This window comes from Saccostrea cucullata, unplaced genomic scaffold (genome assembly GCF_032062105.1).
Source record: "Saccostrea cucullata isolate Sc308-1 unplaced genomic scaffold, CSIRO_AGI_Scuc_v1 ctg26, whole genome shotgun sequence".
In the NCBI taxonomy this organism is placed as follows: domain Eukaryota; kingdom Metazoa; phylum Mollusca; class Bivalvia; order Ostreida; family Ostreidae; genus Saccostrea; species Saccostrea cuccullata.
The window spans coordinates 1-101,596 of NW_026935606.1; the positions used below are offsets into that span (position 1 = coordinate 1).

General features: G+C 32.7%; 6 protein-coding genes and 2 pseudogenes across 9 annotated transcripts; 4 read left to right on the plus strand and 4 right to left on the minus strand.

Moving 5' to 3' along the window:
- Positions 1-303: 303 nt before the first annotated feature.
- Positions 304-3,381, minus strand: LOC134243405 (mitochondrial tRNA methylthiotransferase CDK5RAP1-like; the record flags this gene model as incomplete). The annotated part of the gene is made up of 5 exons (XM_062725654.1): positions 3,040-3,381; positions 1,901-2,004; positions 1,401-1,533; positions 948-1,079; positions 304-385 (listed from the first exon to the last, which is right to left on the minus strand). Coding segments are annotated over exons 1-5 (734 nt in total), but the record flags the coding sequence as incomplete, so codon positions are not given.
- Positions 1,743-7,467, plus strand: LOC134243406 (threonylcarbamoyl-AMP synthase-like). The gene is made up of 6 exons (XM_062725655.1): positions 1,743-1,757; positions 3,586-3,765; positions 3,975-4,170; positions 5,665-5,899; positions 6,254-6,390; positions 6,551-7,467. Exons 2-6 carry the CDS (start codon positions 3,681-3,683, stop codon positions 6,612-6,614), a joined length of 717 nt encoding a protein of 238 aa, XP_062581639.1. The 5' UTR covers positions 1,743-1,757; positions 3,586-3,680; the 3' UTR covers positions 6,615-7,467.
- A 4,080-nt stretch (positions 7,468-11,547) lies between these two features.
- On the minus strand, positions 11,548-27,882 carry LOC134243379 (organic cation transporter protein-like; annotated as a pseudogene).
- A 2,556-nt stretch (positions 27,883-30,438) lies between these two features.
- On the minus strand, positions 30,439-38,736 carry LOC134243407 (organic cation transporter protein-like). Its single transcript, XM_062725657.1, has 10 exons — positions 38,549-38,736; positions 34,992-35,223; positions 34,803-34,906; positions 34,353-34,507; positions 33,997-34,165; positions 33,474-33,686; positions 32,999-33,225; positions 32,137-32,321; positions 31,628-31,785; positions 30,439-31,519 (listed from the first exon to the last, which is right to left on the minus strand). The coding sequence occupies exons 1-10, from the start codon at positions 38,689-38,691 to the stop codon at positions 31,438-31,440; spliced, it is 1,668 nt and encodes a 555-aa protein (XP_062581641.1). The 5' UTR covers positions 38,692-38,736; the 3' UTR covers positions 30,439-31,437.
- A 4,008-nt stretch (positions 38,737-42,744) lies between these two features.
- LOC134243387 (uncharacterized) lies at positions 42,745-45,241 on the plus strand. The gene is made up of 2 exons (XM_062725637.1): positions 42,745-42,836; positions 44,011-45,241. The coding sequence occupies exon 2, from the start codon at positions 44,019-44,021 to the stop codon at positions 44,676-44,678; it is 660 nt and encodes a 219-aa protein (XP_062581621.1). The 5' UTR covers positions 42,745-42,836; positions 44,011-44,018; the 3' UTR covers positions 44,679-45,241.
- An 8,844-nt stretch (positions 45,242-54,085) lies between these two features.
- LOC134243388 (uncharacterized) lies at positions 54,086-57,625 on the plus strand. 4 transcript variants are annotated; one of them, XM_062725638.1, is made up of 2 exons: positions 54,086-54,189; positions 55,941-57,625. In XM_062725638.1, the coding sequence occupies exon 2, from the start codon at positions 55,949-55,951 to the stop codon at positions 56,603-56,605; it is 657 nt and encodes a 218-aa protein (XP_062581622.1). In that variant the 5' UTR covers positions 54,086-54,189; positions 55,941-55,948; the 3' UTR covers positions 56,606-57,625. The 4 variants fall into 4 exon arrangements, with proteins under 4 accessions (XP_062581622.1, XP_062581623.1, XP_062581625.1 ...); XM_062725639.1 differs by having other exon boundaries at positions 54,086-54,184; XM_062725641.1 differs by having other exon boundaries at positions 54,106-54,175.
- A 5,858-nt stretch (positions 57,626-63,483) lies between these two features.
- LOC134243389 (zinc finger and SCAN domain-containing protein 29-like) lies at positions 63,484-65,577 on the plus strand. Its single transcript, XM_062725642.1, has 3 exons — positions 63,484-63,959; positions 64,444-64,587; positions 65,183-65,577. Exons 1-3 carry the CDS (start codon positions 63,599-63,601, stop codon positions 65,539-65,541), a joined length of 864 nt encoding a protein of 287 aa, XP_062581626.1. The 5' UTR covers positions 63,484-63,598; the 3' UTR covers positions 65,542-65,577.
- A 560-nt stretch (positions 65,578-66,137) lies between these two features.
- Positions 66,138-75,397, minus strand: LOC134243380 (serine protease inhibitor dipetalogastin-like; annotated as a pseudogene).
- Positions 75,398-101,596: the final 26,199 nt, after the last annotated feature.

The following is a 101,596-nucleotide window of genomic DNA, read 5'->3' on the forward strand; positions in this document are numbered from 1 at the left end:
TTGTATTAGACTTGTACTGTTAATATTTTTAACCTTCAGAAAGCTCTGTGTAATCGTTCAAACTTTCTTCTTTCTCTTTTATCTTTTACTTTTTTTAAAGAATTAAATGATATAAAGAAAAAGTTATGGACAAACTTTTGTCTAAAGAAAACATCTACCGGTACAATGTACTTTTGTTTAAAGAAAACATCAACAATGTACATGTATTCCAAAAAAATTCTACAAAGGTTCATTTTAATAATTTGCATAATATGAAATTAAATAAATTATATTTTTACATGTAATATGTCACCTAAGACTTACACAAAAGCAGTTTTGGAATCTTCATTTATTCTAACAGGCATTACATCAGCATATGTCTCTTCTAGTGACAGCATGACATTTACTGTAAAATATCAATAAATGTAAAAATTTTTTCTGTACAGTGGACCCTCATCAAAACTATTATCAATTTGTAATTTAACTCTTTCAATCAAAGATTTACAAGGCTAATAACTGATTGCTATCTCTTCTTGCATAAATATGATTTTATGAAAGTTCTAGACACCATAGATTGGCATTACCTTTTCTTAAAATGTTGAAAATTGTAATACAGTTTTGCTATGTCACAAGAAAGAAACTCTGTATAAAGTCTATTCCATACTCAAATGGCTATACTGACAGGCTATCCCCATGCACAAATTACAGTAATGAGTATCTGTAAATTTTGTAAATGTATTACAATTGGTGCGTATGATATTTGGCGGAAATTCAATTTTAGCGTAGATTTGATTTAGCGCTGTCTGAATTTGCTAGTTATAACAGTTAATATACAAGACAGTTAGCGATGTACTTGAATTAGCAGACTCTGCTTTCTGCCAAAATCGCTAAATAGAATACACCGCTAAATGTAATACTTTTACAGTAAATGGAGAAACAGGATTCTAACACATTATTGTTACACTGACCAGCGGACTGTCTGGACTCTGGGGTCATTGCTAACAAGCGAGGCAGATCTCTGTAGGCATCAGGACCACAAACCAGGTCCACCATTTTCTCCTTGTCCAAGATCTTTTGTTTTAGTCTCTCAGCCATGCAACCTGTTAAATATAGGGAAAAAAGTTCTGCAGGGGAAAAAAGCTGTTTATGACCCGACATAGTATCCCCCTTCTCAATTTTCCTCCTTCTTATTATTTTTCTTTTTCCCTTTTTCTTATAAAATTATCATATATGTTTTTGTACATGATGACAATTTAGAATTTCCAGATAGTTACCTAAGAAAGACAATGGTAACAATTAAGTTTAACTTAAAAAATTTGACCCTTAGGAGAGGAACCGAACACTTCTGATATTCAATTATGAATGCAGAGTAGATTAGTTCAATTTAATTCTCAAAAGATACTATCAAAGTAAAAAGTAACCTAGAATCCCAATGCGCAGTGGGTTTTTCTTCCCGGCTTTTCTCTTGAATCCCTTGTATCTCTCTACCATATTCCAAATCTTCTGTTCAGCATTTTCTCTTATGGAACATGTCATCAGCAACACTACATCAGCCTGAAAAAAGTCACTCATGTTAATATTGTATTTGTACCTACAACAAAAATATCCCTGAATTTTCCCTTTCTTTTTTCTTGGTAATTTGTAAAAAGCATCATTGGCCATGACCAATTAAATTCCTCCTGCTGAATGACAAATCATTTATAGACTAATTTCAATGTTTCTAAACATTTTGAACTGGATGAATGGATTCCATTTCCAGCTGCACATAGCATAATCATGTTACTCGTATGGCAAATCAGCAGCATGTTTATAAAAATGATTAACAGATTGTCCAATTCAAACTTTTACTTCTGATCAATGAACTTATATATATGAGCTCTTACTCTTGTGCATTATTTTAGTCACTGTATTTATATATTACCTCATTTACAGATTCAGCTTTGGAATATCCCTTATCTTTCAGAATACTCCAGGCTATTTCTGTATCATTGAAATTCATCTGGCATCCATATGTATCAAAGTATACTGAAATAGAAATTTAAAGTTTCTTGTACTATTGTAAAGTCATATATTAAGATCTGAGAAAAATATGCTTAATCTGACCAAGATTCAAGCTCAGTCTCCTAACCTATTCAGTGGACATTTGTTTTACTAGTAATTGATTTAAATGATGAAGTTGCCAACATGAGCATTGCATACTTGCTTGACCATGATATTCTATCATGTAAAGTGTACTTATTCAAATGTAATGATATGCATCACAGAGACAAGATTTGAACCCCCTGAACTCTGCATGTGGAACAGTAAGCCGACAACACCTACTGCCACCAAAATTATGAATGGTACTACTAAAAGTACAAGACTTAGATTTGTTCCCTTTCTAGCTGCAGAACTGTAGCTCTCTGCTTGAGAAAACATTTAGACAGACACATGAAAGGAGAGAGCTACAGATCCAAGTGTTGTAAAAACTTTCAATTTATGTCACTGCTTTTTGTCGATCACTATACGGGTATTATTTTTTGTATTTTATGCTTTCCCCAGCTTTAAAAAGCTATACAATAATATGAATATACATTTAACTATTGTTTATGATATTTTAATAAAATTATTTACCTTTCAATGGTTCCATAAAGGTGGTTGTTGTAATGGTTATAAAAATGAGAATCTTTTAAACATACATTCAAAAACCACGATGGTCTCTTTTGGCCCGTTGAAAGGTAACTAAAGTATCAATGATAGAAATAACATATTTAATTAATTATTGGATACCATTCTATAAGCAAGGGAAAGCATAAACTACAAGAAATAATACCTGAAGTGAGCGATAAAAAAGCGTCAGTGTAAATCAAAGGTTTTCACAACACTATGACTTGGATATGACCTCTCTCCCCTATCTGTCCAAATTTTCTAAAGCAAAGAGCTACAGTTCTGCAGCTATTCTCTTTCTATTATGCAGGTCTGTTTTACAAAATAGAAACTATTGCATGTATTATTGTGAAGAAAATTACTATTAAACATGCACAAATCTTCTCTTGCATTGTAATTGTAGAGCAATAATACCTTTTCTACCATGACCAGAATAAACGTCCTCTTCTAAATATGGCACAGATTCTGCATCCCCCTGAAGGTATTTATCATTTCCTTTATTTGCATTTGCAACAAAGTGCTGAAAAGTGGGTCCTTGATCAAGTTTTTCACTAAAACTGGAGCTTTTCGAATCATGCGAATTGTACCTACATAATACCCTTGCACATTGCAACTGATGGACTTTGCATGTTGTTTTCCGTGCATTAAAATTAAATAACAGAGTTTTGCAGTGTTTAAATTGCTTTGAACATGACATGATTTAGACTTTGTTGACATTCAAGAATGAAAAATCTGTGTAAAAATGAAGCTTTAATTGTCAATTTTGTATCTCGAGCCCGATATCTTTAAATTATACTTAATTTTTGTCTATTAATTAAAATTTGAGGAACACCAAATTATACACTCAGTGTTTTATATTTAAGTATCCAGTTTATGCAATCTTCTTAATGAATAGGATTGTCGTGAAACAGGTATTAACAAAGGCTATTTATTTTTATTCTAAACACTAAAGTGACGAAGATCAATATGTCTGCGCCCATCTGATGCAACAACGTGAAACAATCTTCAAACAGGATTTGTCGTTTATAAAATATTTTAATTCAGTATGACATCAAATGATTAAAATATTGAGTTTTATGAAACACATACATCATATTGCATCAAACACCATGGCTAGGATTGTTGATATTTGCTCAAATGGTAAGTAAGCACTATATAGAGAAATTTAATATAGTATTTGTTTTCTTTACCTGCAATAAGCTGATAAATGTGTAAGTACTGTACCTGTTCATTTATTGTTTATTTCCACAAACAGAAAAAATATTGAAGCTTTCTAGCAACTTAATTTTTTATGACATCTTTTGCTTCTATGGATATTATACTTTATCTGTTTATAATAACATTAACAGAGCAAGAGCAGTTGGTGTCCATGGCAAAAGAAAGTCTTAAATCTGGGAAAGTGATAGCCGTACCTTCTGACACAATTTATGGAATAGCTGCTCTAGTTCAGAACAGTGAAGCTGTGGATCGAATGTACAACATCAAAAACAGGGACTACAGTAAACCATTGGCTATAAGTGTAGCTGAAATAAATGACATCTATAGGTAGGGGTGTGCAATATTACCGGTATATCGGTATATTGCGGTATTATCCACCACGATAATATATCGCGATATGAAAATCAGATACCGGTATTTTACGATATTTATAAAAATATATAAAAACCTTTTTTACTGTAGAAACTGTTAAAATAAAACTGGAAACGTATAAGTCTTTTTCTTTCTCGTTGAAAGAATTCTTCGTCAGTTTCGGTCGGGAGAGATACAGAGAGAGGCGAGCGAGCGCGGGGGGGTGGAAGCTATTAATTCACTGTTGCAGTTTTGAATATCTTACTTTGAAATAAAATTTTTGATTTTTTTCACCCAGAACACCTAATTAATAAGACTTTAAAATAAAATTTATAAGGAAGAAAATATATAAAACATTTTTACAGGGTATGCATTGCGGTTCTCAAAATCTCACATTGAATCTACACGATCGACATCGCGGTGAAATGTCAAGTTCAATATGTACATGTACATATTAAAAGTAAATGGTCATCCATGTTTTCACTTGTAGCAGTGTTGTTTTAATTATTTTTAATAACTTTCATGCCATTTTAAACACCTTATGCTATAGCAGGCGCATGTATATATTAAAATAGGCCATTTCCTGATTGTACGTCTTGATGTGAAATTAGGTCGGGTTAGACTAAATTACCAAAACGCACGAAAACAGGTCACAATTTCTTTCTGGTTTTTTAAATTTTATTTTGTAACCACAATAAAATTATTTTCATATAGGCCTAATCTGTATTTTGTTTTAATCTTTAATAAAATTTTTTGCTACTTCATTAACCCCCCCCCATAAAATGTTGCCCCCAAAAAAAAAAGAATTCAATGAAAAAAGATTATATAATCTGTAAAAAATTTTATTTCAATGTGAAAATTTTCCAAGAGAGTTCATCTTGTTTTACTATTTTACCTGGAATTTGATTAAAAGTAAAGTGTTAATTTGGTGTGCGATCAATGTCTTATCCCTCCTCCCGCTTTTAAACTTAAAGATAAATTCAAATAGTCTTTGAACTTGACAGCATTTCAAACATTCTGCTCAAATTTATTAATGATAATTAATCTACAATATATTGCAATATATTGCAATATTCAAAGTAAAATATTGCAATATATCGCAATATGGATTTCCTTCGCAATACCCAACTCTATCTATAGGTAACTTGGGATTTATTCATTGCAGAAAGTATCAAAATTAATTATACTTTTGTCTAATTGGCATTAAAGATATGCTCTATCATGCTCAGAATAAAATAAAACATAGAGCAAGAAAATAATGTCTTTGATACTAGTAAATTTCTTTCAAAAATTAAACCATTTAGATATTAATACATTTATCTTTTTCATTTAAAATTTGCTTTTTTCTTTTTAAATTCATTCTACTTATATTTTGAAAATTTTCTTTACTTTAAATTTATTTATCAATGTCTGCAGGATGTCCATAATAAATTAGAAAAATATGTTAAAATTGCTCCATTACATTTTTAGATGGGGAAAGGTAACAGTGAGCAGTGATTTGCTGTCTGAGTTACTACCTGGACCAGTGACAGTGGTGTTTGAGAGGACCAAGGAATTAAATCCAGAATTAAATCCAGGGACCTCACTTGTTGGAATCCGAATTCCAGACCACAAATTTGTGAGGGAGATTTCAAGGTCCTGTCAAGGCCCTATTGCCTTAACTAGTGCTAATGTCAGCTCAACTCTGAGTACACTTAATGTTCAGGTAAAATGTCGAAAAAGTACAAAATAAAGTTAAAGAACTGTAGCTCTCTGGTTGAGAAAATTTGGACAGGCAAACCAGAGCTCTAGCACTACAGATCCAAGAAATGAAAAATGATTGAAGAAACAATACCCAAAGCACATAACAAAAAGCTGCACTGTAAATTGAAGGTACATGTACTTACAATGCTTGGATCTGTAGTTCTCTGGTTTGTCTGAGTTTTCTCGACCAGAGAGCTACAGTTTTGTGGCTTATCAAAATTCAGAATATTGTTTTCTGAGCAGATTTGACTGGATTAAATACATGACATTTTTGAAAACGTATCGAATTGCAAACTAAAATAAATTTATTGTATAGGAGTTTAAGAACCTTTGGCCTCAGCTAGACATTGTATTTGATGGGGGAGAGCTAGGGGATACATTCCATTCCAGGGCAGGATCTACAGTGGTGGATCTCTCTGTTCAGGGCACATACAAAATCATCAGGGAGGGGAGGTAAGTCTAGGCCTGCCTAATTGTACTAAGGAAAATATTTACTAAACAAGAAGGTACTTTGATTATTTTTAAAAATAAGATGCATAATCCATTTTCTAAACTACTACTTTTTAAATTTATTTTGTCCTAATTTTTTTGTATACATTGATTTTATTCGTAGTGCAATAAAACCCACTTTGGCAGCTCTCCAGGCTCATCATCTGCAGGACAGAGAGAAAAGGTAGCAAGAACGAGAACTCTTACAATATGTGATACTCATATCAAGATCTAACTAAATATAGCAACCTTGTGATAGCTGTTTTTTGTTTAAATTGGTGACTTATGTTTTAATTGAATGACTGATGAATGGGAAACAAATAAATAAAATAAACAGTAGTTAGAAATATGGATAAAAATCTTGAAGAGATGTTAAAGATTTGATATACATTGAAAAATAAAAGAAGATATAATAAAAATTGTAAAGTTGAGGCTAATGCTTGTATACATACATGTAGTTTAGAAGTACAATGCACATGCATACTTATGTTTATTGAATGGATTTACAGGGTTGTAATCAGGACTATGTAAAGAATGCTTTACTGTATAAGGAAAAGAAAAGATCTATAATGTGATGTAATTTGTATATATGTTCACATACAGATTACAAAAAAATCTGATGGTACATGTGATGTGTATCAATAAAAGAAAACAACAGGAACTTTTTTGTGGTTAAGTTTTAGATTTATACACTCGTATTTCATTTTCAAGATCCATCAATGAGTTTCCAGAATCCTTGTCATTTTATTTAATTTTTATATTCAAAACACATTTTGGACTTTTGTCTAATTAGCATAAAAGACACATTTTGGACTTTGCCAATAAATATGAATTCCTTGAATCATTCTTAGGGACAATGTATTTGATATAAATATTTCTGTGGAAGATGTTGAATATTACCTGATATTTTAAATGATTATTTTATTTTATGCATTTGTTTATTTTCGTCTGTTTGTTACTACTAATTTTTTCTATTGCACAACACTGTGTATTTTTTCTATTTATATGAACTTATACAAAGCAAATTTATTAAAAAGAATTTTAACATTGAAGAATTTTTTGTTTTTGTTTTTATTTTTACATTATTCTGTGATGTATCGGCCCTCTGGCTGATATTGGTGTCTCAGACTGAAATGTACATAATGTGATATGGAAAAGGGTGCATATTATTCTCTATGTAAAGGCCATCAATTTTCATATAGTTTCATACTTATCAGACATCATCATATTGGTGAAGAATTTAACACTTTGAGACATATAATTTTGTTCAGATTTCGAAATCGCTTTGTTTGTAAATATTTGAACATGCTGGGACTGATATTTTCTCTACTACAGTATATTATTTGCATTTTGCAAGGTCATTCTAAAAGATCATGTTGAACATAAAGTGCTTATTTAAAAAAGCACGTTGTGTACATTTAAATTTACAAAATTCAAGAGACTCAGGAGCAACCTTAAAAAGATATTTGCATGCTTTCAAAAACAACCAAATCTACTGGTAGCAATGATTTTCACCATGTTACCATGCAAGTTTCACAAGACAACCTGTTATATAATAGGTGAGCACAAGCCTAAGTAAATATTTAAATCAAGGGTTCTTTTTTATCGCGATACACCCTACAGCGTAAGCCATATTGACCTTGACCAGAGACACATAGAAAGCTGGTTTCATAAATATGCCTAATGATATATTCCAATAGTTCCAACATTGAACTGTATCAGCATATTACCCCCCTCCCCCCCCCACACACACACACTCCCCCCTCCCCCTTTATTTTTTAAAATTACTACACTGTTTAATTAAACCACCTTAGGGTCATTGTCTTTGTTTGTAAGTCTACCAGTAGTTCACATGTATTTTCGAGGATCTAGGATTTAATTTTTAAAGTGGTACCTAATCCTTCTTTATACCCAAAAACTCCCAATTCTAAGGAGGAAATTCTTAAAAACTATCTGTCAGTTTTATTATTTATTTAAAAAAATATCTCCAACAATCGAAATGTATTTCGAATTACTAAATATTTACTGGATTCCAAAACTTCGTAGAAATCCTTACAAAGATACGTAGCGGATTTTAGAAGATGTTCTACCAATTTGCAAGCTTCTTTACTCCTCACTAAAATAATCACAGCAGTAGATGAGGAACTTTTGGAGTACTGTACGGAAAAAGTTTGCTGTGCTGCAAATCAAATATGGATACTGAAATCTTCATGGAACATTAAGAACATCTGAAAACAAAATTTTACCAAAATCGATAACATCAAAATGCATATGACTTCTCAAGACTTTAAACAACTATTCCCCACGATATATTGAACCAAGGATTTTTGACACCCATAGACAGCTGCATTTTCAAAAAAAAAAGAACTTGTAGATAAAGCTTCCTTGTCATCGGTCATTTGAAAATTGTTGTGTTACAACATTCATACTAACTGTACATGCAAGTTCTCTGAAACTGATATTATAATATATTTATATTATGCTTGAGTTTCTGATTACCTATGTAATGTGTGAAAATACTAGTAAAGAACAGTATTCAAGAACAAAATCCATAATACAATACAAAATAGGAGCAGAACAAATACGGACCTCCAAAACATTAGAGGTGGGATCAGGTGCCATGGAGAAGTGTGCATCCCTTGCTCACCGTTCACAACCGCCGTGTGCACCTTGTCATGATCGGGAAATAACGAAAAATTCGTCGTTAATTCAGTGTATAAATAATGGACTAACAATAAGTATGATAAACGTTAGTCAACATTTGACTCAATGATAAATTGTATTTGCAGACAAAGTCAGTTTATCGACCAGAACTTAGGAAATGATGACTTTAAACGAGACTGCTGATATTCTTGTTTCATCAAGTTGTTTGTCAACACGTTATATCTCATTTGAGAAATTGTTCATACGTTGCGTATCTGATCAATTGAGATATATATAAACTCCGTATGCAGGTGATGAAAGCATATTGCTGCATAAGTAAGGGAAGTTGACGATTGTAAAGTTAAATTGATCACGTTTTTTATAGAGCTTGGTTCTTAGATTGCCATTAACGGCGACGTATTGTCAGTTAACAATGGTCAATTCCATTCCTACATCGATACGATATATCCTGGTGAGCTTGAGATAAAAGATACCACAGAGTCTGACACATCTGTTTCATACTTGGATATTTTACTTGAAACAGACGTTAATGGTAATCTAGCAACCAAGCTATAGGATAAATGTGATGACTTTAACTTTTCTATCGTCAACTTCCCTTACTTATGCAGCAATATACCTTCATCACCTGCATACGGAGTCTATATATCTCGGTTGATTCGATACGCAAGAGCATGCTCTATGTATGAACAATTTCTACAATCAAGTTGATGAAACAAGAATATCAACAGTCTCGTTCGAAGACATCATTTTGTAAATTTTATGGTCGCTACAATGACCTTGTCAGCAAAGACAATTTATCATTGAGACAAATGCTGACTGACGTTTTTCATACTTATTGTTAGTCCATTATTTATACACTGAATTGACGACGGATTTTTCTGCTATTTCCTGATCATTACAAGGAGCACACGGCGAGTGTGACCGGTCAGCAGGGGATGCTCACTCCTCCATGGCACCTGATCCCACCTGTGATGTTTCGGAGGTCCGTGTTTGCTCTGCTCCAATTTTGTATTGTTTTATGGAGTTTGATATTGAATACTGTTCGTTTTCTCCATATCCTTCGAAGTAAAATATCCAAAGATGAAACAGATGTGTCAGGGTCTGTGGTATCTTTTATCTCAAGCTCACCGGGATATATCGTATCGACATAGGAACGGAAATTACCATGATTGTTATTTGACAATACGTAGTCGATATACTAGTATCTCAATGTCGACTTGAAGGCCACAGCAAGTGTTTTCTTCTTTTCACGTATAAGATTTTAGACAAATTCTCTTTTACTAGTACTAGTATATGAATACAAAAATAGGTCTGCTGATAACGGGGTGCAATTGATATCCATAGGAATTCCAATGGATTGTTAAAAGGCCTGGTCTTCAAAAACAACATAGATGTTTTCAATCAGATACTCAAGCATCTTTTTGATATTATCTTCAGAGTTCTTGTGTGTACAATCAGATTTTTATAAAAATAATTTTGCAAATTACCAATGAAAAGGTATAATTCAGATTTATTGTAAGAACTTTTGCAGTACTTTTGATTTATGTAATCAAATAAGTAAAAAACAATATTTTCTGAAATATTTATCAAGCCACTACAAACAGTGTAAATATCATTTTCATAAAAAAAAACAAGTTTTTATAAATATAAAAAATAACAGAAAACATTTATCAAACAAAAGTGTAAACGTAATTAAACATTTGAAAGATTTCTTTAAAAATTAAACAGCAACTTGCAAGTGCTATATTAAAACAAACAATTTTTGCATACCCGGTAATCATGAATATATATGTACAGTGTATGTTTTGGAAGGGACTTTAACAATAAACGTATTAAATCCCAACCGAAATTAAAATTTGTGTCAAATTTGGGCGGGAAATGTATCCCATCCTGTCTTTCTGCACATAAATATGCAGTGAATTATAGAAATCTATATATGTAAACATTGTATATTAACATTGTAATATAAAATGATATAAATCATTATGCTAAATATTCCAGTGAAGATCAACATATGCATGTATAATAATGAATTATAAACTAAACAGACATAAATCGACGAAAGAAAATGAAATTTTGACTCTTGAATAAAATGAATGTGTACATGTATATCCTACATATAACGTACTATGTTTCTTTTCCATGTACATGTTTTGAAAATAACTTTTAAAATAACATATCAAAAATATGGGGGGAAAATCAGTTTTATTGATTTACGTTTGTATTTCTCGCCTTTATATATGAAAATGAAATGTGAATTATTTGTTTATCGTTCGTTTAAAACATTCTTTACAATAAAAACTATACTAGTAAACTGAACATTCTGAAGCAATTTTAAAATTAAACTTAAAAACTTTAATATACACTTGATAATAATACCCCTGAAATTGTTTTAGATTATGCATAAGTCAGTGAAAGTGCAGGCTAGACGAAAACATGGCCTTATGAAGTAGGAGGCTACATGTTTAATATCTTATTAATGTAGAATTTCGTCATAGCGACAGTAAACCCATCGTTCATGTAACCATTTGAAGACCTGTCTGCCTCGTAAATTTTTAGCCGCCTAGAGAAAAAGAAAGTAAATCAACAACAAAATTCATTCAAGCAAGAAAAGACGGTTATTTCCATTTTCAAAGAAATGGATTCCTTTGGTATGGAATATTAAATATTTACTTTGGTTTAGGAAAATCTTTGCCATCTTGAATGGTTTCTGGTAAATTGGCTCCTAGTGTTTCCGGTAAAATCAGTGAAAGCAGTCCGGCTATTATTGAAGCAACTCCAAACACGACTAGAGGAAGAGCTTGTCCAAAATGACCGTCAACCAACAAACTCTAAATACATACAGAGATATTCATAAAGGAATATGAAATGATGTTATATTATTGCCTTCGTGTATTATGTATTTATCTATACAAACATTAACAATAGAAAATAATTTGTTGGGGAGACTAATCGCCTTTCAAACTTCAAATGTACATGTATTATAACAACTTATTCTCATTGTCCTTTACCAAAATGCATTCCTAATTAAAGATGAGAGATTGTAAGCTAGAAATTTTAGCTAAAATAGGAAATTTTGTTAATTTTAATATGTACATGATTGTTAAGACTCACGAGGTCTGCTATATAGGGGACACCATTCCGCCAATACGTGCACAGGAGGAACTGGCACCCATGGCCACGTTACGGACCACTGTGGGGTAGAGTTCCGCTGACCAGACATAAATAACTGCAAAAGCTGCAGCAGCCCCGATCTTACCAAGCATTGCCAGGATCAGTGTCATGTACATCTGATGACCTGGGATTGGATACATACCGAATTATCTCAGATGCATACATGTTTAAGGTTCATAAACCCTCTGCTCACTCATATGAAATTTTTCTTTAACTTTTATAATTTTCCAAAGGAAATGTATATGCTGGATAAAATACAAACAATTATAGCATGGCGTGCGGGGCAAAATTTGACAAAAAAGGCATTTAAACTTGACAAATTTATAAAGGAATATTGTAAAAGACATTTGTGTCATTAAGAGTCATGTCTATTATCAGAGTATCAATGTACCTTAATGGGATTTGAGAAACATAGTTATATTTTACCTTTACAAATGGTTAACACACGAAGCACTGTGAATAATATGAAATATATGATGTACTTTTCCGATGTAGCCTTCAGAGTCACATAATGACTCTTCTAAAGAAAATGCTGTTTTAGATTCATTTTTGTCTTTTTTTTTTGTAGATTCAAATAAAAATGTATGTAAATTTCATTTCTAATTTTGTTGGTTTTCATTTTAATATTTTATAACATCAAACAATAGAAATGTAAAGCATAAGGCTTTTAAAAATATATAGAATTAAGAAGGATTCTACAAAATGAATTAAATGTGTTAAATAATTCCAAAAAATAGTTCGGAACCTTATTTTATTGGATATTGAGCCTATCATCAGAAACAAGGCATCAATTATACTTTATAGGTGTAGATATCCTCCCACTTTCATTCTCTTTTAAAATGTAATCCTGTTCATTTCAATTCGAACAATTTTATAAGGGTTTAAACCATTCTTCACAATGCATAAACACTGCTATTTGAAAGTCATCAAATTGTTATAAAGTTGTTATATATCAATAAAATTAAATTTGAGAGGATTAGCTTACTTTTCCCAATATATAAAACTGTAAAAATGGTACAAATACAAGCAAGCCCTCCTAGCACCATACACGCGCAATGCAATTTCTTTCTTCCAATACGATCAAATAGCACTAAACAAAGAGTATAGGCAGGAAATTCTACCAAACCGGTCAGAAAGAAGTTCAGGTAAAAGTCACCGGCAAGGTTCCCGGAATTAAGCGACAGGCCGTAGTATACCATACTAACAACGCACCTAAAAAAAAAAAAAAGTTGAAATTCTATAAAATGGGGGCAAAAATGTGCACGCCATTTTGCAAATTATAAGTTGCACATAAAAGAAAAAATGAATTATTTTGAGCTGATTTCCTTTGTTTTTCATCGACAAGGATTCATGATGTGAATTTGTAGATAGTTGATTTGATAATATTTTATTGCATTTTAATCATAAAGGGATTGGACACAAGTTATGAAAACTTATGATGTCGATTATTACCAATTCAAGAAAATAACTATCGTTCTGACGAACAAAACCCTGGATGTAAACAAATGCCCTTCTGCTGTTTCATCACATTCTAGGGAATCCAACTGCTTTTCCGTGACTTTTACTTTATTTCGTTTGGCTATTTTCCGAATAACGACTTTGGCCTCCTCAAATTTTCCACGGTTGACCAACCATCGCGGGGACTCTGGTAATAACCTTTGACGAATTGTCAAATAAGAAACAAACACTGAAATTAAACATATGTTTCATGCATGAACAGGTACATGTTTACGGGAAATGATTAGTAATGAAAATTGGAGGGCTTATGAATGAATTATATGACAGTGTAGTTGTTAGACACTGTCAACAACACTGGATATTTGTAAACTCGAAAGCAGGTAGTAGATGATATTTCGACAGAACTCACGCTCACTAGTACTCACCACCAATAACTCAGCAGAAATGCTGAAGGAACTGACACTGCTATCTCATTATACTTCCAGTCTCTAATGAGATATCCTATAAGACAGAGGATTAGCAGTCCTGTGGCAAAGAAGTAATCAATGACAACCCCATCCCACAGCCGCTTAGAGGGGCCAACGATCTCTACGCCTGTATTCCAAAGAGACAATTAAAATTAGAAGGGGGGAGGGGCTAAGATTTGTTATCCATTATGACTGAAAGTGTCTTTTTAAAAAATATTTTTTCTCAATAGCAATTCACAACGTTGTCTTAGAAATTTCTACATTTTTGAAATCTTTTAATTTTCATCAAACTACTCACCTAAAACAAAGGATGACATAAAAGTTCCTGCGCAGGAAAATCCAACGATGAATCGAACAACACAGAACAGATAATAGTTTGCTACCCACGACGCAGCTAGACTGGAAGTCAGTAGTACCAGTATTGATAAAATCAACGTCTTCTTTCTTCCAATCCTATAATATATTAATGAATGAAACAAGTTGAAAAATAATATTTAAGAAATATCATCTTTAAACCCCTGAAAATGGCTTGCTTTTTTTTCAACATAACACATGAACTCAGTTTTTATATAAAAATATATCGTAAATGACAAATTCATCCATCAAACTTTGTGTTCTTTAATATGGATGTGATATGGTCTAAATAAGATTATAGGTGTGTGCAAAAAACTAGCTTCAGTGAACTTGTAAAATTAGTTAAATTACACTGGAGAACATACAATATACCGTACTTGTCAGCAAGTGCCCCTAGAGCAAGAGCACCGAAAAAGACACCAGCAAAGAAGACTATTTTGGCGTTGGATACCCAAAGTTGCTTGTCACAAATCAAATCTTGCTGGTAGGAAAAATATCATAAGTAACAAAAAAAAAAATCAGTGGTAAAACTTTTATCAAATTAGTTACTAGTCAGTATTATATTTATACCTCAGATACAAAAGTGCTATCATAAACAATTTTGTCGAAAACCCACGAACTGCAACTCTCTTGGATGCCTGTAGTAGCGTTGTCTAAAACAGGAAGGGAGAAAATTTTGCATTTTTTGTTCACCATCTCGTTGTCTGCGTTGAGTTCTGCAGGTATGTAGGCATTTATCAAGTCGTCGTGCTCTGGACCCTGGCTGATATAAGTATCGTTCGGGTAATTTGGTAATTTGCATCTGTAAATGTTTGAAAAATGTTCGATTAACAATTACATCATTGTGCAGGTCCATTAGCTTAAAAGATTACGTTATTAAATTCAAGCCCCCTGTATACTGTAAATACAATTTATTGAATGCCATTGCTTACTCGATATTCTTTGATACATCTAATAATAATTCATGTGATCACACTACTCCTGTATTTAGATTGGTGATGAATTTGAGTTAAAACATATATCCCAAATTATATATATCTCACATACAGACCAACTATACAAAAATTTAAACAACTTCCTTTAATGACAAAGTGTTCAGTATTGAATAATGCAAATTTTTCTTGATGGTCAAACTAATTGTAGATGGGAATAATTTCTTTGAACTAAGGCTCATCTTCAAATAATGATTGTCTGGGTCGTTAGGTAGCTGAAAAAATTTCCCCTTGAAAACATCTACATACATGTTGACGAGAAGAGAAAAAATCATGCAAAGGGTGATATATGAGGGTTCTCAGAATTTGATGATTTTCCACACATAGTTTTCCCTTGCACTATGAACCATGTATGTAAAATAAAAAATGTTTTGGTTCATGGTTACTATGGAAACAAGGGTAAAGAAATTTCCTTAGCAACTAGCCAATTTTCAGCTTGGATGGACGAAAAAATTCCTTATCTTTGAGGTACTAATTAAATGTAATTAATGGATAAATTTCTTTTTTATTGCTTTTATTCTCAAGATAAACATCTTAAGTGCTTTCACAATAAAAAAACATAGAAATAAGATTTAAGATATTTGTATGATAGACATGGGTATATATACATGTTTTTCCTATTTTGCTGACTCAGCAATTTCCTCGATTTTGGAAGTTTTCGGTGTCGAATTACTCAAATGATGGACCTGATACAGACACCGTGTGTATATAATGTAAAAGCAGAGGATTTGTCTTTTTAGAATTTGAATTCAGAAGCGTATAATTTTTTAACTTCCCATCCGTTGCCTAGCAACAAAAATGGATGTTTTTATGAATAAAAAGAGAAAATATGTAAAATCCTGAAATCAATATGCCACATAACTTCTTATTTTTTAATTCTGAAAACAAATTTTACAAGAAATTAAATTTTTGATACTTCTCTGCAAATGAGGGACCATTTCACAATTTCATATCTCCATGGAAACAGCAATTTCTCCTTAGCAACACATAATAGAATGATAATTTTAGCACATTCATGCACAAATGTTAAAGATTCTTCAATTATTTTGTAAAAAATGAATCAGGCAGATTTAAAGAAAGCAATTAGCATCTTATTCAATTCTTTCTACTACTGGATAATGCCATGGCAACGATTTTGAGCACATAGCAACCAATATAATCTATATAAAAGAACTTTAACAGTTATTATATACAGAATCTACGTCACAGAACATTGGCATTTAAATGATTGCAGGTACAAAATATATGTACATGTAAATGTATATATAATGCAATCAAGTTTTAAAAACCCTCGCCAAAAAGATTGCCATGGAAACAGGTATAAATGTCCATGCGTTTCAAGAATTTTGACTGGCTTTAAATCGTTTAACCTGTGTTGATTTCTTCACAACATGGCCGAGAATGAAAAATCTGTCAGTCATCTTGTACATGACACGTACAATTGTAAAAGATTCTTCAATCCATTGTTTTAAAATTTAATCAGGCATATATAAAAATGCAATTAGCTTCTTTAAAATTTTTTTTACTTGATTTACCCATAGCAACAATTTTGAGCACATTAAAGCCAAAATACTCAGTTGTCTATGAAAATTTGAGAATCACCCTTACCAAAATATTGACCTTCTGGCAACATCTTCTGGCTTTATTGCCGCAATATTGCAGCAACATTCTGGCAATACATTGCCGCAATATTGCGGCTATATCGTTTTTCGTATGTAAATTAGTTTTGCGGCAGTATTGCCAGAAAGGGGTTGCGGCAATATTGCTGCAAATCATGACCAAAATATTGATCTTCTGGCAACATCTTCCGGCATTATTGCCGCAATATTGCGGCTATATCGTTTTTCGTATGTTAATTAGTTTTGCAGCAATATTGCCAGAAAGGGGTTGCGGCAATATTGCTGCAAATCATGACCAAAATATTGATCTTCTGGCAACATCTTTGACAAAACATTATTGCCGCAATATTGCGGCAATATCATTTTTCGTATGTAAGTTAGATATAAATTGATATTTAATAGAAATAATGGTCTATCAATCTAACAATTAACAAACTGTGCTGAGGAATATAACAAACAATAGCAAGCCACAGGGTCAATAAGAAATAGTTACTTCTGCTATTCTTTGAACAGATAGAAAATTATGTTGATCATCATAATGAAAATCAAGATATGTTTGTGAGACACTGTGCGCCTGGTGGCAATAAAGTTTGAAAAAGCTATTTATAGCATATGGGTCTCAGTCAAGGTCACACGGTCATTGATCTTGGTGTCATTTGAAAGAACTTAATTAGTTAAGATATGCATACTAAATATGAAGTCTATATCTCTTTTTCAAAATTTATGGCAGAGGATCAAAATGGCTATTTTTAGCATGTGGGTCACAGTAAAGGTCAAATTGTCATTGACCTTGGTGTTACTTGAAAGAGTTTAATTAGTGAAGGGTGCATACCAAATATGAATTCTCCATCTTTTATGACTCAAAAGTTATGTCGAAGTTTCAAAAAATCTATTTTAAGTATATGGTCACAGTCAAGGTCCCAAGGTCATTGACCTTGGTGTTATTTGAAAGAGCTTAATTAATGAAGGGTGCATATGTAATACAAGTTCTCTATAGTTTATGGCTCAAGATTTATGTCCAAGATTCAAAAAATCTATTTTAAGGATATGGGTCACAGCCATGGTTTCAAGGTCATTGACCTTCAGGTGTCTTTTGAAAAAGCTTAATTAGTGAATTATGCATAATAAATATAAAGTCTCTATCTTACATTAATTTTAAGTTATGATGAATATTCGAAAAAGCTATTTTTAGCATATAGGTCACAGTCAAGGTCACAAGGTCATTGACCTTGATGTCATTTGAAAGAACCTAATTAGTGGAATAGACATACCAAATATGAAATCTTTATCTCTCATTGGTTCAAAAGTAATGGTGAAGGTTAAAGTTTACAAATAAACAGACAGGACAAAAACAATATGTACCCCCGATATATCGAGATGAGCGCATAAAAAATAGAAACAATATTAATATGCCACTGTGAAAATGTCCAGCAACTCTGCATTAATTTTCAAATAACATGCTTTAATTCATCTTTTCCTGCTACTCTAGGATATATAGATACAAGTCTAGTTTGCATGCATCACAATATTAATTGAAACACATATAATTTTTCCAATTTTATCTCCATTATCATTCATCTCAAAAAGAATATTGGTTTTGACTCACCAAGTCTGATGATATGGAAACAAGTACACATTTTAATTCTGCTTAAATTCTTTTTTCTAGTCATTCCACACTATATAAACTATCTTGACTAATCCCACTGTACACAATTAACAAATCTAATCAACTTTACAAGTCAGTAATGAAGCAAAACATGCTTGCCTTTGAATTCCCTCCACTTTATTTAAAAAGAGGAAGTAAATGACTGCATGAGCATGCTCAACAAATGGCTCATGGGTAATCCTAGATGTTGCCAGAAAGTTTTTTACTGGCAGTATTGCCAGAATGTCACCGGAAGTTGTTGCAGCTAGCGGTGATATTTCATTTTTTCTGGCAGTACAATGTCACCAAAGTTGTTGCCGCTAGCGGTGATATTTCACTAACCCAAAAAGCTTGTTTCTGGTGACAAAAATGTGTTGCTGCAATGTTGCCGCAATATAGCAGCAATATTGCTGCAATAATTTTACTTTGGTAAGGGCATACTTTATGAACATTTCAATAATATTGGTACACAGAATCAAGATTACGAGACATTCATGATTGACATGTAAAATATTTGCAGGTAGAAAAAATCCATCAAATTATAAATTAAATCAAAACAAAGAATGTTACCATGGTAATGGGCATAAACATTTTTGTATAAACATTTTTGTTTATATCATTTGTTAATCAACAATTTATTAAAGAAATGAATTCAAAATTTTAATTAGCTCACCTGAGCCGAAGAACTTGTGGTTCTGGGGCCTCTTGTATAAATATTTTATAATCTAAATGTTGTTGTTAAAAATATACTTCATTAGAACGATGATAAAAGACTTATTAAATCAAAAACCTGGGAAATGCCTTGACGAGGTTCATATGATTATATCATAGTGCGATTTTTATTGTCATAGCCAACTAAACAGTATGTGATAGTGAGATTGCAATCTAAGATCTATTGATCCAACATATATGATTTTAAACACTGAAAACTTTTAAAAGTATTTATTTTATCCATTCATTTTAATTGTCAAAGACATAGGATCTAGTTTTGGGCTGCGGGACGTGGAGACCGGTCCTTTGGATGAGACCGCATAAACCAAGGCCCCGTGTCGCAGTAGGTGCTGGCACGAAAAAGATCCCTCACTGCTCAAAGGCCATGAAAGCCGAGCATAGGACAAAATTTGTAGCCTTCCACCGGCAAGTAATGGCGTCTCCATATGAGTAAAAAATTATTGGGAGGGACGTTAAACAACATACAATCGAATCAAATCTAGTTTTTAGGTATATAGTAATCAATTAATAGATAATGATATAGATTAAAAGATCCCGCTAAAAGTTTACATTGTTGGTATGCTTGCATACTTATAGCCAAGTTGTAAAAGAATCAGCATTTTTACTTTAGTCATAGGTCTTTTCAAGATCGTTTTGTTTGCCCATCTAATTAAAACCTCCCCCTTTTCCAACTTCCGACACTAACTTATATTTAATTTATAATTTAGATTTAAGTTTTGTAAAATAAGTTTGTTTATAAAAAGGAAATGGACCAGATACGAATTCTGATTTTTTTTTCAGTGAACTTGCCGATATGACCATGGGTGAAGGACATGACACACCCTACCGTCATAAACAATATTTGTATAAAGTATGTACTTGATTCAAGTTTATTCATAAGAAAAATATGAACTGGACACAAATTTCAAACTTTTTCTTTAAGTTACCTTTAACTTGCACAAACAACCTTAAATCAAGGAAATAAAGCACCCTCAGGTCATAGCAACCTTTATTCAAAATGGGAACTCACCAACTTTATCCATGAGAAAGATATGGACACGAATTATGACATTTTTCTTACAGTGACCTTGAAGTTGCTCAAACGACCCTGGTTCAAGATCGTGACACAATCTATGGTCATGAACAATCTTTGCGTGAAGTAGTAATTTCTAATGTCCCTCCGTGAAGAAGACATGGACTGGACACGTTTGCACAGATGGACAATATTAAGGCTTAATATTTCCTGTGAGATAGCATTGGAGGGAGGGGGGAGATTGGTAACATCCATTATAACAGTGGCCAATAAACCAAAAAAAATTCATTGAGGTAAAACAAGTTCTTCCTTGTTTTTAAATAAGAAACACTCGTACATAGAATCACCCCACAGACAATTCAAGTCCGTAGCGACATTTTTTCAATGGGACAACCTCCGAACTAAGTTGACAAAAAATTAAATAAAATACATTAAGGATATCCGATCCTCAGCCAGGAAGGATAACTCTTTAATTTATAATTTAATTCAAAAAGTCTTAAAATATAGCTTAAAATTGAAATGTTTTCATGCAATAATTTTCATTTTATGCCTCTACGTATGAATCAGTGTTCTTTAAAGTTTTAACAGTATTAAAAAAGTTGACATTTGTATCTCATAAAACTGAGTAAAACTTGCATATTAGAAAAAAATAAAAGTTCTTTTAATTTAGCCTTAGTTACCAATGTTTATAAGTATGATTTGAAATTAGAAGTGATTTACGGTGTTTTCTTTGAAAAGAAACACTTCATACACTATGCATTATGAAACGATGGAAGTAAGTCGGAGAAAGTAAAGTACCGAATAAGTATAAAAATCATGCAATTTTCTTTAAAAGCCTGGATACCTATGATTTTTATTCCTAAAATGTATTTCTTGATCAATTATCAATTAGAAAATATATAGTAGGTAGTTCTAATTGCATTTCCTGAAAAATTATTTGAAATTTGCTAATTTTCCCTATATAATATGATTAAATTGAAAGAAGAAGTTTAAAGAAACACCGTGGGTAAAAACATTTTACTTTGAGAATTTAGAGACATCTTTATGAGCATTTCAATTATTCAATGCCTGATTTTCAGAACCTGAGGATCGGATAACCTTAAACAAAACAAAACAAACTTGTGCATCGCACTCTAACATTCATTTTTGGGAGAAGGGGTGGGGGGTCTCTAACTTTTTGGCACTTTTTTCTTTTAAATACCTGAATTTGCATATTTTGACCTTCCGGCAACAACAGGGGCGGGCCCCCCAATCAAACCTACGTTTTAAAACTACAGCAAAATATAATCCTCAGAAAAAGGGATTCATGCGGGGACAATTTAAACGATTCTCTTCTTTCATTAAAATATCTCAATATATTAAAATATTAGAAGAGGGATTTTTTCTTATGCATACTCCTTTTTATGAATTTTTATGCATACTTCTTAAGGACCCTCTCTACACAAGTGAAAACATTTTTTTGGACATTGAGAAAAATATATTGTATAAGGCCACACCAATATAATTTCTTGTTCGTCGCACATTTGATGAAAAAAGTACGAGCGGGCTAGAGGTTAAACAATAATATTATTAATTTTTTGAAGGCAAAATTTTAAATTTTTGAGCAGACAATTATATTATTTTCTGATTTCCAGAGTAAGTAAATTAAAAGTACGAGAAATAGAGCGGAAATATAACAGAAAACAGCACAGAATTCCAATGATGCAGGAATTTCAAATTAATATTATTTGCTTAGTTTTGTTTAAATAAGAGCGCGCGGGTCCGATGAACAATAAATTTTATTGGTATGGCCAGAAGTAGTTAATATTGAGCTTATTTATCTGATTTTCAATGTATGGTGCGTGGTATTTACCCCCAGGAAAAATGTTCAAAGACAACACAGTATCAGTGAATAGAAATCACTGATAATTACTTCAACAGAGAAAATACATGCAAATAACACGTTCGGTTAATTTATCTTTGCCTTTTAAAAATGTTAAGAATACTTGAACTGATTACAAATTGAGTAATATATTGTAAATTTCTAATTTTTAGAATTTAGATCTAAGGGCAGATCACTCTAACTGCAGAAAAATACCTTAGAATCAGAACTCTTTAGTGTGCAGTGTCGAGAGGGTTCTTAAAATAAGTTACTTCAGAAGATGGTCAAAATATGACATAGGTCTTCATTGGAATCTTCCGATGAAATCAAAGAGAAACATTGCATGTAACTTGGTTAGGGGCCTGGAATTAGGGTTCTGAAGGGAAGGAAAACAAATACGCGAAACTCTATCTAGCAGGCAGAGATTGAACGTCACTCATACAGAAAAATCTCTCTCTTGCTCTCTCTGTGTGTTTGAGGGAGTGTGTGTGCAAAAATAAACGGAGGTTCCATTCCCCCCTTCTGGATCTGCCTTTGAAAGCATAGGTTTGTCTCATGGGTAATATCCACCACACACAAAGGTGGACCCTTCTACTCATCCCCACCCCACACCCTGGATTCATTTTAGCTCACCTGAGACAAAGGCTTAAATGAACTTTTCTGATCACATTTTGTCCGTCGTCACTGTCTGTCCGTCTGTAAACCTTTCAAATTTTTGACTTAAGCTTCTTCTGAAAAACCGCTGGACCAATTTTGACCAAACTTGGTACAAAGCATCCTTGGGTAAAGGGAAATTTAAATTGTTAAAATGAAGGGTCAAGTCCCCTCACAAGGGGAAATAATCAAGAAAAGACAAAAATAGGGTGGGATCATTCAAAAAACCTTCTTCTCAAAAACCATTGGGCCAGAAAAGCTGAAACTTATGTGGAAGCATCCTGGGGTAGAGTAGATTCTAAATTGTTAAAATCATGACCCCGGGGATAGGGCGGAGCCACAATAGGGAATACGATTTTTAGATAGAAATATATAGGAAAAATCTTTGAAAATCTTTTTCTTAATAACCACTGGGCCAGAAAATCTGAAACATATGTGGAAGCATCCTGGGGTAGAGTAGATTCTAAATTGTTAAAATCATGACCCCCCGGGGGAAGGGCGGGGCCACTATGGGGAATCAAAGTTTTACATAGAATTATATAGGAAAAATCTTTGAAAATCTTTTTCTCAAGAACTAGTGGACCAGAAAAGCTAAAACTTATGTAGAAAACATCCTGAGGGTAGTGAAGATTCTAAATTGTTCTAATCATGGCAATTGAGGGTAGGGCAGGACCACAATGGGGGGTCAAAGTTTTACAATTGGGAATAAAAGTATCCTGTTGTTGTAGATTTCGGATTGTCTAAATTATGATCAGTGGGGTAGAGTGGGGTCACAATATGATTAAAAGGGGCAAATCTGGTAAAGGACGGAATGGTCACAGCTTCTCAGTTGAGCGAGGTGGCCCATGGGCCTCTTGTTTTTAATATTGTTTGTAGTATGATAATACTATTATCCTAAAGTCAAGGGAAAAACACCTCATATTTTTTAGAATGCCTGAGTTTCCGGGAAAAACTTTGCCCTAGACCCCCCCCCCTTCCCCGTACTTGGGGCTTCAATGTAATTCCTGAGATTAATTCTCACATCCATGGCACTTCGATGTCTTATTTTCTATAAAAAAAAAAGTTCTCAAGAATAGCACAGTCATAATTGTTATCAGTCTTATTAATTCAAAAGCATTTTTAGCGCAGATTCATTTTTTTTTCGAATAATGTACCGGGCTTAGGGTGGGGGTCACAATCAAAGATCAAAAGTACACACAAAAAATCTTCTAAAGCTATGATTAAGTTAACAAATAAGGAAGCATCTTGAATTTGTCATGTCTGTGTTTTGTCAAATAATTCGAGGCCACTATTTAGCACAAAGTTTTCAATATTGAACTTCGAAGATCTTACTTCTTTCATGACCTTTTTTCATTCACAACTGCATAACCTTTATTTAGTTATACTGGAAAAAAAAATATTCCTATTGATTTTGAGGTCAAAACGTCAAATATCAAGGTCATCAATTCAAAAACTGTGTCTTTTAAAACGCTCTTGTTGTTATTTTCTACCAGCAAATATTTTACATGTCAATCATGATCTTGATTCTGTGTACCAATAATATTGAAATGTTCATAAAGTATGATTCTCAAATTTTCATAGAGAACTGAGTATTTTGGCTTTTATGTGCTCAAAATTGTTGCTATGGGTTAATCAAGTAAAAAAAAAATTAAAGAAGCTAATTGCATTTTTATATATGCCTGATTAAATTTTAAAACAATGGATTGAAGAAACTTTTACAATTGTACGTGTTTTGTACAAGATGACTGACAGATTTTTCATTCTCGGCCATGTTGTAAAGAAATCAACACAGGTTAAACGATTTAAAGCCAGTCAAAATTCTTGAAACGCATGGATATTTATACCTGTTTCCATGGCAATCTTTTTGGCGAGGGTTTTTAAAACTTGAATACGTAATATATACATTTACATGTACATATATTTTGTACCTGCAATCATTTAAATCAAAGTTCTGTGACGTAGATTCCGTATACAAAAATTTTTAAAGTTCTTTTATATAGATTTTATTGGTTGCTATGTGCTCAAAATCGTTGCCATGGCATTATCCAGTAATAAAAAGAATCGAATAAGATGCTAATTGCTTTCTTTAAATCTGTCTGATTCATTTTTTACAAAATGATTGAAGAATCTTTAACATTTGCGCATGAATGTGCTAAAATTATCATTCTATTATGTGTTGCTAAGGAGAAATTGCTGTTTCCATGGAGATATGAAATTGTGAAATGGTCCCTCATTTGCAGAGAAGTCTCAAAAATTTAATTTCTTGTAAAATTTGTTTTCAGAATTAAAAAATAAGAAGTTATGTGGCATATTGATTTCAAGACTTTACATATTTTCTCTTTTTATTCATAAAAACATCCATTTTTGTTGCTAGGCAACAGATGGGAAGTTAAAAAAATTATACGCTTCTGAATTCAAATTCTAAAAAAACAAATCCTCTGCTTTTACATTATATACACACGGTGTCTGTATCAGGTCCATCATTTGAGTAATTTGACACCGAAAACTTCCAAAATCAAGGAAATTGCTGAGTCAGCAAAATAGGAAAAACATGTATATATACCCATATCTATCAAACAAATATCTTAAATCGTATTTCTATGTTTTTTATTGTGAAAGCACTTAAGATGTTTATCTTGAGAATAAAAGCAATAAAAAAGAAATTTCTCTATAAATTACATTTAATTAGTGCCCCAAAGATAAGGAATTTTTTCGTCCATCCAAGCTGAAAATTGGCTAGTTGCTAAGGAAATTTCTTTACCCTTGTTTCCATAGTAACCATGAACCAAAACATTTTTTATTTTACATACATGGTTCATAGTGCAAGAGAAAACTATGTGTGGAAAATCATCAAATTCTGAGAACCCTCATATATCACCTTTATGCCTATTTTGCATGATTTTTACACGGAGCTGTACTTGAATGGATAAAACAAAATTATCGTTACCTGCAGGTTATACAATTTTTGAGGCGGGCCAATTTTAGACAGTCGGTCGAGAGAGGACAAACAAACATTTATTATTTTTTTTATCTATAATGTTATTTTGTACTGTTTATCATATATGTACTATATTTGTTTGTTTGTTTGTCAACTTCCCTTACTTAAGCAGCAATATACCCTCATCACCTACGTATGGCGTTTATATATCTCAGTTGATTCGATACGTAAGAACATGCTCTACGTATGAACAATTTCTAAAACGAGGTAAATTCTGGACAAAACAAGTTGATGAAACAAGAATATCAGCAGTCTCGTTTAAAGTTATTATTTCGTAAGTTCTTTGGTCGATACAATGACCTTGTCAGCAAATACAATTTATCATTGAGTCAAATGCTGAATGAGTTTTTCATACTAATTGTTAATCCATTATTTATACACTGAATTGACGACGGATTTTTTCCGTTATTTCCCGATCATGACAAGGAGCACACGGCGGGTGTGACCGGTCGGCAGGAGATACTCACTCCTCTATGGCACCTGATCACAACTCTGATGTTTCGGAGGTCCGTGTTTGCTCTGCTCCTATTTTGTATCGTTTTATGGACTTTGATATTGAATACTCTTCGTTATCTCCATATCCTTCATTGTTGTCTCTACAATGCATTGGCATTGATTTGAAAATGTTTTGAAGTCACAGCTTTAGGAGAGAAAAACGAGAAAAAAGCTTAATGTTTAAATCTAGAACTGTATAAGTGATTTTATATCTATATTATGGCTTAACATTTTGATTAGCTGAAAATAAATTCATTTGAGATGATAGTATAGTCCTCATTGAAAACGACAAAATGACCTTGCAGAACGTCACGGAGCAGCAGATAACGATGGACATTTATGTAATTCTCGAAAAAAATCCATCATGTATACACAAAAACTTATAAACTGTCAGATTATATTATTGCACCTTACACCTTGAGCAAGTAGTTTAACGGATGACATTTGCAACTGACAATTGGATATGCATCGAACTTTAAGATTTATTTGAGCAAAAATTGACACTCCTTTCTGTAAGCCCTACGCCTGGAGCAAGACATTTTGGTTTAATCTGTCTTTTGTACACACATGCGTCATCTGCGTGAAAAACATAAGATCTATATTGAGTTCTAAAGGGGTTGGAACAAAATCAAAATGGAAAGCATATCAATTAAGTCATCGCAAAGCGGTCACCAGTGTCTTTTGAAAAGTCATAACCAATGCCGACAGACTGAAGTTCTGTCCACAAACAAAATATTAATAATGTTAAACGACAAAAGCCCTTCATAACGTTAACAAATAAAGAAATTGATTTTCTTTTCTAAAAAAAGTTTTAAATGTGATTTTAAAAAATCTACATCTCATAAATTTGTCTGCAAAATGTTATAGTGGCAAATGCGGTGATTAATAGGGAATTTATATAAAGTACTTTACATATTTCATTTATTTTTGAGATAAACCTATATATAGGCATGGCAGGAAAAACTCCCAATTCAAATGATCATTAGTAAACATGTTAATTGAAAAAAAAATCATACTTTCTAATATATTGAATGTATTTTTTTCATTCAAAAAGAATTTTGTCACACTGCAATTAACTGCAATTAACATGTGAATGGAAAAAAATCCTAAATTGTAGTGTATTATATTAACATCTAATTAAGTCCTTAAGAGAAAGCAAAATATGTAAAGAAATACCCAAAAGTTTTCACCTGTGTTTTGGAATTCCCAGTAGAAACCGAATTGACCATATGAAAGACTGCAATGATGGAAGGGAGGCACACAAGGAAATAGACATATTTCTGGTAGGGACCAAATTCCCCAAGGACCCCAAGCAGTTCGTCAAAGTGCATCCTTATTCTTTCACACACGACAGTGCAAGATACACATTGAAGCAAGCCGCGCGTATGTAGATTTAAACTACGTATGTAGGTTTGTGAATATTTATATCCCGCCTGAAAAGCGGGAGGGTGTATAGTAATCGGTATGTCTGTTCCGTCCGTCTGTTACGCTTTGCGGTACCCATGTCTTATCAGCAACTCTTCTCATACCACTGAATGAAATTTGCTGAAACTTTATCTTTATCTTTACACATATTGCCATTGTGCACCTCCTATTTTACTTTTGATCCGACACATATTTTGGGCTTCCCACAGCAAAACATGGACACTGCCATTTTATTCATATGGGAGGCGGGGATTATCATTTAGTGAGCTCATTGCTCACAGTACCTCTAGTTGTTTTTGTCTTTATACGTGTTGCCCTGGAAAACATTTCAATCGGACATTTAGAGAAAAAAAATCGCTATAAAAATATGCATATGTGTTTTTGTCTTGAAACATTTCACACTATTTAATAATAACGGGTTCAGTAACCTTTGCCGATTTAGCCAATTTTCCTCACTTTTCGAGTAGAAAAGATTAATTTTGATCAGAAAAGCTCATTTGAGCCTTCGGCCCAGGTGAGCTAAAAAGGGTAAGTGGTAGTGTTTGTAAAAAAAAGTACTAAATGAAGTTTGATTCCTCCCCTCCCCTCCCACTCCTCCCCCAAGAAATATGATTTTCGTGTTTGGACAACGGCAACACTTTTCTTTTTGTCAAGTTTTAATTTAGGTTTGGAATTTTCAAAAAATCTATTCGCAATATTCGTAATATTCATATCTAATCCTTAATTTAAGTAACGATATCAAATTTCTCAAACCAGAGACATATGCCTTTGATAAATCTAGTAAAATTAAAATTCTTGTTATCCTCCATAGATTTTGTCGAAGCAAAAGACTTAAGTCATTAGAATTTCATCTTCACAAAATCTTGACATTTGATGAAACAGTATAATTGAATAAACAAAAATTGAAATACGTTAAGCTTTAGTTAACATGGCATCCCTGTGAAATTTTTAACATCGTCGTCCCTTAAGACCGATGCAAATGCAGTTTGGTATCACACATGCCGTAGGTGTTCATTTTTTTCCCTCTGATTTTGAAAAAAAAGATGACTCAATTTTACTTAGATTTAAATAATTACACTTTTAAATAACAATAACATTCAATCATTTTTGAAACGCTCTCCAAGAATTTAATTTGACAAAGTCATTTGTAAAAAAGAGAATATAATAATGATTACAGAATTTTCCCTTAAATTTCTGTGAAGTGAATAATACAGAACGAATTAGTAGATTAATGTGCAAATATGTAATTTTGAGGAAAGATAATCTCAAATACATCGTTTATATATGTACAAGCAGCCCTCATTTTCCGATGAGTTTCATGCTTAAAATCAGACATCATTATATTCAAGAATAATTTGTCATTTTGTGACATATAATTTTGTAAGATGTCAGAATCGCGTTGTTTGTAAATATTTGAACATGCTAGGACTAACATTTTCTCTACTACAGTATACTATTTGCATTTTGTAAGGCCATTCTGAAAGATCATATCAAAAATAAAGTGCTTATTTAAAAAAAGCACGTTGTGTACATAACGTTCACGCAACTCAAGAGACTCAGGACCAACCATAAAAAGATATTTGCATGTTTTCAAGGACAACCAAATCGAGCAATGATTTTCACCATGTTACCTTGCAAGTTATACAAGACAAACTGTTATATAATAGGTAATCACAAGCCTAAGTAAATATTTGAATCAAGGGCTCTTTTTTATCGTGATATACCCTACAGCTTATTGACCTTGACCAGAGACACATAGAAAGCTTGTTTCATTAAAAAACTGATCCACGTATCACCCCCTTTTTATCAATACACTTATTATGCCACCCAAGAAACATTGTCTTTATTTTTTAAAGGTCTACTAGTATTTGAAATTAATTCGGAGAGTGGTATTTCAACTTATACCCAAAACGCCAAATTGAATTATAAGGAAAAAAATCTTTTAAAAACCATTTAATTGTCAGTTTTAGTTAAAAAAGATATTTCCATCAATCGAAATGTATTTGAATTACCAAATATTTACTGGATTCAAAACTTCAAAGAAACCCTTCCAAAGATACATAGTGGATTCCAGTAAATGTTCTACCAAGCCTCTTTACTCCTCACTAAAATAATTACAGCATTAAAGGAAGAACTTTTGGAGTACTGTACGACAGTATATTTGAGAAGTATGCTGTGCTGCAAATCAAATCTGGATACATGTACTTAAAACTTCATGGAACATTAAGAGAATTCTGAAATTTTTTTTTTCAAATTAATAACATCAAAATGCATGACTTTCTATCTACATGTAGCTCAATATATTCCATATGACATTAATTCCATAGGAAAGAAATCACCGACGTACATTTATTTGGATAAAGTTATGAAGCATAATCCATACTAAACTTCGACAAAACTACTTACATGTACTAATTAATGATTCATTGTGACAAAATATATAGAGATTAAAAGAACAACTTGCAAGTGCTATTTTATACATACATGTATTGCATAATCATGGATATGTTTAGGGAGGGACTCTCACAATAATTAAACGTATTAAGGATAAATAACACAAACTTTAATCAGAAATCAGCAATATTTCTCATAGATTTACATTGAAAGTGGTAACCTGAACAATGTGTACTAAGTACACTGAGAGAATTTTATAAGATTTTGTCATAAGGGTAAAAATTTGTGGAATATTTTGTATGGAATTACATGTATATAGAAAGCAAATAAAGTCTCATATCTTAGCATCAAGGAAAACCTACGATTTCTTTATACTTCAGGGATTTATTATTTATGTCATTCAAATCAAAATCAGTCAAAAAATATATATCAATCCATGCATCAAATTTTTGTTTGTGTTAAGTACCCTTATATTCAATACAAATTAAAATTTATATTACATTTGGGCAGGAAATGTATCACAACCTGTCTTCCTACATATAAATATCCCGGTATGCATTGAATTATATAAATCTATATATTATGTGAACATTGTATTAATATCTTAATATAAAATGATATACACCATTATGGTAAATATTCCAGACAAAAAATCGATGAAAGAAAATGAAATTTTGACTCTTGAGTTTAATTGAACGTGTACATGTACATGTATGTCCTACATATACCGTATTATGTTTCTTTTACATGTACATGTTTTGAATATCACATTCAAATTAAATATTAAAAATATGGGAAAAAACAGCCTTATTGATTTGCGTTGTGTTCCTCACTTTTACATATAAAAATGAAATGTAGAATATTTGTTTCTCGTTCGTTTAAAACATTCTTTACAATTACAACTACTAATAGACTGAAGCAATTGTACAGTTAAACTTAAAAACTTTAATGTAGACTTGATAGATACCCATGAAATTGTTTTAGATAATGCACAAGTCAGTGAAAACGCAGACTAGATGAAAACATGGCCTTATGAATGAGTTCAACATGTTTAATGTCTTATTAATTTAGAATTTTGTCATATCGACAGTAAACCCATCGTTCCTGTAAGCATTTGAAGACCTGTCTGCCTCGTAATTTTTTGCCCGCCTAGAGAAAAAGAAAGAAAAAAATACAAAATTCATTCAAGCAAGAAAAGACGGTTATTTCCATTTTAAAAGAAATGGATACCTGTGGTATGGAATATTAAAGATTTACTTTGGTTTAGGAAAATCTTTGCCATCTTGAATGGTTTCTGGTAAATTGGCTCCTAGTGTTTCCGGTAAAATAAGGGAAAACAGTCCGGCAATTATGGAAGCTACTCCAAAGACGACTAGAGGAAGTGCTTGTCCAAAGTGACCATCAACTAACAAACTCTAAGTAAAAATAGTTACATGTATATTCATAAACGAATAGAAAATGATCTTATTTATTGCCTTAATATCACAGTTTGTTATCATGTATTTATTTAGACGAATACAACCAAGGGAGAAAAAAATTGGTGAGTAAAATATCGCCATTCAAACTTTGAACATATACACAGCATATCAATAATTTATTCTCACTGTACTTTATCAAAATGCATTCCTAAATTAAGATGAAATATTGTTAGATAGAAATAGGAAACATTGATAATTTTCAATCTGTGAATTTTTTTGTACCTAATATGTAGCAAAATTTATGATTTCTTTTTCATTTATGTACCGTATGTTATTGATGAGACTTACGAGGTCTGCTATGTAGGGGGACACCATCCCGCCAATACGCGCACAGGACGAGCTGGCACCCATGGCCACGTTTCGAACTACTGTGGGGTATAGTTCCGCTGACCAGACATAAATTACGGCAAAAGCTGCAGCAGCCCCTATCTTACCGATCATTGCCAGAATCACTGTCGTATACATCTGATGACCTGGAATCCGATAAATACCGAATAATCTCAGATACAAATATGCTAATTGGCATTTGAGGAACATAAATATCATACTTTTAATTACTTTTTTAAAAATGTATAACATACTAAGCAATGTTAATTATGTGAAATATATCATGCACCTTTCCGAGGTAGCCTTAAGGGGGGCTCTCTACAATGTCACAAAATGACTCTTCTCAAGAAAATGCTGCTTTTCTTCTTGTCTTTTTTTGGTTCAAATAAAAATGTATGCAGCTTTCATTTCTAATTTTGTTGGTTTTCATTTCAATATTTTACAACAATAAACTTTGAATAGAAATTTAAAGCATTACAGTGTAGGCTTTTAAAAATATAGAATTAAGGGGGGTTATAAAATGAATTAGATATGTGAAATAATTCCAAAAATGAAAGTGAAATGCTTTGAAACCTTATTTTTATTGGATATTGAGCCTATGTTCAGAAACAAATACATGCAACAGAATCAATTATACTTCATAGGTGTATAGAGATCCTCCCTTAAAATTCTCTTTTAAAAACTTAACCCTGTTCATTTCAATTCGAACGAATTTACAAGGGTTTTAAACCATACTTTACAGTACATAAGCACTGCTTTGTGAAGTAATCAAATTGTAATAAAATTGTAATATATCAATAAAAGATAAAGATGGTTGACTTACTTTTGCCAATGTATAAAACGGTAAAAATGGTGCAAATACAAGCCAGTCCTCCTAGCACCATGCACGCGCAATGCAATTTCTTTCTTCCAATACGATCCAATAGCACTAAACAAAGAGTATAGGCCGGAAATTCTACCAAACCGGTCAGAAAAAAGTTCAGGTAAAAGTCACCGGCAAGGTTCCCGGAATTAAGGGACAGGCCGTAGTATACCATACTAACAACGCACCTGAAGAAAAAGAGTTGAAATTTTATAAAATGGGGGACAAAAAATGTGCACGCCATTTCGCAAAATTATAAGTTGCACATAAAAGAAAAAAATAAATTATTTTGAATTGATTTCTTTTACTTTTTCATCGACAAGAATTCATGATGTGATTTTGCAGATAGTCGATTTGAACATATTTTATTGTATTTTAATCACAAAGGGATTGGACACAAGATCTGAAAACGTATGACGCAAATACATGTAGTTACCAATTCAAGAAAATAATGATCGTTCTGACAAACAGAACCCTGGATGTAAACAAATGCCATAACTGTCCTTCCGCTGTTTCGTCACATTCTAGGGAGTCCAGTTGCTTCTCTGTGACTTGTACCTTATTCCGTTTGGCTATTTTGCGAATTACGACTTTAGCCTCCTCAAATTTTCCACGGTTGACCAACCATCGCGGGGACTCTGGTAATAACCTTTGAAGGATTGTCAAAAAAGAAAAAGACATTGAAATTGAATGTGAACAAGTACAGATAGGAATACGGGGAATAAATATTGAAAATTCCGTCATACTTTGAACCACTTCCAGCAACGTTTACAATATAATTATTAACGAGAAATGGTAGCTAATAATGAAGTAGTAATTAAGAAGTTCATATAAAGAAATATATGGTAATGCACTTATCAAACGCTGTCACCAAAACAGAATGTTTGAAAACTGAATTAAGTGTGTGCAAATCAATAATAAATGACATTTCGACAGAATTCACGCCTTCTGGTACTCACCACCAATAACTCAGCAGAAGTGCTGCAGGAACTGACACTGCTATCTCATTATACTTCCAGTCTCTGATGAGATATCCTATAAGACAGAGGATAACCAGTCCTAGGGCAAAGAAGTATTCAATGACAACTCCAGCCCACAGCCGCTTAGAGGGACCAACTATCTCTACCCCTGTAATGCAGAATGACAATTTGAAATTGGTGAGAGAGGTTAACTACTGGAATCATTACCCTTTAAGACTGATCTTACCATTAAAGTATTTTTCTAAAGCAAAACATAACGTAAATGTCATTTGGTATGTTTTTGAAAAAAGATTGTTGAAATCTTTTTCTGACAAATGATAATAAAAAACGCTTGCCTAACACAAAAGCCGACATGAACGTCCCTGCACAGGAAAATCCAACAACGAACCGTAAAACACAGAACAGATAGTAGTTAGCTACCCATGACACAGCTAGACTGGAAGCCAGTAGTACCAGTATTGATAAAATCAAGGTCTTTTTTCTTCCAATCCTTATAAATATTTGGAGAGTGAATACAATCTCAAAATAAATAATTTCGGGGTGTATTTTCTTTTAAAAAGCTTTACACTTCTAGCATTTATTTCATATTAATTCTTTACTATGTGATTAACATAGAAATAAAAGAAAATAACTGAACATGGGAACAGATCCAAAGAGGGACACAAGACAGGTCAACATGTAAGTCTCTGGTGACGGTCTTATGTGCTAGCCAGCACGAAGAGGATTAAGTAAGTATGTGATTAACTCATTTTAATTTTTACATAAAGTACACGTGCATATCGTACTTGTCAGCAAGAGCTCCCAGACCCAGGGCACCGAAGAAGACACCAGCAAAGAAGACCATTTTGGCGTTAGATGCCCATAGTTGCTTGTCACATATCAAATCTTGCTAATAAGAAAAAAAATCGTTAATAACAAACAAAATCAGTCGTTTAAGTTTTATCAAATCAGTTACTAATTAGTATTATATGTACCTCAGATGCAAAAGTGCTATCATAAACAGATTTGTCGTAAACCCAAGAACTGCAACTCTCTTGGATGCCTGTAGTAGCGTTGCCTAAAACAGGAATGGAGAAAATTTTGCATTTTTTGTTCACCATCTCGTTGTCTGCGTCAAGCTCTGTAGGTATGTAGGCCTTTATCAAGTCATCGTGTTCTGGCCCCTGGCTGAGATAGGTATCGTTCGGGTAATTCGGTAATTTGCATCTGTAAAGGTTTGAAAAATGTTCGATTAACAATTACATCATTGTGCAGGTCCATATTACCTTAAGTTTACGTTAAATTGACTGTCGAACTTTTTAAATTTTAGAACCGTTTTTAAATGCACTTTATTGAAGCCGTTGCTTAATCGATATTCGTTGATACATCTAATAATATTTCATGTGATCACACACATACACATGTATTTAGATTGGTAATGAATTTCAGTTAAACATATCTCAAATTGTGTCTCAAATACAGACCAAGTATAGAAAAATTTAAACAGTTTCCTTTAATTACAAAGTGTTCAGTATTGAATAAGTTATTGTTGATAGTCGAACAAACTATAGATGGGGACTAAGACTCATCTTTAAATAAAGTTTGTCTGGGTCTGTAGGTAGCTGGAAATTTTTTCCCCTTAAAAACGTCCACATACATATGGACGGGATGAGAAAATTTAGGAATTAAAAGAAAACAAAATTATTATTTTATGAAGGTTATACAATTTTAGACGAGGGCCAATTTTAAACAGTATTTCGGGAGAGGGCAAACAAATAATTTTTATAGAATAATATGGTCTAAACTTAACATGATATTTTGTACAGTTTATTATGTATGTATGATATTTTCTCTGTCTGTGCTCTCTACAATGTATATGTGTGTACATTAATGAGAATAGGGTCATTGACATTGATTTGAAAACTAGGATGCCAGAAGCTTTGAAATATATTTTGAAAACACAGCTATGTTAAGACGGGAAAAATATTAATTCACACAGTTTAGTCTACATTATGCAGTACAAATTTATTATGTTTTCTTTCCGTCCTCTGTAATTTTCATTTTGCAAATGAAACATCATGCATGCGTGTTATGTTCGCATTGAATACTTTAAAAAAATATTTCATTTTTAAAAAGTTATTTGAATGAAAATACGGGCCGTACTCGTGATAGAATAAAAATTTATTACGTACCGAACTGTAATATATGTCGAGTAAAAAATGATATCTACGCTATTTCTTATATATATTTTATTATACATTGATCATTTATGAATTACTACAAAGGACTTATGTAATTTTTTAAACACATACATTTGTCAAATACTAGTGGCTTAAATTTAAATAAATGTATTTGCAATGAGTGGGTATTGGACTATACTTTGTGAAATGTAAAGGGATAGTAATTTTGATGAATTCTTGACGCTATGTTTTTGACGTTACATTTCCATTAAGTGTGCTCCTTGGTTACAAAACATGTTGATTTTAAAATGAAGTAAATTGGTTTCTGTTCAAATCAAATGAAAAGAAACGTTACAATCAATAAAAGAAATATTTGTACACATAATATTGTGCTTGTTTTAAATTTCTTGTAAGCAGTTTTTTGAAGATTGACATTATCCACAAACTTTTCCGACAACCCTCGTATATACGCATTTGCATAACTTAAAAGATACCGTTCGTGTCTTTTGAAGAAAAAACTGCATGATTTAAACTGTTATGTAAATTTTACATTTTCCTCAGAATACTGATGACAATTTTACTTAGTAACTTTATCCTAATTAAGTTTCTCTAATGTAAACTGGTGTGTAGCTGAACGCAAACTAAAGTCAATATTTGTCTGAAAGGTCAACGTCATCTTTATTTACCGTTTTATCTTCTGATCTAAGAAGTTTGTTTTTAAGATCATACTCTTCCATCTCGCAGTATTTTCGATTTTCCAGTCCTGAACCGAATGAATTATTACTTTCAGAACAGGTCATTCTATATATACAAAATGTAATGCTAGTTCACTATATATAGTCATACTAGTGTATCCGAACATACATGTTTAATCATAAATAATAGTTAAATATATGTCTTTACCTTCAGGACATTTTTTACTGTCAAAAATGAAATATTGTCCAGTTTTGACCCATATTTCCTCTTTTTATAGTGTAACTGGTGGTTTCAGCTTTGCTAAGATATTAACTTTAATAAAAGGACGATGTGTATTCAAGTCTAATGCATTGTATTACTTTTTTTCTTCCTTTTCAAAATGTCCTCGTTTTCCTGTGTTAAATTATCTGATATAGAATTAATAGAGTATTAGAAGATAAAATTCACTTTCTTCTTAAAATGAATTTATTCCAATACAAAGAAAATTAACACAAAAGAAAATTCCCTGCTCTCCATTAGTATTATATACTTGTTGGTTGTACATGTACATCAGGTGTTGTTTATTGAAAATATTTTCTTTGTGTTAATTGGAATGGACACTCTAAGTTGCAGGACATGTGTCCAATTCTCTTGATTATATTTTGTTCAATAAAATATGTTTTAACAATTAAAAGAGCGATTTTGAACTTTATTTTTCAAAACTGTTTTATGTCAAAATTTTTGCTTTTACGTTTGAAATTTAATTCATTCAATCAGAAATCAAAGAATTTCAATATGAAATCTACATGTCATTGTAACAAGTCTATTTTTTAAAACATCACAATCATTATTTTTCATCTTTTGATCAGTTCTTAATAAAAAAGATACGTAAAAAATGTATATACGTAAACCTTTTATCTGTCGAATCATAATAATACACCTTACACCTTGAGCGAGTAATTAAACGGTTGGCATTTGCGACTGACAATAGGATATGCATTGAACTTTAGGATTTATTAGAGCAAAACCATGAGCACTTCTCTTTCTCAGTTCTGCCCGGGAGCAAGACAGTTTGACAGTTTGGGTTTTTTTTCTTTCTTTTGTACACACACACATGTCATTTGCATTTAAAACAGGCAAGCATTGCAACATTAAGATCTATATTGAGTTCTAAAAGGGACTGCATCAACATCAAAATGGAAAGCAATTCGATGACATAATTGCAAAGCGGCCACCGGTGTCTTTCGAAAAGTCAAAGAAAACCAATGCCAATAGACCGAATTTCTGTCCACAGACATAACTTATATTAAAAGATTAGAGCCCTTAATAATGAATTAAGCATTGATTTTCTCTTTTAAAAAAAACTTAAAAATTCGAAATTTAAATTTAATTTTTCAAAACATACATCTCATAAATTCGTGTGCCAAAAGTTATAGTGGCAAATGGCGCGGTTATAAAATTAAAATGATCATTAGTAAAAAATGAAATAAAAATCTTTTCATACTTTCTAACATATTGAATTTTTTTTTCTTTCAAAAATAATTATGTCACAGTATACTTACATGTAACTGCAATTAACATGTGAATGGGAAAAAACCAAGTTACGCTGTAGCGTATTACTACAGTAAATTAACATATGATTAATTCCTGAAGAGAAAGCAAAAAAATGTAAATAAAAAATACCAGATATATTTCACCTGTGTTTTGGAATTCCCAGCAGAAACACAGAATTGACCATGTGGAAGGCTGCAATGATGGAAGGGAGGCACACAAGGAAATAGACATATTTCTGGTAGGGACCAAATTCTCCTAGCACCCCAAGCAGTTCGTCAAAGTGCATCCTTATACTCTCACACACGACCGTGCAATGATACACATTGAAACACACCCGCGCGTATGTAGATTTAAACTTTTATGTTAGGTCGAACGAGACGGGAACTTTGTTGCCTGTATAGATATAGGATTTGTCAATATTTTTTTTTTTATTTTTCAGAGAAGTTAAAGATGACGCGAAGAAGAATGAGCTGAGCTCATACACTGCAGTGTATTTTGCATAATTTCATAGGTTAGCATAGTAAAAAGTAAACATGATTGTGCTTCATTTTGGGCGTTTTATATTAAATACAGTGCAGATCAATGAATTTGAGATCCTTAAATCGTTGTAGGGGCTAGCTATAGGTGGATGAGAATAAGGGTTTATGCTAAAAAAAATACTAAAGTTTATTTTTTTTATTTTATTCAGAACTATTTTTAAACTCAGTATTCAGTGAATGCATTTTGTCAGTCATTAATTTTCAATCTAAAGTTGAAAATGATTACATGACAAAATTTGTCATGTAATCATTTTCAACTTTAGATTAAAAGTCAATAAAAGACAATATTTACATGTACCAAACCTTAATTTTCGAACATTTCAGAAAACATGTCTCTGCTGTAAGAAATGAACATTTTTTCGAATTATTTAGTTTTCCTTTTAGGGACATTAGTGAAGAAGACATCAGTACTATGTTTCAATTTGAATCCTTTGCAGTTTAAAACAATGTCTGATTTATTTTGAACATATTTTATTATTTTATCATATATTATCTTTTGTATATATAGACTCTAAAAAATTGTATATATATACGTATAATTTTATTTATATACGTACCGTTTTGTAGTCTTTTGTATAAAGAAACATTGCTGGGAAATTTTTTTTTAAATATAAAAATAAATCTCGAAATATTTCACACTATTGAATAAAAACGGGTTGAGTAACCTTTTGCCGATTTAACCAATTTTCCTCACTTTTCGAGCATAAAAGGTTACAAACATAATTGATAGGTGACCATGTGAATTCCTTTTGTAAAGAATTCAAAGGAAATCAACGCATAACTTCGAGAATTGTACACAAAATGAAACTTGACCTACTGTTATCAATCAAGTGTTTGCCAGTCAATGACCACCGGTAAATTTCAGTGCGCAGAAAACAGAGCAGCGTGTTTATTACTACATGTATTATTATTTACATATACGAATATGGCGGATAGCTAAGCCCTTTGAACTTTTCTTTCTTTCAAATTTTCTTTATTTCTCTATGATAGCAGTGTTGTCAGGTACAGGAAAATCACCCCGGGCCCAGTATTCAGACTTTCGTTACAAAAATCTGCCAAACTTTCCTTCCTGCAAATTCAACACAAATACCATTGATGTGCCTTCCTTTTGATATACATAATTACCTACATGTATACATTATTGGACCTATCAATTAAGGACACATGATTAAAAAAAATGGATGCCTGGATTGGTATATATTTCTGGAGCTATTTTTGTCAACAGGGGATGCTTACTCCTCCATGGCACCTGATCCCACCTCCGATGTTTTGAAGGTCCGTGTTTGCTTTGCTCCTAATTTGTATTGTTTAATGGACTTTTGATCTTGAATAATGTTCGTAATATCCATATGTTTCATACAACTAATAAATCTCGGAAATATTTATCAACGTGAATCTCTATGATGTTCAGAATTCTACCTTTACGCAGCCATCCCTATTAATCTCTACAAATATTTTTTACTTCAAACTCCATTTTTGTGTAAATATGAATGAAAAATTAGTACGATAATAACTACGCCGTTGAACTTCTTCATTGTACTCATTGAAACATGACTCAGTTTGTTATTTTCAATTTTTGTGACAAAAGTTTGTTTATATCATCTGCCCTTAAAAAGAATGTTAGGAGCGCTTCTGTTTGCAAATATACATGTATAGGAAAACAGCTTTTCCTCTAGTTCCAGATTTTATAATCGATCTTTTTTTCGGCTATAAAAAGTGCACCCATGTGTCATCATACATCACCGAAGTTTATCACACCTCTTCTCTTTTTTGTAAAATCTTTAATTTTAAATAGACTGAGGGCTTTAACTTGAACATTAACAAGGTCATTATAACAAAAAAAAAAGCATTAATTTACCAAATGCCTACTTTAAACGAGGTTGTTGAAAATACATATGTACTGTAGCATCAACTTTTTAGTAATAGTATGTCTTCAAATTTATTGATCGTATTCAGAGCAAACTCTTGAGTAACGAATTAGCTGGGGAACAAGAACACCATAAACATGTGATAACCATCATTATATAACATTACTCTCTGCATAAATCAGGATAGTTGGCGATGGAAAAGCTAAAGTTATCTCGTCATTGTCATTGTCAAACAATCTAGTTGTAAATTGGCCAATGTTGTCTATAGTCAGTAAAACATCCGGGTATTAAACAGAGGTGGCAGTCTCTGTAGAGTCTTTTACTTCAAGCAAACCCTATCTCTAAGGATATGTATACTTTAAATATCTCTGTATGAACACATAGAATAAGGAATTAATCTGCAAGCCAATATTCATGATGATTGAAGAAGCTTGAATGAAGATGTTTATATAGTTTATATGATATAACTAATCATTGTTTTAAAAGACTCCGAATTCCTATGGAAAACTTCGAAATTGTTTTGTTGTCCAATCCCGTGCACTTGAATGCATGCGGGATACAGAGCATTTACTTTTATATTAGTTTTAGTTAGTTAGTTCTTGTAGCACGGTTTTATTCATTTTTCAATTCGCTAACACACATAATGTAATGTTTTATAATCTATGTTTTCTACTAAATAAAACCATGAATTCATTTCATCCTTACATGTCTTACATGTTTTTAGATTTCTTATGCATCAGCTGGACTAGTTCTTATTTACATAAGGAAGAAATTAATACATTGAATACCATTTGTACGTATTTCAATGTATTACAATAATTTATTATTTTTTCCTTTTAAAAATAAATTTCGCTTGAGAAAGTTCGTCAAATAAATCACTGTAACAGAGGTGTGTATGTGGCTTATTTGTCGCAGTAAATTTTAAATCTTTTGACAAGATGAATCAATATACAAGTTACAAAATATGATATCTTATTGACCAAAAGAAAAAAAAAAATTAAATAAATAAAAATAAAATAGGATTTGCGATTTAAAAGGCACCTATGAATTTGACATTTTACCTTCAAGTAAAATATATACGTTGTAGTACCAAAGTGGATTATGCGAATAATATTAATCATGATGGAATAAATTATTTGTTTCTACGCAAGGCTACGTATGGAGGTTTCTATGCAAAATAATTAATTTAGACCCATAATTGCTATACATACCGCAAAGAAAATGTTAAGACTTGTTTTTTAATACATTCTTGGTAAATATGCGATTGCCAGTACACATTATGACGTCATATTATGACGTCATCAGTCTTTACTACACAAGTTTATAAGAAACATCAACAAAATCGCTTCGGCGCAAGGGCATACCTTACTTTGTTTTTCAGAAAGAAGGTATAAAGGAAAGCAGATTATTCCAAAGATTTAAAATATTGCTGCACAAATGTCGCCACTGCAATTGTTTAGTTACTAATCGTACAGTTCTTAGTTGAAACAGGGTAAAAATGTACAGTCCAGTGTAAGTTTAGTAAAATTTTTATCGATTGAAGAAGAGCATAAGATTTGTGCAGCAATTTTATTAATTTTTAGAATATTTTCATTTATATTATACTTTATTTACTTTAAATTAAATAGGATATGCCCTTGCGCTGACGTTGTTTTGTTGATGTGTTTTATTACCTTGAATGGGAAAGAACAAGTAATATATATATGTGCACTTGCATTAATAGTGGATTATGCATAAGAAAATCAATTTGAACTTTCTCTGTACATAAAATACACAATTTATGCATTTTTATTAGCTCATTTGCATAGAAAAACCCATATTTAGCCTTAACTCACTTGCGTACATCAAGTTAAAGTGACGTGAAATGAAGATCTGAACAGATTGTCATGTTTTTCCGGATTTTGAAAGTTCATCTTCTAAGATTTTAACAAATCTTGAGTACATGCATTTTCGGTTTTGATATTTTGCCAAAAAAAGGAACAACACTGTCTGTCACTGACTTGCCACTAAGTATTGCTTGTAATGTAAGTCTTATTTTTTTTGTTTTATTGTTTGTAAAATACTTACTAAAAATATGTTTTTCGCCTTACAAAATCTTACGTTAATCATGTTAATTGTCACTCACCTGACACGGGAAAGGAATGAAAAGGGGCAGGGCACAACTTCCGGGTCTGTGGGTATATATATGAAGGAGGGGCACAAAACATTTAGCTGTATAATGAAAAGGTTACAAATGAAATCGTAAATTATAATAATTGTACTTCCTTTTACATATTACTCCATTAGGGTTTCGCGGAATACATGTCAATCAAAAAACGACACTTAAAAGTTGTTTATACGTTCTGCAAGACTGATTATGAAATGATTTGAGCTTTGCTCAACTTTTTATTACCATTATTAGTCTTTTGAGAAAAGAAAAAAAACATGCCAATGTCGCTTTTTATTCGGACTTTATGTTTTGTTGAGAGGTAGATAGATTGTTCAAATAATTAAATGGATCGTCGTTTCCAATTACTGCCAATTAATTAATTAATTTACTGGTTCCAGCAAAGCAACATTATTTAACACAATTTTAAAAATTTGCTTAGTTTTTTTGCTACACCATGATGACCCTCTGTCTGATGTTTCAAGGGTAAAAAGTATTCTATGTGTAAAATACTCAGAAATATGCGTTAAAGTAAACACTGTACATCATGATAAATGAATATTTTTCAAAAATAAATTGCCCAAAACAGGCATGTCCACAATAAAACTATTAATTTTTTTTACATGTTTAAGAGTAACTTAAAATTATTATCCTTTAAAATCAATTGTTGACGATGTAAAGCTGACTTCACAAATAATTTGAAGAACAAGGTGCACATTAATTAGGTCTTTTTGACCCTGTGAATTTCTGAAAATGTGAAACTTCTTACGAGTTTCATTTGACTTGAATTGCATCAATTTCCTAATATCCTAAAAATTTCTACAAAAAATTGCCAATCTTTTTAGCTGTTTTTCGATATTTCAAATAGAGTGCAAACTCAAATCTTAAATATGCAATTATTAAATAGAAGAACTGTTTCTGAGGATTTGTTTTCTTTTCAATAAATTCAATAAAATTGAACTTCGAGGATTTGTTTTCCTTTCAATAAATTCAATAAAATTGGAATTTCGTAATGCGTGTTTTCCAACTTCATTTTTTGTTCTTTTTGATAGATCCTGGGATGATTTTTTATCCAATAACAGTGAAAAAGGGTGTCTTAACAAAAAAAAGAGAAAAACTGCTAAAGAAAATAGATATTTCAGGAAAGAAAAGAAAATGGGAAAAACTGATAAAGTATGTAGATGACAATGAAGAATTGGCTAATTCTACTAGGTCTGTGAGAGAAAACAAAGAGACCACTCTTAATACACCACTTCATTATGCTGCACTTGGATCTGCCCCTAAGGATGTTTTTAAAAAATTGCTTAAAAAAGGATCTGCTAAATGCCTCAAGAATTCTGCTGGGGAGACAGCGTATGACATTGGCGTGAAGTCGCAGCTCCCTCAAGATGTATTGGATTTGATTAAAATTCCACAAGAAATAAAACAGAAAGAAAAAATGATACAGAAATTTGAAGAGGGCTTACATAAACTTATCATGGAGAGAGTTGATAATTTGATAAACGAAAATAAGGAGGTTCTTCCTCAAGTCGCATATTTGTTTGAGAAGGGTAGCTTTCACTACATGGTGCCAATGATGTATGGTGGATTCAATGTTGAGAGAAAAGGAGAAAATACCATCCGAGTCTCTAGTTTTATAAGGGTATATGAAGGAAGTGGACAAAGACATGAAATTGACAGTGAGGGAAATGTGAAACTGACGGAAGACGGATACTGTTAGGATCTGAATATACTGAATGTAATTTATTTCTCAAAACTTTTGGCTCACTTATAGAGGCTAAAGTGAGCTCTTCAGATCAAAGATTTGCTAGTTCTGTGATTACATACATGTCATATCGTATATATGTGTAAATGTGTGGCTGAAACTATCCACTGTGAGGTTTTTTTTCAGAACAACATTTGAGTTTTTTTTCAACATTTGAGGTCAAACTAGTTTTTAAAGTAGTGTAAATTGAGTTTTCATATTCTATTATTTTTTGGATTTGGTGGGGATAAGAATGATTGCACGCTAAACATTTGACATAACAACTTTTATGCTGAATTATATATTAGTGTAAGGTTGTGGGAAACAAAATAACTGATATGAAATCTTGTTGCATGTATGTATTCTTTATCAATACTGTATTTAAGTCCTCCAACTTAGTTTGGGTCACTAGAAGAAATGTCGTTGTAAAGGACTTGGAACAATTGCATTGTTTTGCCTTCTTATCCTGTTGAATTAAGAAAAAAAGCTTTTATTTTCCAATTAAATTTTGGATCTAAATAGATAATTGTATCAATTTTGATAAAAGAGCCATAGCGCATTTGATAGTCACTTTCGCCTACTCCAGTAGTGATTTTTTTAAATACTTTGTGTGACAAAAATTTTGTCATACAATGTTACATGCCTTAAAGCAACTCACACAAAAATAATACTCAATTATTAATAGTTCCCTCTTATGATAGTTATAAAAATCGTTCAGTTTATATGGAGAATATAGTAAATACTTCCCCCCTAAACAATGACAAACTGTAGGAAAAGACCACCCTTAACCAGAAAAACAACTTCTGAATAATTTTATTTGGATATGACTGCACTTCATTACGCTTAGATAATTTTGGTTAAAGGTGGTCTTCATATTGAAAATGTTGAAAATGTGTATTTAATTTTTCTTCTAAAATTATTTTAAAATTCAACAATCTGTCTTAATTTTATCCAATTGATGACCAAGACTTCGTGGCATAGTGGTATGATTGCTGGATTGAAGATACAGGTGACTCTCGATGGCTCGAACTCCGATCTCTCGAAGTTCTCGATCTCTCGAAGTGAACCTCCGGTCCCGTTTTTTTCCTCTATATAATTAAGCAAATTTACTCCTGATCTCTCGAACTTCTATCTCTCAAAGTTCTCTATCTCTCGAACCAAAATGGGTCCCGTTACACATAATTCATTGAATTTTACTCTCTATCTCTCGAAGTTTTGATTGCGTGTGTATACAAGCTAATCAAGCGTAAAATTGATGCAGTCTGAACTTACCTGGATAACAGTGAACGTCTGGGCTTGGCATTGAGGTGTTTTAATTGGGTGTTTACATAGATGACACTTCACCTGTGGGTAGTCGGTGTGTTGATATAATTAATTGATTATTATTGGTAAATTATTAACTGTTTTTTTAATTCACAACTTATTTTGATTTGAAAACGAGACCGTCACGATAAGTTTTTGGAAAATAATTTATACATGTTATAGTCGAATAAATAAGTTCCTATTGGCTATGAACTTTTATCAGAGTCTACATAATCCCAGTATGGCAAATATTGCACAAGAAATTCCTTTCTCAAGGACTATACCGATTAAGAAAAATCTTGTGAACACTGGTGAACAGGGTGAAGGACCCGGTCAAGCCGCGGAATAGTCAAACCGACAATTGCTATTCGGACTTCATGTAATCAGCAAATAAGAACAATTAAGCATTGAAACTTTACAAATTTGTTTTATTTAGTCGAAATACGATCATTGTTGTTGATATCAAGTAAATATTATACCTTTGAAATACGATAGAAAACGTGCAATGATTTTATTTACAGATACTTCCGGTATCTATAAAAGTAGAACTTCTATGATCGGAACTGAAAATTCCGGATTTTATTTACTATTTACTTTCTATCTCTCGAACCCTTCGATCTCTCGAACTTTTCTTGCGGTCCCTTGAACTTCGAGAGATCGAGAGTCACCTGTATAATGAGCGTGGGTTCAGGTCTCACACTGCGTGTACTACGTTTTATTTATTTTTTTCTCGTGAGCATTTTCCTATGTTTTCTTCTTTTATTTTATAATACACGTATAATTAATTTTTAAAAGAGATATAAAATGCAACATTACACATTGAAAGTATCTTGGGGAAAAACAGTCTTAAACTATTTAATGACCAAAAGTCATAGCTGCTAGCCTGTTTTATTATTTTTTTATTTCAAAATCTTGTTTAGAATAAGAGTATCGGACAAGTAAAATTACTGTCATGCAACAAACTTGCAACTATGGAAATTAACACTGGTTCACAAATGATTACATACATGTGGATTGATTTTGATTTGAAAAGGTACATGTATCTACAAATAGAAACAGGTGATTTCCTTTTAAATACTTGTGTAGGCCGAGTCGTCGGTAAGACAGCTATGACTCTTTGAAAGAGAAAGAAGTCTATTTTTTCTTGAAAAATTAAAGAATTTTTCCATTTATAGAAATCAGTGTAAAGCAGAAATAGTATAGCTTTATTAACTTATAGTAATAGCAATTTATTCATTAATACTGGTATTATACTTACTAATCAGCTACTAATGGATGTATACTTTTACTTAAAAAGATAATAGCAAATATACCAAACATCTTTTATTATTTGTATGGAAAGTAGGTATGAACCAGAAATATGCATTCATAGTTTTTTTGTTCAGAGAGAGGTTAATGTGACATTGGTGAGTGGCGTGGACCACAGGCCTCTTCATTTTTACATCACTCATTTTTGTTATCATTATACTACCCCTTACTGGATTTTTTTTCAAAAATAAGAATTGGTATTTTATTTAGTTGTATATTCATGATATTAATATTCTAAAATCTTTAATCTTATTTGATTTTATTCAATTGTATATTTTATTTCTTTATTCAAGAATAAAACTTAAAAATGAATAAAACATGTAAATACAAATTCATTTTTTAAATGATATACAGTGCTTTTAGATTATAGAATAAGACGAAGATCATAGATTATTGTTTTATCTTTAAAAATTACGTCCAATATACATCTTTGCTAAAAAAATAGAACATTTCCAATGTTTTACTGAGCGGACATAAAAAATCGATGTTTGACTACAGAATGATATATAGGCCTACTGGACCTGTCATGAAATATAAGCAAATTGCGCTTCGTCACACTGTAGGCGGGATAACTAAACTTGCAGTCATTGGTTTACCACAGTGCATATCATTTGCATCGTATAAACAGCACAAGATACATGTAATTATAATTAAGGTAAAAACTATAACAAAACATCTATTGACTATGGCCGCCGAAATATGGCTGAAAAATTGCCGACTCGGCGTTAAACAATATAAAATCAATCAATCTATTGACTATGGTGTCCGGATAGGGCCATTTGCGATAGCGCGACATCGCGTTCAGATAAACGAGACATCACGCTAACACACAACACGCCGTCGCGCTAACGCAAGTTGCATACATTCGTGGCGCCTGCAACTTTGCAAAACGATGCGCTAACACACAACACGCCGTCGCTCTAACATAACTTTGCACAAGTCGCGATTTCGCGAGCTTTTGCAACGCTGTGGCGTAACACAATTTTACACAACACGCCGTCGCGCTAACACAACTTTGCAGTGCCTCTCTGACGGCCCTGTGCAAAGTGTAAGCGCCACCGTGTTGTTTTATTAGTATTTATTGTATTACATGTAGCGCTATTGTTTAGCACGGCGCGGCAAATAGCGCGACGGCGCGTTTAGTGAATGCGATGTCGCGCTAACGCAAAACATAATTGACTGGGTTCTTGGACAAAATGCGTTTTTTATCTTTTTGTCTTTTTGTAAATGACATTTATTGAAATAACTGTTTAATAAAGGTTAAATTAGATATCATGCATTGTGTAAAATTTTTACTATTTTGATATTACATGTGAAGGTTGTATACAAAATTCCGTAGACAAGCCTTGTTTTCTTTACATTAATGAATTTTCGTAAATAGTTAAACCAACACTATCTAATAATTTTATGGACAAATATGGAGTAACTACACAATTTATTCCAATTCTAAAGACAAATTTCATTGTCTGGTGTAGGAAGTCGGCGCAATACCCAGAAGTTGCTGTTAAAATTTGGTATGTTATATTTAAAATCCTAAAAAGAATACTGAGCTTTTTAATGGAAAGGAAAATTCTTTATAATTCTATTTTGGCAAATTTTGTTTATGCTTTGATGAATATGAATTTTATAACATTTTATATAATTGAAATCCGAATTTGTGAAAAATGGCGGCTGCGTTGGCCCCGCACTGGACTATTATCAAGTATTTTGATCCTGAATTCCTCCCCCCCTCTTCTCATCCTTAGCATTTAAAATGACTTAAACGGTTTCTCTATGTATATGTGAATAACAGTAACTAAAATAAAAGACAGGGCTAAGAAACAAGATTCTCTGCAAATTAGAGAAAACAGACGGAAAGCGTAGAAACATAAGGTTTTTTATTAAAAAATGCATATATTTTGTGCATATATATTTCATACTTTTATTGTCACATTTATAACTATAACCGTTTCGTTTAATCTAAAAATTTGATTCCGGTAATTGGAATATTTTCTCCAAAAATTTGAACCGTTGACATTTGTATTTTTTTGACGTTGCAGATTGCTTCGGGTGTAAGAGAACGATATCACTTTAAATGTTATTTCGAAAAGTTTTCAAGTAACCATTAATTTATCTGCCAAGAACACGCTTTTTTTTTTTGAAAATTTCATGATACATTTTTTTTTAAATATAGCTCAGTCTACGAAAGACAAGTAACGTACCGCCAGAAATGATGAAAACTGGGAAATCGCCGCCTCCAGTCAGAGACGGCATTCTCGGGTTAATTTTTGATACTTGCGATCCGAATTAAACTTCGTTTTTATGGTTCTTTTGTAAAATATACAATCCAATGAAAACATTTTATTTGACTTTCAAGATTTATTTTCATTTCGTGAAGTTTTTAATCTTGCAAGCTAGTGTATCGAAATGTGTAGTTAGAATAATTTAACTGTGTCTCCGGACAAGCCCTCATTACAGCTAGAATACGTCCCATATACAATCTTGGCCATAACTTTCAAACAGTTAGAACTAGGGCTATTGTTCTTCACTTGTGAATTCATTTCAACAAACCCTTTCAGTGCATGTAACTAATTTTGACCTTTTGACCTTAAAGTTAGACACTTGAAAAAAAAATCTTCGCTATTATTTTGAACAGTTAGAACTAGAGCTTTCATATTTCGTATAAACCGAGGTCCCGTGTTGCATTGCCTTGTAACAACCTCTTCCTGTGGGTATACAAAATTTAAACCTCTCCTTTGGCAAGTGGAGACATTTTTTTGAAAAATTCAAAGAAACAATATATAAAATATTTCAAACCCTTTTATTGAAAAATAACTAGGGTTGAGTAATCCTTTGCCGATTTAGGGCTTCAATTTTCCATAATTTTACAGTAGAAAAGTGTTTACAAACACATAATTGATCACTGCCTTATAGCAGAACACTACTGTTGCATTGTGAACCTTCCATTACATTATGTAAAGAATTCAAAGGACTATTGCATTGTGCCAACCTTCCATTACATTATGTACACTCTTTATGACATTAACCCACACTACTATTGCATGTGTTAACTTTCCTTTATATTATATCAAATTTATGACATTTACACATACTACAATTTTATAACTTGCATTTCGTTATGCTTACTTTTCATGACAATCTTAGTTTTTATTAACTGATGTGAAAATATGCCATACTGTGCGCACTCTTCGGTACATTATGTCCATTCACTATTCGTTACAGAACACACTGCCTTTATAAGAAAAATCTAGTTGATTTAACTAAAATGTACGGGAGAGAAAAGTGGCGGAAGCGATTAGCGATTTCGCAGCATGTATCTTTAAATGAATTTGTTTAAACAGATTATCAATTTGTTAAAACATGCAAAGCCTTAACACTGCGACTGTGAATTAAAACAAATTAATAATTTGTTTTAACTGATGATTAAATTATCATATTTGATATAACAATCATTATTTTCAATTGGTTTTTTTATAAAACAAACTTTTAGTAATTTTGTTCACATTAAGTTTAGCTGAATTAAGTTGAAAATTTGTTATAACAAATAAACTAGATTTGTTATAACAAATTAATAATCTGTTATAACAAATTATTAATCTGTTATAAACAATTCAATTGATTTTTGGACATTTTTGACATGTACACAGAACTATGGAATGATTAAAAAAATTACAGATTAGAAATCTTTAAAATATTAAAAAAAATCATTTGTGAAAAAACAGACAAGCCAAGAAAAAAAATGTCCACGAAAATCCTTTTACAAATTCTATTTGTTTTTTTTTTACAGATATATTATATTTTTCTATATTTCAAACATCAATGTCATGATAATTTTCAATTAACATTACATTTTCTATCCCTTTAAAGTTATTCTTAGAAGCTTGATATTATGTGCCTGTAATTTGTCCTAATCAATCACGCCCCCCCCCCCCTTACCAGTCATTAAAACACGGTCGTCAACATTTATTATATACTAGATATACAGCTTTGAGATAATGTAAATGTATTTTTGCATCAGGTAATGAACTTGGAATCCACATGATAAAGATTAACACAATATAAAGATAATTTTAAATCACATAAGAAAGAGTTGGCATAACGTTATAATATATAAATTGTTTTATTTGTAATAAAGTGTTGATATAATATAAAGATATGTTCACGTTATGTTATACACTCTCTCTCTCTCTCTCTCTAAAGCTCTCATAAAGGTAAGATGTACTCACCTCACACATGTGACATGATAAAGCTATTTTGAATACTTTGATATGATAGAAATATACACTCTCAAAAAGGAATGGGTTCAACCCATATGTGATGTATAATTATAAAAACAATTTACTTGACGTAATGCAATTTTGACCTCACATATATAAAAAATGATGTAAAGAAACATTCATTTCACGTAATAAAGTTTTGACACAATGTAAACACATTATCACTTCACATAATTAATTTTTTACTTCAAGTTATGAAGTGCTGACATAATGAAAGGATGTATTTACTTCAAAAAGAATTTGCATGATGTTAGATATATTATCATCCCATAAAAAATGGACATAACGTAAAAATATGTTCACATCACGTAATGATAAATTGACGAAATAAATGCATAGTTGTATCTATAAGCAGTGGGTCCATACACCTTGTTTTAATAATATATATGATATGAACATTAATGAATTTGTGTCATTCAATTCTTTTGTGTAAGAGGCTTTTTTATAAGGGGTAAAAAGAAACATTACATAAAAGAAAAGTAAAAGCTCTAAAAAGGTCCATAACTAAAGCCTTATTTTTATTGGCCAAAACTTTGACAGTTGCAAATTATAAGATATGAACAGTTTTTTCTAATTATTTGGTTTTCCGTTTGGAAAATCAGTACATTAGTAGCATTTTTTTAATTTGATTTTTGGCTTTATAATAAGTGTTACCCTGCATGGAAAACATTTCAAATTTTTTTTCAAAAAAGAAAATTTGTTTAAAATATTTTCAAATTGAACAAAAAATTTGTTTAATGAACAAATTATTAATTTTTGTTATAAAAAGGTACATATATAATTTGATATAACAAATTCGTTTTGTAAAAAGTTCAAAGGAATTATATCAAATTATTAAATGAAAGTAGACCTACATAACTGTAAGTTATTACATTTATTACCAATCAAATGTGTAGTCAATGCCTTTATATCAAATTGTTTACAGCAGTGTTGTATATCAAATTAGTAATTTGTTATAGAACACACTGAAAGAAAAACATAGTTAATTTATTTAACAAATGTACCTTGTAAATCTGTTATAACAAATCAAGATAGTGAATATATCTGTCATATATATACAAATGTAAAACGTGTAATTTGATATAATGAAAGTTATAATAATTTGATTTACTAATATTATCAAATCTAATAATTTGTTAAAACTTCAAGGTAATGAGTGTATGGAAAATGAATTTACCAGTCTTCTTAGTAATTTGACTAGTTATTTTTTTCAGTGCATCAGATTTAAGGTTTCCATATTTCAACTTCAACATAAAAGTTACCAATGTTGTTCCTTCCTTTGGTTTTTTCAATCATTGGACCTCTTAAATAAAAGAAAGTTGGGAGCGCTTCTCTGGGTAAAAATAGGACCGTCACGACAGTTTTCTAGCTATTTCAAGATTTTCGGTCGATCTTTTTTCGGCAATAAAAAGTGCACCCATGTGTCGTCATCCGAAGTTTATCAATTCTCTTCTTGTTTGTTAAAATATTTATTTAAAGAATCACTGTCTAGTTAGTATAGAATGCCAGGGCACCAACGATAGTGGGAAACATGGGATAATTTGCATAACGGGCTTCGCCCCCTGAGAGCTCCTGGATTTTCGTGTATTTTAAGAGTAATAAAAACAGGCACAAAAATAGTGCATATTTTTCAATTAGTTTTGTTAAAAGTGTCATATCATACTTTGAATGGTGGGAGCCCAGGGGGCGAAGCCCCCGGAAACTCCTGGGTTTTCGTGTACTTAAAAATCCAGACACAATAACAGTGGTTTTGCTTAGTTATGTACCAAAATGTGGTATTATCAATATTAGTCATAATTATCACACTTTGAAAATTTTAGGGGGGGGGGGGGGGTCCACCCCCACGCACCCATTTAACTCCGCCAGTGGATAAATAGGAACCCTTGTTTCTGTAACATCAATATTTGGCCTACTGTGTACTGCATTTAATTACTCCGATTTTAAAGACCATGTGAAAAATTGGATAAATAGGAACTCTTGCTATAGCACATTATCTGTGGAACACATCTAATAAAAAAATATTTGGATAAAAACCTAAAAGGTTTTTTATGAATGATGTACTGCATTTAATTTTTACAAAAAATCCCACAGGTAGGGCCTCAAAACCCCAAAATAATCAATCCACAAAAAATAACCCATTTTAAAGAGGGAAAGTCTTTTTTGTGGAAAAATTTGTTCATATTGCAAACATGTTGAATAAGTGTACTAAATATAAATTGTGAAAAAAATGTCTAATAAGCCCTCGGGGGGGGGGGGGGGGGGTCCGTAGCTGAAAAATAGGCTTGCGAACATCAATTAATTAACCCATTGGTTTGGTATCTTAATTATATTCTTTAATTAATATATACAGTAACCTAATGGATTTTGCGAATGATATTTATTAGGATGAATTGAAATGAATTTTTTGCTAATTCATCAAGATTATGTGACTAAATTAAGATCTGAAAGGATTGTCGTTTTTTTTCCGGAATTAGAAAGTTCATTACCGGTTTAGTCAAAACATAGGGGACAAGTATTTCCGGTTTTGACATATTGCCAAAACAAAAAGAAAAATATTGACTTGAGGGTCTTGCCACTGTGTTGCAAGTATTGGTAGTAATGTAAGTCTTGATTTTTCTTTTTATTGTTTGTAAAATATTTATTCTAAAAATTGCTATTCGGTTTACATAATCTATCTTAATTGTCACAATGAAAAGGGGAATAAAGGGGCGGGGCACTGATTCTGTACTATCTGTGTCTGTGGATATTAAAGAGACAATACATTTACCGTATAATAAAAAGGTTACATGTTCTCGATACTCTCCTATCAATAGAAGATGCCGATGATCATGATATAGAAGTGTTACTATAACATATGTATTGTAAATGAAATTTTAAACGTTAATCTGTTGAGGGTGAAACTATTCTCTTTAGAGAAGTGGACAGGCTATCGCCTACATCCTGTCCACTTCTCTAAAGAGAATAAGGGTGAAACATGAATATTATTTATTAGCTGCAGAACTGTAGCTCTCCAAAAAAAAAAATATATATTGACAGACCGGAGAGCTACAGTGCCACCCATTGAAAAAAACTGTATATTTATTGCGCACAAAAAAGTGCACTGTTTCTCGATTTATATCTCCGTGTTTTTAAAACTGTCATCTCAAAATGTAACTAACTGCATGTTTCTAACTTATTCTTTCACTGTTTCCACAACAAAACATTCCTTATAATTGTTATTAATAGCCCCCCTGGCCCTGAAATTGAGATCATCGAAAATTTCGTCTATTTATACTGCCATTTTGGTTTGCAAGATAATTCGGTCCAATGCGCCTCGTACAGATGTAAACTACGAGAGTTTCTGATAGAGGAGTAAGGACTGTTTTTTTTAATCTAGCTTTTTTGCAATTGAGGTAATTTAAGACTTTGGAAGAATTAATCCAGAACCGAACACACTTTTTTGTGCGCAATAAATACCGGGGGTATATAGTTTTTTTCAATGGGTGGCACTGTAGCTCTCTGGTCTGTCAATATATATTTTTTCGTAGAGCTACAGTTCTGCGGCTAGTACTTTATATGAATTATAATCCTAAAGATTTTTGAAAAATAGAGGAAAATAAATCTCAAAACCCGAAAATCCTATTTTGTAAAGGAGGTGGGGTTTCATTTTGTTTTCACAACCAAATTTCTTTATATATTACAAAATTAGGCTTTCTCTGAACATTTTCTATAGTAAAAATACAACAAAAATTTTGGACTTTCTTCATTCTCTTTTTTTTACAAATCCAAAGAGCGGGGGGCATTGCAACCCCTGTAACTCCCTCTCTGGATCCGCCACTGTGTAAAATTTTAATTTTCTTTTATTGTTCAATTAAATTTCCCAATTATGCATGTTAAAGATGATGTTATAAAAATGTGTTTTAGGTTAATGTGAAATTAATATGAATTAAAAAAAACCATTGTTGACCTAGGCAAAAACTGCAAGATTTCAAAAATAGTTTTCATGTGATAACAATTTAACATTAACCATGTTAACCTAAAACATGCTAAAATAGAACATGATTCACTTAGGGCCTCTTTGGCCCTGTGAATGTCTGAAAAAGATGAACATCTTCTTAGTTTCAGCTGAAAAAAATTCTATAAAAACAGATAATCTTTTTTATATTATATATTATCATATATATTGCAAATTCTAAAATATGTAATTACATGTATTACATATGGAGAACTGCTGTTGAGGATTGTAAAACATGTTTTATTTTTTGATCAAGGAGTACATTTATTCTCTGAAAGTACTCAGCTTATCTGTTTTCCTTTTAATTCAACAACATTGCAATATGTTTTCCAATGCACATCTTGATCTTTTAAATAGATCCTGGGATGTCTTATCCAATAACAGTGAAGAAGAGTGTATTTAGAGGAGACATGGGAAACCTACGTGAAAATATAGATAATTTAGGAAAGAATAAAGAATGGGAAAAACTGCTTGAGTCTGTAGATGGTGATGAAGAAATGGCTAATTCTACCAGGTGTGTAGAAGAAAACATAGAGACCACTCTTAACACACCACTTCATTATGCTGCACTTGGATCTGCTCCCAAGGATGTTTTCAAAAAACTGCTTCAAATTGGATCTGCTAAATGCCTCAAGAATTCTGCAGGGGAGACAGCGTATGACATTGGGGTAAAGTCGCAGCTCCCTCAAGATGTTTTGGAGCTGATTAAAATCCCACAAGAAATAAAACAGAAAGAAAAAATGATACAGAAATTCGAAGAAGGCTTACATAAAGTCATTATGGAGAGAGTTGAAAATTTAATAAAGGACAATAAACAGACTCTTCCTCAAGTGGCATATTTGTTTGAGAAGGGTAGCTTCTACTTCCCTGTTCCAGGGATGTATGGTGGATTCAATGTTGAGAAAAATGGAGAAAATAAAATCCAAACTTCCAGCTGGATAAGGATCTGTGGAGGAAGTGGACAAACTCATGAAATTGACAGTGATGGAAATGTGAAACTGACAGAAGAAGGGTTCTGTTAAGATCTGAATATATGCCTGTGATATACTGTGAAATCACAAATTTTCATGGTGGTTTAAATTTCATTGTTTTTGAAGTGTGAGGAGACCCATGATAATTTATATCCACCATGAAATGTAAAATGTTACATAAATACTCTTGATTCTACATCCACAAAATCAAATCCCCAGGAACTAAGATTTTTTCCTCCAACCACGATAATTTGAACCCATGAAAATAAGTGATTTTATGGTATTATTTCTTCCTTCTCATGTGACATAGAGGCTACAGTAAGCTCTTCTGATCAAAGTTTGGCTGCTTTATTTATGTATATGCCATATTGCATGTATGTATGTGTGGTTGAAAGAATCCATTGTTAGCCTTTCTAATTTTTTCAGAACAGCATTTGAGGCTTTTTCAAGTTAACTTGTTAAATCAAATATGTTCAAGGTTTTTAAATATTGAATCTAATTCAAGTTTTTTTATCCTTCCCCCTAGATTGATAAGAACACAACAGAAGGCTAAACATTTGATAAAAGGATTTTTATAAGGAACTGTTAGGATTGATGTATGTATTGAATATATTTCTTAAATATAACTGCACTATAAGTCTAATGACATGTGCAATTGATACATGAAGGATGACTTTATTAAAAGGCTCCAATTTGGGTTATTAGAAGAGATCTCAAAGGAAAGGACTGTGAATACAAGAGTATTTCAAACTTATAGAAGTTCATAGTTTTACTATAGTGGACTTTTTTTTACATGTACATGCCCTTACCAAAAGAGTTTTATTTTACAGAAATTTATTAATAAACATTGGTAAATTATACTCACTAACCATCTACATTCACTATAAAAAAAATAACAGCAAATATGCCAGCCATATTTTATAACTATTGTGTAAAAAGTAGGCAAGATCTAGGAATTAATGTTCATACTTGTTTGATCAGGGAGAGGTAATAGTGTGACACGGGTGAATGGTGTGGTCCACAGGCCTCTTGATTTTCTCATCCTCTTTACATATTATACCTTTTACTTACATTTTTTAAAAATGGAATAATATCTTTTTTACTGTATATTATGTTCATGATATTATTTATATTTAAAAATCTTTATTCTTATAAAATATTATTGAATTGTACATTGTATATTATTATTTCTCCATTGAAGAATAAAACAAATTCATTTCTAAATGTGATGACTCTGTACTTTCAGAACATCACAAAAAAAAAAAAAAAAAAAAAAAAAAAAAAAAAAAAAAAAAATAATTACAAGAATCAAAGATCATGGATTAATAGTATTGATAATGTTTGTATTGGTGATGTTGAGAAATAATAATTTTCTTTTAAAAAAATTGTTAAGACCAAAAGAAAAAATACCATTGTTTTCTGTCCTCTGGCCAAAATAGGGGTTGGCATCATGATATTCAAGCGTTTTGATGAAAATATTTTGAAAAGAAAAATTATAAAACACACAAATTCAATGATGCTTTAAATTAAAATTATTATTTAAATTTTATATAACAAGAAAACAGTATATTAACAGTCAAACACTTAAGCAAGTTTGTTAATATATTTGTTAATATATAATATAATGATATATTTTCTAGATTCTTTGAAATGATTACAGGGTAGAAATTTCAGAGACAACATAATTGCTGATCTCAAACAAACCATGATAAATGGTCAACGTTTACGTCTGCCCAAGCCTTGTATTCAAACGCTTCTGAGACTCATCTGCAAAAACACTAAATATTTGGCGGACCTAATAATTTGGAAAAAAGGCCCAAGAAGATGAAAAAGTAAAAAAAAAATATTCGTGAGGGTTAAATGTAGGGTTGGTCAGGTAACAGGAAACAATAGTAATTTTTTTTGTCTTTAGGTTGATGGCGTGTACAACATAAAATCATGAACACACAATTCTCATTTCATGTGCTTGTAAAGCGGGAGGGTACATGTATATAGTGATCGGGATGTCCGTTTGTACCCCAGACTGTTTGTACGTCCGTCCGTCATGCAGTTGGTGTACCCATCTCTTATCCACAACTCCTCTTATACATGTACCGCTGAATGAAAGTTAACGAGACTTTCACAGAATATTTGTTACACAGTACCATTGTGACCTCCTTTTTTACTTTTTGATCAGAAACATACTTCGGCGGGTTTTCCATAGCAAATCATTGACACTGCCATTTATTTCTATATTATTGATCGGAGGGTACCCATCTCTTTCCCGCATCTGATTCTCCTCATATACCGCTGAATAATATTTAATGATACTTTCACAGATTTTTATCACATTATGCCATCGTGCACCTCCTATTTTACTTTTTGATATGGCACTTATATAGGGTCTCCCAGAGCAAAACGTGGACTTTGCCATTATAATACAAATGGATGCGGGGGTATCAATTAGTGAGCTCACTGCTCACAGTACATCTAGTTTTTTATTTTTTTTTTTGAAAAATATTATACGAATATATACCCTTTTATGATCATGGTGTAAAATTAATATTTAAGAAAAAATCAGCCAATTTGATAATGAAAAACTTAAAAGGTTGCGTGCATAGGGTATTAGCATAGGAATGAAAAAAATGTTATCCTACAGTCTTCATTTGTTGCAATAAACCTACAATTCTTGAACTGCAAGGGTGTGTAATGTATAACATAAGAAAACACATGATGAAACAACATAATGCGAAGTTGTCTACTAATATTATTAGAAAATTTTAAAAATATACATTACATGTGCATATATTGTTTGCATCGGTGCACAATAGATGACGATGTACTAGTATTCTCTTTGCTTTGTCCGCATATGGTTACTGATATTGTTCCTTTAATACGAATTTTATTATTTGAATAATACATAATTTATATTGATGACTGTCTATGAATTAAACAGATTTATTCATGGGATATGCCTCAGAAGTACTATTACGTTCGGAGTACATCGGGGTGTTACATACAATAATGAGGTCGCAATCCGTGTCGATCGCATTGTCACATTTCCTGAGACCCTCAGGTTTAACATCAAAGTCCGCTACTGTCCATGACTGCTCAAATTTATTAACTTCTTCAAACAGAAAACTCTTAAAAGTGGAAAACGTTGCAGAATCGGTGCTGATGAAATTAGAATGAACTTTGTCCCGGAAGAGGATGTTACTAAATATCCATGGAAGGAATCCTCCAACCAGCGTGGCCAACATCTGACTGACTCCGGACACTTCGTACTGGTCACCAAACGCACTGACCACCAGAAAAACAAACATTAAAAAGACCATGATTAGCAGAAGCTGACGAAAAGCTTGCATGAAGTTTGAAAACAGATATCCTGGACAGCCGTTGATATCCATGTGAATTGTGTTGAAGAAGAAATTTTTGGAAATTCGAAAAGCATTCATCTTCTTGTCGATGAATATGAACACATGGTGAAGTCTCCATTTCAAATCGTCTCCTTTTATCCTCAGTTCAGGGTGGATTTCGTTCACGATTCCCATGTCCTTAGTCTTCAGTGCTACGTTTTTGTCACAAATTCCTAAATCATCTACTTGTTTCTTCTCAATATGTCTCAGTGCATTAATCAGAGATTCGTTGTATTTTGTATATTTCCGACTTACACTTCCAAAGGTATCACGTGCATACAAAGTTAACATCAGGAAGAGTGAGACATATTTCAGAGTTACTTGAGCGTTTAATATGATTCCGACCAAGGTGTAAACTAAAATTTCCACAAAGAACGTGATGCACTCAGCAGCAAGGAAGAGATATGAGGACATGGTAAGCAGACACATGTTGACAATGAAAAATTCAAATAATCGCTTTCTCCAGGGTAACCTGATTGGGAGTTGATCAGTGTCATGTAAGCTCTTTAACAACAGTTTCTCAAGGAAGGGCCAGGGGGGACAAATGTACGCGCACCAGTGAAGAAAAAGTCTGATCCAAATATTGATAGTCGGTACAAAATAATACAGCAACATGGGGGATAAAACAATGATCATTATCGCCCAATATATAGCAATGAATGGCAAGGCATACAGACCAATTTTTTCCAAAGGCCAGATCAGGAGATTCAGCATCCATTCAAAGGTGCTGTACCTGACATAAGCGTCCATGTCATGAAAACATCTCCTGAGAATCTTTTGAAATTTATACAGGTATGCATTGAAGACCAGGCCTAGGACAAGAGAGTCCACAACAATAATTAAGTAGCAGATGATGAAAACAATGTGAATGGGAGTCAGGTATCGAACGGCAAAGCTGGCTTGTATGTAATAGGCGTTTATTTGCCGTAAATTCGCCGCTTGTCTCATGTCAGTCAATTCCTTGTCCTCGTATATGTAATACAAGGACACGCGAATTATCCAAGGTACGATCGCCAAAAGAAGCAGAAACGCGTGCATCGTGCGACGTAGACAGAACTGCCATTTATATTTCCTGAATGGTTTCGTACTGGAGTCACAACAAGTATAAATTCGTTCGTCTTTTTTCACCTTACACAAGAAATACTCTGTTATATAACGTACTAATGAGCCCAACAGGTGCACAAGAAGAAGAAAGAAGTTTTGCGGGTGGAACATAAAATAACAGTTTGGAAATAGCCAGGGAATATGGTGTATTCATTTCCATGTTGCTTGAGTCCAAGACATCTTGAAATTTTGGCATGTCTCTAGATGATACATTTTCAAAGGATATTTCTTTATCTGAATATGAACTCCAATTTGATGCTTTTTTCACAATAATACGTTTGGGAGAACTAAGTTTGTGTTCATATATCACCGGTTCCTCGTGAGCTTGATAAATGGTAGCTGGAACGAAATAAGGACTAAAGAAAATGGCGATAATGTTCAATACAAAAACACAGACAATGATAGCAGTTATCCAAACATTGGGGAGGAGTCTCTCACAAATTAATGTCATGTCATTGTTCAGGTGGCAACATTCGTAATGAAAATAGCCAAAGTCGAACTCGTTTTCAATATTGATCTCAAAATTACAGATTTCCTGACTTGAATTTCCCACAATATCTGCCGTTCCATTCAAAATAATCCCTTTAGCGTCATTCAACAGAAAACGTCGTAAATACTCTTGAACATCATAAATGTCCATTGATGACAAGCAGTCGGTAGGATTTTGGGTCAAACTGAAATTATACATGTATTCTACCCCGTAGTTCAGCGTGTTGAAAGACAGAATGTTGTAAGTATTCTTCAGCATCATCAGACCCCGACCCATCTTCCCAGTACTACGGGACCAGCGGAGGGGTTTATAAACATCCGACTTCAGTTCCCCCGGGAATGGCCCGGTATGGTTCACGATCGTCAAATACATGTGAATTAATCTCGCTCCATCGTCTAGTTTTCCTCTGATGTCCGAACTTAAGGTCGGTGAAATCGGCGTTCAGGAACAGCGAGATAATCGTTCCAGTTTTTCTTCAAGAGTTTCCGTTAATAGCGTGGTATCGCCATTTTGATCTGCACTAGTCGTTACATTTTGTAAAGTTGCGGCATCCAGTATTGGTAATGTGGATATTGCAAAAGTAAATAATAATCCAGAAAACGTGCACTTTTTTGAACACAGCATCATGTAAATAAAAACAAGACAGTGTATATAGTCTCTCAAAGTAGAAGTAAAAAACTGACCAAGAATATACAGGTACCCATATTATACAGCAAAGTCTGTTTACGTCCAGTTTGGACGGCAATGAAATTATTTTCTGCCTGGAGGAAGATAGATGAAAGCCAATCTTTTGTTATCGGAATAAAATCAAATTGAACGGTTGGTATACTCTTAATTCTAAATTACTAAATATATAGGATTGAAGTTATATAGGTGATACACAGTTGGCCATTCTGTATTTAGGACATTTAATCTAATTTTCACATGGCTACGTTAAGGTCATGGTAATTGATGCTTTCAAAAGTATAGACAAACTCACGATTTTCCATTTTTCATTTTACTCGAGGCGCTGTATAGTTAAATATCTTGAATTTCTAAACCGTTTACCGGTATATCGCTTTTAACTTTTATAATTATCTGATGGTATTGCAATATTGGTATTGTAAGTCTAATTTCTTTCATAGAATTAGTCGTGCTATAGGCGTGCTTTTTAAATACTTGGGAACTTATTATTTATTTATTTTTTTACGAATAAACTATATCAACAAAATTAGAACCTGTGTAAAAAGTTTCGAAAATGTTGAGACATACAAAAGGTCAGGAAAACAAAAAAAAGTGAATTGTTTATTTTTATCACAAAGTGGAAACATTTTCAATGTATAGGTATTGAAAAATGAAATGTTCTAACATTTATGTGGTTAATATTAAATAGTTGTATGTATTTTTGAGTCAAAAAGTGGAAATATTTACAATGTATAGTTATTGAAAAAAGAAATTTTCTAATATTTATTCTGGTTAAAATTATATATTAAGTATATAAAACATAATTAAAAACCGCCTTGATCCATCCATGCAACCTTAAATTAACAAAGTGAATGTTAAAACTATCATTTAAACAAATTCCGGTATTTAATTTTAGCGGGGCCGTCTTAATATATCAGTGACCTAGTGTATAATTTTTGAGGAACATAAATCATAGGAGAGTGATTTACATGTACATGCTATTTTGAGAATAGAGTTCATCTAAGCATATCTGAGAATTATTCAAGTATAATATATTGACGCAAAAGTTACAAATTAAAGTAAAGTAACTTCGCCTTTTATTATTAATTCAAGTGTAAAATTCTTAACTAATAAATTATTTTACCATAAAGATGTGCATATTTGAGCACACGTGTACGCAAGGTTGGATCGCCACTGACCTTAATTTTAACCGTTAAAGGACAATTATTTTATGTTAGAGTACACAATGTTTTACAATATGCCTAGCGTAATAAGTGCTTTGTTGTTTACAATCCGGGTTGAAAGCGGTTCTGCGTCATAATCCGGATTAAATTCAGTGTGCGTGACGATCGATATCAGACACGAACCTTGTTTTCCTCAAAGCTTCGTAATATGGCGGACAGAGGGGCAGTATGGACAGACGATGAAACCCGACTTCTGATCAAATTTTGGGGACAGAAAGAGGTGCAAGAGAGCCTCGAAGGGATGTATCGTAATTCCGAGGTTTATGACCAAATCGCCGACAAAATGACGGAGAACGGATACGATCGAAACGCTAAGCAATGTCGATGTAAAGTGAAACAACTAAAGAAAGACTACAGGCGCGAAAAAGAATTGGGCATTCCCTCCAAACGGCGAGCCTTTAGATTTTTTGATGAGATGGAGGGCATAATAGGAAACGTGGAGACGCCCGGACTGGAGTGTAACGCCTCGGAGAGCGTGTCTGACTGTGAAATATCAAGTCATTCTGAAGGCAAGTCTTTGCATGTTGTTTGCCCTTTTTAATCTGTTTTTTGTAATGCTGGATGTGGATTAATATTTAGTAAAACTGTAGCTATACATGTATTAGGATGGCTGCACACTTATTGTAAATATTAATAATGACGCGAATGGTAGAATAACATATATATTTAATCTTGCCTGAATTTGCGAAAAAGAAATATTAATAAGTCTGGAAGGGAAAAATGTTCTCAGATCGAATTTATATGAGTACATGCTTAAAAAAGCTCAGGCTATTTCACATATAATACTATTTGGAAACCATTTGACAGTGTCTAGGTTTTATTTTTTATAGATTTAAAATCATCAAAAGTAAATTGAAATTGGTTTCACTTTGATGTCAAGGCATCAGAGTGAAAGTTAGTTAAAAAGAATGTGGTTAATATAGTGCCTCCAATATGTACGCATGTAAGTCATGACTTGCCAAAATCTAAATGGTATTGTTTCTTTTATTTCAGAGGCTGTAAAAGTAGATACAAACCCAGTAGAAGTAAGTGCAGCAGTTCCTTGTGATCAGGATAAAAAAGAAACCCAGACGGAACGAGTAAATACCGTCACAGAAGAGAAGGTCAGAAAACGAAGAAGCATTACAAGTCTGGCAGGTAAGCAAAGATGCTGCTCCTAAGAGTAAACAGTGAGTAGATGGATTATATAGAAAAAAGGGGGGTTCACGTAACAACGATGGGGAAAACAGTGAATTAAAAATAAGCGATTAGACAGCAAGAATAAAACTGAAATGATTAAGTTGATAATGGATGGAGAGATTGGATATTTGGCTACAGAAGATTATAAGTAAACGAGAAATAAAATAAAATAAATGTAATGGCATCTATAGCATTATATAGAAGTTGATGTAAAAGCCTTTTATTATACAATGAAAGTAAACCCAAATCATTATGTTTTATCAAGAGTAGTGTATATCAATCTGATTAAAATCAGATCTTTGTTACGCTCCGTAATTTTGATACATGTAGTTGTACAGCGACTATCAAAATTTCGGAGCGTAACAAAGATATGATTTTAATCAGATTGAGTAGTGTATCAAATTTAAATACTTTGACAAGATGACAACTGAATCATTGAACACGTGCCTTTTCACATATATTTCAAGATATACAATTTTTATTTATCTTATATACACGTATATTTTTATTAGTTGAATGGTGTTATTAATATCAATTAAAAAATATATTGCAGATAGACTACGGGCAGCAAAGAGATGGAGAAGTTCCTTCAATTCAACAAGAGAAAATGAAAGAGACACGAAATCACTGCTAGAGCGTACACTAGCCTCACAGACTCCCGAATTCCAAGCCTCCGTGTTACTCGAGATAGAAAGAATGAAGATAGAGAAGGAGATAGAATTAGAAAGAATGAGGCTGGAGTACAAACAGAAACAGTGGAAAGATATTTTAGAACTTCTAGTGAAGAAGAATATCCCATTAAACACGAGTCCTTCACAGTCAGGAAGTGGAAATAAATTGCCACCGGAGGATATTAATAGCAGCAAAGATGTGAATATTTCTAGCGGCAGTGAAGTTAATCATCATGATTAAATCATTTCTTCAACATTATACTTAGTTGGGTATTTGTTGATTTTATTCCAGAGGTTGAATAGAGATAACATACACGTAGAAAGGAGTTGATTTGCTCATTATACATGTGTACACGAATATTTGAATCAAAATTTTACAGCGCGCCTTTAACAACCTAAAAAAAAATTTTCGTGATTCCTCGTTGTACATCGTAATGGTATATTTTTTCAACATGAAGCGGCCGTAAAAAATTATGACTATTAGTGTGTACTTGTCAGTCTTAATGAGTTATCTGTATGAAAGAGTTGACTGAGTCGTTACACACACATTTTAAATATAATTTTACAGCAGCTAGTATAAATTGCAAACGAAAAATTAGTTAAAAGACTACTTTTATTAAGAAAACTAAGTAGAAATGACATTTGAAGCATAACTAGTTGCGAGTTTATGACGATGAAGTTATAAATTATTCTGTGCCGGACATAAACACGGCAGGGTATCTTTCACCGAGACTCCACTGAAAAGGAAAGTGTAGGAATTAAATATGATATAACCACCAGATAAAAACTTTAGACCTAGAAAACAGACTTGCCGTTGACACAACGTTGACTGAATTGACAGCATTTATACGTACACACATTCAGCACAGCATGCATTGGCATAGGTTACGTTGTTTGCTCCACAGACAAAATCATACTCGAGTTGACAGTAGGTACATACCGGCTGGATTTCCGGACAAGGGCAGCAGGTCTCGCATGCAATTTCCACTTGCCTTTTTGGTTAATTTTGAAAATGATTTCCAGTCTTAAACTTTCTCAATCCTCTTTCGAATTATCTTTATAAGCATTTGAATTTTTTATTTTCAGTATTTACTAAATTTGTGTAGTTAAAATTTGAATTTCTTATTTTTCAAAACGTACATATTTGAATGAATCCTTATGAGCACACTTACGCGCAGTTAGCATGGCAACTGTTGATATACGTCTTTGCGTCACTTCCGCAGACTGGGTTAACCAAATCATCACATTTGCACGGAGTCACCTTACACGGGCATGAATTGTTGCAAGCAATGGTCACATCTCTAAAAGTAAAACAATATTAGGATTCAATTATAGGAAATATAAAAATATAGTGGGTATTTTATAGTGAAGTATATTCATCTCATTTAATACGAAACTTAATCTATCAGCGATAAGATTGATGAAAAACTTACGAACAGTTTGCCTTGCAGGCGTTATCATAAGTGACGTCATCCTCACCACATACTGGGTCTAGCGTGTCGTTGCAAACACAACCACTGGAGCAGGGGCAAGGGTTATCACAAACAATGCCCATGTCTCTAAAAGTCAAAAGTACTTGGATATGTTATTATTTGCTTAATATCCTCCAGACGTTGAACAAACCAAGTTTATCTTGTCCACATGATGACAACGTGGTTGTGCATTCAACAGTGGGTCTTATACAAATCAGAGTATGGTAAAATGTTTGAATGAAAGACAATTTAATGTTCTACAAAACTTTTTAAAAAATTGACCAGAAATTTTGCTCTTATCTCACAAAAGTACCTCTCAAGGGCCTCGTCCGGAGAAGTATATGTCGTACCATCTGCTCCACAAACTGCAGGGCCAGCAACAGGTACGCATGGACAGGTTCCATTACAAGCGAACTCATCATCATCACTTCAGTAAAAGTTAAAAATGTTTGATCATTTTCTAGATTTTTGTTCATCTAAAGTGTCTGTGACAGTGGTTTTGTATCCTTTACCGTTTACAGGTTAAAGCTAGATCAATTCAGCTTTTGTCTTCAGACCTGATTTTCATTATTATACAGTAAGTATTGTTGATCATTTGGAAAACTTTTTTTTTTATTTTTTCTCTCCGTTTAAAGTACTGTATGAAGTAACCAACCTGTCGTGGGCACAGTTTTTTTTTTGTCAAAACCGTGAAAAGAATCTTTGTATTTGTGTATCTGTGACTTTATTTAACCAAATATGACAAGATACCTTTCTTTCACCTATCTGCTTCGTCTTTAATTAAGGAGTATACAAGATGCAACACTGGTTTTATTGCATATTGCTTAAAGGTCAAGTATAATATTTTTGTGAAAATTCATAATTATTCATTATAGTCAGTCTCTGGAGCAATATGAATGACATTCTGAGGTCTATTTAATTTTTTGTCACCAAATTCTATCACTAATAGTCGTTTAAACTTACCTGTGTGACAAGTGGATCATTTATTGTAAATCGCTTATCTCCCTTGTTGCGTGACGTCATCAGAGACAGCGTGAAATAGGAAGTGCATGCTATATTGTCGTGTTTGGAACATTATTGTTTGCGAGATGTTGCCAAGTGGGCTTTTAACTGTACCAATGGGAACAAGACATGATTATATTTTTAAATTCTTATGCACCTGAAATTGAGGGAAATATGGACATTCAACTAAAAAAAAAGATGGTTTTGAGCCCAATAAACACGAAACACTATAAATATTTGTAAGCGACATTTTACATAGACCAGATTAGGCTACGATTATAAGATTATCTCACGAATTTCTAGTTTTTATTTCTAAATTGCATTTTTTAATTTTTCAGTTTAGGTATTAATAGCTGCAATACTGTTTAGAGGAAAAGTTTTTTAAATTCTTGTTACAGTACTCAACAAGATCACAAGTACCTGACGATTGGTTCATGTACTTTGCCCCTCCCTCCCCCCTACTGAAAATAAAACTAAGCAAAATAGACATGAATTCCTTGTCCGTCATACCAATACTTCGATATTTTATGTTTTCCGCTTTTGTCAAGTTTTAGAGATTGGCCCTTTACATTAGAGCATGCACTCGATATATAAACATGACTGAACATTACGCAGCGCCAAGTCAAAGGTACATTTTTGGCGTAAACCTCGAACATGCTGGAGTAAAAAAAGAATACTAGCAATTTTCATATACTGTGGAGGAACAATCTCTAAAATTCGATTGACAACAAAAAACGGAAGGTGTGGTATAATAAACAAGGAATTGATTATCTGCCAAGTTATCGTGTCTAAAAAAATATCAGTTGGGATGGGGTATGTCCCGGAAATCCCCTCTCTAAATCCGCGCATGATATCTGTCTCAGAAAATACTCACTCAAAAATGCGTTCATTTACTACCAGGTGTCCCTTTTCTAGAAAATATTTATATTAAAATTGTTTCCATTACATACTTATTCAAACATTAAAACCTCAGTGTTCATGCACGCAAGTGATTGTTCCTAAATTTTCTGCCCGCAGTTTTGTTTTCCTCCAGCACTTATTTTCTCTTGTGCTGGCGTCATGACATAGTTTTCACAAGAGCATATGAAATCAGAATGTATTCTTAAAATAGTTTTGTTTTCTTTTTTCTAAACTATATTAGGGTGAAATAATTCATATTAAAATATTTTTAGAATGAAAGCGCTATGTGACAAAGATTTTCAGGCCTGTATGAAGTAATTAATATCCATTGAGGGGGACAACAAAGAAATATTACTTTGGGAGGGGGGGGGGGGCAAATAAAAATTACTTGTTAGTTACGCATAAATTAACAAAGGTTCCAGACAAATGTTTAGTTACCAAAGGTGCTTAGGGACAGGAAAAATTCATGCCCTCCGATGCTGAAACAGAACGTTCTGTTTTTGTATCAGAGTGTATGGATTTATAAAAGGCTTGAACTAGCTTTCTTTCCCCGTAAATTTTTGATTTTTCGGTTGTTATACTTTATGAATATATCATAAAAAAAATATTATTTCAAAGTAAAAAAAAAACCCACTGGATACAGAGCAACCGAGGGGGTGTGTGGGGGGTTGGGGGGGGGGGGGTTGGTCCAAGCACCTTTGATAGCTACAACTTCGGATTCCGACGGATGATATACATGTACATCCGACGATGACGTAATTTCTGTTGTTCCTTTCAATATTTATTATAGTATACTTAACATAAAACAATCGCCCTGTGTGTCTGGTTCAAACGGCCATGCAATGTAAAAAAAAAGAATTCTTATGAATCTATACTTTTTTACAATGTAAAAGTCCTGGCTTAAGGATTATGAAGCATCTTAAACTTAAGTCAAAATCTTCATGTGGTACTTAAATGTTGTAGAAGTCAAGCAGATCAAAATTAAAAAATATTCCAATATTGAATCACAAAAGTGCTTTAATTTGCAAATTTTGAGATTCATTCAGTAGATAATAAACATTTTACAGGCAATTTAAAATTTGACTTAAGTCTAAGTCTGTTTCATGATCCTGGGACTTGGTCCTATATTATGAATAAAAAACAATACATAAAATCAATTTTCCGCAGTTAAATATTTTTTGCGGAAATATTGAGCTTACTCAGTTAAAGGCATTAAATACAAATTACATGTATGTAAATTCGTTTATTTCTGCGATGATCCCTTGTCATTTGTGTTATTTAATTTCCACTTTCACCCGAACCGGCTTCGGACGAAACAGAATCAGTCGAAGAATAATCAATTTGCGTACTTTCTTAACTCGAATATACAAAGCATATTCTTAACAGACAGATCTACGCATTACTCTGATATATCAACATTTCTGTTCCTCAAAATTTGCCATATATTTAGATAATTAAGAGCACCTTTTACTTTACTTATGTAGCTAGATTTTGTCGAGTGTCTCTAATGACGTCACAAAAAGGGGAAGTAACTCTATTGATGAACGTAATTTTTAGCGATATTTGAACAGGTAAATAAAAAAAACAACGAGGTTTAAAATTAAACGAATTCTGTAATTCCTTCTTTTAACCATTGTTTACAACATATATTACATACAAGTATATCTATTTTCTTGATATTTGACCTTTAATGAACCTTCCCTTTCATTTCATCAATCTACATATTGACCTACAGCAATAAACTTGTTGCTTGTTCTCTTTATTATAGCATTATGTTGTTGTAATAAACGACAATATGTTGACTTCTCATTTACACTTTCGTTATTTGTCTACGAACATATTCTACAGACCCGGTAAAATATAGAAATTTTCACAGACCAAAACACGAACAAAATGAAAATCGTGTGGACTTATCTTTGCGATATGCATTAACACACATAAATACCCGCAAGCCAGTTACTGGAAATAAATATTGTTCTTTTACAAATTAACAAAATCACTCAAATTGCACTTCCAAATGAATATTAAGTAAATCTGCGGCAATTACATAAAAGTATATTTAAGTTGTCTACTATAACATAAACTAGAATGAAATAGGAACAATTAGGTTTTAAAGAGACGGCTTCAATACTTACATACATCCGAGGTTACAGATATTGTCGTACGTGACCCCTTTCTTGGAGCAGACCGGGGAATATTCACACTTGTCACAGTAATGACAGCGACAAATGGACGTTCCACTACACAGGGAGTCCCATTTCCTACCAAATAAATAAATGAATAAATAAATAAATGAACGAATAAAATAGAAATGAAAGTACCAGTCAGTGTGAAACATCTTATTTTTGAAATATGCTTTCAATGCCTTAAATATACGATGTATTTTTGTATTTTAGTTTTTGCTCTGCTTAAAAACAACAATTACAAAGGCAAGACAGTTACTTAGAAACGGTAAATAAACAAGTAATTCAACAGGATAAACGAGATAAAACGTTTATTATTTCACGAAAATCAGACATTTCGTAGCAATATATATGCCGGTAAATGATGAATTGAAAAGAGAGAATGCTTATTTTTATTGATTGCTTTGTGTGAAAACAAATACTAATTACTAAAAACCTACTTTGTGATGCATACGTAAATAAATTGCATCTTACGTTGACATTAATTTTATTACTCATATTACAGGCGTTTGCTCTTAAAATAATGATAAAGCCATAGAATAATATCCCAAATATATATGAAGTAAACTCTCTTCCCCCGCTTCTCCTGAATCACAACCCCCCCCCCCCCTTCCTAAGTAAGAACACCTAGATATCCCCACTCTCACTCACACCTGCCACGGTTCATCTCAAATTCATTGATCAAAGCAAACTTTTCGACAAATTACAAAATATAAACGTTCAATCGGTGCCTGAACTTTGCATGCTTAAAATAAGAGTCCTTTAAAAGTGAATTCGGAAATAATTCAACGAATGACACAAAAAAAGAAGAGAAAACATACGACAAACAAGCAGAGTCAAGAGCAAGGTAGCAAAGAAGCAAATTCCAACAAAATTCAACCGTTTAGAGCCTAATATCTCTCGTATGATATTTCGTAAACAATTAAGAAAGGGCTAAACAAGTTTCACTTACGAAAGAATTTCTTCGCATTGCTTTCTCTTGACCGTCTTGAAACAGCAAGCCTCAGGTTTTCTGGTAAACTTACACAGACACGGTAAATCATAACATAGTGGGACCCGGTCAGTAAGCATCCATTCTGTTGAACATTTCCCTCTGTATTGTACGTCTATACCTCTTCAAAATATCATTATTATTGAATTTCTACAAGGGTATATAAAAGTGTCTATGAAGTGTCATGTTGTAAATATTGTACGACTACATGTACCTCCACTCAATGTAACAGAATGTTACATGATAAAAGGAATAGAAAATTAAAATGAAATAATTATAAAGAAGTTTTTTTACTTTAAAAAGTTACAAGTACATTTTTGAATTGGATATGTTAATGGACTTCTAACTTAAACTTTTTTTTGTAAAAATAAGAAAAAAATATTCAGTTACTTGGCAAAAACCTTTAATTCTTCAATTTAGAAATGTATTTCAGATATCGTAACTTACAATCTGGCAGCATGACACGCATTCTTGTACGTTTTCCCATTGATGCCACAGACTCGACCACTTCGCCAAAGACAGTTAAATCGACCTCGATACTTTTTGTCTCTTTTGAAAAGGGAACCTAGAAAGATATTGTTTTAAGTACTAATTCTATTTCTCCATCGTTTTAATATTTGAAGAATGTTGTGTAATTACTTCATTGGCAAGAAGGTACACATTTAGAGATATTTTACAATATACATTGTACGTATTACCACAGTATCGAGATCGGCGCCAGAGACATGTTAAGCTCCTCCTAAATTTTCTGTAAAGTTTCCGGCTTTTCAAACCTACAAACAAAAGTAAGTGAAATAATTAATTGTCATTTAAAGTAAATAAAACATATATCGTTGGCTATTATTTAAAATGTCGTAAAATGTAAGTCAACAGTTTTGTGCGATTTCATTTTTTTTTTTTTTTAAAGATTTGATTCATTACCACAGGTTCGAGCACTTCTTCGAATACATGAAACGTTCTTCCAAAACCTTCTGTAAAATTTCCCACTTTTTCTATCTAGAAAAGACAGAAAAATATGATTCACTTTAAGGTTTGAATACAAAAGTCATGAATAAAATTGTATTGTTTTAAAAGCAAGCAGACATATAATTATGTTAAATTTGACTAACTTCCTTTATGCTTTGATTCCTTCCATTTGCGATTCCATATCTGGTCAAGCTGCCGTAGAGACTTTGATATTTTATCCATCATATTTTGTCCATCGTTGGAAAATAGTTCTAAATGTGCTACGCAAGAGAAAGTGTTAAAGAGAACGCCTAAACTCAGCAAAACACATTGGTAAGAATTAAGATATATAAGATAATTAGAAAATCATATCAGTTTTGAATAACTAGGTCTTTGCGCTCTTATCTGGAATAGTGAAAGAAAATGTATAAAACGTATATATAAAAAGATATATTGATGTATTTACCAGGTAATTATGTTTTTGATTAATGTCTTCATATAAAATAATTTCCTTAAAAAATTAACAGCGATTTGTACCTTTAATATTTTTCATTTCAATGCTATAGTTCCTGATTAAATTAAAGCTGGAAAGTTAATTATTTGTGCAATTTAGAGTAGAGGGTCATTAGTTCTTAAGGTCTCTTTGCCCTTGCATACTATATGTAATTCATATCAAAATGCATCAAGAATCTTTGGGTAAAAAAGACAATTACCGGTATATATAGTAAATTGTCTATATTAATTTGTGTTTATTTTTCACCATTGTTTACATTTTTGTCATTGTAAACAATTGTAAAGTTGTGAAGAGATCATAAAGTCAGTTTTATTCTGGTAAATACATAGGAGGTAAAAGATGTTTGTCTTTGTAAATGACAGATAAATATTGTAAACTACCTAATATAAGGGGGTAAGAAATGTTGTCGTCGAATATAAAATTTCATGTAGTTATTGACAAACAAGTAGATGGAACAGGCGTTTCGATAGTTTCATTTAAAGTAACCATTTCGTAGGTTCTATGGCCGATAAAATGACTTTGGCAGCAAATAAATCAATTATAAGTCAACTACTGACTGACGTTTTTCATACTATTTGTAAGGCTATTATTTTTACACTGAATTTTATACGGATTTTACGGGTATTCCCCTATCGTGTCAAGGAGCAAATGGCGGATGTGACCGAGCGGCAGGGAATACCAAGAGGTCTGTATATACTCTGGCCACGATTATTTTGTTTAAATCGACTTTTTGGCTTGAATACGGTTCGTTATCTTCATATATTTATACTTTATACCCCCGCTTGAAAAGCGGGAGGGTATTTAGTAATCGGGATGTCCGTCCGTCAGTACTTCCCTCCGTCCTGTGTTACGCTTTGGGGTACACATCTCTTATCCGCATCTCCTCTCAAACCACTGAATGAAATTTGATGAGAATTTCACAGAATCTTTATTACATATTGCCATTGTGCACCTCCTATATTATTTTGGTCCGACACATATTTTGGGCATAACAAAACATGGACCTTGCCATTTTATTCACATGAGAGGCGGGGAGTATCATTTACTGAGCTCATTGCTCACAGTACCTCTAGTTCATATAGTTATTTTCCTTACATGTAATATAGAGGTGAAAAAGGTTGCATTTGTCAATGAAATTTACTTACTCAAAGTCCTACAATCCTTCTCCATAGTTCGTTCCAAACATTTTAGAAATTTATTCTTTTGATTCCATCTTTTGAAATCTGAAATTTAATGCTTTAATTTGCAACATTTTGAAACTACTTGAAACAATAAACTTGAGTCTGATAACTTGACATTCTACAAATACAGTGAGAGCTTTGTTTTAAGCAGCAACATTTTGAAAAACTGCTAGATTTACGCACATAATTAATAGCTTTTTTACTTCGATATTTAGTATCCCATACTTCACAAATTTTCTGCATTTATCATGTGACTTTAGAATGAATATTATTTCAATTAATAGTAGACAATTCAGATTGAAAATTTATCTACATGTATGTCTGAATTTGATATAACCCGCTCCATACAGTGTTGAGATGCGAACTAGAGTAATATAATTTTGGAAAGCCAAAAAATACACAGTTTGATTAAAATATCGATATCATCAGTAGATGAAGTCATCATGATCATAATCATTTTGCATAACAAATATATTTTTGAGTTGATGAAAAAAAATTATTGAATAATTAAAATTGAATAAGTAAATAAATCAGAAAAAAAACAATAATACTTACTTGCTGTGCAAAGCATTTTAAGTATGTCTAATAAAAGACAAAATATCAAGACAAAAAATAGTTGTCTTTTAAAAGAAAACTCCATACTGAACTATCCTATCAGTATCAAATGAAATTAAGTCAGTATAGGAAGAAAAAAATCTAAATACTTCTACAACATGTCACAATTCTAAACAAAAAAGAACTGGTAACACCTTTGCAAATTTTTGTTAAAGACTAAAATATGCAAAGGTTAGAAATAAAGAAACCAACTGTGTGTAAAATTCCAGATACAGATATTTATGATTTAAGAATTCGGGAAACACAGTTCAATGAAGAACCCTTCCTAGCAATACGAACATTTAAAATACCCATATTAGAGTTTGCCTCATTAAGTCATAACAGATGCGTTCGAACTGCTTTTCCTTTGTCAATATTCTTTTGAAAATGGTGGTGTCACCATCTGCATACACAGTACATCAACATGATCAATGGCAGAAAAAAACCTCTATTTAAATTTAAGAATCCATACTCTTAATACAAATCTTTGAAATTCTAGGATTCAATAAAATGGATTGGTTAAAAGGGCGTTTTTTGATCTAATAAAAATCTCAAGTGACATGTGACTGTAAATATAATGTTTTTTCTCTTGACAGAACGTTTTGTATATCATAAAATGACAGTATATTAGTATATTATTGCATTAATAAATACATCCTTGGAGAGAAACGGTCTTTCGACTTCAAAAGATTAAACAAACACCTTTAAAATAAGCTAAACTAAAATGAAATAGAGAAAATTTTTTTGCTGTTTTTCGCCGAGTCGGCAATATTTCAGCCATATTTCGGTGGTAACGAACAGTACATATTCAATCTGAAAGGCCATTAAAATATATAAATTGGGGGCAGAGAAAACATTGACCTCTTAAACACCAGAGGTGGTATCAAGTGCCATGGATCGAAGAATGGGCATCCTTTTCCAACTGGTCACATCTGCCATGTGCTTCTTGTCATGATCGGGAAAGAACGGGAAAATCCGTCGACAATTCAATGTGTACGTGAGAATAATGGCCTATCAATAAGTATTTAAAAAGCCAGTCATCTTAAACATCTAAAACGTCAAATGTAGAGGGATTGTTTGATTATATGTATTGAAGAAAATCTTAAACTTCGAGTACGATCAAATGTTCCCGAGGACGGGACAGAAAAAAAAAATAGAAACCTTCCTCGGGAACATTTGACTTTTTTTCCAATAAATTTTCTTTGAATTACATTTTTGTGAAATAATCAAAAACAGGAATACAAAAATTGCCAAATACAAGCATTTTATAAAATCTTTTCCATTCTTATTTCTTTAGAGAGTAGATTTTAAAAAAAAATGGCAATTTTCGAATTTTTTTTGTGAAATTGATCAAGTGGAATATTTTCATTGAAAGATAGTTTATGAGAAAAACGTCGCATTTAGGTCTATATTTGAATGAAAAGGACAAAAAGAATAACAACTTTATTCTGTACATACATTCGATTTTTAAAACAGAGTCAAAATGGACATTTGCACATTCTTGAGTTATAGGGAAATAACACTGCTAGTCTCGGTAAATAAATCAAGTTCATTTAATGTAATCAGAATTAACAACTTTGATTTAGAAAAAGAGTCAGATTTAAATGATTAACGAAATATGTAAAGCATCGAAGTACAAAAAACAGTAGAGGTTATGCCTTGCATAAGTTTCTAATAATAAGTCAATAAAATTTTCATAAAAAGTCATAGTTTAAGGACTTTGGTCCTTTCATAAATTATTTTGCAAAAATACTGAAAATGTATTTTGCTCTGTAACTAACGCCATGTGTCGAGACAGCACTTTGCCGGAGCTAAATACCGGCTGAGACCGATTTTGACCAAAATTCCTCAAAACTTTTCATCAGCTGTTACATGGACATGACGACGAACACTTCTTCTCAGAGCCGCTGAAAAAAGTGTGGGAATAATAAGAAATACTGCTAAATATACAGCTGTAGAAATAAAAGACAAACTCATAAACATGTAGATCGATACGTACTACCACGCATTCCTTTACTGTCAACATCTTACAAAAATAGGCATAATAAAAGTTAGCTGCAGATTTGTAGGTCTCCGAAAAAAAATTATTGATAGACCGGAGAGCTACAGTGCCACCCATTGAAAAAACTGTATATTTATTGCGCACAAAAAAGTGCGCTCGATTCTTGATTAATTCTTCCAAAGTCTTACCTCAATTGCAAAAAATGGAAGCAAAGATTTCAAAAAATTACTCTCTCCTCTATCAAGTTCTCTCGTATTTGACATCTGAACGAAGCACATTGGACCGAATTATCTTTGAAACCAAAATGGCAGTATAAATAAGCGAAATGTCCGATGATTGCAATATCAGGGCCAGGAGGACTATTAACAACAATTATGAGGAATGTTTTGTTGTGAAAAGAGTCAAAGAATACGTTAGGAACACACGGTTAGTAATATTTTGAGATTAGGGCTTTAAAAACATAGAGAAATAAATCGAGAACCGAGCGCATTTTTTTGTGCGCAATAAATATACAGTTTTTTCAAAGCTCTCCGGTCTATCAATATATACAAAAAGCTACAGCTAAATGAAAGTATATGTGTTACATAACTAATAGCATTGATATGTATATAGGTAAGGTAAAAGGGAATAGTCTTTTGATCACTTAGTTATAAATGTGCAGTAATCTTTCCTTTTTTCTTAAGAAATGTTTACCTAGTATTAATTATAAAGTCATAATAGCTCTACGAATAAAACACAGCAATACCAGTTTCAATTATAATGAGTTTACTTGAACAAGGTTATATAAAGGGTTTTAAAATTAAATTCCTGATCATCTGAATGTAGTATTCACTGAAGGTATCTAGCAAAGCATAGTCGGAATAACAGGGGCAACGATGGCATTGGTGCCCCGCCCCTACACATGTAATACGTTTATAGTATATAACACTTAAAGGAGATATAGCTACTTTATCAGGGCTGTATCTTCCTCTAAAATTTCACTGCATCCCAAAATTTTCAGGATGCCCAAATCTTCGCGGGATTTGCAGCGATCAAATTTGCATAAATTTTGTTTGTGCCCCTCCGAAAATCAAATGACTTCTGGTAATTATTATCTTTTTTCTTTGTCTTGAAATTCTTTTAATAATTTAATAATGCTTTCCATGCTTTCAAACATTTGGCTGTCCATTCTCAACTGAAATTGCTTTCTGTGTTGCTGTGCCGTATTGTGTAAAAGATACAATGTAAAAGGCTATGTCTTACTTGCACTTGGCGTAACATTCATTCCTATATGTAGTATCATCAGACCCACAGACTGGCTCATCGTCCAGATACGAACACTTTCCACAATCTGTCTGCGAGTATGCTAGAACAAACGCTGGAACAAACATATCATTGCTGGCTCCCTGTCTGCATGGGCAAACGCCATCACATGCCTTCAAGACCCCTCTGTTAAAATAAAGAAGAAAACGCGTTAGTAATTGTCTTACTTATATTATAGATTTTTATTGGGATTATTTAAAATGTTTCAGATTTATTCATTTCCTTTCTGGATGTGTCATTTAATTATTCACGCTGAAATCATTTCCTCATAAATCCTTGCTTTACTGATAAATAAAATAAAATAAAATGCATCAACTTCTCACATTTCAGTTCAAGCTATAAACATATGGTCAGAAAACATTTCAAGCGTTATGTGCGAAAGTGTTTGTTATGAATGTCGGCTTCAAAAATTTTGATGAAATTTTAGGTTCCAGAAAATTTGTTTATTTGTTTTCTTTAAAGATATTTTTTGAAATACCTACTTTCACTTTTGTATATTGTATATAAAAGAAAGAATATTTATAAATGTTGATGTACATACTCGCATCCAAGCAAACAAGGATTATCATAGACTTGTCCATCTACTCCACAAACTGGACTGTAGTAATTATTTGGACAGGAACAAAATGGCGCCTCCGTGGCGGAGGGATACTGTTCAGTTGGTGTGATGATAATTCCTGGTACGCTAGGAATATGAGTCTGACAGGGACATTCACCATCACACTCCTTGAAAGCACCTCTAAAACAGGAGTTTAAAAAAAATTTAAACATAAAAGATATCGTATCATAAATATAATGTGATTACATTTTTTCAACACTATTTTCAAGACGTAATTGGACCACTAGGCATTATCTTCTCATATCAAAAACATCTTTTTAATTCACATTACTGTTTTATTTCTTTAGATACTCTTTACCTGCAATCTCTTTCACAGTCGCTGTAGTAGGTCATTCCGTCCGACCCACACACGGGTTTGTATTCAAGGACACACATTGGACATGCATCTGCCACAGTGGTAGGAGCAGCGTTAACTAAGGGGAATTCTGTGGGTGTGAAAGATGAGCCTCCAAAAGCAGCACCTGATTCAACCAAGTAAAGTTTATTCAGTTTAAATATCTTATTATTCAACTAGAGAAATTATATTTTTGTTCATACATGAAACTCTGGACGGATAAGACATCTTTGCTTAGTCGTAGGAAAACTCCGCACGTCTGATCAAACATTTTTCTTTTTAAAATCTGTCTTATTTTCATTAAAGTTAAATTTCATTTGATTTCAGGTTGTTAAAATGAATTAATTTTACTCAACTCTCGCTGTGCCAAATACATCTAGTTCTGGGAGGCCAACCTCAGTGTAATTTGTTTGTTGTAATTATGTTATATGTACTCATTTTGGTCAGTTTTACCTATAATGTGTGTTACAGGAATTATTGGTTTTTGGCCTCCCAGTAATTTTTATAATTTTGATTTTATCGTCATTTTTAATAAATGACATTTATGGAATCACAAAGTTGTTCTGTTGTATTTTGGCAAAATACTAGCTTCACTGAAGGCAGCTGGTTGGAAGTTTTACTTAAAGAGAATTACATTGTACTTACCATTGACGGAAAGAGCACAAGGGCAGTCGCCATCACAATCCTTATATACTGGCCTGTAAAGGGAAAAAATATTTTCAAAATGAAATTAAAAAAATGTCAAAATAAATGTTAGAACCATTATCGGATATAACCTAAGTGTGTACTATTTTGCTTTTTATTATCACTAAGCTATCACAAACCAAGACAAAAACATCAGTAACTATATATGCATTTTATAAAAGTTTGACATCAAATTATATGTAATATTAGATTAAAATTCCGAGTATGCATGTCTATGAAAAGGAAATTAATATTGACATATTTGTATCTTCAAATCATTCAAATCTTAAACTCAATTTTACCCATTTCAAATATAAATTGTAGGGAGTTTTAAGCCAATTAAAGATACATGTAAGTATACATGACTTGGATACATGACTGATTTGTAAAGGAACTATCATAACTATTTTGTGGACTTCTTCAATCTTTAACCCTATCTACAACCTGAAAAAGAATAGATATAACTGCATTTTTTTTCTGTAAAAATTTACTTTCGTTGCAATGAACACTTTGATTGGATAAAATTTCTTTTGATGAATAAACTATGCTGCTTACGCCACATTGACTTGTATAAAAAGTAGTGTTGGCAAATCGGACGATTTTTAGTAACCGGTTACTCGCTCAATCTTCCGAGCGAGTACCCGGTTACTCGGATGATTTATTCATATGTATCATTTATCTCATCTTTTACTCATCGGTTCTAATAAAATACAAAGGTATTGTGAATTAACTTTATTTATCAACTTAAAAAGAACAACGAAATATCTTGAATTTTAAATATAATTATAATCAAAAAAATAATTAAATAGAAGAAAAAAATATTCAACGTGTCACGCTATTTTACAATGGCGTTCATCAGTTTTGCTTATCAACGATATATGTCACACAGGTAATAATTATTTAAAAATTTGAAGTCACGATAACTCCAATTCACATTAATTACAATTTACAAGTATGCCCTCAACTGTTCTTTAAAAATACTTCCAAGCTATACATGTGCATGTCTTTGGCGGCATCTTGTTAAATTATTTAATGAGGTAATTATAACTTTGGTCTTCAAAACTTGTATAACCTGCTGGCAATCCAATTAAGCTATCAATTAAGTGTGAAAACCAATCAATCGTATTAGTGAAACCATAAATCATTAAGTCTAACGGTAAAGAAAATTAGAGAAATATTTATTTGTACGCTTATAAACAATTTAACATTTTTTTTTTAGTTATTTACCATATAAGATGCATTTTATTAACCGAATAGCAATTTTACTAACCGTACGGTTAACCGGTTTTGTTGCCAACACTAATAAAAAGGTATCAAACCGCCTGACGTTACAATTAAATTTTGCGTAATTTGAAGTTGATTTATATATAAAAGCAATCATGTTCTTTATAAACAATACACCTAGAAGGCGTAATTCAGTTATAAACAAAATGTAAGTGAAATTCAACTAGGTTAAATTATTAAGAAACAAAACTAGAATTTTTCTGTTAGACCTGTCTTGAATTTAATATAATCATGCATGTCTTTATTTTATTTGGAGATGCATCAATTTTATTAAAATAATTACAATAAAATTTTGAAAATAGTAATAAAAATGTAATAAATAAGCTACTTTGGAAGTACGCAAGGAAATAAGTTCACCGATTTTATGAAATAAGTAATCATTATTTATTAAAAGATTATGAAAAGAAATTTATCTCTTATCTACACAGTGTCCAAAAACATTTATTTATTCTTACACAAAAGATGCAAAGTAAGAAGAAGTTTTGACATAGACACAAGGGGAAAAACAGAGGTCAATGTAGGGCCGACTGATTTATTACGACGGATATAACACGAAAATAGTCACATAAGCAGTAAGCCGGAGTGTTAAGATATTTATCATGAGAGACGTGTCACCTACCATCTAACATTACATATATATGTATTAGTAATTTACATAAGTCATTGTGTATTCATTAATGTTATTGTTGTTTTATGTCTCGGTCGACAGTCAATGCTGAGTAACGTCTTTTGGATGCCTCTTTTGTTTATTTGATCAGACATCTATTTTTGATAGAAATTTCAGAATCATTTGTGCACGGTTTTCAGATCTTTCATCGATATTTTTAGTCTTTTATAGAATATTAGTGTAAATTGTAATAAGGATTTTGTTTTAAGATTATACTTAATGATAAATACTTACGGTGTTATATAAGATTATATTCCCTAGGAATGTTCATTTAAGAACTGTTAGTGAAAGAGAGAAATATTTAAGTCTTAATGCCTTAAGTTTTTCATAACTTATATCTTAATATTCTATTGAGCTGAAAATTATAAAAAAAAAAAAACACACAAATTATTTCACCTTATATTATTTTTCGGATTTCAAAATAAGTAAAAGAGTATTGTTATCTGAAAAAAATATCTTCATGTAATATTTGTCACGAAAATGCGGACAATGTTAGCAAAGAAATCAAATAGATATACGCTGTTTTCTTATCCCGCGCGTGCCTAATGAATGATACTTTTACGATGCTCGATCACGACATTAGTATATATTTTAATTATCGGACGCGTCGTCTGTATTATTGAAAGGACCCCAGGAACGTACCTTTCATATATATTTATAGAATGATGTTTTTGCAATTGGCTACATTTATCTCTAAATTTTTGCATTTATTTAAAACTACCAAAGCTGAAAACATTACACTATTGGCCATTTATAAAAGTGTGATTTTTTTTTTCAGCATCCTCTAGTGACTTCAGCCATGAATCAGCAACAGTTTGCAAAAACAATGTGACCAGGTATGCTAGAGACTAATCGTGGTTAGACTCATGTCTTGAATCGAAGTTTAAATTCAACGTGTGTATAAACATAAAAGACACTTTATTACACGCTAAAATAATCAAATAAGTTTTTACTATATCAAAAATTATTTTTAAAAGTTAGAGTTGTGTATTGTTCATGTAATGAAAATAATTATTTTTTGCAAAATAAGGAAAAATACTAAAGCTCATTTTATCTGTTACTTGAAATAAAGCGATATAATTATTTGTTGTTTGTTATTATAAAGGACCATACGTTATTCCAATTAATCCAATTCTACTTCGTTAATTGTAATTGACAAAAAAAGTGCAAATGAACTTGCATTTCTACTGTGTGAGAATTGCAAATAAGCTATAAAGAGTTTTTTCTTTCAATATCCCTCTGCACTAGATTGATGAACTTGTAAGTTAGTTCCTTATATAAAAGATTTTTAGAATATATTAAGAATGAGTCTCGATAACATTTGCTGATTTTAAAAAGCCTTTTACTCGTTAATCAATTATGATAAATACTTACGGTGTTATTTCACAGTCGTTGTTATAAACTACACCATCAGAGCCACAGAATCTTCCCTGTTTACAGTTAGCACCAACTCCATTGGTTTTTGAAGATGACGTTTTCTTTGCGATCTTTCTCCTTCCGACATCATTTCCAGGTCCAGAGTCAAGTCTTCTGCCTCGGTTGCCTTTTCCCACGTCATTACCTGGTCCTGAATCAAATTTCCTTGCACTAGTACCTTTTCCTACGTCATTTCCGGGTCCGGAATCAAATTTCCTTGCACCGTTTCCTCTTCCAACATCATTTCCAGGTCCCGAATCAAAATTTCTGGCACTGCTGGAGGATTTTGAGGTTGATTTATATCCCCTGGTTCTAGAGTCTACAGAGTCGACTTCAAAACGTTTAACATTGCTTTTGCCTACATCATTTCCTGGTCCTGAATCATACCTGCTGCGGCTGTTGCCTCTTCCAACGTCATTTCCCGGTCCGGAATCAAATTTCCCTTGCACCGTTTCCTCTTCCAACATCATTTCCGGGTCCCGAATCAAACTTTCTGGCACTGCTGGAGGATTTTGAGTTTGATTTATATCCCCTGGTTCTAGAGTCTACAGAGTCGACTTCGAAACGTTTGCCCACTAATTTAACATTGCTTTTGCCTACATCATTTCCTGGTCCTGAATCATACCTGCTGCGGCTGTTGCCTCTTCCAACGTCATTTCCCGGTCCGGAATCAAATTTCCTTGCACTGATTGCTCTTCCAACATCATTTCCGGGTCCCGAATCAAACGTTCTGGCACTGCTGGAGGATTTTGAGTTTGATTTATATCCCCTGGTTCTAGAGTCTACAGAGTCGACTTCGAAACGTTTGCTCACTAATTTAACATTGCTTTTGCCTACATCATTTCCTGGTCCTGAATCATACCTGCTGCGGCTGTTGCCTCTTCCAACGTCATTTCCCGGTCCGGAATCAAATTTTCCTGCACCGTTTCCTCTTCCAACATCATTTCCGGGTCCCGAATCAAACTTTCTGGCACTGCTGGAGGATTTTGAGGTTGATTTATATCCCCTGGTTCTAGAGTCTACAGAGTCGACTTCGAAAACTAATTTAACATTGCTTTTGCCTACATCATTTCCTGGTTCTGAATCATACCTGCTGCGGCTGTTGCCTCTTCCAACGTCATTTCCCGGTACGGAATCAAATTTCCTTGCACTGATTGCTCTTCCAACATCATTTCCGGGTCCCGAATCAAACGTTCTGGCACTGCTGGAGGATTTTGAGGTTGATTTATATCCCCTGGTTCTAGAGTCTACAGAGTCGACTTCGAAACGTTTGCCCACTAATTTAACATTGCTTTTGCCTACATCATTTCCTGGTCCTGAATCATACCTGCTGCGGCTGTTGCCTCTTCCAACGTCATTTCCCGGTCCGGAATCAAATTTCCTTGCACCGTTTCCTCTTCCAACATCATTTCCGGGTCCCGAATCAAACTTTCTGGCACTGCTGGAGGATTTTGAGGTTGATTTATATCCCCTGGTTCTAGAGTCTACAGAGTCGACTTCAAAACTAATTTAACATTGCTTTTGCCTACATCATTTCCTGGTCCTGAATCATACCTGCTGCGGCTGTTGCCTCTTCCAACGTCATTTCCCGGTCCGGAATCAAATTTCCTTGCACCGTTTCCTCTTCCAACATCATTTCCGGGTCCCGAATCAAACTTTCTGGCACTGCTGGAGGATTTTGAGGTTGATTTATATCCCCTGGTTCTAGAGTCTACAGAGTCGACTTCAAAACGTTTAACATCGCTTTTGCCTACATCATTTCCTGGTCCTGAATCATACCTGCTGCGGCTGTTGCCTCTTCCAACGTCATTTCCCGGTCCAGAATCAAATTTCCTTGCACTGTTTGCTCTTCCAACATCATTTCCGGGTCCCGAATCAAACTTTCTGGCACTGCTGGAGGATTTTGAGGTTGATTTATATCCCCTGGTTCTAGAGTCTACAGAGTCGACTTCGAAACGTTTGCCCACTAATTTAACATTGCTTTTGCCTACATCATTTCCTGGTCCTGAATCATACCTGCTGCGGCTGTTGCCTCTTCCAACGTCATTTCCCGGTCCGGAATCAAATTTTCTTGCACTGTTTGCTCTTCCAACATCATTCCCGGGTCCCGAATCAAACTTTCTGGCACTGCTGGAGGATTTTGAGGTTGATTTATATCCCCTGGTTCTAGAGTCTACAGAGTCGACTTCAAAACGTTTAACATTGCTTTTGCCTACATCATTTCCTGGTCCTGAATCATATCTGTTGCGGCTGTTGCCTCTTCCAACGTCATTTCCCGGTCCGGAATCAAATTTTCTTGCACTGTTTCCTCTTCCAACATCATTTCCGGGTCCTGAATCAAACTTTCTGGCACTGCTGGAGGATTTTGAGGTTGATTTATATCCCCTGGTTCTAGAGTCTACAGAGTCGATTTCAAAACGTTTAACATTGCTTTTGCCTACATCATTTCCTGGTCCTGAATCATATCTGTTGCGGCTGTTGCCTCTTTCAACGTCATTTCCCGGTCCGGAATCAAATTTCCCTGCACTGTTTCCTCTTCCAACATCATTTCCGGGTCCCGAATCAAACTTTCTGGCACTGCTGGAGGATTTTGAGGTTGATTTATATCCCCTGGTTCTAGAGTCTACAGAGTCGACTTCAAAACGTTTAACATTGCTTTTGCCTACATCATTTCCGGGTCCAGAATCATATCTGTTGCGGCTGTTGCTTCTTCCAACGTAATTTAACAAATTGCTTTTCCTATTCCAACATCACTTTTGGCACTGCTGGAGGATTTTGAGGTTGATTTATATCCCCTGGTTCTGGAGTCTACAGAGTCGACTTCGAAACGTTTGCCCACTAATTTAACATTGTTTTTGCCTACATCATTTCCGGGTCCTGAATCATATCTGTTGCGGCTGTTGCCTCTTCCAACGTCATTTCCAGGTCCGGAATCAAATTTCCTTGCACTGTTTGCTCTTCCAACATCATTCCCGGGTCCCGAATCAAAATATATCCTAGAATTGCATTCGAAACGTTTCCCCACTAATTTAACATTGCTCTTGCCAACATCATTCCCTGGTCCTGAGTCATATCTTTTGCCTATGTTGCCTATTCCTACGTCATTTCCAGGTCCAGAATCATATTTTCGAACACTGCTACCTTTTCCAACATCATTTCCGGGTCCCGAATCAAGCTTTCTTGCAATGGTGAAAGATTTTGATGTTGACTTATATGTTTTGTTTCTAGAATCTACAGAATCAACTTCGAAACGTTTGCCTACTAATTTAACATTGGTCTTGCCAACATCATTGCCTGGTCCCCAGTCATATCTTCTGCCGCTGTTGCCTTTTCCTACGCCATTCCCGGGTCCAGAATCAAATTTCCTAGCACTATTTCCACTCCCAATATCATTACCAGGTCCCGAATCGTATCTTCGAGCACTGCTACCTTTTCCTACATCATTTCCGGGTCCAGAATCAAATTTCCTAGCACTATTTCCTCTCCCAACATTATTACCAGGTCTCGAATCGTAACTTCGAGCACTGCTAACTTTTCCTACATCATTTCCGGGTCCAGAATCAAATTTCCTAGCACTATTTCCACTCCCAACATCATTACCAGGTCCTGAATCGTATCTTCGAGCACTGCTAACTTTTCCTACATCATTTCCAGGTCCAGAATCAAATTTCCTTGCACTGTTTCCCCTTCCAACATCATTTCCTGGTCCCGAATCATATCTTCTGCCGCTGTTGCCTCTTCCAACGTCATTTCCAGGTCCAGAATCAAATTTTCTTCCCATATTTCTTCTCCCAACATCATTTCCAGGTCCAGAGTCATAAAGTCCGGCAATGATGGATAATTTTGAAGTTGATTTAAATCCTGTGCGTTTAGAAATTGCTTCATTTTTTGGTCCAGGACCTCTGTTGCCTTTACGAACATCATTTCCAGGGCCGGCGTCGTATTTGTTTACGCCATTACCTTTTCCTACTTGTTTTCTGGAACCAAAGTCATATTTTCTTACATTGCTGGATGTTACTAAAGTGGATTTAAATCCTTTATTTTTAGGGTCTACAGAATCAATTTCGAAAGGCTTCCTCATTATTGTGATTTTGCTTTTTGCAACATCATTTCCGGGTCCCGAATCATATTTATTTTTACTGTTTCCTTTTCCTACGTCGTTCCCGGGTCCAGAGTCAAATCTACTTGCACTGTTACTACTTCCTATTCCAACATCATTTGTTTTGCTGGAAGGGAATGTATATTTTATTCCTTTGTTTTTAGATCGGGTCGCAAGTTCCATAGTATCTGCTGACATTTCATTTAAATTTTCAAGAGGATTACCTTCAGTATCTAGTTTTGAATACTGAACACTGTAATGAGGCTTGTTAGATTTACGTTTTATGCTAGTTTCTGTTTTTTTACTTGGACTTTGTGATTTTGAATTTGCCTCAGGGGTCTCCGGTGTGTCTTTCTCTGTGGTCTTTTTCGAGATTGATGATTTCTTCGCTGTGACTTCGCTAGTAAGAGAAAATTTTCCTTTTGAAGCAGATGAGGAGGACTGGGTTGACATTTTCTTACCAGAACTGAGAGAGTTTGATGATGTTATAGTACTTTTTCTTTTGATGAGACCAAGTGCTTTTAAAAAAGACTGTCGTTGTTCGCTATTCATTTTATTTATGTCAGGGCCCTTATACTTTATGTTGGATTTTTGAATTGGAAGCAGTTTTCCTCCACTCTTCACACTTTTCACTGCCTTAGCTGAAGATGCTGATGATGAAAATTTCTTTGCAGTGTTTATTCCCTTGATATTCTGCAACATCTGTTTCATCTGAACATTGCTTATTTTTGGAGAATTTGTCCGACCAACAGATTTTCCATTTGGAATGCTAACTGTCTTCTGGGCTGTTTTCTTCTGTTTTGACAAAGACGACTTGTTACTGTCTATTTCGTATTTTTTATTATTCATGTTGTTTTTAATTTCTACCGAAACAAGCTTTGACCCAGTCCTTAAGCGATTTAATTTTGCTTTCAAGTCTTCGAAAGCTTTTTTAGATGATGAAGATCCTGCGCTGGATGCAGAACTTGAAACAGATCCAACTTTGTTTGATCCGGACTGCTTCATTACTTTTCTCCCTGAAGATGAGCTTAATTTTGAGGAAGAAGATGAAGTGGATTGCGAAGAGGCAGATTTTGTCTTGAAACTCATGGATGATTTGCTACGTCCTTGTACTTTTTTTGATACAATATTCTTCCCATCTTTCTCATCAGGACCGGAATAAGTATTAGGCATTGTTTTGATTGTTGTTATTTTAGTCCTGGTTCTTCTCGAAATAAACCCGGCTTTTGGTGTCGCGATTTTTCCATCTTTTTCGTCTGGTCCCGAGAACTTTGTAGCGGTTCCTTTTTTAGAAAGAGCTCCCCCTGAACTACTAGAGTACGATGATTTTGAGGAAGATGAGAAACTCTTTCGTGAAACTTTAGCTCCATTTTTCTCATCTGGACCAGAAGACACAGATGTGACTTTGTAAGATGTCACTTTAACGCCAGGGACCTTTGCTGATTTTCTTTCATCATAAGAAGAGGCGAGTGACAATTCAGGCTTATCAGATCCTTTAGAACTTCCTCTTATTTCTGTTATTTTGGTAGTTTTTGTGACAATCTTCCCACTACTTTTTGAAGCAGGTGAAGAAGCTGATCCTTTCTTAAGTAAACCAATGGATTTCATTAAAGTAGCAAGCCTAGATCTCATAACGTCTGGTGAAATGTTTCTTTGCGGAATCGATAAAGCCTTCCCTTTTGAAAAGGACCATGTTCCACTGCTTCCCGCTTTGTTTTTCCGGAAAGAGTATCCGGTGCCCACCCCCTTCTTCTCGTCCGTTTTAGTTCCCACATTTATCTTTTTGTTACCGTCTGTTATTCGAATAGGTGTTTTGGGACCATTTTCTGGGGCGGACCCTGGAAGGGCTTGCACTCCAATACCTTATAAGGAAATTTATATTTTAATAACAATAATACTTTTCATATACGTTATTAAAAAGAATGATTGTAATATCAAAAGACATAGACAAATGAAACATATTGGAATAGGATCTTTTTATCATTAAATATCATTATTCATCTAAATATTTACATCTATTATTGTTCACTGTGAATTCGAATCTCCATGAAAACAAACGATTAAGATGAACAGATAAAAGTGTGTGAACAATGTCATAAACATGACTCCGCTTCATGAGCCATCTAGCTATGAGTTTATTTAATTTACAGATCAGAGTGTGCTGCTATTTTAGAAAATAAATGTTTAACATAATGACTTTATAACATGAATCATTTAAATCATTTTACACGATTTACTAAAGCCTTAACCTTTTTATTTTTATTTAATTTTTTTTTTGAAACTCATAACAAAATTTTCTTTCACTATATAACGATTTCCAATTGTCAATGAACATTTGATTAATTTAATTAATAGTCATTGAAAACTGAATAGTGAAAGGCATTAATATGTTTTCAAAGAGAGGATATCACGTTGGGAATACATTTCCCTTAAAAGATGAATAGTAAATTTTGATGGCATACAAATTAATCTTATTTTTCCATTCCTGAAATATTTTACTGTTTGCATGTTTTGCATGTAAACATGGAAACAAATGTTTAACAGATATTAATTTGCTTTTGATGTTAACAGATATTGAGCCGCTTATTAACATTCTGTCGTTTTTGTAGCCTCCAGATAAGAAATGCACATGCCTTATAAAGCGATTGCTCTTCGAGGAAAGTGAATGGTTATATAAAAAAGCTGAAAGATCGATATAATTCAATGCGAATCATTTTTTATCTACTTGTTTATATCAATTTATTAATTTTTTCTTTTTCAAATACATGTATCCCTTTTAAATTAAGTGTAAATGCTCCAAAATCTGTATAAAAAAGGTTTAAATTCATAATTACAGAAAACAAAGTAAATAATAAATAGCTATATAAATAAAAATGAATTTATATATAAATAAACAAAAAAGATAAAAATTGATCAATAAATTAATAATAAATAAACAAATAAATAAAAATTACAATAGATAAGTTAATTAAGCTAAATCAAACTAAATTAAAATAAGTAAATTAATTCATCTGTAGATTTATAAAGCAGAAATCTACACATTATTTACATGTATATCAATTAACTGAAAACAGTTATATAAGTAATTTTGAATTTGTTTCTAATAATCTTACCTAGCAAGACGAGATAAGATATTAGAATTATCCAATTCATAATCCTTCAAATAAAATAGTCATTTATCAAATTTGCAAAAGGTTAATAAATCCTTCCTTCAGCCACTCTGTTTCTAACAGCTAGCTGAAAAGGGCAAGTGAACCAGGTTTTTTGAGTAGTTCCATATAAGACAAGACCTACTTGGCTTTGAGGTGAACTCGTCATGTATATTGCAAATATAAATAGGCTGTTCTAATTGTCCTAATCAGAGCATAGTGACGGGTCGCATAGACTGGACAAACAAGTCAGGGGGTACTAAATGTTATAGTTTGATGGTAATAAATTTGTCTTTCACGCATATTTCTATATTTCCATAATGTTTTTAAGTCAAAGAACAGCTTCAAAGCTTAGTGACCAGTATTAGCTCATAAGGCCAAAACAAACACCTATTAACGTCACCTTACATGTTATTATAATTTTGGCCTTATTTTTGCTTTAATTTAATTGTCAAAAAAACACTGTTCCGCGCCTTAAAAAATTACTAAACCTGAAATTCTGTTTTCAAATTGTGTTAAATTTTGGACCAAGTTAACGCAATTTGAAACACATTTTTTTTTCTTTTTAATATCGACCATATTTACGCACACCGAAAAAAAAATTAAAATATGCACAACTGCATGCAATATTCTTGTAATTGATAAATCTAGTAAATCTGAGACAAAAAGGTTTAAAGATTTGTTCCTGAAGGTTCTCGTAAATCTCGAAAAAGAAGTATAAAGTGCGTATTTTAAGGCGTCGCCACAAAGCACACTTTTCAGCATCTGGTTATTTAATATTTAAAAAAGTACTTTACATGATAAATGTATATTCAGACATTGCTTTGATTGTTGTTCTAGAGTCCGAAATATTTCAGCCATATTTCAGGGTATGAATGCAAACACTGTATGAACGGTTTTGAAGGTTTTGGGGTTCTTCTGCTAAAATTGCTCTGAAAGCAAATTCACGCATAATTACTTTTGTATACTTTATTCAGTTCTAGCACCATATAGATTGTAAAACTAAAAATGATCAAATGCCTTAGTTTTAGTGGAAAAAATACTCAATTATACTTTTGATCGAGTAGAATTATAATAACTTTCATCACTGAAAAGTCTTATGGTAGCCAAAAAGACTTCTTGAAAGACACCTAGCTGTAGAATGTTAAAAAAAATATCAGAATGGAACATTATGTGTAATAATATACAAAGTTTAGAACTTAGAGTAAACAAACTTTGAAACTATGGCAATGACAAAAATAAAAAAAGAGAGAAAGAATAAGTATCATTTTTGTCCACCACAAGTGGTTAACGAAAGTAATAATTATGCAATACCAAGATAATAAGGGAAAGGCACAATATATTGCTTAAGCAGATGGTTCCTTTTGCGTCTAGCGATTTTTTTAACATGTTAGCATCAAGCGAATAGACATTTGAATTTCTTGTCTGTTTGATCTAATAACCCGATACTTATCACATCAGCAAGGGACCATTTTATTGAAAAAGTTAACCGCATGCATGACACAGTAAATATTTGAGGGACGTGATGTTCTATGATGGTCTATTACTTACTGTTAGTAGATGAATTCTATTATAAGATATAAAACAATTGCTCTATTTTTGACTCTTGTCAAAGTGTGGTTATGGTTTGGTTAAACACAAAGGGGTGTGTATCTCTGGACATAAAACGTGCTTCCAATGTAAAGGAAATAAGACTAATATAAGGTCCAGTCATCTGTAACACCGAAAATGATGTGATTTGCAAGGTACGCATGTAAAATAAAACGTTAGGTTTCTTTTTTCTTTTTTTCTTTTTTCAAATTTCCTCTTTTGTATTGGATCATGAATTTAAGGCCAATAAGAGTAATAATTGAGAATTTTCGGAAATAACATTAACATTACATCAATATTTATACTAGCAAGGTCATGGAAAGACCGATTTGTTTAAAAAAAAAAACACTACCAAACTGTTTTAGATAAGCCTTTTAAACAAAATAATTGTGTTTAAAGGATGAAACATTCTTAATCGAAACGTAACATTGCTGATTTTATTTAACAATACTATCTATCAGAATGTGTTTATTTTATTTCTATTAAATATTCTTTCCCTAAAGCATTTGCCAACCCCCTCCCTCCGGAGAAATATATGAGAATGAGAATGAATAATTTCTCACGTAAGATTGTAATAAACTTAAAACAAATGATTAGAAAATGGATGGGAAAAATAAGACACATATCCTAATTTGTTTCGTGTCTATTGCTGAGTACGTACAATTTTTATCGTGGGAAATTGTAAAATTTGCATGACATGTTATTAAATAAAAAACGGACAATGAAAACCTTATCAATCCGAAGGTGACAGGTTTATAACAATTGTCAGAGCTGAACAAATGCAAGGAATTACTTAGCAAGAGAGGGTCACAAAAATATCAATAGGTAATAGACCGCTTTTTTATATGTTGATTGGCATTAATAAGTTTAGGTTCATAAAATTAGCAATTGAGGTAAAAATATTCTGAATCTACAAAGTAATGGATTTATGAAAAGTGAAAATAAATATATATATGAAAAATTTATTTCCCATATATAAGAAAAACATGATAGATGCATTTTCAGAAAAATTAAACATATATAATAAAAAAGAAGTAGTAGAGAAATTGTTTGAAGATGATTTCATTGTGGTATTTCCTTCATGCAATAAAAACAATGGTGTAAAACAAATTTCATAAATAATTTATTTCAATAAAAACAATATTAGGTTTAAAAAAAAATCTAAAACTTTTTTATTCATTTCACTTTTTAAAAGACCTATTCTAATATTCCAAGTCCAAGAATTTTAAGATCTGGCTGTACGTTTCTAAATTACATGTAACTTTTATATATATTCTTAATGTAAGTTATTCAAAATTGCTGTTTTATTGCCATTTTTAAACTAAAAAACACCTTGAAAAGTATGTACACCACAAATTGTTATGCATAAAACATGTCTAAAACAAATTTAATAATTAAAGCGATTTAAAACAAATTTCATAGTGGTTATATAAGAACAATATCTAAAACAAATTTCATAGTGAATTTGTACAATAAGAACAATATCTAAAACAAATTTCATAGTGAATTTGTACAATAAGAACAATATCTAAAACAAATTTCATAGTGAATTTGTACAATAAGAACAATATCTAGAAAAAATCGAACTTTTTTATTCATTTCATTTTTTAGTGCTATTTCAAGTTCAAGAATTTTAAGATTTGGCCGCACGTTTCCAAATTACATGTAACTTTTATATATATTCTTAATGTAATTTATTAAAATCCTTTGAAAAGTATGTACACCACAAATTGTTTTTTGTTTTAATAATTAAAATGAAATATTATATATGATCAACATTTTTTTTTCATATTGTTCAGTAATTTTTTTATAAGGAAATTAATTTTAGTAATAAAATTGCCAAAAAAAAAAAAAAAAAAACAAAACAAAACAAAAAAAAAAAAAAAAAATAAAAAGACAGAAAATCTTGTCCTATGCCTTAAAAATCATAACAAATGATTTTTTTAATTTGAATATATTCTCAAAAATTTGAAAATTAGGTTTCATTTAAAAATTTTTTATAAAAATACCAAAGACAAACAAGGGTGTGAAAAATTTTATTTAATTCAATGAGGCTAATTAGCACCTGTTAATTTCCAACACAAGCTGAAGATATGGCCAACAAAAGGATTAACCATTGGACTTCTTATTTTCATATGGATTAATTAATTAAAAAATAAAAATATGAATTTTATTTGTAAACTTTACAAAGATTAATTTGATTTAAAAGTTGTTTTTTTTTTTAAATGAAAAGAGGCATTGTATTTAAACAACAATTGACATAGAACAAGGAATTTTACTTAAAATTTTTGGTCCAAAATATGTTTTTAACCTTTCATGCTTGTTTATGATATAAGCATTTTCCCTTTTTCGCCACTTTATGTACTAATTGAAAGATTAATTAAATTACCATTACTTGTAATTGAAAATTGGATTTCCATTTTTTCAACACATCGAAATTTGTAATTAATTGTCAATTACCATTACACACATAAGCAACAAACCAAGAAATGCTCTCATTCATGTCGAAATCAAAAGATAAGTTTTCTCAAGGCTGGAGTATTCCATTGGTCGACCTTATATGCATGTACATTGACTGGTGAAGTTATTTAACAAAAGTGTTGCCAAAACGATAGCAATGATTAATCGATGTTCTTTATGAGGTCCCGACCCTATGCATTTTATTTTACCAAAAGTCAGCTTGCAGAAGAATTGTAATCCTTTATAAAATATATATAATACGGCTTTTCTTCATTTGTATACAGATAATAATTGCAAGTTCAGATGTAAATATGTGTTTACATTAAATGGAAAACATTATTTTTACTTATGCATTCGTCCCAATAGAAAGGTAAGGATATGTATAATCTTAGAAAAGCATTTGATGGGGTTTGTCACAAAAGTCTACTTTTTCAAATTTCGCCATTATATCGGTTAAATATTGAAACTGGCGTTCCGCAGAGCTCGATAATCTGTCCGTTGTTTACATAAATTGACGATCTTCATATTGCTTTCGAATCAGTTAATTATTTGTGGATGACAAAACCTAACAGATTATCACTAAAACCTAGTTTTTGCAAGTAAGGCACAAAAGATGTAAATCATGGTTACATGTAGTTCCATTCAACTCCAAGAAGACTGAAACTTTCATTATCAAACGGGGATTGGAATTCCTCATTCCGACCTTTATTGAAAAGGCATTAGATAATTGAAGTAGTCATAACTACCATCGAAGATTGCATTTTTAAGACTGAGGCTACTATATGATAGAAAATTCAATTATAAAATAATTATACAGTATATAAGGACATTTATTAAAAAGTACATTTTTAAGGACAATTCACCATGGGATTTATCTTAAAAACCCCATAAAAATATTGTCCCGGGTGTGACAAAACCTGAGATTTAATCAACGTTATCCAGAGATTGGTTGGGATACTTTGCACAGGAGAAAACAAAAACACAAAATTAAAAAAAAAATCATAATATTGTGCACATGTTATTCATATTCTTCAATTTCCCTTTAAAATTTAAGAAACAAACTAGTGTATCACAATCTTATCGCACTGCATTATTCAATTGAAGTTAAACACAAACAACGTATGTGCAATTGTTTCTTCTAATCACGACACAGCTTTTGAATAAACTTCCGATAAATATCCAAGAGAATCCTTCAACATAAAAATTTAAAACGCATTTTATGAAGATATATGGAAAAGTTGCATTCAGTAATTTTAAATCTGTAGATGTAATTTATAAAATAGCCTTTCAATTATGAAATGATAAATTACTAGCTTAAAATATGCAGTGAGAAAAGATTGATGTAAACAAATATTTTTATTTTAATCCAGTAGCCTTGTAGCACTGATTTAATACCATTTAGAGAAAATACGGTAACTTGAATGTTTTTAAATATATTCCATGTGCAAATGATTGATACGTAAAAGGAACTTTGTACGGAAAACAAAACAGATATTTGTATTAAGTATAGATTTTATATTCTCATTAAACGTAAATTGGGTTAAATAAAACAGTAATTTTCTCTTATATAGAGAGACAACAACATAAATTATCAAAGACTTGATACAAATTAGTATTGGTCATGTCTTTTGCAAAAGCACACATTCTTATGCCAATTATGCTGTTTATATCACACAATGACGTCCGAAATACTAGCAACGCAACAGAGTATCCAAAATCTCTAAGTGTGGACACCTTTTCTATGGAGTTACCACTGGATAATGTGACGAGAAAAATTATCAACGTTACTGAGGATATAAGGTTTCCAAAAGTGGACGCTCTTTCTACCCGGTCGCTTGTTCTGAATCAAGAAAAGAGAAATATAAGTAACAAATTGGAGACCACAAATTCTATTGAAATGGACAAACCTTCAACACAGCAGTTACCCCTGAATAAGGTGATGAGGAATATAAGCAACACTCCCTTTGATTTAAAGTCTATTAAGGTTGATAAGCAATTTATCAAACGGTTTCTTCTAAAAGAATTTACTGGGAATATAAGCGATGAAGCAGAGGATACGAGGACTCTAGAAATTAATTCCACTACTGTCCAGAAGTTTCTAATTAATCAAGAGATGAACAATACGAGTGATTTCACAGCAGACTCAAAAGTTTCAAAAGTAGACGCACCCAGTATCCAGCTGCTACATGTACCTATCAATAAAGAAGTCGGAAATAACAGCAAAGTTACAGATAAAACAAAGTTACTCAAAGTAGACACACGTTCTGTTAAAAAGATACGAAATATGAGCAACAATACAGAGAAATTAAAGTCACTAAAGGTAGACACAGACTCTACTTATCAGCTTCCTCTGAATAAAAAGACGGGGAATACTAACACCATCACAGAGAAATCGAAGACTACTAAACTTGATTCGAATTCTGTCCAGCTGCTTCCTTTCGGCCATGAAACATTGAATACAAGTAGTACAGTAGAAGATACAAAGACTCTTAAAAAGGATACCCCCTCTTTAAAACCCCCAGTTATAAACAAAGAGATCAGGAATACAACCAACGTTACACAAGATTCCAAGTCATTTAACGTTGACAGGACATTTACTCAACAGCTTCCTCTGCTTCAGGAAATTAGAAATACTAGCAAAACTACCGAGGATTCAAAGTCTCTTAAAAGTGACACTTCTGCTACCAAGCCGCTTCCTATAAATCAACAAATAAGGAACTCTACAGAGCACCCTAATTCTCTAATATCGGTTACTTCAGCTAATCAGCAGCTACCTATAAATCAAGAGATAAGAAATATCAGCAATGTTATAGTCGATTCAAAATTTTTATTAAAGGTAGACACATCTTCTTCTCAGCAGTTTCTTCTGAATACAGAGATCAGGAATTCTACAAATGTTACAAAGGACGCGAATACTCTGAATGTAAATACGCCTTTAGGTCAACAGTTTCTTTTTAATCAGTTGATCACAAATATAAGCAATACTAAAGAAAATGATCCTATTCAGCAGCGTCCTCTGCATGAAGAAACGGAGAGTACCAGAAACGCTAGAGAAGGTTTTAAATCTCGAATGGATGATACGTCTTCTACACAAGAGCCTCTTTTGAGTCGAGAGATAAAAAATGCCAGCAACACTATCGAGAATTTGAAAGCTCTTAAAGTAGATACTCCTTTTGATCAAAATCAAAATCAAGGAAATAGGAATGCAAGCAACTCTACAAAGAAATTAAAGTCTATCAATGCAGACACGTCGTTTATCCGGCAGCGTCTTTTAGATCAAGTTGCTGGGAATACAAGCAACGATACAGAGGATTTGAATTCTCTTAATGTGGATACGCCCTCCACCAAGCAGCTGCCTCTCAATCAAGAGAAAAGGAATATTAATAATTCTGCAGACAAATTAAAGTTTGTGAAAGCGGACATGCTTCCGAAGCTTGCTCTCTATGAAGAAATGGAGAATACCAGCTACACTACAAAAGGTTTAAAATCTCTTAATGTTGACATGTTTTCTACTCAGGAGCTTCCCCTGCATCAAAAGACCCGGAATTCCAGCAACACTACAAAGAACGCAAACGCTATAGCTGGGAACACTACCTCCATGCATAATATTCTTATTGACCAAGAGACCAGGAATAATAGCAACGTTACAGAGAACTCTAACCCCAATCCTCCTAGCGTTGACACGCCCCTAACTGAGCAGCTTTTTCTGACACAGGAGGTCCGAGACATTGGCAACGCTACGAGAGACTCAAAATCTCCTAAATATTTTCCTACCTTTCATATTCATCTGAATCAAGAGGGACAAAATACGGGCAACACCACAGAGGACTTGAAAGCTTTAAAATTCGATAACCCTTTTCTCTCGAATCTTCTTCTAAATCAAGAAACCAGGAATATCAGTAACGCTACAGAGGAATCAAATTCTCTCAATGTTGACACATTGTCTGTCCAGCAGCTTCTCGATGATCAAATGGCTGGTAATTATAATGCAAGCAACACTACAGAGGGTTCAAATTCCTTTAATGAGGAGTCACCGTTTATCCATCAGCTGCCTCTGAATCAAGAAATAAGGAATATAAAGAACGATACAGAAAACGTCAATTATGTGAAAGTGGACATGCCCTCAGTTGAGAAGCTTGATCTGTATGAAGAAACAGGGAATATCAGCAACAATAGAGAAGGTTTAAAATCTTTAAAGTTTGACTTGCCTTCAGCTCAAGAACTTCTTGATAATCAAAACTCAACGTATGCCAGCAACGCTACAAAGGATTTAAAGTCTATAAAAGTGGACAATATCTCTACATCGAATCCGCATAAGAGTATAGAGACTAGGAATACTAGCAACGTTACAATCGAATCCATCTTTCGTAAGTTCGACACGCCCTTCACCAAGCAGCTTCCTCTAATGCAGTATATAAGAAACACGAGCAACACTACAGAATCTTCAAAGTCTCTACAAAATGTCACTTCTTCTATTCAGCAGCTTCGTCAAAATCAAAAGGTAAGGAATACCAGCAACACTACAGAAGATTTGAAGGCTTCAAAAGCCAATAATTCCTTTGCCCTGGATTTTTCTCATAGTCAAGAAAACAGGAATAACAGTAATGTTACAGAGGATTCATATTCTCTTAATTTAAACTCATCCTCTATTATACATATGAATCAAGGGATAAAGATTATTGGCAACGCTACAGAAAAATTAGATACTGTGAATGTGGATAAACTGGCATTTCTTGAACTTCCTTTGCCTGAAGAAATGGTGAATACCAGCAACAATACAGAGGATTTAAAATCTCCAAAGGTTAATATATCTTCTACTCAGGGGCAATTTTTAAATCAAGAGAACAGGAATACTAGCATCGTTACAGAGGTTTCAAAGAATCTTACAGTTCACACCGCCTCTATGCCAACGACTTTTATAAACAATGAGACCCGAAATACCAACAAAGTAGTAGGGGATTCAATTCATTTTGAGATTAACAAGACCTTTACTCAGGAGCTTCCTCTGATACAAGATATCAGACATTCAAGCAATAATCCAGAAGATTCCAAGTCTCTAGGAAATGACACTGATTCTATGCAGCAGCTTCATCTAGATCAAGATATGTTTAGAAATACCAGCAACAAAATAGATGATTTAAAGGCTCTACAAGACAATGAACTATTTGTCCAGAATAATTCTCGGAATCAAGAAACTAGTATTAGCCGTAATGCTACAGGGGAGTCAAAGGCTCTCAGTGCGGACACGATGTCAAGAAAGACGGTACTGCTAGGTCAAATGGCTGATAATTATAATACAAGTAACACTACAGATGATTTAAAGTCTCTTAATGTAAGCGCACGCTCGATCCAGCAGCCGTCTCTGAATCAAGTGACAAGGAATATCAACAAAGCTACAGGAAATTTAAATTCTGTAAAAGTGGACATGCCTTCAAATCAGAAGTTTGATTTGCATGAAGAAACGGGGAATGCCAGCAATACTACGGAACATTTAAGATATCCAAAGGCTGACATGTCTTCTACCCAAAAGCCTCTTTTTAATCAAGGGACCGAGGATGCCAGCAATGCTACAGCGGATTTAGAGACTCTAAATGTGGACGTTTTCTTCATTCCAAAACCTATTAGTAGCAAAGAAACCAGGAATACTATCAAAGTTTCAAGCGAATCCATATCTCTTAAAGTCGACACGCCCTTAACCCAGGAGCTTCACTGGATTCAGGAGATCAGAAATACAAGCAACACTACAGAGGATTCAACGTCTCAAACAAATGACAATGCTTCTATCAAGCAGCTTCATCTAAATCAAGATCTAGGAAATTTCACCTACACTTCAGAGGATCTGAAGGCATCAGAAGACAATGATTCCTTTGTCCAGAATCTTTTTATGAATCAAGAAACCAGGAATATCAGTAACGCTACAGAAGAATCAAATTCTGTCAATGTTGACAAATTGTTTGATCAGAAGCTTTTTTATGATCAAATGGCTGATTTTTATAATGCAAGCAACATTACAGAGGAATCAAAGTCTCTTAGTGTTGACTCAGCCGCTATCCAACAGCTGCCTCGGAATCAAGTGATAAGGAATATTAACAATAAAACGAGAAATTTAAAGTCTGTTAAAGTTGATATTACATCGAATAAAAAACTGCCTCTATATGAAGAAACGGGAAATGCAAGAAACATAACACATTTAAAATCTCTAAAGGTATCTGCCACTCAGGTGGACCTTCTGAATAAAGAACCGAGGAATATCAGCATCGTTACAGAGGATTCAAAAAAATTTACAGTGGAAATTCCCTACATCCCAAAACCTTTTATGAACAATGAGACCAGAAATAACAGCTATGCTACAGAGGATTCTATTTCTCTCAAGGTCAACACGCCCTTAACGCAACGGCTTCTTCTTATACAGGAGATAAGCAATGAAAACATCACTACTGGAAAATTAAAACCTAAAAATGATATTGTATCTATCCAGCAGCCTCACCTTAATCCAAAGATGAAAAATACGAACAACAGTTCAGAGAATTTGAAGGTTGTAGAAGTCGATTACCGTTATGTGTTGAGTCTTCCTCTGAATCAGGAAACCAAGAATACTAGCAACGCAACAGAAGAGTCAACATCTCAAAATGTAGACACATTATCTACCCAGCAGCTTCGTCTGGATCAAATTGCTGGAAATACAAGCAACACAACGGAAGATTTAAATTCTCTTACTAATGACACCGCCTCTGTCCAGCAGCTCCCCCTGAACCAGGAGATAAGAAATATTAATAATACTACCGAAAAATTAAGTTTTGTGGAAGTAGACCTGCCATCTATTCAGAAGCAGCTGTCTCTGTATTGGGAAACGGGGAATAATACAAAAGATATTCCCTTTAAGCCCAAAACTATGAGGAAAAATAAAA

Bases quoted from the DNA above. Each gene is read 5' to 3' on its own strand.
- LOC134243406 (XM_062725655.1), top strand. From the start codon at position 3,681: ATGATTAAAATATTGAGTTTTATGAAACACATACATCATATTGCATCA. The intron at 3,766-3,974 runs GTAAGTAAGCAC...TAACATTAACAG, and splicing joins TGTTGATATTTGCTCAAATG to AGCAAGAGCAGTTGGTGTCC. The intron at 4,171-5,664 runs GTAGGGGTGTGC...TTACATTTTTAG, and splicing joins GAAATAAATGACATCTATAG to ATGGGGAAAGGTAACAGTGA.
- LOC134243407 (XM_062725657.1), bottom strand. From the start codon at position 38,691: ATGCACTTTGACGAACTGCTTGGGGTGCTAGGAGAATTTGGTCCCTAC. The intron at 34,907-34,991 runs GTACATATAATA...TTTTCTTATTAG, and splicing joins ATAGCACTTTTGCATCTGAG to CAAGATTTGATATGTGACAA. The intron at 33,687-33,996 runs GTGAGTACCAGA...AATCCTTCAAAG, and splicing joins CTTCTGCTGAGTTATTGGTG to GTTATTACCAGAGTCCCCGC.
- LOC134243387 (XM_062725637.1), top strand. From the start codon at position 44,019: ATGATTTTTTATCCAATAACAGTGAAAAAGGGTGTCTTAACAAAAAAA.
- LOC134243389 (XM_062725642.1), top strand. From the start codon at position 63,599: ATGGCGGACAGAGGGGCAGTATGGACAGACGATGAAACCCGACTTCTG. The intron at 63,960-64,443 runs GCAAGTCTTTGC...CTTTTATTTCAG, and splicing joins AATATCAAGTCATTCTGAAG to AGGCTGTAAAAGTAGATACA. The intron at 64,588-65,182 runs GTAAGCAAAGAT...AATATATTGCAG, and splicing joins AAGCATTACAAGTCTGGCAG to ATAGACTACGGGCAGCAAAG.
- LOC134243388 (XM_062725638.1), top strand. From the start codon at position 55,949: ATGTCTTATCCAATAACAGTGAAGAAGAGTGTATTTAGAGGAGACATG.